Source organism: Somniosus microcephalus, chromosome 29 (genome assembly GCF_052327205.1).
Source record: "Somniosus microcephalus isolate GS21.2 chromosome 29, FLI_Smic_1.0, whole genome shotgun sequence".
Taxonomy (NCBI): domain Eukaryota; kingdom Metazoa; phylum Chordata; class Chondrichthyes; order Squaliformes; family Somniosidae; genus Somniosus; species Somniosus microcephalus.
Genome location: NC_141015.1, coordinates 10,497,199 through 10,641,377, shown reverse-complemented (window position 1 = coordinate 10,641,377; position 144,179 = coordinate 10,497,199). Strand labels below are relative to the sequence as shown.

Genomic DNA, 144,179 nt, shown 5'->3' with positions numbered 1-144,179 from the left:
GGAACCCAAAAATCTTCTACCGGCATGTAAACAGTAAGCGGGTAGTAAGAGGCGGGGTGGGGCCTGTTAGGGACAAAGAAGGTGATATATGCTTAGAGGCGCAGGGCAAGGCTAGAATACTCAATCAGTACTTTATCAGTGTTTACTAAGGAGGTGGATGCTGACAAAATATTAGTGGAAGTAGAAAAGGTAGAAGCAATGGAAGGGGTGAAAATTGATAGACAGAATGTACTAGAAAGACTGGAAATGCTTAGAGGGGATAAGTCACCTGGTCCAGATGGCTTGCATCCCAGGTTACTAAGGGAATTGGAGGAGGAGATAGTGGAAGGGCTTGCCATCATTTCCCAATCTTCCCTAGATGCGGGGGAGGATTGGAAAGTGCCAAATGTGACACCATTGTTCAAGAAAGGGTGTAAGGACAATCCTAGTAACTGCAGGCTGGTCAGTTTAACATCAGTGGTGGGTAAAGTTCTAGAAACAATAATCAAGGAAAAAATTAACAGGCACTTGGAGAGGTTTAAGCTAATTAAGGAGAGCCAACACGGATTTGTAAATGGCAGATCATGTTTGACTAATCTAATTGAATTTTTTGATGAAGTAACAGGGAGGATTGATTCAATGGATGTTGTCTACATGGATTTTAGGAAGGCGTTTGACAAAGTACCACATAGAAGGCTGGTTAACAAAATTGTGGCTCATGGAATAGGTGGGTCAGTGGCAGCTTGGATAAGGAATTGGCTTAAGGACAGAAAACAGCGCGTTGTGGTAAATGGCTGTTTTTCAGACTGGAGGATGGTAGACAGTGGTGTTCCCCAAGGGTCAGTGCTGGGGCCACTGGCTTTTTTGATATATATATAGATGGCCTGGATATTGGAATACAGAGTAGAATTTCTAAATTTGCTGATGACACCAAACTTGGGGGTGTGGCAAACAGTGAGGATGATACCAATCGACTGCAACAGGACATAGAAAGACTAGCAGAATGGGCAGACAAGTGGCAGATGAATTTAATACAGAGAAGTGTGAGGTGATGCATTTTGGCAGAAGGAACAGGGAGAGGCAATATACACTTAATGGCACAGTTTTAAAGAGTGTGCAGGAACAGAGGGACCTGGGAGTTAATGTGCATAGGTCCCTGAAGGTGGTGGGACATATTGAGAGAGTGGTTAGCAAAGCATATGGGATCTTGGGCTTCATAAATAGAAGTATTGAGTACAAAAGTAGAGAAGTTATGCTGAACCTTTATAAAGTGCTGGTTAGGCCACAACTGGAGAATTGCGTCCAGTTCTGATCACCACACTTTAGGAAGGATGTGAAGGCCCTTGAGATGGTGTAGAGAGATTTGCCAGAATGGTTCCGGGGATGGGGGACCTTAGCTACAAGAACAGGTTGGAGAAGCTGGATTTGTTTTCATTAGAGCAAAGGAGGTTGAGGGGTGATTTGATAGAGGTGTACAAGATTATGACAGGTTTGGATAGGCTAGACGGGGAAAGGCCATTCCCACCAGTTGATGGTACAAGGACTAGGGGACACAGATTTAAGTTTTTGGGCAAGAGATACAGGGGGGATGTGAGGAAATATCCTTTTACACAGTGAGTGGTGATGACCTGGAATTCGCTGCCAGCCAGTTCTTAAAGGGGAGGGTCGATCTTGCTCTCCATCCACACCCTACTCATTGCAGCCTTGAACCTCGGCCTGGAGAGACCTGTACATCAAATCTGCTGGAAAGAACAATGGAGAGGCCCAGGGAAAGATGTCAGAGTGCAGCCTCCATAGTCTCTTCTAAATTGATGCAAGGAAGATCAAATGAAAATGAACCTGCAAAGTGCTGCTCAGTACCCAAAGCTCCTTCACACAGCGTTGAATATCTCCAGAAGTCTCTCTTTCTCACTCAGAATGCGTGGTGCAAATATATCACCGAAAAAAAAGGCAGGAAGCGGTCGCCTTTAAATAGCGCTCCCCCAGTCCCTTCCCAACTGCAAAACGCTCCCCTCAACCTGTCGTTGCTAGCGGCAGGCGGTAAGGCAGAGGGTGCCACTCAATATCCAGTCTGGGGTGCTACCGGGGCGTTGCACACTTGACTGACATCACGATCTGCGGGTGCAGGAGATCGTGGCGGTAGTGTTTAGTGCCGCTGCAAAATGTTGTCAATTTCGCGAGCGGCGCAAACATCGCCGTGCCCGGGCGCTAGTTGCTTCGCGCCCCATTAGCACCCTCTTAAGGCGCTAACGGGAGGTGCAAACCAACCAAATTATTCCTCCTTAATGTTTTCAAGGGGAGACTGGATAGGCACTTGAGGACTTGAGGGAAATAAACTTGCAGGGCTACGGGGATAGTGCGGGGGAATGGGACTGACTGGATTGCTCTACAGAGAGCCGGCACGGACTCGATGGGTCGAATGGCCTCCTCCTGTGCCGTTATGACTCTATGTCAACAGGAAGGGCTTCCACTCCATGAATGCTCAACTGGCGTGTGATCATCAGAGATGGATAATGCAAGTGTGTGCCAGTTTCGCTGGCAGCAGGCATGATACCCTTCATCCTGCGACACTCATTCATCCCTCCACTTTTCCACCCACCCAGGAATGTCAAAGGATGGTTGCTAGGGGTGTAAGGGTTGGGGGCTTCTTTAAACTGGTTTAAAGTAATTTTCCTGGTCTTGCAGCCTTTGCCTGCACTTAGACCAATTCCAATAAAACCAATTTTAAAACAGCGGTTTCGAATCGCTACCCCTCCTTCAGCTCTGAGTGGAGGAACTTATAATTAATGATATTAAAACGGAACAAGTGGTTTGGATGAGAGAAAAATCAAGTTTTATTACCTAAATAAACTACAATCACAAGAATAAACGATACCACACGAACACAGTAATTACATTAAAACTATATAACAGAGGGGTTGCAGGCGGCGAAAATGAGGGATACAATGGCTACAATGTTATTTAAACAATCTTAGCAATTCCCTTAAACCACCACCCCAAACTCCTGCTAGGTTGCCTTGTTGAGGAGTCAGAACACCCTGCTCACCTGTGGTCCAGCGAAGTAAAGAGAGAGATAGCTTCTCAGCAGCTATCTTTATACCTGGTCAGGTCCTGTCGTTCTGCCCTGCAAGGGCTGTGTGCAAAACTCCCCGCCCAAAGGGTCCAATACACAAGAGAAAGCTGTGATTGGCTAACTCAGAGTGGTTAGACTGGGTTAATGTGTCTTCCGGAGCTCCCTGGGCTGAAACAAAAGAGAATGCAACAGCCCTATTGTCCAGTGCTGGGTGATTTAAAAACCCATTCAATTCTTAAATGTTTCCCATTAAAGGTACAAAAGTCTCTTCTGCAGTTTAGATGTATCCACTCAATATACAAACAAATGTTAATAGCATTCAATTGCTTTGTAAACAAAGCATTGTCCTTTGTCTTCAGCCATGTGGTGACAGCCATTTTTATCCCTGGAAATTTAAAAGCACAACGCCCAGGGATTCTTTAATCAAAAAAATTGATCTTCAGAACTGTAAATTATTGTGAATTCTTACAGTCCGCCCTTGGATACTTCCAGCTTGCCTGTAGTATCCTCTTGAAGAAATGAGCAATAATTTCTGACCCCTCACAAACAACCATCCCCTTTATTTACCTAATAGCTATCTGCCACTGATCCCCGTCCTGTCTATTCCCCTTTAATTCAAGAAACAAAACCATGGTACGGTAGGCATCTTACAGATACTTCAGTTTTCAACAAGGGGTCTCACACGCTTGTAAAATTATACAGTGTAAACCAAATTTACAATCACTTTTTTACATCATAAGTTATTACAAAATGTTGCAATCTTAGTTACACAATGCAATCAAAATGATCCCAAGCACAGAGAGGGTCCTACGCCTCTGCTCAACTTGGGGCTGCAACACAAAATACAAAAAATCATTAAACATTTGAAACAACATGCTTAAATAAAACACTGACCATCACGTGCCGATGATGGGTCGCGAAATTCGAGTGGGTATTGCTCCTCCCACCCGGGCAGTAAATGTACCTTCCACCCCCCTTTGATCATCTTAAACTTTAAAACAGGCAGAATGGATTTACAGACCAGCCTGCTCCGCCAGCCCCGAGCGTTCCCTTGTCCTTTTGTGGAGGCGGGGTACCCCTCATGTTTAAAAATTACCTTGGCACAGACCGAGACCGGGGAGTATGGGATCTCATGACTCCCAGTCCCTCCCCCTCCCGTCTTCCCTCGACTGGCTGCAGAAAATGATGGGTGCCTGTGTGGCGGCTCTCCCTGGCCCCACACTGATCCGGCCACCCACTCATCCTTCCCAGCCACACATCCTCTTTGCCCGTGGGCCCCAGGGTGAGTTCCTCCCTCCCCCGACCACACCCACGTGACTCTTGGGTCTTCCCCTCCTCTATACGATCTTTCCCGGGCCATCACCACCCACCCCCGAGGAACGCGTCCCTATCACAAGGCGCCCGCGCTACCCCATCGTGACTCCTCAACAGCGAGGTCTCCCGCACGTGAACTTCGGTCAGGATAGTGCTGGGTTGGGGGCCGTGCCCCACCCAGCTGGAGCCATCTCCTCCCCGTAGGAGGAGTAGGCAAGTTCCTCCGGATCCTGTCCGGTTTTTCCCGAAGATCGCTGCGGGGTCTCCTGGATTCGTCCAGTGGCGAGGTGATCCCCAACATTCCGTATCTGTATCTTCATTCGATGCCCAGCTCGGGCTGGGCGAACATGGCTGCTTCATTTTCCAATCTCCTGCAAAAACTTAAAAGGACATGCAGCCAGGTCTCACTGACCTGCTGCTTTAGGTGGAGACATGGTCGGGTCCCTTGACCTCGGACCAAAATACAAACATTCGGCACACATGTAAACTTAAACTCTTTAAACTACCAGTTAAATCAACAAAACTTAAAATACACCTTAAAAGCACGCTATATTCACACCAAAGCTATAATACAGGTGCCGCCCGTCTCCGGACGGCCAGACTAATCTCTGGCACTGTCGCAGATTGCTGCTGGCTGCAGCGAAGCTGGACTGCCTCCAGTCTCTGGTCCCTCGCAGCTTATGGCTGTTGAGTGGGGACCCCTGTTCTTTGGCTCCCCCCTGGTTTGGGAGACCGCCTTACTCCACTGTAAAGTGGGTGACCACCTTGTCTCGGGCTCACGGGCCCGCTGAGACCTTCTGAGGGGCGTCTCTGTGGGGGAAACTTTGGCTGGCGGACCCTGAGCTTGGGTCACAGCCCTAGCTGGCTGGGACCTTCTCCCACATGTCCAAAACCTGTCACCAGCTCCCCTGCAAGAGGAATTGCAATCCCTGCCCCCCCCCCCCAGGGCCCCACATCATGGGGGGAACTATACTAGAGGCTGGCTGGGAAGCTGGTCCCTTTAAGCAGGTGAGTGCGCCTGCGTGAACCTTCTCCCCTGAGTCCCGCGGCAGAGGCTGTGAAGCCTCTGGCTTCAAACAGGCGATCGCGCCTGCGCGGGAAAACAGAAGAGGGGCCGATAGGGTTCCACAGGCAACCGCGCCTGCGCGAACAATTTCTTTAACGGGCTGGGGAACTGCTACACTAGCGCAGGCAACCGCGCCTGCGCGTTCAGTCTCTTTAAAAAAGGTTGGAAGAACCGCTGGGTCTTCCAAGCAGGCTTCTGCGCCTGTGCGTTTAAACTGAGCAGCAGGGATCTTTAAACGGCCGACTGCGCTTGCGCGCTCGGCCCCGCAGAGGAAAGGAGTCGCTGGGTGTTCCGGGTTCGCGACTGCGCCTGCGCGAACCCGGTGTTGGCAAAACTCTCCCCTCAGGCGCTCGACTGCGCCTGTGCGGGAAAAGTTAAGAAATCCGCTGGGGGTACGGGCTGTGGAACCGCGCTTGCGCGAACCTGACCCTGGCAATACTCTCCCCTCAGGCGCACGACTGCGCCTGCGCAAACCTTCTGTTCAGAAGACTGGGGGATTCCCGTCTCCAGACCAGCGACTGCTCATGCGCGGGCAGTCTCCAAGCGATCTGTGAATGGATGGGCAGCAGCCTGCTGAGTTCTGATCCCAGGCTGTTGTTTCTCCATTTCTAAGCCACATAATCCTTTTAAATTTGAACTTTGGGCAAAACTAGGGTCCCACTGGGGTAGTGAAGTGTCCCAATTTGTGGGCTGGACAACTTTTCCCATGGAACAAGCCACAGTGCCTGTCTTTACAAGCTGTGAACTTGAACTTGACTTGTACAATTTTTCTGAATTTCTCTGTGCCCCATCCCTGCCTGTAATCACTGCCACTGGCCCGGATCCATATGGGTCCCAGAAAGTGCCTGCACGTGCACCCTCTTTGACCAGCATACCGGCCAGTCATTGTGGGGAGGCAGAGGTGGGCGAGGGGGTTGCAGCACCATTGATGGCTGCTACCTTTCCCTGGCTGGTCAGGAGAGACCGCATTACCTCCAGTAGCGACTCGACTGAGGCGGGGGAGATTCCTGTCTCTACCCTTTGGGCTGGGGCTGGGGGATTCTTTCCCTTGCTATCCTTCCAGGGATTCTTACAGTCTTTTCTCCAGTGACCGTCTTTCCCACACCCATAGCAATTTAACCTAGCCTGGGAGGGACTGTTCCCCTCCTGCTGCCACTCTTTCTTATACTGAGCCCCAGGTTTAACCTCGTGGACCTCCTCCTGCTCTCTCTTCACACTCTTCCTAACCCAGCCACCTATACCCCGATAGGTCAGCCTACACACTGCCGCTAAAATCCGCAGGGCTACCCACATACTGAAAATGAGAGAAACAAGAGCTGGTACTTTCTCCAGATCCAGACCACTTATTAAATCAAAAACTGCCTCCACTCCTGGCTGGCTCACCATTGTAAGGGTTGGGGGCTTCTTTAAACTGGTTTAAAGTAATTTTCCTGGTCTTGCAGCCTTTGCCTGCACTCAGACCAATTCCAATAAAACCAATTTACAAACAGCGGTTCCGAATCACTACCCCACCTTCAGTTCTGAGTGGAGGAACTTATAATTAAAGATATTAAAATGGAACAAGTGGTTTGGATGAGAGAAAAATCAAGTTTTATTACCTAAATAAACTACAATCACAAGAATAAATGATACCACACGAACACAGTAATTACATTAAAACTATATAACAGGGGGTTGCAGACGGCGAAAACGAGGGATACAATGGCTACAATGTTATTTAAACAATCTTAGTAATTCCCTTAAATCACCACCCCAAACTCCTGCTAGGTTGCCTTGTTGAGGAGTCAGAACACCCTGCTCACCTGTGGTCCAGCGAAGTAAGAGAGAGAGAGAGCTTCTCAGCCGCTATCTTTATACCTGGTCAGGTCCTGTCGTTCTGCCCTGCAAGGGCTGTGTGCAAAACTCCCCGCCCAAAGGGTCCAATACACAAGAGAAAGCTGTGATTGGCTAACTCAGAGTGGTTAGACTGGGTTAATGTGTCTTCCGGAGCTCCCTGGGCTGAAACAAAAGAGAATGCAACAGCCCTATTGTCCAGTGCTGGGTGATTTAAAAACCCATTCAATTCTTAAACGTTTCCCATTAAAGGTACAAAAGTCTCTTCTGCAGTTTAGATGTATCCACTCGATATACAAACAAATGCTAATAGCATTCAATTGCTTTGTAAACAAAGCATTGTCCTTTGTCTTCGGCCATGTGGTGACAGCCATTTTTATCCCTGGAAATTTAAAAGCACAACGCCCAGGGATTCTTTAATCAAAAAAATTGATCTTCAGAACTGTAAATTATTGCGAATTCTTACAGGGGATACCCCCTCCACACCTGGATGATGACACCCCTCTGCACCACCGCCATGCTTAAACCACGATGAGAGCCTTGGGACCACCAGGAACATCATAGAGCTCACCATTGGCATATTGAAGCAAAGATGCCTTGATCACTCTGGGGGCTCCCCATAACATGGCCCAGGCAAAGTGGGCCGCATAATTGTAATTCTGCACAACCTGGCAATTCAAAGAGGGTTGGCGTTGGAGGAGGCACAACAACAGGAAAAGGCATAATGAGACAAGGAGAATTGGATGAAGACAAGGGAGAAGCACAAGAAGGAGGGCCAGCAGAACCTACCACAGCTAGACAGGCCAGGGAGCAATGGATAGTGCAGCACTTTCAGTGACCTCCTCAATCTTACCTGAAAAGTCAGAAAAAGCCTCACAGTATTAATTGTCCCTGTTACCCCTTCACTATTTGCTTCATTCTGCATTAAATACAATTGAAACCATTCATCCAACCGCTTTATTAATGATTTCTGACAATGCTGGAACAATTGGAGCTTTCAAGATGGAGATCGCTAGATTTTTGTTGGGTAAGGGTAAAAGAGATATGGAGCACAGGCGGGTAAATGGATTTGAGGTGCAGATTAGTCACAATCTAATTGAATGGTGGAAGAGGCTTGAGGTGCTGAATGACCTCTTCCTGTTCCTATATTCCTAATGAAGTTGAAATGAGAAGTAACTATGGAGAAGTTCCAAATATAATAAACGTGATGATTTTAAATTCAAACACAATATTGCAGTTATTTTTTGTAACCCAAGTGATTGACCCAAAGTGCTTTTCGTAAAAGGTTTCCTTACTCTGCTACTCCTACGAGGTGCCCCCAACACCCCCCGCCCATGGAAGGGACTGTTGTTCATCTGGGCACCCTGGAGATGCTTGTGACTGGAATCTTCCGGGAGCTCTAACCACTGAGGACCTAGCTCCAGACTACGGCACCTCCGGCTGCTGCCGGGCACTCTGGCCCAGCTGGCTTTCTGGCACCGTGGTTGGTACTGATTGAGGGGGCGGCGAAGGCATAGACATGCTGACATCCTGAATGAGGGCAGCACGTACCATTCCCTATAGCATCACTGCCACTCCCATGGGGCTGGGGCTCATCGCCCCACTGATCTGCAGGAGAGCAGAATGCAGAAGATTAGCGATGTCCTGTAGGTCCCTATCCATGTGGTCCACCAATCTGTCCAAGGTGGGCATCTGTCCTTGCAAGGTTGACATCTGTCTCTGCAAGGTGGACTTCTGTCCCTGCAAGGTGGACTTCTGTCCCTGCAAGGTGGACATTTGTTCCTGAAAGGTGGACATCTGTCTCTGCAAGGTGGACATTTGTTCCTGAAAGGTGGACATCTGTCCCTGCAAGGTGGACATTTGTTCCTGAAAGATGGACATCTGTCTCTGCAAGATCCAACACTTGGCAGCCATTTGAGCATCCACCCAAGCTGCAAACTCTGTGAACATTGACTCCTGCTGTGAGGGCCTGGCTGCAGCATCCCTGGAGGTAATCGTAATCTCCATGGTAGACTCAAAGTGCTGATGCCATGTGAGATGACACCATACAGGCTGAAAGCGGACTCCTCCATGCTTTCAGCCATGGTGGTGAAACTCCTTGGCAGTCCTTCCAATACCTGGTATAACCTCAGAGAGCTGTGGAAGCTGCGACATTAAATAAATTTAAAACGGAGATAGACAGTTTCCTAGCTCATAAGGGAATTAAGGGTTATGAGGAGCGGGCAGGGATGTGGACGTGAGTCTAGGTTCGGATCAGCCATGATCCTATTGAATGGCGGAGCAGGCCCGAGGGGCGGTATGGCCTACTCCTGCTCCTACTTCTTATGTTCTAACTGCCCCTGAGGGCCGGCAGGTTTCTTCTCATGGCAGAAACCTTGAAGTCCTCATCTCTGTAACTCCTCAGCACGGCTGAGAGAGGGCCTTGCCCTCCAGCGAGCTGTCTCTGGGGCTGTCCCTGCCACCAGTACCTGCTGCTGCCCACTGGTGCTGGGTGCATCACCACGTGCGGATGTCACCATCTGTAACCGTGCTTTGTATTGTCACTGTCTGTAACAGTGCTTTGTATTGTCACTGTCTGTAACAGTGCTTTGTATTGTCACCGTCTGTAACCGTGCTTTGTATTGTCACCGTCTGTAACCGTGCTTTGTATTGTCACTGTCTGTAACAGTGCTTTGTATTGTCACTGTCTGTAACAGTGCTTTGTATTGTCACCGTCTGTAACCGTGCTTTGTATTGTCACTGTCTGTAACAGTGCTTTGTATTGTCACTGTCTGTAACAGTGCTCTACCTACTGCCTGCTGGAGTACCATCTCCACAAGGACTGCAACTTTTCAAGGGAAAGATTCGCCACCTAGGGATGGGCAATAAATGAAGGTGGCCTTGCCAGTGTAGTCCAGAAATATTAAAAATGCAGAGCTGAGTCAGGCAGTAGTAAAAATACAATAGACCCCCGAGCCCTGGGCTAGGGAGGAACTACAACTGTAAAACGTGCGTGTTCATGTCACAGGAACTTCTGCCGAGTGCCTGAGCTCACTCTCGGTGAATGGCCACTTGGTTGAGGTGCCGGAGGGAGCTGTGACCTACAGACCCACGGGTCAGCATTCTCAGGGCGGGCGAGGGAGAGGAATGGAAATAAAAAGTTGGAATTCAACACTCTTCAGATATCCAACAAATAAACAGCTGGCAATAAGCAGTTCAGCCAGGGGCTGAAGGGAGACACACCGCTGAACAATTCAGGTGTGAGCAGAATCTGTCGATAGGGCTGGTCAAAACTCAGCGGGGTGGAGTGGGAAAATGTGTAAAAACCGAGTAGAGATTTACCAACAACTCTCACCAAGAAACTGCTTGGATTAATAACTGTGTTAAAATACAGGGAATTGGCGTAAAGTGGCGGACAACAAAGTTGTGCTAAGTTAAATTCAACCCAGGTCTTTTATCGCCAGCGGCCACATTGGAAGAAAGCGGGGTCTGGGGGAGGGGCAGTGGTGTCTTTGAGTCGGGGGCGGGGCAGTGGGTGGGGAGGGGGGCAGTGGGTCGGTGGGAGTGGCACAGTGTCTGGGGGGGAGCAGTGTCTGGGGGGGAGCAGTGTCTGGGTGGGGGGAGCAGTGTCTGGGGGGGAGCAGTGTCTGGGGGGGAGCAGTGTCTGGGGGGGAGCAGTGTCTGGGAGGGGCAGTGTCTGGGTGGGGGGGAGCAGTGTTTGGGGGTGGCAATGTCTGGGCGACAATGTCTAGGAATGGGGGGGCGGTATCTGTGGGGTGTATTTTGGGCCTCGAGCAGGGCAGCAGTGTGCCCCGGGAGGGGGCAATGTGGGACTGGGGAAGGGCAGTGTTTGAGATGTAGCAGTGTCTGGGGGGGAGCAGTGTCTGAGATGTAGCAGTGTCTGGGGGGAGCAGTGTCTGGGAGGGGCAGTGTCTGGGTGGGGGGGAGCAGTGTTTGGGGGTGGCAATGTCTGGGCGACAATGTCTAGGAATGGGGGGGCGGTATCTGTGGGGTGTATTTTGGGCCTCGAGCAGGGCAGCAGTGTGCCCCGGGAGGGGGCAATGTGGGACTGGGGAAGGGCAGTGTCTGAGATGTAGCAGTGTCTGGGGGGGAGCAGTGTCTGAGATGTAGCAGTGTCTGGGGGGAGCAGTGTCTGAGGTGTAGCAGTGTCTGGGGGGGAGCAGTGTCTGGGGGGGGCATTGTCTGGGGGGAGCAGTGTCTGGGGGGGAGCAGTGTCTGGGGGGGAGCACTGTCTGGGTGGAGCAGTGTCTGGGGGGGAGCAGTGTCTGGGGGGAGCAGTGTCTGGGGGGAGCAGTGTCTGGGGGGAGCAATGTCTGGGGGGAGCAGTGTCTGGGGGGAGCAGTGTCTGGGGGGGAGCAGTGTCTGGGGGGGAGCAGTGTCTGGGGGGGGCAGTGTCTGGGGGGGAGCAGTGTCTGGAGGGAGCAGTGTCTGGGGGGGGCAGTGTCTGGGGGAGCAGTGTCTGGGGGGGAGCAGTGTCTGGGGGGAGCAGTGTCTGGGGGGGAGCAGTGTCTGGGGGGAAGCAGTGTCTGGGGGGAGGGCAGTGTCTGGGGGGAGCAGTGTCTGGGGAGAGCAGTGTCTGGGGGGAGCAGTGTCTGGGGGGGAGCAGTGTCTGGGGGGAGCAGTGTCTGGGGGGGAGCAGTGTCTGGGGAGGGCAGTGTCTGGGGGGAGCAGTGTCTGGGGGGAGCAGTGTCTGGGGGGAGCAGTGTCTGGGGGGAGCAGTGTCTGGGGGGGAGCAGTGTCTGGGGGGAGCAGTGTCTGGGGGGGAGCAGTGTCTGGGGGGAGCAGTGTCTGGGGGGGAGCAGTGTCTGGGGGGAGCAGTGTCTGGGGGGCAGTGTCTGGGGGAGCAGTGTCTGGGGGGAGCAGTGTCTGGGGGGGGCAGTGTCTGGGAGGGGCAGTGTCTGGAGGGAGCAGTGTCTGGGGGGAGCAGTGTCTGGAAGGGGCAGTGTCTGGAGGGAGCAGTGTCTGAGGGGAGCAGTGTCTGGGGGGGAGCAGTGTCTGGGGGGCGCATTGTCTGGGGGGAGCAGTGTCTGGGGGGAGCAGTGTCTGGGGGGGAGCAGTGTCTGGGGGGAGCAGTGTCTGGGGGGAGCAGTGTCTGGAGGGGAGCAGTGTCTGGCGGGGAGCAGTGTCTGGAGGGAGCAGTGTCTGGGGGGAGCAGTGTCTGGGAGGGGCAGTGTCTGGGGGTAGCAGTGTCTGGGGGGAGCTGTGTCTGGGGGGCAGTGTCTGGGGGGGCAGTGTCTGGGGGGAGCAGTGTCTGGGGGGAGCAGTGTCTGGGGGGGAGCAGTGTCTGGGGGGAGCAGTGTCTGGGGGGAGCAGTGTCTGGGGGGAGCAGTGTCTGGGGGGGGAGCAGTGTCTGGGAGGGTCAGTGTCTGGGGGGGAGCAGTGTCTGGGGGGAGCAGTGTCTGGGGGGAGGAGTGTCTGGGGGGGAGCAGTGTCTGGGGGGAGCAGTGTCTGGGGGGAGGGCAGTGTCTGGGGGGAGCAGTGTCTGGGGGGGGCAGTGTCTGGGGGGAGCAGTGTCTGGGGGGAGCAGTGTCTGGGGGGGAGCAGTGTCTGGGGGGGAGCAGTGTCTGGGGGGAGCAGTGTCTGGGGGGAGCAGTGTCTGGGGGGAGCAGTGTCTGGGGGGAGCAGTGTCTGGGGGGAGCAGTGTCTGGGGGGAGCAGTGTCTGGGGGAGCAGTGTCTGGGGGGAGCAGTGTCTGGGGGGAGCAGTGTCTGGGGGGGAGCAGTGTCTGGGGGGGCAGTGTCTGGGGGCAGCAGTGTCTGGGGGAGCAGTGTCTGGGGGGAGCAGTGTCTGGGGGGAGCAGTGTCTGGGGGGAGCAGTGTCGGGGGGGCAGTGTCTGAGGTGTAGCAGTGTCTGGGGGGAGCAGTGTCTGGGGGGAGCAGTGTCTGGGGGGGAGCAGTGTCTGGGTGGAGCAGTGTCTGGGGGGAGCAGTGTCTGGGGGGAGCAGTGTCTGGGGGGAGCAGTGTCTGGGGGGAGCAGTGTCTGGGGGGAGCAGTGTCTGGGGGGGAGCAGTGTCTGGGGGGAGCAGTGTCTGGGGGGGGCAGTGTCTGGGGGGAGCAGTGTCTGGGGGGAGCAGTGTCTGGGGGGAGCAGTGCCTGGGGGGGAGCAGTGTCTGGGGGGGAGCAGTGTCTGGGGGGAGCAGTGTCTGGGGGGGAGCAGTGTCTGGGGGCAGCAGTGTCTGGGGGGAGCAGTGTCTGGGGGGGCAGTGTCTGGGGGGAGCAGTGTCTGGGGGGAGCAGTGTCTGGGGGGGAGCAGTGTCTGAGGTGTAGCAGTGTCTGGGGGGAGCAGTGTCTGGGGGGAAGCAGTGTCTGGAGGGAGCAGTGTCTGGGGGGGGCAGTGTCTGAGGTGTAGCAGTGTCTGGGGGGGCAGTGTCTGGGGGGGAGCAGTGTCTGAGGTGTAGCAGTGGCTGGGGAGAGCAGTGTCTGAGGTGTAGCAGTGTCTGGGGGGGCAGTGTCTCGGGGGGAGCAGTGTCTGAGGTGTAGCAGTGTCTGGGGGGGCAGTGTCTGGGGGGGAGCAGTGTCTGAGGTGTAGCAGTGGCTGGGGAGAGCAGTGCCTGAGGTGTAGCAGTGTCTGGGGGGGCAGTGTCTGGGGGGGAGCAGTGTCTGAGGTGTAGCAGTGTCTGGGGGGGCAGTGTCTGGGGGGGAGCAATGTCTGAGGTGTAGCAGTGTCTGGGGGGGCAGTGTCTGAGATGTAGCAGTGTCTGGGTGGGGGGAGCAGTGTCGGGGGGGCAGTGTCTGAGATGTAGCAGTGTCTGGGTGGGGGGAGCAGTGTCGGGGGGCAGTGTCTGGGGGGGCCAGTGTCTGGGGGCAGAGTCTAGGGGCTAGTTTATAGCGGGAGGAGGCAGTGTCTTCCAGAAGACATTTGATAAAGTCCCCAATAAGAGACTGTTAGCTAAAGTTGATGTTCGTGGAATTGAGGGCAAATTATTGACCTGGTTAGGAAATTGGCTGAGCGGCAGGAGACAGAGAGTGGGGATAATGGGCAGGTACTAAAATTGGCAGAGTGTGACTAGTGGTGTCCCGCAGGGATCTGTGTTGGGGCCTCAACTATTCAGTGTTTTTATTAACGACTTAGATGATGGGAGAGAAAGCCACATATCCAAGTTTGCCGCTGACACAAAGATATGCGGCATTGTAAGCAGTGTAGATGAAAGTATAAAATTACAAAGAGATGTTGATAGATAAGTGACTGGGCAAAACTCTAACAAAGTGATTTCAAAGTAGGCAAGTGTGAGGTCATCCACTTTGGACCAAAAATGGATGAATCAGAGTACTTTCTAAATGGTGAAAAGCTAGAAACAGTGGAGGTCCCAAGATACTTAGGGGTCCATGCGCATAGATTGCTAAAATGTCATGAACAGGTACAGAAAATAATCAAAAAGGCCAATGGAATGCTGGCCTTTATATCTAGAGGACCAGAATACAAGGGGGTAGAAGTTATGCTGCAGCTGTACAAAGCCCTGGTTAGACCACACCTGGAGAACTGGGAGCAGTTCTGGGCACCACATCTTAGGAAGGATATATTGGCCTTGGAGGGAGTGCAGCGTAGGTTTACCAGAATGATACCCAGACTCCAAGGGTTAAATTACGAGGAGAGATTACACAAACTAGGGTTGTATTCCCTGGAATTTAGAAGGTTAAGGGGTGATCTGATGAAAATTTTCAAGATATTAAGGGGAACTGATAGGGTAGAGAGAAACTATTCCCACTGGTTGGGGATTCTAGGACTAGGGGCAGAGTCTAAAAATTAGAGCCAGACCTTTCAGGAGTGAAGTTAGGAAACACTTCTACACACAAAGGGTGGTAGAAGTTTGGAACTCTCTTCCGCAAACGGCAATTGATGCTAGATCAATTGTTAATTTTAAATCGGAGATTGATAGATTTTTGGGCAGCGAAATTGGGACCTTTAGCACCAGCCGCTAAGGCCGGTTTGGCAGAACAAATGGCGGCCACCTCGCTTCTGCCCACTTCCGGTGCGGAACATGGAGGCCGCCATTTTGGGCAGGTCAGCAGCGCTGCCGTTGCCTGCACGTGACACACATATTTAAATGATGCAGATCGTGATGTCAATCGGTGTGCAACGCCTGAATTGATGCATGATCTGTGATTTTCGACATCGCCGCTCTTAATACCGCCCTCTCCAAATCACACACGGAAGAACGTGCATGCAGCAGTACGACAGAGACACTGCCAGTGCTTCTTATAGGGACGCACACAACTTTCAGGTAAGTTTAGATTTTGCTTAAGGACTGTTTTTTTTTTACATTTTATTGGAGTAGTGGCTTGGTGCAATACATTTAAAAAGTTGTTAAAGTGTTCAGGGAGTGATGTTGGACATCGGCAAGGCTGTGTCTGTTCGTAGAATCATAGAAATTTACAGCACAGAGGAGGCCATTCGGCCCATCTTGTCTGTGCCGGCAGACAAAGAGCTATCCACCCTAATCCCACTTTTCTAGCTCTTGGTCCATAGCCTTGTAGGTTACGGCACTTCCAGAGCATATCCAAGTAATTTTACATATGATGAGGGTTTCTGCCTTTACCACCCTTTCAGGCAGTGAGTTCCAGACCCCCACTGCCCTCTGGGTGAAAAAAATTCTCCTCAACTCCCCTCTAATCCTTTTGCCAATTACTTTAAATCTCTGCCCCTTGGTTATTGACCTCTCTGCTAAGGGAAATAGCTCCTTCCTACCCACTCCATCCAGGCCCCTCATAATTTTATACACTTCAATTAAGTCTCCCCTCAGCCTTGTCTGTTCTAAAGTAAACAACCCCAGCCTATCCAATCTTTCCTCATAGCTAAAATTCCCCAGCCCAGCAACATCCTCATAAATCTCCTCCGCACCCTCTCTAGTGCAATCACATCCTTCCTGTAATGTGGTGACCAGAACTGTATTCAGTACGCTAGCTGCAGCCTAACTAGTGTTTTATACAGTTCAAGCATAACCCCCCTGCTCTTATAGTCTATGCCTCCGCTAATAAAGACAAGTATCCCGTATGCCTTCTTAACCACCTTATCTTCCTGTCCTGTTACCTTCAGGGATCTGTGGACCTGCACTCCAAGGTCCCTCTGATTGTCTGCACGTCTCAGTGTCCTACCATTTAATGTGTATTCCCTTGTCTTGTTAGCCCTCCCAAAATGCATTACCTCACAGTTCTCCAGATTAAATTCCATTTGCCACTTTTCTGCCCACCTGACCAGTCCATTGATATCTTCCTGCAGTCCACAGCTTTCATCCTCACTATCAACCACATGGCCATTTTTGGTTAAAGGAAGGCCTCTGAGAAGACCACTTGCTCCCAGTCCTGGGGCTCTAGTTGCCGTCCCCCTTGGGCTGCAGCATCACATGGAGATGGAGCAGAGGCAGCAAAGGGGACAAGCTGCTCGCAGAAGGAGGAGGAAACAGATGAGGAGGAAGCAGAAGAAAAAGCAGAACAGGAAAAAAGAGAAGTGGAGGATTAGTTGATTTTTTGATGTAATTTGGATGCATATATGGATAAAGTTAGACTGGAAAGTTTGCTTTGCAGTGGCTTTTATTTCAGCATTGTGGCCAAGAGGACGCTGTGATAGTCAGCAACAGAGGGAAGAAAAGGTCTGGGGCAAATGTTGAAAGGTGAATTGGGGTTGTGTTCACTGGTACCACAGGCAGATGATTCCACCCCGGATATCCCGGCCAGAAAGGGGCTGTCTGGGTTGCCTCCTTCCTTCTGCTTTTTCCTCATCTCTTTGCAGGAAGACCTCTAGGAGCTGGTGTCTGGGAGTGTGAAATCAAGTGACAGTGTTTCTTCTTCTTCTTCTTCTTCACTCTCCTCTCCCTCTTCTGGTCAACCACTTGGGTGTCTGAAATGAGAAAGGCACAAGGGTAAGGTGGTGGTGAGGGGAGGCGGGGAAAGCAGGAGGTGCATGCTTACACCATGTGCAGCTTGTAAATCAGAAGAGATTGAGGGATGCGGGGGAAGTGGGATGTGAGAAGGAGGATAATGTATTAGGATACCACATCTTGTATTCTTTCAGCCTCGCCGCTGGCCAAGGGCTCAGCCATGCCCCTGCCAAGAATGGCCTGCACCGTCTCCTCCAAGGGGGTGAGCTGAAGCTAGGAATGTGAGGTGTGCCTCGTGTTTGGTAGAGATTGTTGGTAGGTGTGTGATTGGGGGAGGCATGGGTCGTGCATTGAGCAGTGTGTGAGGCTAGTGGAATTGGTAGGCGATGGCTTTTGAAGAAGCATTCGCTGACCTTGATCACTCGCCTGAGGTCATGAAACCTCTTTGGGCACTGGAGCCAGGTCCTGTGGGGGGGGGGGGGGCAATAGTGCTGGCAGTGACTACCTCGCCGATCTGGTCCCACATCCTTCTTTCTGGAGGGCCTCCTGGCCCGCTGTGGGTAGAGGACCTCTCTTCCAGTGTTGACCCCCTGCACAAAGCTGGAGTGCTGCGTCCGAGACCCTGGGTGCCCTTTCCCTGGCCTGTTGAACCATTTGTATTAGTGCTGAAGCACTTTTAACATTTTTACGTGCTGAAGGCAGCTCAGCTTTAAAAGCTGCAGACTGCCTAGTGTTGAAGGATTTTTATTTATTTTTTAGGTGCAGAAGGCAGTTCAGCTTTAAGAGCTGCAGACTGCCTTGTGGAGGAGCAGGCTAGCTTTAAGTAAAGCTAGCCTCACTCCAGCGATGAGAACTTTGGACCCTGCTGAGCGCACAGCCAGTCAGCAGCGAGTTTCGTGTTAGGCTGTGCACTCCTATCATGTTAATTAGCAGGCAGCACCAAATTGGTATGCTGCCCGCGCTTCTGAACAGGCTCAGGCATATCTCGCATTACAGTGTCTGCGCCTGCTTTTTTAACACTATCGAATTTCATCCCTTTATTAACCAAAGGTATTAAGGGATATGGGGCAAAGGCAGGTATAGGTTACAATTCAGCCATGATCTCATTGAATGGCGAAACAGGCTCGAGGGGCTAAATGACCTCCTCCTGCTCCAATGTTTGAGGGGACGTGTCTGAAGAGGCAGTGTCTGGGGGGAGGAAAGTGTCTGGTGGGGGCAGTGTCTGTGGATGGAGACACTGTCGGGGAGGACAGTGTCGGTGGGTAAGTATCTGGGTAGGGGCAGTGTCTGGGGATGGACAGTGTCGGTGGGTAAGTATCTGGGTAGGGGCAGTGCCTGGGGATGGAGACGCTGTCGGGGAGGACAGTGTCAGTGGGTAAGTATCTGGGTAGGGGCAGTGTCTGGGGATAATCATAGAAACATAGAAGATAGGAGCAGGAGTAGGCCATTCGGCCCCTCGAGCCTGCTCCGCCATTCAATGAGATCATGGCTGATCATCCAAATTCAGTACCCCGTTCCTGCCTTCTCCCCATATCCCTTGATCCCTTTAGCCTTAAGAAATATATCCAACTCCTTCTTGAATATATTAAATGAATTGGCCTCCACTGCCTTCTGTGGTAGAGAATTCCACAGGTTCACCACTCTCTGGGTGAAGAAATTCCTCCTCATCTCAGTCCTAAATGGCTTACCCCTTATCGTTAGAATATTACCCCTAGTTCTGGACTCCCCGGCCATCGGGAATATCCTTCCTGCATCTAGTCCGTCCAGGCCTGACAGAATTTTATAGGTGTGATGAAATATTTCCATTCATCACTGCCTGTGACTGAGATCGGTTTCAGTGTCATTTCCCTTCCCCCAGACCTCATTGTATTGTGTACTGGAATGTACTGTATTGTATACTGGAATGTGCTGGAATGTGCTGTGTGTAGGGCTCCGCCCATACCTGGCCCCGTTTGTAAGCTAGCTTCAGTCTAGCCCCAATCTCCAGAAGGACGACATCTCTCTCGCTTACGTGTTTCGTTCTAAGTTAATAAAAGCCTTGTTTTGTTCTGCTACCTTCGAGTCTCGGAATTATTGAGGCACATCAATTTTATTAACTTATTTTTTCAACACTATGGATCAACTCCTGAAACCCAAACGTTTGGATTTGGATCAACATGCTCCGGACGCATCAGCACGCTTCGGACACTGGTTTGAGTGTATGGAATTCTTCCTGGACAATTCCGCAGCCGTCAAAGACGCTACGGACGCTGCAAGGATGAGACTCGGAATTCTGCGGAATTGGGTAAGCCACCGGGTTTACCCCCTCATCCAAGACGCCGAGACGTACCTGGCCGCCTGCGACATCTTAAAGGCGCATTACCAGCAGCCTACGAATGAGGTGTATGCTAGGCACCTGCTCGCCACATGCGCACAGCGACCTGGGGAATCGGTGGAGGAGTTCCTAAGCACCCTGAAAATGCTTGGCAAAGACTGCAAGTGCCGAGATGTAAAAGCCACGGTGTACACTGACGAGCTTGTTCGCGATGCCTTCATCACAGGCCTCAGCTCCACTTACATCCGGCAAAGACTGCTGGAAAAAACGGGGTTGGACCTGAAACAGGCTGCGGACACCGCGCGATCCCTGGATGTGGCCCAGAGAAACTCGGACGCCTACTCTTCAGCCCGCGCCGTCCACGCCGCCACGTGTGCACCGAGGGCGCCGCCATCTTGGAAGGCATCTTCCCCGCCCGACAGCCCGACACCGGCTGGGCCCCGCTCTCCCCCCAGAAGCCCTACGACAGCCGCGACGCGTCAGGGACCCAACTGCTACTTCTGCGGGCAGCCAAAGCACACCAGAAACCTGTGCCCGGCGAAAGGCACCACCTGCTTTAAGTGCGGTAAGAAGGGGCACTTCAGGAAGGTGTGCAGAGGGAACCCCGCCGGAAAACCCGCCACCGCCGCGTGTGCGCCGTGGGAGCGGCCATCTTGGATGCCATCTTGCCCGACCTCGTGGGGTCCGCCATCTTGTGAGCAGACAGCGTGGACGCCATCTTGTATCGATCAGGGCCCTACAGTGGCATCGGTCACAGTGGACCAGACCAGGCCGCACCCGCTATCCAGATCAATGGTGGACATCGAGGTAAACGGGTGCCGGGTTAAATGCTTAATTGACAGTGGAAGCACGGAGAGCTTTATCCACCCAGAACTGGCACAACAACTCTCCCTAAAGGTGGTCCCTACTCAGGGTACCATCTCTATGGCTGACAAAACCCAGACATCGACCATTCTGGGTTACTGCACGGTACAATTGTGCGTTAACGGAACTGTATATGATAATTTTAAAGTATTAATCATGAAGAACCTATGTGCGAGCGTGATCTTGGGCCTGGATTTCCAGTGCAACCACCAAAGCATCACGCTCAAGTACGGTGGGTCCCAGCCGCCCCTCACAGTGTGCGGTCTGGCTACCCTGAAGGTAAAGCCGCCTTCGCTATTCGCGAACCTTACCCCTAACTGCCGGCCAATAGCGACCAAAGGCAGGAGGTACAGCTGGGAGGACAGGCGGTTTATCGCGACCGAGGTAGACAGGCTCCTGAAAGAGCGCATTATTGAACGCAGCAACAGCCCGTGGCGCGCCCAAGTGGTAGTGGTAAGGGGTAGCGAGAAGAAACGGATGGTGATCGACTATAGTCAAACGATCAACAGGTACACCCTACTAGACGCCTACCCGCTACCCCGCATATCAGAAATGGTGAACCAAATCGCCCAATACCGGGTGTTCTCCACCATCGACCTCAAGTCAGCGTACCACCAGCTCCCTATCAGACCAGAGGACCGCCCGTACACCGCCTTCGAGGCGAACGGACGCCTCTACCAATTCCTCAGAGTCCCCTTTGGGGTGACGAATGGGGTCTCGGTCTTCCAGAGGGAGATGGACCGCATGGTCGATGACCACCACTTGCAGGCAACCTTCCCCTACCTCGACAACGTCACCATCTGCGGTCACAACCAGCAGGATCACGACTCGAACCTTGAGAGGTTCCTGAAAACCGCACAAAACTCAACCTCACCTACAACGAGAACAAGTGCGTTTACAACACCACGCGCCTCTGCATACTAGGCAGCGTGGTGGAGAATGGGGAAATCGGACCAGACCCCGACCGATTGCGCCCCCTACGGGAGCTGCCCCTGCCCAACACTCCCAAAGCCCTGAAAAGATGCCTGGGGTTATTTTCTTATTATTCCCAATGGGTCCCCAACTACTCCGACAAAGCCCGCCCCCTCTTGAAAGCATCCTCTTTCCCGCTTTCTGCTGAGGCCCACGCCGCCTTCAAAAGCATTAAGCAGGATATTGAGCGGGCCACGCTACAGGCAGTGGACGAGAACACTCTATTTCAAGTGGAAAGTGATGCGTCTGACTTCGCCTTGGCGGCCACCCTCAACCAGGCGGGGCGGCCCGTAGCTTTCTTCTCGAGGACCCTCCAAGGGCCCGAGATCAGACACTCCTCCGTGGAAAAGGAGGCCCAAGCCATCGTGGAGGCAGTGTGCCACTGGCGCCACTACCTAGCCGGCAAACGCTTCACCCTACTTACCGACCAGCGGTCGGTAGCGTTTATGTTCAATAATAAACAGAGGGGGAAGATTAAAAATGATAAGATTCTTAGGTGGCGGATCGAGCTCTCCACCTTCGAGTACGACATCATTTACCGGCCAGGGGCCCTTAACGAATCCCCTGACGCCCTCTCACGAGGGATGTGTGCCAGCGCCACCGGGGATCGGCTACAGACCCTCCACAACGACCTCTGCCACCCAGGGGTCACGCGGCTGTTCCACTTCATAAAGTCCCGTAACTTACCCTACTCGATTGAGGAAGTTCGGTCCCTGACCAGGAACTGCCGCACTTGCGCTGAGTGCAAGCCTCGGTTCTACCGCCCAGATAGAGCCCACTTAATCAAAGCTACACGGCCCTTTGAGCGGCTCAGCTTAGATTTCAAGGGCCCCCTCCCGTCCGTCGACCGCAATGTTTACTTCCTGAACATTGTGGACGAATACTCCCGGTTCCCATTCGCCTTCCCCTGCCCAGACTTGACCAGCGCCACGGTCATTAAATGCCTCAACAGCCTGTTCTGCCTGTTCGGTATGCCGAGCTACATCCATACGGATAGGGGGGCGTCCTTCATGAGTGAAGAGCTACACCAGTACATGCTGTCCAGGGGGATCGCCACGAGCCGTACCACCAGCTACAACCCCCGGGGTAACGGCCAAGTGGAGCGAGAGAACGGGACAGTATGGAAAGCAGTCACTCTAGCTCTAAGGACCAAGGGCCTCCCTACCTCCCGCTGGCAGGAAGTCCTCTCGGATGTGCTCCATTCGACACGGTCGCTATTGTGTACGGCCACTAATACCATGCCTCATGAACGAATGTTTGTCTTTCCCTGGAAATCCACCTCAGGCGTATCCATGCCGTCATGGCTCTCCACCCCAGGTCCGGTACTCGTGCGAAGGCATGTGAGGGGCCACAAGACGAACCCTCTCGTGGAGCCAGTACACCTACTCCACGCCAACCCCCAATACGCATATGTCCGGCACGCCGACGGAAGGGAGGACACCGTGTCCATAAAAGACGTCGCCCCAGCCGGCATCGACAACAACCACGGCAATAGCGGCAACGACGATCACAGCAACTCTTACCCACCCACTACTCTTTCATCACCCCCGGAAGAACACCGACCAACGGCACCCCCACCAACTACCCCTTCAACAACCCTGGCGGCACCCCCGGCAGAGACCCAGGAGGCTACCGGGGACACCCAGCCGACACCCGTGGCACCGCAACAGCCACGTCGGTCGCAGAGGACTATCAAACCCCCGAACAGACTAAATCTATAGAAGGGGTGAATGTGATGAAATATTTCCATTCATCACTGCCTGTGACTGAGATCGGTTTCAGTGTCATTTCCCTTCCCCCAGACCTCATTGTATTGTGTACTGGAATGTGCTGTATTGTATACTGGAATGTGCTGGAATGTGCTGTGTGTAGGGCTCCGCCCATACCTGGCCCTGTTTGTAAGCTAGCTTCAGTCTAGCCCCAATCTCCAGAAGGACGACATCTCTCTCGCTTACGTGTTTCGTTCTAAGTTAATAAAAGCCTTGTTTTGTTCTGCTACCTTCGAGTCTCGGAATTATTGAGGCACATCAATAGGTTTCGATGAGATCCCCTCTCAATCTTCTAAACTCCAGTGAGTATAAGCCCAATTGACCCAATCTCTCCTCGTACGTCATTCCTGCCATCCCAGGTATTAGCCTGGTGAATCTTCGCTGCACTCCTTCCATGGCAAGAACATCCTTCCTCAGATAAGGCGACCAAAATTGCACACATTACTCAAGGTGCGGTCTCACCAAGGCCCTGTACAACTGCAGCAAGACATCCTTGTTCCTGTACTCAAACCCTCTTGCTACGAAGGCCAACATACCATTTGCCTTCTTAACCGCCTGCTGCACCTGCATGCTTACCTTCAGTGACTGGTGCACAAAAACACCCAGGTCTCTTTGCACTTCCCCTTCTCCCAATCTATTGCCATTCAAATAATAATCTGCCTTCCTGTTTTTGCCACCAAAGTGGATAACCTCACATTTGTCCACATTATAGTGCATTTGCCATGTTTCTGCCCAATCACCCAACCTGTCCAAATCGTACTGGAGTTTCACAACATCCTCCTCACAGCATACCCTCCCACCCAGCTTTGTGTCGTCTGCAAATTTGGAGATACTACATCCAATTCCCTCGTCCAGATCATTAATATATATTGGCACAGAAATTCGGCTCTCCACGGGTGAGTACGCATGGGGTACTCACCCATAGGCCGAATGGAAATGCCGGTTTCCTGCATGCACTGCGCATGCGTGGGAAACCGGCACTTCCGATCCTCTGAACGAAGGGGTTCAGAGGACGAACGCGCGCGCAGGGGAGGCTGCACGTGCGCTTTGAACTTAGTTTTTTTTTGCGGGTTTTCACGCGAGGTTAAGCCTGCAGGATTTACACATTTAAAAAGCAGGCGTAAGGCCTGCTTTTTACAAGGTAAGTGGTCAATTAATTAAAATTAAAACATTTTTTCCACAGGTTTATTATTTTTAAATACTTTAAAGCAAAGTAAGTTTATTTTTAGCTCCGTTTTTTATTTTTTTTTAAATTTCAAAAATTTAAATTATTGTTTAAAATAGTTATTTAATGGGCCAGAAATTCGTGACCAAAGGCGTGAGTACGGTCGAGGTACTCACGCATCTGGCCGTTGGAAATGCCGGCGTTCAGCATGAACAGCGCATGCGGGGAACGCCGGCATTTCCAGACCTCGGAACGAAGGGGTTCATAGGCACAGCGCGTGCGACTGCACAGGCAGTGCTTGCGCAGTGAACTTCGTAGATTTCATTCATGGATTCAGTGAGGGTAAGTCCTTACAAGTTACACTTGAAAAAAGCAGGTGTAAAGTTGTTCCAAGGCTGCGGAGGAAGATATATTTTATCGTGGAGCTTCTGAAAGGCAATATTTTTGTTTGGGAAAGGGAGGGAAGTTATTTTAAGAAATTTTAAGTAAGTTTTAAAGTTTAAATTTTTTTTTTTAAATGGGTTTTCAGAACGGTAGGTAGAAGGAGCAATTGTGGCTGTGTGAATGGAATGTGAAAATGAGTGTTCTAAAATGAGTAATGTAACATTTCCAGCACTTTTAAGAAAGAAACTTTTCATCAGTAATAAGTAATTATGTATGTATGTCCGCATATATTCCTTTACATATATGTATGTATGTTTTATATTCCTTTACTAATGTGTATGAATGTATGTTTTTAATTATGATTTTCCAATAAGTTACTTTCTCTGAAAGTCATAATTAAACAATACATTCATACACATAAGTAAAGGAATATATACATAACACGCAAAGGAATATATACAGACATACATACTTTCAGAAGTTCCACGATAAGAAATATCTTCCTCCGCAGCCTCTGGAGCAACTGTACCCATGCTTTTTTCATGTGTAAGTTGTAAGGACTTGACCTCACTGAAATCATGAATGAAAGCGGCGAATTTTACTGCGCACGCGTTTTGCCTCTGAACCCCTTCGTTCAGAGGACAGGAAATGCCGGTTTTCCCCGCATGCGCTGTGCATGCTGAAAACCGGCATTTCCTCCGGCCAGACGCGTAAGTACCCCGACCGTACTCGCGCATTTGGAAGGGAATTACTGGGCCAACATTTTACATGTAAAAAAAATGAAAAATTTAACAATTGCACGATTTGCCCCCTCGCATCTGCGACTGAGGGTCCAAGGAGGTGCATTGCGCAAGAGGTCATCGTTGTACATATCCTCACACTGTTCCCTTTCGGGAACTGTATGAAGTGGTGGAAGGATTTATGGCCGTGATTAACGCTCATTCCGTGACCGTAACCATCTTTGAACCAGCCATTAGGGTGGTTAGTCCTATGGCGTGAGGGTTTTACGGGCTCCCACAACCCATCTGAGGCGGGGGGGGGAGCCACCCACACCCACGGATGCAAGTATCCCGCTGGATGTCCACCCAGAATTTATAGTTGGAGCTCCGACTCCACTTGCCGGGACTGTCTGGAGTGGGGTTCGAAACCCTACTCCTTCTGGCCCAGCGGCGGGGATGCTTACTGCTACGCAAAAGGCCCACTCCGCACAAAAGGTGACACCCATACGTTTCCTGCGCCTTTTCCCTCCCCGTGACTGGAGCCCTATGCTGCCACTTGAAAGACCAAGCTATCATCTGCCATTTTTGCGGTGCCTTTGACTTCTCATTACCAATGATGAGCAGGCGCTGCGCCTCCACCTCCTTGAGGAGATTGCTGAGGTCATCATCAGTTCAATTGTGAGTTCTTTTAATGCCATGAATTGTGCTCATTCCAGCCATTTCACGTTGCTAATCGGATTGGGCCTTTGGCATAGCGGTAGGATCCCCGCCGCTGGGCCAGATCAGGGTAGGGTTTCGAACCCCGCTCCAGACAGTCCCGGCAAGTGGAGTCGGAGCTCCGGCTCTAAATTCTGGGTTGACATCCAGTGGGATATTTGCGTCCATGGGTGTGGGTGGCCCCCCCTCCTTGTATAGCTTGTGGGAGCCTGTAAAACCCTCCCGCCATAGGACTAACCGCCCTAATGGCTGGTTCAAAGATGGTTACAGTCACGGAATGAGCGTTAATCATGGCCATAAATCCTTCCACCACTTCATACAGTTCCCCAAAGGGAACAGTGTGAAGACACGTATGACGACGACATTGCTAAATAAATACATGGAATTAAAAAAATTCTTTTAGGGCTTTTAAAAGTCTTTAAATTGCTTTAATTCTGTTTAAAACTACTTCAGATTCTTCAAAATAATGTAAACGTTTTTAAAATTTTATAAAAGTTCACAAAACATTCATAAAATAGCAGATAACTTACTTTCCCTGCAGCTGTGTAACTACAAAGTCCTCTGCAGCTGCTTGGAGAGATTGGGGGCGTGTCCTACTACAATGAGACCTTAAGGGGCGTGTCTCACTTGCACTGCACGCTCCAGGCTTCGCGCTGGCTGCACTCCTGGGCGGCGTGACGTCATACGCTGCCCGGGATTCTTCTTTTTGAAACACCAATTCCAGGCGTCCCTGGAGGTGATCGGCAGGAGCATCGGGTAAGTGCATATACGGGGCTTGCACGCGCGGCAAGCCCCGTTCACGAATTTCTGGCCCAATGTAATTTACAGTTTATTTAAAAAGTGTGATTTTTTTTGTAATTTATTTGAAGGTTTACTGCTATTTTGGGGCCCATAGCATTCATAAGTTTTCACAGGTCTTCCTGTCAATCCTATGAATGGGCTTTTCCCTCCTCTGATTGGCTGCCCATGGCTCACGTGATCCCAGCGGACGCATCGCACTAACTACGCCCCTGGGACACACAAGCACATCGCGCCGGCAGCTGGGCCAGGCCCCGGAGTGGAATTCCACGGGGCCCTACAGCTCAACTGCCGGCGCGCAAGGTAAGTGCAGGTCGGGGGCTTGCACCCGCGGGAAGCCTCCGACCCGAATTTCTGGGCCATTGTGAACAGCTGGGGTCCTAGGACCAATCCTTGCGGTACCCCACTAGTCACTGCCTGCCACTCAGAAAATGACCCATGTATTCCAACTCTTTGCTTTCTATCTGCCAACCAGTTCTCTATCCAAGTCAATACCTTGCCCCCATTCCCATGTGCCTTAATTTTACAAGCTAATCTCTTATGCGGGACCTTATCGAAAGCCTTCTGAAAGTCCAAATACACCACATCCACTGGTTCTCCCTTATCTATTTTACCAGTTACATCCTCAAAAAATTCCAGTAGATTAGTCAAGCATGATTTACCTTTTGTAAATCCATGTTGACTTTGTCCGATCCCGTCACTGCTTTCCAAGTGCTCTGCTATTACATCTTTTATAATGGACTTTAGCATTTTCCCCACTACCAACGTCAGGCTTACCGGTCTGTAATTCCCCGCTTTTTCTCTACCACCTTTTTTTGAATAGTGGGGTAACATTAGCTACCCTCCAATCCATGGGAACTGTTCCAGAGTCTATCGAGTTCTGGAAGATGACCAGCAATGCATCTACTATCTCCAGGGCCACTTCCTTAAGTACCCTAGGATGTAGATTATCAGGCCCTGGGGATTTATCGGCCTTCAATCCCGTCAACTTCCCGAACACCATTTCCCTACAAATACTGATTTCTTTCAGTTCCTCCCCCTCATTAGTCCCTATGTTCCCCGACATCTCTGGGAGGTTATTTGTGTCCTCCTTTGTGAAGACAGAACCAAAATATGTATTTAATTTGTCTGCCATTTCTTTGTTCCCCATTATAAATTCCCCTGATTCTGACTGCAAGGGACCTACGCTTGACTTCACCAATCTTTTTCTCTTCACATATCTATAAAAGCTTTTACAGTCAGTTTTTATGTTCCCTGCAAGCTTACTTTCATTATCTATTTTCCCCCTCTTAATTAATCCCTTTGTCCTCCTTTGCTGAATCCTAAACTGCTCCCAATCCTCAGGTTTGCTGCTTTTTTTGGCCAATTTATATGCCCTATCTTTGGATCTTATGTTATCCCTAATTTCCCTTGTTAGCCACGGTTGAGTCACCTTTTTTGATTTATTTTTATGCCAAACTGGGATAAACAAATTCTGTAGCTCATCCATGTGACCTTTGAATGTTTGCCATTGCCTATCCACCATCAACCCTTTGAGTGACACTACCCAATCAATCCTACCCAACTCGCGTCTCACACCATCATAGTTCCCTTTATTTAAATTCAGGACCCTAGTCTCCAAGTCAACTACTTCACTCTCCATCTTAATGAAGAATTCGATCATATTATGATTGCTCTGCCCCAAGGGACCTCGCACAACAAGATTTCTAATTAATCCTTTCTCATTGCATAATACCCAGTCTAAGATGGCCTGATCCCTAGTTGGTTCCTCAACATATTGGTCCAGGAAACCATCCCGTATACACTCCAGGAATTCCTCCTCCACAGTATTGTTACTAATTTGGTTAGCCCAATCTATATGTAGATTAAAGTCACCCATGATGACTGCCGTGCCCTTATTGCATGCTTCTCTAATTTCCCTTTTAATGCCATCCCCAACCTCTGCATTACTGTTTGGCGGTCTATACACCACTCCCACTAACGTTTTCTGCCCTTTGGTATTTCTCAGTTCTACCCATACAGATTCCACATCATCAGAGCTAATATCTTTCCTTACAATTGTGTTAATCCCCTCTTTAACCAGCAATGCTACCCCACCTCCCTTTCCTTTTTGCCTATCTTTCCTGAATATTGAATACCCCTGAATGTTGAGTTCCCAGCCTTGGTCCCCCTGGAGCCATGTTTCCGTAATTCCAATCATATCATATTCATTTACCTCTATTTGCGCTGCTAATTCATCCACCTTATTACGAATGCTCCTCGCATTAAGACACAAAGCCTTCAGGCTTGTTTTTTTAACGCTCTTAGACCTTTTATAATTATTATTTACTGTGGCCATGTTTGTTTTAAACCCTTGATTTCTCCGATTGCCACCTTTGTTATTCTCCTTCCTGTCTTTTGCTTCTATCCTTGTTTCCCTTTCCTTTGTCTCCCTGCTCAGGTTCCCAACCCCCTGCCATTTTAGTTTAAACCCTCCCCCACAGCACTAGCAAACACTCCCCCAGGACATCGGTCCCGGCCCTGCCCAGGTGCAGACCGTCCGGTTTGTACTGGTCCCACCTCCCCCAGAACCGGTTCCAGTGTCCTAGGAATTTGAATCCCTCCCCCTTGCACCATTCCTCTAGCCACGTATTCATTTGAAGTATCCTTCTATTTCTACTCTGACTAGCACGTGGCACTGGTAGCAATCCTGAGATTACTACCTTGGAGGTCCTATTTTTTAATTTACCTCCTAACTCCCTTTATTCAGCTTTTAGGACCTCATCCCGTTCTTTACCTATATCGTTGGTGCCTATATGCACCACAACAACTGGCTGTTCACCCTCCCTTTCCAAAATTTTCTGCAGCTGCTCCGAGACACCCTTGACCCTTGCACCAGGGAGGCAACACACCATCCTGGAGTCTCGTTTGCTGCCGCAGAAATGCCTATCTATTCCCCTTACAATAGAGTCCCCTATCACTATCGCTCTCCCAGTCCTTTTCCTCCCATTCTGTGCAGCAGAACCACCCCTGGTGCCAGGAAGTTGGCTGCTGCTGCCTTCCCCTGGTAAGCCATCCCCCCATCAGTATCCAAAGCGGTATATTTATTTGAGAGGGGGATGGCCACAGGGGACCCCTGCACTACCTGCCTGCGCCTACTACTCTGCCTGTTGGTCACCCACTCCCTCTCTGCCTGTGCCAACTTTACCTGCGGTGTGACCAACTGATCAAACGTGCTATTCACGACGTCCTCAGCATCGCGAATGGTCCAGTATCTATCCAATCACTGCTCCAGCACCGTAATGCGGTCTGCCAGTAGCTGCAGCTGGACACACTTCCTGCAAACATGGTTGTCAGGGACACAGGAAGTGTCCCTGAGTTCCCACATAGCGCAGGAGGAGCATACCACGGCACCGGGCTGTCCTGCCATGACTTACCCTTTAATTAATTGCAATTAAATTAAACAAATGAATCCCACCAATTTCACTACAGTTAAATGATATATTTAAGGGCCCTGGTTTACAAACTGTCCCCGCTACACCACAGAGACCTTAAAAACTATAAACCACAGAGTTGAAGTTTTTAAAAAAAGAGAGAAATATTCCCAACCAATCACTTACCTGTTTTGTGGTGACGTCACACCTCGATTACGTTTTACTTCTCTCCTTCCCTGAGATTGGAGATTAGTACGCCTACCTGAGCCTCTGGGGCCTTTTGTAGTCGCTCCGCCAGTCCGAGATTCCTCCCTCCGCCGCCGCTGATGCACTGAGGCCTACCTGAGCCTCTGGGGCCTTTTGTAGTTGCTCCGCCGCTCCGAGATTCCTCCCTCCGCCGCCGCTGATGCACTGAGGCCTACCTGAGCCTCTGGGGCCTTTTGTAGTCGCTCCGCCGCTCCGAGATTCCTCCCGCCGCCGCTGCTGATGCACTGAGGCCTACCTGAGCCTCTGGGGCCTTTTGTAGTCATTCCGCCGCTCCGAGATTCCTCCCACCACCGCCGCTGACGCACTGAGGCCTACCTGAGCCTCTGGGGATGGACAGTGTCGGTGGGGAAGTATCTGGGTAGGGGCAGTGTCTGGGGGAAAGTCAGTGGGGCAGTGTCTGTGAATCAGGGGCAGTATCTGGGGAGCAGTGTGAGCCCGGGGGAGAGTGTACAGTGTCTGGGGAGGGTCAATGTCTGGGGGGGAGGGCAGTGTCTGTGGTGGCAGCGTCTGGGGCGGGCAGTCTGGGGGTTAGTGTCTGGGTGGCAGTGCCTGAGAGGAGCGGTTTTGGGGGGCAGTGGCTGGATGAGGACAGTGTCAGGGGGGGCAGTATCTGGAGAGCTGGGCTGTGATTGGCTCGGTGCTTGGTGGGGGGGGGACAGGTTAGGCTGGGCTGTGATTGGCTCGGTGTCTGGGGCGGGGCACGGTGGGCTGGGCTGTGATTGGCTTGGTGTCATGGCGGGCTGGACTGTGATTGGCTAATTAACTAATTAATTGAGATGGGAGACCAGGCAATGTGTTGTTGTTGTTGTTGCATGTGGGAGCTGCTGGACACCATTGAGGTATACAGCGACAACACCTGCAGCAAATGTTGGTTGCTCGAGGAACTTCGGCTCAGAGTTGATGAGCTGGAGTCCGAGCTTCGGACACTGCAACACATTAGGGAGGGGGAGCGTTGCCTGGACACAAAGTTCCAGGAGGCAGTCACACCCACGAGAGTAATTACTTCCAATTTGGCCCATGGTCAGGGACAGGAGGGTGTGACTACAAGCGAGGCAGGTATTGGGATCCAGAAGGCAGTGATGGAGGAGCCTCAGCCCTTGGCCTTGTCAAACAGATACGAGATTCTTGCTCCCTGTGTGGACGAGGGCAGGGACTGCAGGGAGGATGAGCAATCTGACCACAGCACCATGTTACAGGGAACCATTCAAGTGGGGGGAGTAAAAAGAAATGTAGTGATAGGGAACAGTGTAGTTAGACTCTGCAGCCGAGAGCGCGAGTCCCGAAGGCTGTGTTGCCTGCCGGGTGCCAGGGTTAAGGACATCTCCTCTGGGCTGGAGAGGAACTTGGAGTGGGAGGGGGAGGATCCAGTTGTCATGGTCCACGTTGTAATGTATATACCTTTAAGGGGGGAACTATCTTTTACAGCTCATGTATACTGCAGTACCGGCAGTGACCACACCTGTATATAGCACTGAGTAGTAATCTGTACAGATCAGTTCCAGTGTGAGCCATGTTGAGTAAACACCTGTTGTACCGTTCTCCTGCAGTCTGTGTCTTATTATACACGGACACAACATTGGCAACAAGGCAAGTTCGAACCTACCTGCAACTCTGCATCACCTCCCGGGGATTCGTTCCTGGAGATCAGTGGATTGGAGGTCAAGGCCAGAGACTCGGGCGTTGACCACGGGCAACCGCCCAGTCATCCAGCAGAGACTCGAGAATTGCGGGGGAGGCTGTCGAGAGCCAGGCTTGGCTTTACAGTCGAGGTGGTCCAGCGAAACGGGCTGGCAACAGATAGTGCGCAGACCCTTCCCGGACAGCGGCGGGCTAGAGCCCGACCGAGCGGCACAGCAAAGGGCCGAGCAGCGTCGACGGGGGAGAGAGAGAGAGGGCAGAGCGCACAGGGCGCAGCCGGTGTTCAGGGGCCGAGCAGCGTTGAAGAGAGGGAGAGAGAGACGCACAGAAACCCGCGAGGCGCCGCCATTGCCACGAGGACCGCCGAGAGCAGCGTTGGCAGCAGCGCAGGAGAAGCGCGCGAAACCTACAGGGCACCGCCATTGCCACGAGAACCGCCAGGAGCGGCGTTGGCAGCAGCGGGGGAGGAAGGAAAGCGCGGGAGATGCCATTTTAAGCCATTGGGAGACGCCATTTTAAACCACACCCAAAATGCCGAAGAGTGGCAGTATCACCGCATTTGACAATGAAGTCGAAGATTGGACGACATATGTCAAACGAATAGAGGTATACTGCAAGGCAAATGAGGTGTCAGATGACAAGAAAGCGTCGGTATTGTTAAATTTAATGGGTGCAAAGACGTATGGTTTATTACGAAATCTAGTAACCCCAACGAAGCCAATGGAAAAGAGTTTTGAAGACATAGTAACGATACTACAGGAACATTTAAACCCCACACCGCTGCTGATAGCAGAAAGATTCAAGTTTCACAAATGGAACCAGCATAAGGATGAAAGCAATGCTGATTATTTAACAGAATTGCGCAAACTATCGAAACACTGCCAGTTTGGAGTGGGACTGGCAGATACCTTAAGGGACAAGTTTGTGTGCGGGCTTCAAAGTGAAGGAACCCAGAAACGGCTTTTATCTGAAAAGGACCTTACGCTGGAAAAGGCTTTCAGCATTGCGGTATCATATGAAGCAGCAGCACGGGGCGCTGCAGAGATACAACAGAGACCGCAAGAATATGGCACAAACAAAATGTCATACAGAACAGAGAAGTGCTATCGCTGTGGCAGAACAACACATGACCACAATGATTGCTGGTTCAAAGACAAAGTGTGCAGACAGTGTGGAAAAGTAGGACACATAGCACGAGTCTGCAGGTCGGGAAAGAAAACCAGCAATAAGAAACCTACCAAAGGAAAGTACAAGAAGGCACATAAGATGACGGAGAATAGTTCAGACGAACAAAAGAGTGATAACGACTCCAAAAGCAGGGAACTGAGTTGTCTGAAACTGCATAATGTGATCACAACGGAGGATCACCGAACCATTTGGGTCACTCTCAAGATAGCAGGAGTCCAGATAAAGATGGAATTGGACACAGGATCAGCCCTAACAGTCATAAACCGACGGGACTACGAGCAGCTATTCTCACACATACCCTTGAGAGACACAAAAATTATTTTGAAGATGTACACGGGGCAAAAAGTCTACCCCAAAAGAAAAATAAGGGTGACCGTTATATATAACGGGTAAGGAAACACAAAACTAAACCTGTATGTATTGCAAGATGGAGGACCACCATAACTGGGACGTGAATGGATCCTGAAAATACAACTGGATTGGCATTCCATACAGGCACTGACTGTGGCTGACAAAAAGGATGACGACGTCACACCTGGGCGACTGTCAAAGATCCTAACTGACGCGAAAGAAGTGTTCCAGCAAGGACTCGGAACATTAAAAGGAATGACAGCGACAATTAAAATTGAAGAAAACGCAAGCCCAAAATTTTTTAAGGCCAGACCGGTACCATATGCGATCCGCCCAGCCGTCGAAGCAGAGCTGGAGAGTTTGGAACGTTCAGCTGTACTGTCCAAGGTAGACTGGAGCGAGTGGGCTACACCCATCGTCCCTGTGATGAAAAAGTCGTTGAGCAGCACGCCTGGGGAACCAAGGAAGGTTCGCATCTGTGGGGCCTTTAAGGTAACAGTGAACCCGGTCCTTCACACCGCACAATATCCACTTCCGCGGATTGAAGATATTTTCGCCTCGCTATCTGGAGGGAAACGCTTCACTAAGATTGATCTGGCCCAGGCGTATCTGCAAATGAGGTAGAAGAAGCATCAAAAAAATACCTCACAATCAACACCCATAAAGGTCTCTACCAATACAACCGGCTGGTATTTGGGGTAGTATCAGCTCTGGCTATTTGGCAGAGGGCAATGGAACAAGTCCTGCAAGGGGTCCCAGGGACCCAGTGTTATTTGGACGACATCCTGGTCACGGGCGAAAATGACAGTGATCACCTTGCCAACCTGGAGCAGGTGCTCACTAGATTGCAGGAATATGGGCTCCGAGCTAACCACCCCAAATGCGAGTTTTTTAGAACACAGATCTCGTATTGTGGCCACGTTATCGATAAAGAGGGGTTACATAAGTCCCCAGAGAAGATTGAGGCAGTAGTCAAGGCTCCAGCACCAGAAAAAGTATCACAACTGAGGTCGTTCCTCGGGCTGGTAAACTACTATCATAAGTTCTTGCCAAATTTGTCTACAATACTACACCCACTGAACACCCTACTGCAAACTGGGGTGCCATGGAAGTGGAGTGACGAATGTAGACAAGCTTTCCAGGAGAGCAAAACACTAATCACATCGAAAGAGGTATTGGCCCATTACAACCCAGCATTACCAATTCGGTTGGCATGTGATGCGTCACCCTACGGCATTGGAGCGGTGCTGTCGCACAAATTCTCAGACGGCTCAGAGAGGCCAATAGCCTTTGCATCACGATCACTAACCTCAGCCGAGCGTAACTACGCCCAGATTGACAGGGAGTCCCTCAGCCTAGTGTGGGGAGTGAAAAAGTTCAATCACTATCTGCACGGGCAGAAATTCACCTTGCTGACTGATCACCAGCCTCTTGTCTCCATTTTTAATCCGAAGAAGGGCGTTCCGGTGATGACTGCGCAACGACTACAAAGATGGTCACTTTTTCTAGGGGCGCACCACTATGAGATTGAATATAAGGGCACGAAACAGCATGGAAATGCTGATGGGCTATCACGCCTGCCACTGCCTACTGCGGAGGAAGCACCAGCAGTGGATCCTGTCGAAATATTCCATTCGACTATAGTTGAATGCCTACCGGTAACTAACGCTTGTATCGAAAAGGAAACCCGAAATGACCCGACACTGTCTCGGGTATATGATTTGACGGTGAAGGGATGGCCAGCACATGGCAACTCACTGTTGCTAGCATTCTTGACAAGGAGAGAACAGCTGGTGTGTGCCAGGGGACCTTGATGTGTGGATCCCGAGTGGTAATTCCACCCAAGTTAAGGGATAGAGTGCTCAATGAGCTTCATGAGAGTCATCTGGGAGGGGTAAAAATGAAAAGCCTAGCCAGGGCTTATGTGTGGTGGCCGGGAATCGATAAACAAATCGAGGACCTGACCAAGAGCTGCTCAGGATGCCAGAAAGTCCAAAATGCACCACCACAGGCCCCTCTACACCCATGGGAGTGGCCCTCATCTCCATGGCAACGGGTGCATATTGATTTTGCTGGTCCATTCATGGACTCAATGTTTTTAATAGCCGTAGATGCGCACTCGAAATAGCCTGAGGTCATCAAAATGTCCTCCACCACCACGGAGGAAACTATTACAGTCCTACAGACCATTTTTGCCAGGAATGGCTTGCCAGAACAGATTTGCTCCGACAACGGACCACAGTTTGTGTCCGAAGAGTTCCGGAGGGTCTTGAAAAAGAATGGGGTAAGGCATTACACATCCGCCCCGTATCATCCAGCCACAAGTGGATTGGCTGAGAGGTTCGTACAAACCTTTAAGAAGGCAATAAAGGCTATGTACAATGACAACATTCCGCTGCAGCACAAGGTGGACCATTTCCTGTTCGCCTACCGGAATGCGACACATGCAGTCACCAACCAGGCCCCAGCCATGATGTTCTTTAACCGAAGGTTAAGATCTCGCCTGGATTTGCTCAGACCAAACGTAGGAAGAGATGTTGAGAGTAAGCAATTCCAGCACATCCATGAGAAGCCAACAAGAATCTTCAATGTAGGGCAACCAGTCTTGGCCCGCGACTACCGAACAGAAAAATGGCAGCCAGGAACGATATGCACACGGCAGGGCCCACTAATGTACACAGTGGACGTTGGGGAGAGCATCGTGAGACGCCATGCTGACCAGATCCTAGAGTCACAGGAACAAGTCAACCCCATGCCTCGCCCATACGTACCTGGTCATGAACCCGACGTACAGGTAGCATCTACCCTAGAAACAGTAGCATCGGAAGCTGATGAACCAACCGACGACAGGGGGCCAGAATCGCCTCCGCACCAAGAGCAAGACACTCGGGAAAGGCACTATCCAGAAAGGATCAGGAAGCCTCCCCAAAGACTGAATATATAAATAGACTATTTTCAGCTAATGTTGCATGTTAAAAGTGTTAATTGTAATTAGTTTGATATTTAATTGTTAAATGAGTGTTATGGTACTGTTAATCTAAAAGGGGAGGAATTGTAATGTATATACCTTTAAGGGGGGAACTATCTTTTACAGCTCATGTATACTGCAGTACCGGCAGTGACCACACCTGTATATAGCACTGAGTAGTAATCTGTACAGATCAGTTCCAGTGTGAGCCACGTTGAGTAAACACCTGTTGTACCGTTCTCCTGCAGTCTGTGTCTTATTATACACGGACACAACACACGTAGGAACCAATGACATAGGTAGGACAAAGAAATAGGTTCTGCTGAGAGAGTATGAGCAGCTAGGGGCTAAATTAAAAAGCAGAACCACAAAGGTAATAATCTCTGCATTACTACCTGAGCCACGAGCGACTTTGCATAGGGTAAATAAAATCAGAGAAATTAACAAGTGGCTCAAAGACTGGTGTGGGAGAAATGTGTTTCGATGTGTGGGGCACTGGCACCAGTACTGGGATAAGAGGGAGCTGTTCCGTTTGGACGGACTTCACTTGATCCATGCTAGGGCTAGAGTCCTGGCGAATTGAATAACTAGGGCTGTAGAAAAGGGCTTTAAGCTAAATAGTCCAGGTGAGCGGGAATTTAAAAAGTCAATGAGAAATGAGAAAACAATAGAGCAGGATAGAGATGGGGGAAATAATAACCAGAGTGTGACAGGAAGGGACAGAATGTTTAAAAATAAGAGTGCAACAGAAAATGGGGCCAAAACAAGGAGAAATGGTAAAAAGGCAAAGTTAAAAGCTCTATATCTGAATGCACGCAGCATTCATAACAAGATAGATGAGTTGACGGCACAAATCGACACAAATGGGTATGATCTGATTGCCATTACAGAGACGTGGTTGCAGGTGACCAAGGCTGGGAACTGAATATTCCAGGGTATTTGACAATTCAGGATAGAAAAAAAGGAAAGGGAGGTGGGGTGGCTTTGTTGGTAAAGGATGGGATCAGTGCAGTGGTGAGAAGTGATATTGGCTCAGAAGATCAAGCTGTAGAATCGGTTTGGGTGGAGATAAAAAAATAATAAGGGGAAGAAGTCTCTGGTGGGCGTAGTCTACAGGCCCCCAAATAGGAGCAGTACTGTTGGACAGAGTATAAATCAACAAATAATGGAAGCATGTAAAAAAGGTACGATAATAATCATGGGTGATTTTAATCTCTATATTGATTGGACAAATCAAATTGGCCATTGTAGCCTTGGGGAGAAGTTCATAGAGTGTATCCGGGATGATTTCGTAGAACAGTATGTAATGGAACCAACAGGGAGCAGGCTATCTTGGATCTGGTACGGTGTAATATGACAGAATTAATAAATGATCTCATAGTAAAGGATCCTCTAGGAAAGAGTGATCATAACATGATTAAATTTCAAATTCAGTTGGAGGGTGAGAAAGTTGTATCACAAACCAATCTCCTGATCTTGAACAAAGGCAATTACAATGGCATGAGGGCAGAACTGGCTAAAGTGGACTGGAAAAATAAATTAACAGGTAAGACAGTTGAAATGCAGTGGCGGACATTTAAGGAGATATTTTATATCTCTCAACAAAAATATATTCCAGTGAGAAAGAAAGATTTTAAGAGAAGGGAGCATCATCCGTGGCTAACTAAGGAAGTAAAGGATGGTATCAAATTGAAAACTAAGGCATACAATGTTGCCAAGATTGGTGGGAGGTCAGAGGATTGGGAAATTTTTTTAAACCAGCAAAGGATGACTAAAAAAAAATAAAGAGAGCGAAGATGAATTATGAGAGTAAACTAGCAAGAAATATTGAAACAGAAAGTAAGAGCTTCTACAGGTATATAAAAAGGAAGAGAGTAGCTAAAGTAAACGTTGGTCCCTTAGAGGATGAGACTGGGGAATTAATAATGGGGAATGGGGAAATGGCAGAGTCTCTGAACAAATATTTTGTATCTGTCTTCACAGTAGAAGACGCTAACAACATCTCAATAATGGATAATCAAGGGGCCACAGGGAGGGGGAAATAATGACAATCACTATCACTAAGGAAAATGTACTTGGTAAAATAATGGGACTAAAAGATGACAAGTCCCCTGGACCAGATGGCCTGCATCCCAGGGTCTTAAAAGAAGTGGCTGCAGAGAGAGTGGATGCATTGGTTGCAATATACCAAAATTCCCTGGACTCTGGAGAGGTCCCAGCGGATTGGAAAACCGCAAATGTAACACCCCTATTTAAGAAAGGAGGGGGACAGAAAGCAGGAAACTATAGACCAGTTAGCCTAACATCTGTCATTGGGAAAATGCTGGAGTGCTTCATTAAGGAAGCAGTAGCAGGTGCAAGGGGTTTTCTCTGATACCGGTCCCCCGTTACACTCAGTTCTTGGGCTTCAGGATTTATAAGAACAAAATATACATGACACAGGGTTTTGGCTCAACCTTTGATTCGTTTGTTTATTGAACACACACACACAATTACCTCCCCAGTATAAACCCCTGTGATTTATATTAGACTAACAACCCCAAAATACAAACCCCTATGCAAGGGTCACTTGCATTGACACAATATGACACGGTTAAACCCGTCCACGATTTGACTGTTACATATAAAGTTACCCAGATTCATTCACAAAACCCTTATTGTGATCTGACGGAAACTTACAAACTTACTCAGACTCAATTACAAAAGGTCCCTCTGTGATTTGACTGAAACATACAATCACCACTCCCGATCGGCTGTCTCCTGGAGTTGATTGTAGGCCCGAATCTTTCTGCTCGCTCTACTTGCGTTAGCTCCCCACGCCGACCCTCTTCGAAGTGAACTTTTCTTTAAACCAAACCCAACTTGCAATATCTTGAAACACATTTCCTGAACCCATCCTGTGCAAATGATGGCCGAATCAAAATGTGTGAATGTCTCTAGCAGAGAACTCTTGATGGCTAATTGTCCCTCGTATTGTTCACTGATTACTTGGGCACCGACTGTCTGTATTGAGGTCCTTTCTGTCAATACAACCTTCCCAAGGTGACTGCATATGCTAATTGTTGGTTTCTGTTAGCATTTGTATTCAAATGGTTCAGGGCCCGGCCCATTGTCTAGGCCTGCACTGATACCAGCTTTTCTGGAGCCATGGTCCAAGGTGTGCTTCTTTAACAATGTAACCCCTTAAGGTAATTGAATATGTGAATGTTTTTGTATCTCCCCTAGACAGAAACCCTTCATGTAGCAATTCGGCTGCAATGTCTGAATTAGCCCTATTATTGCCCAGCTCTTTCTGCGGGCTGTGTGTTTCTGGGAGGAACGGATCCTATAAAGGGGCATTTGGAAAATCATAATGCAGTCAAGCAGAGTTTTAGGAAAGGGAAATTATGTTTAACAAATTTGCTGGATGTAACGAGCAGGGTGGATAAGGGTGAGCCAGTAGATGTAGTGTATTTGGATTTCCAGAAGGCATTCGATAAGGTGCCACATAAAAGGTTACTGCACAAGATAAGAGCTCACAGAGTTGGGGGTAATATATTAGCATGGATAGAGGATTGGCTAACTAACAGAAAGCAGAGAGTTGGGATAAATGGGTCATTTTCCGGTTGGCACAGGGATCGGTGCTGGGGCCTCAACTATTTACAATATGTGCCACACAAGATTTAACCATCAAATACCTAGTCCTTCCACTCACTCAGCGAAGGAAGTACACAGAAGAAGGACAGAGACAGGCAGCAGGCTTCAAAAATTAAGAAGCTCACAGGATAAGTACAGTAGGCAAGCATCTTAAGCAAGTTAAATATATGCACTAAGGGATCACATGGACCAGGCACATTGCATCAGGCACCTAATAAATAACAATAGCAAAAATTCTCAGCATGTCGAAAGTAGTGTATGACATATTTATTTGAGATCTGATGGTTCCCCATTTCTCAAGATATGATGAAAAGTAATAGGGCAATATAATTGTCAAATCTACACCCAGTCCCTGGATACATATGTGCATCATAAAGTTATTGTGATAATTAACAGGCCTAATAAAAAGCAGTGTTGAATTATACTGACGCGCAAATCTCTCCCTGAATCGTTTGGCTGCTCTGTTGACTATTGCTAATCAACCACCATCTTCTTCATCCCATTGTCTCCCACACCAAGCATCGGAACCATTTTAAAAGTCCGGAGGTTAGTGTCAGCTGTGGCTCAGTTGGTAGAACACATGCCTCTGAGTCCGAAGGTTGTGGGTTCAAGTCCCACTTCTAGGAATTTGAGCACATGAATCTAGGCTGACACTCCCTGTGCAGTGCTGAGGGCGTGCTGCACTGTCGGAGATGCTGTCTTTTGGATGAGACGTTAAACCGAGGCCCCGTCTGCTCTCAGGTGGACGTATGAGATCCCGTGGCACTATTTCTAAGAAGAGCAGGGGAGTTATCCCCAGTGTCCTGGCCAATATTTCTCCCTCAACTAACATAACAAAAACAGATTATCTGGTCATTATCACATTGCTGTTTGTGGGACCTTGCTGTGCGCAAATTGGCTGCCGCGTTTCCCACATTACAACAGTGACTACACTCCAAAAGTACTTCATTGGCTGTAAAGCGCTTTGAGACATCCGGTGGTCATGAAAGGCGCTATATAAATGCAAGTCTTTCTTTCTTTCAGCGTCCTATTGAGGGCTTGGCCCTTCGTGTTTGCTTAGCGTGGGCGTTCTGGAGGGGGGAACAAAGGTTGGCCTGGATAGCTCACGTCTCCCAGGAGCCGGCCTTCAATCCTTCAAATAAACTGACCACATCTGATTGTCTCGCGATCAAAGAATTGTGCATACTTGCAGAGAAACCTGCATTCATTTACATAGTCTTGCAACCGCCATTGCACACTGACGGGATGTCATGCCTTGGAAATTCACACCGGGATTACAGCTGGGAGCTGTCAATCACCCTTGCACTTTTGGGGAACCTATAAAGTTGTACTTGTCCCTGCTGCTGCTGTTCTCTCCTGAATGTGATGCACCTTTCACTGGCAGGCACCTTCATCAGACCAGACCCAAATGCAGTTATTCAGGGCATTATTGAAAGAGTCATATAAAAGTTCATCTGCTGCTGAAACCCTCATCCATGCCTTTGTTACCTCTACACTTGACTATTTCAGTGCTCTCCTGGCTGGCCTACCACCTTGCACGTCCTGTAAACTTCAGCACATCCAAAACATAAGAACATAACATAAGAGCATAAGGTGTAGGAGCAGGAGTAGGTCATTCGGCCCCTCGAGCCTGCTCCGCCATTCAATAAGATCATGGCTGATCTGATCTTGGCCTCAACTCCACTTCCCTGCCCGCTCCAAACTCTGCTGCCCGTGTCCTAACTCGCACCAGGTCCTGTTCAACCATCACCCCTGTGCCCACTGATCTACATCGACTCCTGTTCCGGCAATGCCTCAGTTTAAAATTCTTATTCTCTTTGCTTGTGTCTCAACAACAACAGCAACTTGCATTTATATAGCGCCTGTAATAAGAACATAAGAAATAGGAGCAGGAGTAGGCCATTCGGCCCTTCGAGCCTGCTCCGCCATTCAATGAGATCATGGCTGATCTTCTGCCTCAACTCCATTCACCGGCCCTATCGCCATATCCCTTGATGCCCTTACTAGTCAGAAATCTATCGACTTCTGTTTTGAATATACCCAATGACTGAGCCTCCACAGCCCTCTGGGGTAGAGAATTCCAAAGATTCACCACCCTCTGTGTGAAGAAATTTCTTCTCATCTCAGTCCTGAATGGCTGACCCTTTATCATGGGACTGTGGCCCCTGGTTCTAGACTCCCCAGCCAAGGGAAACATTCTCCCAGCATCCACCCTATCAAGTCCTGTAATAATGTTGTATGCTTCAATGAGATCCCCTCTCATTCTTCTGAATTCAAGAGAATACAGGCCTAGTTTACTCAACCTCAATGTAGCAAAATGTCCCAAGGTGCTTCACAGGAGTATTATCAAGCAAAATTTGACACCGAGCCACAGAAGGAGATATTAGGACGGGTGAACAAAGGCTTGGTCAAAGAGGCAGGCTTTAAGGAGCGTCTGAAAGGAAGAGAGAGAGGCGGAGAGGTTTAGGGAGGGAATTCCAGAGCTCGGGGCCCAGGCAGCTGAAGGCAAGGCCGCCACTGGTGGAGTGATGAAAATGGGGGATGCGCAAGAGGCCAGAATTGGAGGAACGCAGAGATCTCAGAGGGTTGTAGGGCTAGAGGAGGTGACAGAGATAGAGAGGAATAGAAAAGAAACTCCTAGTTGAGTGCTAGGCTCAGTTAAAACATGGTTCAAGGAATCGGGCCTATCTCTGTGCTACGCAGCTTGCCAGCGTGATGCTGGGAATGTGAGATTGCCGAATCACTCCGTCGTGACAAATACTCTGTTTGATATACAGACTTAACGCATAAAGAATATGGGTCTTGTTCCAATTCAGTCCTTACTAATATGTAGATTTGACTGATTTGTATTATTGAAGGGAATGTAATTGTAATGCTTGGGGATTTGAATTGTAAAATCCTCTCTAACTTTTACCGCTGCACAATAGAGAGCATCCTGACGAACTGTATCACAGTATGGTATGGCAGCTGTAGCTACTATGACCGGAAAGCCCTGCAGCGGGTAGTCAAAACTGCCCAACGCATTACCGGCACCCGGCTACCGACCATAGAGCACATATACCAGAAACGCTGTTTACGGAGGTCACGGTCCATCATCAAAGACCCTACCCACCCCAGCCACAGTCTGTTCGCCCTCCTGCCATCTGGGAGACGCTACAGGTGTATTCGCACCCGAACGACCAGATTTAGGAACAGCTTCTTTCCCAGGGCTGTCATCCTACTGAACTCCACAAATAAACTCTAAAGCCTGCACATCTGCCAATGCACTTTATTATGTTTATGTTAATGTATTACAAGCCAAATGAATGTTGAATGTTTAAATGTCTTAATCTAAATGTACACTCTCAGGAGCCGCAAGCCTACATTTCGTTGTGCTGCACTTGTGCACTAACAATGACAATAAAGTTGATTATTATTATTATTATTATATCTACATTAATGACTTGGATGAAGGGACCGAGTGTAATGTAGCCAAGTTTGCGGATGATACAAAGATGGGTGGGAAAGCAAGTTGTGCAGAGGACTCAAAGAATCTGCAAAGGGATATAGACAGGCTAGGTGAGTGGGCAAACATTTGGCAGATGAAATATAATGTAGGAAAGTGCAAGGTTATCCACTTTGGCAGGAAAAATAAAAAAGCAAATTATTGTTCAAATGGGGAGAGATTACAAAATGCTACAGTTCAGAGGGACCTGGGGGTCCTTGTGCATGAAACACAAAAAGTTAGCATGCAGGTACAGCAAGTAATCAAAAAGGCAAATGGAATGTTGGCCTTTATTTCAAGGGGGTTGGAGTATAAAAGCAGGGAAGTCCTGCTACAAATGTGCAGGGTATTGGTGAGACCACCCCTTGAGTACTGCGTACAGTTTTGGTCTCCTTATTTAAGGAAGGATATACAGGAAACTCTTTGGTATCCGGCACCGACGGGACCGGGATGGTGCCGGTTGATTAAAAATTCCGGATGATGGAGAGGGTTATCTACCGAGGCTATTTTTAACAAACAAAGAGTCAGACTCCTGTTATTGAGGTGTTCGGACTTCCGACAGCGCCAAGAAGCCGAGTAGTGGCAGTTTGGAGAACTACCCCCACTGACTAACTCGGCCACCGTGGGAGACTCGGACTTGGACTCGGCAACATTGCCGGTTATTGAGGTGTTTTCAGAGTCTGAATTTTGCTGGTTAATAGAGAATTCCGGATATTTAGGTGCCGTTTAAACGAGAGTTTCCTGTACTTGCATTGGAGGCAGTTCAGAGACGATTCACACGGTTGATTCCTGAGATGGGGGGGTTGACTTATGAAGAAAGGTTGAGCAGGTTGGGCCTATACTCATTGGAATGAGAGGTGATCTTATTGAAACATATAAGATACTGAGGGGGCTCGACAAGGTAGATGCAGAGAGGATGTTTCCCCTCGTGGGGAAATCTAGAACTCGGGGGCATAGCTTCAGAATAAAGGGCTGTGATTGGCTCAGTGTCTGGGGCGGGGCAGGCGGGTTGGGCTGTGATTGATCTGGTGTCTGGGGGGGGGCGGGCGGGGCAGGGCAGGCTGGTCTGTGATTGGCTCAGTTCCTGGAGGCATGGCAGAGTGACCTGGGCTGTAATTGGCTCGGTGTCTGGGGCGGGGCAGGGCGGACTGGGCAGTGATTTGCTCGGTGCCTGGGAGCGGTGCTGGGCTGTGATTGGCTCGGTGCCTGGGAGTGGTGCTGGGCTGTGATTGGCTCGGTGCCTGGGAGCGGTGCTGGGCTGTGATTGGCTCGGTGCCTGGGAGCGGTGCTGGGCTGGGCTGTGATTGGCTCGTTGTCTGGGAGCGGGCTGGGCTGTGATTGGTTCGGAGCCTGGGGTAGGGCGGGGCAGGTTGAACTGGGCAGTGATTGGCTCGGTATCTGTGGGCGGGGCAGGGCGGGCTTGGTTCTGATTGGCTTGGTGTCTGGGGATGGGGGCAGAGTGGTCTGGGCTGTGATTGGCTCAGTGTCTAGGAGGTGGGGCAGGGTGGGTTGGGCTGTGATTGGCTCAGTATTTGGGGGGAGCAGGGCAGGGCGGGCTGGACTATGATTGGTTCAGTGCCTGGGGGGGAGCAGGGCTGGGCAGGCTGGGCTGTGATTGGCTCTGTGTCTGGAGGTGGGGCTGGCGGGCTGGGCTGTGATTGGCTCAGTTCCTGGGGGGGGGGGCAGATGGATCTGGGCTGTGATTGGCTCATTGCCTTGGGTGGGGCAGGCAGGCTGGGCTGTGATTGGATCGGTGTCTGGGTGGAGCAGGGCAGGGCGGGCCAGACTATGATTGGCTCAGTGTCTGCGGGCGTGGCAGGACAGGCTGGTCTGTGATTGGCTCAGTTCCTGGAGGGGGGCATGGCAGAGTGATCTGGGTTGTGATTGGCTCGGTGTCTGGGGCGGGGCAGGGCGGGTTGGGCTGTGATTGGCTCAGTGCCTGGGTGGACGGGGCAGGATAGCTTGGGCTATGATTGGCTTGGTGTCTGAGGGCAGGTTGGGCTGTGATTGGCTCGGTCCCTGGGGCGGGCTGGGCTGTGATTGGCTCGGTGTCTGGGGCGGGCTGTGCTGTGATTGGCTCAGTGTCTGGTGCAGGCTGGGCTGTGATTGGCTCGGTGTCTGGTGCGGGCTGTGCTGTCATTGGCTCGGTGTCTGGTGCGGGCTGGGCTGTGATTGGCTCGGTGCCAGTGGTGGGCTGGGCTGTGATTGGCTCGGTGTCTGGAGCAGGCTGTGCTGTCATTGGCTCGGTGTCTGGTGCGGGCTGTGCTGTCATTGGCTCGGTCCCTGGGGTGGGCTGGGTTGTGATTGGCTCGGTGCCTGGGGTGGGCTGGGCTGTGATTGGCTCGGTGTCTGGGGTGGGCTGGGCTGTGATTGGCTCGGTGTCTGGTGCGGGCTGTGCTGTGATTGGCTCGGTGCCACTGGTGGGCTGGGCTGTGATTGGCTCGGTGTCTGGTGCGGGCTGTGCTGTGATTGGCTCGGTGTCTGGTGCGGGCTGTGCTGTGATTGGCTCGGTGTCTGGTGCGGGCTGTGCTGTGATTGGCTCGGTGTCTGGTGCGGGCTGTGCTGTGATTGGCTTTGTGGCTGGGGTGGGCTGGGCTGTGATTGGCTCGGTGCCAGTGGCGGGCTGCGTTGCCGGAAGTAAGCTGCGCCCTTATCTGAGTGCGGAGCGGCTGTGAGACAGCGGACAGCAGATAGCAGGTGAGGCGCGGCCTCGGGCCTGGGCGGGGGCTTTTCCCGGGCTGGGAGCGCGGGGGGGGGAATGCTCCGTGTTCAGGGCTCGGTGTCCCGGGCTCGGAGTGAGTGATTGAGGGCCGGCGGGGCCGGGTTCTGTGAGGCGCCTGAGCCTGAACTGGGCCCGAGTCCGTTGCTGAAAGGCCCCTGAGCCAGCCAGTGACACTAACTACCGCTAGTTACTAGTCACAGGAACTTGCTTCATTAACTACTTACAGATTGTGGTGGTTACTGGTTACGAGGAATTGGTTACAATAATTACTGCTGGTTACCCTTACTGCTACAGGTTATTATAACTTAGTTACACTAACTTGTCAGTAACTAGTGCACTAACCACTGGTTACAATGTTTGTTGACTGGGGCAAGATTCAGGTTAGTGAGTGTTTGTCAGAATTTGGGTGACTAGTTAGTGTGGTTGCTGAAATGTTAGTTTATTAATAATGTGTCTTAACCTGTCAAACAGTCTCTGTAAAATATTTTAACCCCTTCCTCCTGTAACGCTCCGAGTTACCCTGAGGTCTGGCCCCAGGGTGTTGGGGGCACGGTCCAGGCTGGTTGCCCTCGGCCGAGCCCACATCCTAAACCTGTTCCTGCTTCAAGGGCATTGGCGCAAACTCAGGCGGTGGCACTGTTGGGAACAGCTTTACCTGTGTGGCACCGCTGGGGTTAACCGCAGCATTTGGGCAGATTGGTAACGGTGGTTTGTAAAGGGGGATTGTTTCTCTTGTAAATGCGGCGCTTGTGGAACAGTCCGTCTCGGGTGTGGGGCACTCTCCTATTCAGAGCCCACCTCGGTCTCGCCCTGAGAAGATTCCAGCATCATTCAAAAAATATCTCTCAATGTCTCGGGTACAATGAATTACTTTTGATGTCTAGTGACTTTTGTTATGCAGACAAACACAGGAGGCGTTTTGTACACTGCAAGATCACTCAAGTACTGGTTAGGGACCAGTTTATCTGCATTTGGGGTGTATGAGGGAGGAATGCTGGACAGGACATCAGGATAACACCAGCTCTTTGAATAGCATGGAGGGATAGTGCAGGGGTCAGTAACCAGAGGACACAGATTTAAGGTAATTGGCAAAAGGACCAGAGGGGGAGATGAGAGGTTTTTTTCCCACTGAGTTGATATGATCTGGAATGCACTGCCTGAAGTGGTGGTGGAAACAGATTCAGTAATAACTTTCAAAAGGGAGTTGGATAAGTACTTGTAAAAGAAACATTTGCAGGGCTATGCTGAAAGTGCAGGGGAGTGGGACTAATTGGATAGCTCACAGCCGGCACAGGCCGAGTGGCAGCCTCCTGTGCTGTTTGATTCTATGGTACTTCAACATCCACCTAAATCACTGAACAGGCAGGCAGCGCCTCTGTTTATCATCTCTTCTGTAGAACAGCCCCCTTTGACCCAGTCCTTTTCTGCTGGGATTTCCCCAAGGGGTACACAGACCAGCACAACTCTCGCTGTCAACAGCGAGGAGATGCATCGCGCCAGTGTCTGGGGACCAGCACTACCACAAGCAATCAGATACGGCAGTCAGAGCTTGCTGTGTATGGGCGCTACCCAGAACTGGGAAAGCAGCGAGCAGTTTGGCCCCCTTCCAGAAGGCCCACCAAAGCCCTTCCTCACCGCGCTCTCGATGTCCAGCACAGGCTAATGCCAGATCGAAAACAGAGCTCTTACAGATGGATAAGATTAGTGGCCCAACCCCAACCCCAGGAGGGGCTGGCTAGCACCCACACCTGACTATGCACTTTGAAACGGCTGGGGAGCCATGCTGTCAGTGCAGCTCCTGTAAATGCTGTGTTCCGACTATGGACTAAATCCGCACCAACCTGGATACCAGCACCCGAGCCTTCTCTTTATAAAGAAAGACTTGCATTTATATAGCGCCATTCATGACCACCGGACGTCTCGAAGCGCTTTACAGCCAATGAAGTACTTTTGAAGTGGAGTCACTGTCGTAATGTGGGAAACGCGGCAGCCAATTTGCGCACAGCAAGCTCCCACAAACAGCAATGTGATAATGACCGGATAATCTGTTTTAGTGATGTTGGTTGTGGGATAAATATTGGCCCCAGGACACCGGGGAGAACTCCCCTACTCTTTTTCAAAATAGTGCCGTAGGATCTTTTACGTCCACTTGAGAGGGCAGACGGGCCTCGGTTTAACGTCTCCTCTGAAAGACGGCACCTCCGACAGTGCAGCCCTCCCTCAGTACTGCACTGGAGTGTCAGCCTAGATTTATGTGCGCAAGTCCCTGGAGTGGGCCTTAAACCCACAACCTTCTGACTCCGAGGCGAGTGTGCTCCCAACTGAGCCACTGGCTGATACTATATGTAAAAAAAAAACACAATTCAGAGGAACATAATTGTACTATGATAGCTAGTGGTTGAATATTTGGCTGATCAGATTTATAATGATTCTATCTGTATTTTATATAAAATGAAGATCTGGGCTGTGCAAACCAGGAACGTCCCTGGTTTATCCTGTGTTAGCTCGAAAACTGTGTTCACCACCTCCGGCTCAGGAGGGAGCAATTCTGGACAGCTATCGAGTGACTATCTCCTCGCCCCTCTCTTTTCTCCCCCCCCCCGTAGAAAGTGTGTTTGCGTGCCTATGTGTACACATCAATTGGATGTGGTTGTGATGCCCTCCCTGGTGGAATATCCTACCAACACTCACGGTCCTGGATCACATGGCTACGTGGGCAGGAGGGTGCCCAGCACCCATTGAACTGTATCCCAGCAGGAAGAATCTCCAAGAGCATCGAGAAAATTGGCTACAATGATCCTTAAAATAAAACTTAAAATGCAGTTGTTTAAAAGCAGAAAGCTCCCTCCACCCTGCCTCGGCTCCAATCTCAGGACTGCACCAGTGTGATGTGTCTGTACTCCAGCCCCTCCCTCTGTGTGAACTCTCAATATTGTCAGTCTAGTGCTGATTACCGATCAGTTGTAAACCGTTCTGAGCCATGGCCTGTACCTGCCGCCTCCTCTTAGCCAGTCCCTCGGAACCGAGGATGACTTGCTTCCACATTAAAAATGAGCTCGCAAGTGACTGATGAGTCCAATGCGGGACCTACAGTCTCTGTCACAGGTGGGGCAGATGGTGGTTGACGGGGCGAGTGGGTGGGGTGCTTGGGTTGACGTGCGCTCCTTGCGCTTGCTCCTGGCGAAGAGACTCGAGGTGTTCGGCGCCTTCCCGGATGCTTCTCCTCCACTTTGTGCGGTCTTGGGCCAGGGATTCCCGGGTGTCGGTGAGGATGTTGCACTTTTTCAAGGAGGCTTTGAGGGCGTCCTTGGTACCTGCCTAGAATTGGGTTGAGATGCATTTTATGTAGGACCCTTGCAGACAACAGAGTTTCAGACACATTCAGCCCATCAATCTGGGTTGGATTCAGACCCAAGTTCCACATGTGACGGACTGTGTGCTGACTCACTGCCCCGCTCAGTGCCCTTGGGTTAACCTTAACTTCAGTTCACATTTGATATTTTCACCGGGCAGCTTTTGAGGCAAGCTGGGGGTGATGATGTGTGGTAGTGGATCATTCTTCTTGGGAATGAGGTCAGAGGGAATGAGAGTCAATCTTAATCTACAGAGGCACTGATGAACGGTATTAAGAGCAATCATGGTGAATTTTGCCTCTGAGTCAGAAGGTTGTGGGTTCAAGTCCCACTCCAGAGACTTGAGCACATAATCCAGGCTGACACTCCCTGTGCAGTGCTGAGGGTGTGCTGCACTGTCGGAGGTGCCGTCTTTCGGATGCGACGTTAAACCGAGGCCCCGTCTGCCCCCTCAGATGGACGTAAAAGATCCCATGGCGCATTTTGAAGAAGTTCTGGGGAATCCTGACCAATATCTATCCCTCAACCAGCCTCTAAAACAGATGATCTGGTCATTATCACATTGCTGTTTGTGGGAACTTACTGTGCACAAATTGGCTGCTGCATTTCCTACATTACCACAGTGACTACACTTCAGAAAGTACTTCATTGGCTGTAAAGCGCTTTGGTGTGTCCTGAAGTTGTGAAAGATGCCATATACAGGAAACTTTCGATTTACCGACACCTAAATAACCGGAAATCTCGGTTAACCGGCAAAATTCAGGAGTAGGTTTTACTTCATATTGTATTTGCCTTCCTCCATCTGTTGCTGTGCAAGGGTGTGGCTGCAGCTGTTGCTAAGCTACAGAGACACTTGGAACTTGTGGCCATTGTTCTACACTTGGGTTTGTTGCTTTATACGGAGCTGTCGGCTCTCCCTATCTTTTACTATCGCGTTTGGTTATCCAGAATTTCTGATGAACCGGCACCACGTCGGTCCCATCCGTGCCGGATAAAAGAAAGTTTCCTGTAAATGCAAGTCTTGGCTTCTGAGCGGGATGTTCGGGATAGAGGAGGAGAGTCATTGAGGCTTGAAGCACTAGGTGCAGTATTTGTGCACGGAAAGTGTATTGATTCCGATAGTGCACGGAAAGAGTGGAGCCACAGCTGAAATACAAAAACTACATTTTTTGTGTCCCACCCAGTTCTAATGACTTCTGACGGTGTTTAATTAGATTCATGCTTCATACCCGTGATATTAATGAAAGTATATTGTAATCGGGCCAAATGTAATTTCCACAACTTTTAATTCCGACTTAAAATCTTTTGCTTTCAATTGTAATGTTTACTTTTATTCCCTCCCCCCGAAGCCGGCCTCGCTGGCTCCCTGGTGTCAGCCACCACCCCGTACTTGCCCAAGTTGCTGTTCTGCTGTGAACATTGGCAGGCTGTCTGAAAGCCCATCAGCTGAGCCCCAAGCCTGTCCTGCCAACTAAGTCGCAGGCGCCCGCGACGGTCACAGGGTCGCGAGCAGGTCGAGCCTTGCCCGATGAGGGTTTTTCCTCCCTCGCTACAAGAGTACTGAGGCCAGTTGTAGCAGCTCAACTGTTGTCCAGCCAACTCCGCACAAAGCAGGAGTCAGACCTGGGACCGAGTGGTCTTTGTGGAGTTTTTCACTTTTTTTTTTAAGTCCAGCATCCTCAGTAGTTTATTTAGTGATTTTTTCTGGCTGGTGTGCTTCCCTTGAGTTGCCAGCAGCTGACATTTATATATTTTATTTATCCTTTTAACATGGCAAATCTTCCCTTCACAAGACACCACGTAGTGCTAGTCCTTTTACCAGGGTCACTTAGTGTATTGGTTCCAGAACGCGATTGGAAACGGAAGTTGCGCTGAAGCTAATGCAATTCAATACCTTTCTTGTGGGACACCATTAATCCCCTCCCCCTCACATTGCTCCCACCGCAAGCACCACCAGTGACAGATCTTTAATCTCCAGTACTTTTCCCCACCATTACACAGCTCAAAATGCTAGGCTAGGATTTTTGACTTGGTTTCTAATCGGCGTTGGGTAGTGTGATGTTGCATGTCACCCGACTATTAGTGGCCCTGCCCTGCCTGATTTTTACAGGCTCAACTTCATTTACGAGAGGCCAAGGGTAAAAATTAAAAGAACCACGGCCTCTTGGAGAACAAGAATGTCAAGGCCTTGGAGAGGGTGCAGAGGAGATTTACCAGAATGGTACTGGGGATAAAGGACTTCAGTCATTCGAGCAGAGAAGGTTAAGGGGAGATTTGCTAGAGATGTTCAAAATCAAGAGGGGTTTTGATAGAGTAAATAAGGAGAAACTGTTTCCATTGGCAGGAGGGTCAGTAACCAGAGGTCACAGATTTAAAATAATTGGCAAAAGAACCTTTTGAGGGTAGTGGAAGCCGATTCAATTGTAACTTTCAAAAAAGAATTGGATAAAATACTTGAAAAGGAAAAGTTTGCAGGGCTATAGGGAAAGCGCGGGGGGAGTGCAACTAACTGGATAGTTCTGAGGCGACTCCGGCACGATGGGCCGAATGGCCACCTTCTATATGATTTTATATGGGGACGGCAAAAGATTCACAAAACCCGCAGACCAGGCAGGCTGTGAACAGAGAGACGAGAAAGAAAGAGGATCTGTGAGCAGGAGAGATGGTGATTGCCCATGTGATAGAAGCAGCATGCAGCTTTTAGACTTTTAACCGTCTTTATTGGTCACCAGTGACAGCTTGGCTGTGTCAGTCGCGCTCTCGCCCCTGAGTGTCAAGATCATGGGATTCCACATCCACTGCAGGACTTGAGCACATAATCTGAGCTGATACTCCAGTCCAGTACTGAAGGAGTGCTGCACTGTCAGAAGTTCCAGCATTAAACCGAGGCCCCGTCTGCCTGTTCCGGTGGGCCTTAAAGATCCCATAAACGCTATTTAAAGAAAAGTAGCAAGTTCACCTGCTGGCCTGGCCAGCATTCCCCTCGACCAGCATGACCACAAAAACTGGTTATTCATCTTGTTTACTGTTTGTGGGATCTTGCTGTGTACAAATGGCTGCCAAGTTTGCCTACATTACAACAGTGACAGCTTTTCAAGTAATCACTGGCCGTGAAGCCCTTGGAATGTCCTGAGGGTGTGGTACTATTAATAAATTCCCATCCATCTCTGCTCAGCAACAGCGGATGAATTCATTCCACTGTTGTCAGTTCTGAACTAGCCTGGCTACTTCAGTCATCTGTATCCCTTTCTATTCCTTGGGCTCCTTGCTCCCTGTACCTCTGTCTTCAGGGCCACGAAAGGTAGTCTAGCTATTTCCATTCTTGAAACGTTCCCCAAACCATCGCAGTCATCTTTCTCGGACCTCCTGTATAAGTGTTCTTCATTGTCCGAGCCGTGTTCTTCTATCATTCTTTGCATCCTGGACACTATCCTGGCTCTGGGTCGATGTAGAGTCTGAACATTCCATGTTCCTCTAGATGTCTTGTGCTTTGTACCTGTTTTTAAAAACTTCCCGCTCCCGCCTAGATTCCTGAAAAATGAGCACGGTCTTTGTTTATCGTGAATTATCTTTCCCATCCTCTGTAATTCATTCGGCTTCAGAGGTCTCGGAGGTCTAAAGGGCGCCAAGCATTCGACCGTTACTCCTTGTCTCTCACTAGTTTAGCCGGCCAACCGAGGCAAGGCACTTGGAGTCACTAGTGAGATTTGGTGAGTTATCAGCACCCTTCTGGGTGCGGTTGTTTGCGATGCAGAGGTGCTGCCTTCAAGGCTGACCCCAGACACAGCGTGGTAAGGTGTGATATACAATAAATAGAAACTCTTTCTCGATTTGAATCATATCTCTCGCCCTAACCTGGTGTTGCTAGCTCTGGGTGAGATTTATATTTGTGCATCAGCTCTGCAGTGGGGACAGTTTGTGTGCGCTGTCCATGCAGCATGTTGTACATTGTGTGTTTAGTTGGGGGTGGGGGGGCAGGATTCATCTCCTTTCCTCCTTTCCTCCTTCCCTCCGCCCGCTCCCCACTCCCATTCTCTGCAAGGTGTTAGTTTATACAGGGGATCTGGTTGTCCCACCCATGGTGTGCCACCCAAAGTAGTCATTGTGTGCGAGACTCGTGTGGCTACGGTAGTGTAGTGGTTATGTTACTGATCTAACAATCCAGATCGAGAGAGCTCCAATCTCACCGTGGCAGTTTGAGAATTTGAATTCGGTTTAAAAAAAAAATGATTTGTAAATTGAAAACTTGTCTCAGTAAAAGTGACCATGAAAATGTCGGATTGTCGCAAAACCCCAACTGGTTCACTGAGGAAAGGAAACCTGCCGTCCTTGCCCGGTCTGGGCCTATATGTGACTCCAGTCCTACACCAACGTGGTTGATTTTTAACTGCCCCCTGAAGCGGTCGAGCAAGCCTCCCGGTTGCATCAACCCGCGATGCTGTGGTTCAAGAAGGCGGCCCACCGCCATCTTCTCGGGGCGATTAGGGATGGGCAATAAATGCCGGCCTTGCCAGTGACTCCCATATCCCGAGATTTAATTAAAAAAACAACCGAGCCTCACCCTCTCCTCAACTGATGTGTCTTTTCCACCGAGTATCTTTGCGTGAGAGATCTGGCTGGTTTTCATTTTTATTTCCCCCCCCCCCCTCCTTGCCCAGGGTGCCGAGGCTAGTTGTGCCAAAACTGTTGCCCAGAACTCCTTGTTATATTAGTCTCCCTAATCGCCCAGACACACATCGACAGTGGGAACCGCAACCTCTGTTATTGGGACCCTGAGCCAATGTCTGGGAGCGTATCCTCTCAACCCCTACTGAACCTTCGGGGGCCACCTACCCTCCCCTTTGAATAGCCGTGGCTCAGTGGGTAGCGCTCTCTCTCGCCTCTGAGTCAGAAGGTCGTGGGTTCAAGTCCCGCTCCAGAGACTTGAGCACAAAATCCAGGCTGACACTCCAGTGCAGTGCTGAGGGAGTGCTGCACTGTCGGAGGTGTCGTCTTTCAGATGAGACATTAACCCGAGGCTCCGTCTGCCCTCTGTTGGATGTAAACGATCCCACAGCAATGGGGCAGTAATTCCTCCCCAAACGCGCGAGTACGGAAGGGGTGCTCGCGCGTCTGGCCGGAGGAAATGCCGGTTTTCAGCATGCACAGCGCATGCGCTGAAAACCGGCATTTCCTCTCTAACCCAAGAGGTGAAGAGGCTAGCGCGTGCGTCTTGGATTTCCTCTGTTTTGGGGGATTTGCGCATGTGTAAAGGCCTCCGGTCTTTACGCTTGTAAAAAGCACACGTAAGTATTTATTTTTGCAGGTAAGTGGTGTTTTAGTGCAATTTAGAATTTTTTTTCCCACAGATTTATTATTTTAAAGAATCTACAATAAGGTAAGTTTAGTTTTAGACCCTTTTTATTAAAAATTTATTTTTTTCAACAAAAAAAAATTATTGTTTAAATTTTTTAAAACTTATTTATACTTAATTTAATGATTGGGATGTTTTTAAAATTTTTATTTAAAGTTTAAATAGTGTTTTGGCAGCCCATACTTTTCATGAGTTTGACAGTTCTTACTGTCAAACTCATGAATGAGTTTCCCCTCCCCTGATTGGCTGCACAGTGCTCACCTGATCCCAGCCGGCACATCGCACTAACTACGCCGCTGGATCAGGTAAGCACTGCGCGCCGACAGCTGAACCGGGCCTGTGACAGGAAATGCAAGCAGGCCCAGGCTTCAGATGTCGGCGCGCAGGGTGAGTGCAGATCGGGGGGCTTGCACGCGCGGCAAGCCCCCGATCTAATTTCAGGGCCAATATTTTGAAGAAGAGCAGGGGCGTTCTCCCCGGTGTCCTGGCCAATATTTATATCTCAACCAACAGTACTTTTATTAAAAAAAAAAGATTAGCATGAAAACGTGCAACGCTTTGTAGTATTTGGCCCTCTCGCGTTTTCTGGTTGCTGAAAGCACGTAGGAAATACTTTTTTCCCCCCTCTCCAGGCCTGACTGGTGCATTTGGCAGGGGTTTTGAGTTGGATTTCCTGATCTACTGCCCTCCCCCCCAGCTCTGACCCCAGATATTCCTGATGCTTCAGCTGTTACTCCTGGCATTTCTCACACTGGAGCTGGGGCCATTCCCACATCTACTGCCATAGTAACGGGCCTTTGTTCAGTCCATAGGCCTCATACCTCTCACCGTGGCTCTGAATACAGATAGACCTGGCTTCTTAGCTATCTCTTGCTTTCCAGCAAAACACTTGCACATTCCACAGGCCGACTGTGAAGAGAGAGAAGTACAGGAAAGGGAAACCGAGGAAGTGCGAAAAGAAAGGGAGAAGAGGATAAGTAGAGGAGAGGCGATGACTCAGTTGAGTTTATTCAGTGTGCCCCAGTTTGTGCCGTTCACCCATCACCCCTCTGCTCGCTGACCGATATTGACTCCTGGTCCAGCAACACCACAAATTTATAATTAGCGTTCTTGTGTTCAAATCCCTCCATGGCCTCACCTGTCCCTATCTCTGTAACCTCCTCCAGCCCTATAACCCTTCTAGAACTCTGCGCTCCTCCAATTCTGCCCTCTTGTCCATCCCCGATTTGCTTCACTCCACCGTTGGCGGCCGTGCCTTCAGCCGCCCAGGCCCTAAGCTCTGAAATTCCCTCCCTAAACCCCTCTGCCCCTCTTCTCCTTTAAGACCCTCCTTTAAAAACTACCTCACCTGTTCTAATATCTCCTTATGTGGCTTGGTGTCAAATTTTGTTTGATAATCGCTCTTGTGAAGCGCCTTGGGACGGTTTACTACGTTAAAGGTGCTATATAAATGCAAGTTATTGCTTTAACTGGGGTGCCACATTCGGCTTCAGTGCCCGTGGTTTGGGGGAAAGGAAAATAGACTAGGATTCCCATTCCTGCTCGGTGTCCAAGCACCTCTGCTGGAAGTCCACATGTAACCTGTGGTGGCATCCGGTGAGTCCAGCGAGATCAGGATCAGCTGATACTCTGTTCTCGACATTGAGATTCTGAGATAAATAATGGAACATAAGAAACAGGAGCAGGAGTCGGCCAATCGGCCCCTCGAGCCTGCTCCGCCATTCAATAAGATCATGGCTGATCCAATCTTGTCCTCACCACTTTCCTGCTCTCCCCCCGTACCTCTCGACCCCTTGTAGTTCAAATATCTGTCAATCTCCGCCTTGAATATATTCAGTGACTCTGCCTCCACAGCTCTCTGCGGTAGAGAATTCCAAAGATTCACGACCCTCTGAGAAGAAATTCCTCCTCATCTCCATCTTAAATGGGCGACCCCTTATTTTGAAACTATACCCCCTAGTTCTAGGTGCCCCCTCTAGTGGAAACATCCTCTCAGCATCTACCCTGTCAGTCCCCCTCAGAATTTTACATGTTTCAATAAGATCACCTCTCATTCTTCTAAATTCCAATGAGTATAGGCTCAACCTTTCATCATACGTCAACCCCTTCATCCCAGGAATCAACCTAGTGAATCGTCTCTGCACTGCCTCCAATGCAATTATATCCTTCCTTAAATATGGAGACCACAACTGTACGCAGTACTCCAGGTGCGGTCTCACCAGCGCCCTGTAAAGTTGCATCAAAACTTCCCTACTTTGATACTCCATACCCCTTGCAATAAAGGCCAACATTCCATTAGCCTTCCTCATTACTTGCTGTACCTGCAGGCTAACATTGTGTTTCATGTACTCGGACCCCCCGATCCCTTGTACCGCAATATTTTGTAGTCTCGCTCCATTTAAATAATAATTTGCTTTTTCATTCTTCCTTCCAAAGTGGATAACCTCACATTTTCCCACATTATATTCCAACTGTCAAATTTTTGCCCACTCACTTAACTTACCTGTATCCCTTTGCAAATTCTGTGTCCTCCTCACAACTTGCTAACCTACCTATCTTTGTATCATCAGATTTGGCTACAGTACACCCAGTCCCTTCATCCAAGTCATTAATGTAGATTGTAAATAGTTGAGGCCCCAGCACTGATCCCTGTGGCACCCCACTAGTTACTGATTGCCAACCGGAAAATGACCCATTTATCCTGACTCTCTGTTAGTTAGCCAATCCTCTATCCATGCCAAAATATTACCCCCAACCCCATGAGCTCTTATCTTGTGCAGTAACCTTTTATGTGGCACCTTATCGAATGCCTTCTGGAAATCCAAATACACTACATCTACTAGTTCCCCTTTATCCACCCTGTTTGTTACATCCTCAAAAAACTCCAGCAAATTTGTCAAACATGATTTCCCTTTCATAAAATCATGTTGACTCTGCTTTATTGTCTTATGATTTTCTAAATGTCCTGCTATTACCTCCTTAATAACGGATTCCTGCATTTTCCCAATGACAGATGTTAGGCTAACTGGCCTATAGTTTCCTGCTTTTTGTCTCCTTTCTTGAATAGTGGCGTTACATTTGCGGTTTTCCAATCTGCTGGGACCTCTCCAGAATCCAGGGAATTTTGGTAGATTACAACCAACACATCCACTATCACTGCAGCCACTTCTTTTAAGACCCTAAGATGCAGACTATCAGGTCCAGGGGACTTATTGGCCTTTAGCCCCATTACTTTGCCTAGTACTTCTTCTCTAGTGATGGAGATTGTTTTAAGTTCCTCCCTCCCTCTCACCCCTTGATTATCTATTTTTAGTGTCTTCTACTGTGAAGACCAATCCAAAATAATTGTTTAGAGTCTCTGCCATTTCTCTATTTCCCATTATTAATTCCCCAGTCTCATCCTCTAAGGGACCAATGTTTACTTTAGCTACTCTTTTTTCCTTTTTATATACCTGCAGAAGCTCTTGCTGTCTGTTTTTATATTATTTGCAAGTTTACTCTCATACTCTATCTTCTCCCTCTTCATAATTTTTTTTAGTCATCTTTTGCTGGTTTCTAAAAATTTCCCAATCCTCTGGCCTCCCACTAATCTTCGCAACATTGTCTGCCTTTCCTTTCAATTTGATGCCATCCTTAACTTCCTTAGTTAGCCACGGATGGTGCATCCTTCTCGTAGAACCTTTCTTTCTCACTGGAATATATCTTTGCTGAGATTTATGAAATATCTCCTTAAATGTCTGCCACTGCTGACCTACCGTCTTACCCTTTAATCTATTTTCCCAGTCCACTTTAGCCAATTCTGTCCTCATACCCTTGCAATTGCCTTTATTTAAGTTTAGGACACTAGTTTCAGACCCTAGTTTCTCACCCTCAAACTGAATTTGAAATTCTACCATGCTATGATCGCTCCTTCCTAGGGAATCCTTTACTATGAGATCATTAATTAATCCTGTCTCATTGCACATTACCAGATCTAAAATAGCCTGCTCCCTGGTTGGTTCCTCAACGTGTTACTCTAAGAAACCATCCCGAATACACTCTCTGAACTTCTCCTCAAGGCTACCCTTGCCAATTTGATTTGTCTAATCTATATGATGATTAAAATCGCCCATGATTGTTGCAGTATCTTTCTTACAAGCCCCCATTATTTCTTGATTTATACTCTGTCCTACAGTATAGCTACTGTTAGGGGGCCTGTAGACTACTGCCACCAGTGACTTCTTAACCTTACTAGGGTTGCAAAATTCTGGGAATTTTTAAAAGAGGAAACTTTCCATGGGAATTTTCGGGAATTTATGGGAATTTTGGGAATTTTGAGTTTTTTTGCACACTGATGGCTTTTGTCTCTGACCCTTATATTATCTTTGTCATCAAAATAGACATACTGTTCCATACAAATAAAAACAGGCTTTCAAAACTTTATTTAGGTTATAATTTTGAACTTTATTGAACCCCCACAAAAAAGACCCATCTAAAATAAAATAAAAAGTGCGTCAGCTTATTTAGCCTGTAATTTGTCCTTATTTTGTCCCTTTGAGTCTTCTACTCATGAGTCTTCTACTCCTCATTGCTCCTCCTGATTCTCTGACTCTGGCTCTGACGTGTCCATTTCCTCCTCTGTGTCAGTGTCTAGCTGTGTGGTGGACATTTCTGTATCTGGCTCAATAAGTTGTAGGTTCGCCCAGATAGCCACCAGTTTCTCCACTCTCTTGTTAGTCAGCCTGTTGCGCACCTTTGTATGCGTATTCCCAAAAAGTGACCAGTTTCGTTCAGAGGCCGCTGATGAAGGTGGGATTTGGAGTATCACCGATGCAATAGGTGACAGGGCCTCAGATGCACAAAGTCCCTTCCACCAGGTATGTGCACTGATATGCTTGCATGATTCCCATATCCCATCCCCATTCCAAAGATCTTACTTGGTAGATAACTTTGCCAGACTTCCCAGAACTTTGCCCACATCCAGATTGAGATGGTGTGAGAGGGTAGAAATCACACTGTAAACGCTGTTGATCTGTTCTCCAGAAAGTATTGGTCTCCCAACATGCTTTGGGTCCAGCATGTATGCTGCAGCATGAATCGGCTTGACACAAAATTTTTGACGCGTCTGTATGAATTGAACAATTGCCTTCTCCTCTGCTTTGAGCAGCAGGGATGTGGGTAGGGCAATGCTGATTTGTTCTTTTAAATCAGTAAAAAGCCTGAGAACATCTGACAAGACAGCGTCATCTCCTTCAATCTGAGCAATTGCAGATGCTACTGGTGAGAGTAGTTTAAGGCTGCTAACCACTCTCTCCCAAAACACATCATCCAGCAGTATTTTCTTGATGGTGGTTTCCATATCCCCAGACTGGGATATTGCCATTTCTTGCAGCGACTCCTTACCCTCCAGAAGGCTGTTGTACATTATGACAACACCACCCCATCTAGTGTTGGGCAGCTTCAGTGTGGTGTTCTTGTTCTTTGTCATTTGCTTGGAGTTGTAGGTTGCTGCAACTACCTGTTTCCCCCTGACATACTTAACAACTTGCTTGGCTCTCTTGTACAGTGCTTCCATGGTTCTCAAACCCATGATGTCCTTGAGGAGCAGGTTAAGCCCATGAGCTGCGCACCCAATAGACGTAATATGAGGGTAGGCCTCCTCCACTTGAGCCCAAGCAGCCTTCATATTCGCAGCATTGTCAGTAACTACTGCAAAGACATTTTGTGATCCAAGATCGTTGATGACCGCTTTCAGCTCATCAGCAATGTATGTGCCTGTGTGTCTGTTGTCCTTCGTGTCTGTGCTCTTGAAGAACACTGGGAGAGGAGTGAAGACGATGTAGTTTATGATGCCCTCCCCGCGTACATTTGACCACCCATCTGAGATAACTGCACCACAGTCTGCCATCGCTATCGTTTCTTTGAGCTTTCCTTGGACTCTGTTATACTCAGCCTCCAGCAAATAAGTAGACAAAGCATGTCTGGTGGGAGGACAGTATGCAGGGCGAATAACATTGAAAAATCTCTTCCAGTACACATTGGCTGTGAGCATGAGGGGTGAGCCTGTTGCATATACAGCTCGAGCAAGGCACTCATCTGCATTCTTCTGGCTATGGTTATCCATTGTATCAAAGAACCTTCCAAGTGGGCCAGGAGTTGCTGATGATAAGGAGCCTGATGCTGAATGAGAACCATCATCTTCTTGAATGGAAGCAGAGGAACTCTGGGCTGACTGCTGTGAGCTTTGAGTGAAGTTGTTGCATTTGGATAAATGCTGCTGCATCTTTGTGGCATTCTTTACATATGGCTTTCTACAGTGTTTGCACATGTACACAGTCTTTCCATCTTTAATGCCTGGGGTAAAATGCTTCCACACATCCGACGGTAAACGTGGCATTGTTCTATGCAGAGAAATAAAGGGCATTCATCTCTGTGTCGAACTGTGGTCGATCAGCACGATTGCAACAGTATGAGTACATTTTTGCTGATGCTCCATGTGATGGAAGCATGACCTGTACACACACGACGCTACATCACCAATAGTGTATTATTTTGTATATTTTAAATTGAAGGACAACAGAGTTCAACAAGTAACTGGTTTATTTGGTATAAAGTCTGATTTACTTACTGCATCATCACAACATCAGCAGAAAACAAAATGACTTCCCTCAGGACCCCTAACCTGGATCTTAAAAAAACTATAGCAGTCTTACAGATGCCTGCAGGCCAATCACAATTCAATATGCAAATATTACAAATAGAGGGAGCTAATCGCTCATCCACTCATCCAACCAATCAGGACACATTTGTTCACAGTCACACACAAAACTTGTAATTATTAAAACAAGCCAAGTAAGAAGATAAACATATATTGATTAAGAAATTCCTTAATAATTAAGATTCCATCTCTGTTAGTAATTTTAAGAGAGGACCTGTGGGGGGAAAAAAAAGAAAGAAATACAAAAAAAACAATATTATGCTAGCATGTGCTTTTTTGGGCAAAATTCCCAAGCTAAACTTCCCGTGGAAAATTTCCGGAAATTTACCGGAAACTTTCCACCCCTTTGCAACCCTAAACCTTACTGTTTCTTATCTCCACCCAAACTGATTCTACATCTTGAGCTTCTGAGCCAATATCATTCCTCACCACTGCAGTGATCTCATCCTGTATTAACAGAGCTACCCCACCTCCTTTTCCTTTCTGCCTATCCTTCCGAAATGTCAAATACCCCTGAATATTCAGTTCCCAGCCTTGGTCACCATGCAACCACGTCTCTGTAATGGCTATCAGATCATACCCGTTTATTTCTATTTGTGCCGTCAACTCATCTATTTTGTTACGAATGCTGCGTGCATTCAGATAAAGAGCCTTTAATTTTATCTTATCATTTTTCCTTACTATGAGTCTATTTTCTGGTACACTCTTATGCTTGTACACTCCGCCCCTTCCTGATACATTCTGGCGATCGTTACCCCTGTCGTTGCCCTGCACTATTGCCTTCTCCTTTCTCTTTGCCTTCCTAAATACCCCTTCACCTGAACCCCTATCTTCTATTTCCAGCTTAGCTTTTCCCCCTTCTGATTCTACCCTCAAGTTCCCATCCCCCTGCCAAGCTAGTTTAAACCCTCTCCAACAGCACTAGCAAACCCCCCCCACGAGGATATTGGTCCCGTTCCCATTGAGGTGCAACCCGTCTGGCTTGTAGAGGTCCCACCTCCCCCAGAAACGGTTCCAATTCCTCAGGAATCTAAAGCCCTCCCCCCTACACCATCTCTCCAGCCACGCATTCGTCTGCTCTATCTTCCTATTTCTGTACTCACTTGGGTGAGGCATTGACTTTCGTATAACTGAACCCCGGCAAAGAAGCCATTTCATCAGACAACCGGGGGTGAGGGCAGCAGGCGAATTGGTGAAAGGCAAAGAATGGGGAGCAATAGCAGAGCACTTGGAAAACAGTGACCGGATCGGACAAAGTCAACATGGATTTACAAAAGGTAAATCGTGCTTGACTAATCTACTGGAATTTTTTGAGGATGTAACTGGTAGAATAGATAAGGGAGAACCAGTGGATGTGGTGTATTTGGACTTTCAGAAGGCTTTCGATAAGGTCCCGCATAAGAGATTAGCATGCAAAGTTAAAGCACATGGGATTGGGGGTAAAGTACTAACTTGGATAGCGAACTGGTTGGCAGACAGGAAGCAAAGAGTTGGAATAAACGGGTCTTTTTCCGAGTGGCAGGCAGTGACTAGTGGGGTACCGCAGGGATCGGTGCTAGGACCCCAGTTATTCACAATATATATTAATGATCTAGACGAGGGAACTAGATGTATAATCTCCAAGTTTGCAGACGATACAAAGCTGGGTGTGTGTGTGTGTGCTGTGAGGAGGCTGCAGAGAAACTCCAGTATGATTTGGACAGGTTGGGTGATTGGGCAGATGCATGGCAGATGCAGTATAATGTGGATACATTTTGGTGGCAAAAACAGGAAGACAGATTATTATCTGAACGGCAATAGATTGGGAAAAGGGGAAGTGCAACGAGACCTGGGTGTCCTTGTGCGCCAGTCGCTGAAGGTAAGCATGCAGGTTAAGACGGCAAATGGTAGCAAGAGGGTTCGAGTACAGGAGCAAGGATGTCTTGCTGCAGTTGTACAGGGCCTTGGTGAGACCACACCTTGAGTATTGTGTGCAGTTTTGGTCGCCTTATCTGAGGAAGGATGTTCTTACCATGGAGGGAGTGCAGCAAAGATTCACCAGACTGATACCTGGGATGGCAGGAATGATGTACGAGGAGAGATTGGGTCGATTAGGCTTATATTCGCTGGAGTTTAGAAGAATGAGAGGGGATCTCATTGAAACTTATAAAATTCTAACAGGACTAGACAGACTAGATGCAGGAAGGATGTTCCCGATGGCGGGGGAGCCAAGAACCAGGGGTCACAGTCTAAGGATAAGGGGTAAGCCATTTAGGACAGAGACGAGGAGGAATTTCTTCACCCAGAGAGTGGTGAACCTGTGGAATTCTCTACCACAGAAGGCAGTTGAGGCCAATTCATTAAATATATTCGAGAAGCAGTTAGATATATTTCTTAAGGCTCAAGGGATATTGGGAGAAAGCAGGGACAGGGTACTGAATTTGGATGATCAGCCATGATCTCATTGAATGGTGGAGCAGGCTCGAGGGGCCGAATGGCCTACTCCTGCTCCTATCTTCTATGTTTCAATACATGAGTTGCAGTTTGTTGTGATCTCGGGACAGCTGTACGGTTTGCTACAGGAGATCTGAAGGAACCGTGCAGTGTTAACAGCTCTGCCAGCCTGGGTTTAATTCATATTCCTGAGGCATCAATCTCTGAGTACATCAGCAAGAGTTGGCATGGCACCGCTTGAAAATGGGAAGAGACGAGCGGTTACAAGGCGGTCTTCACTCGCCCTCTCCTCCCCACCCATCCGTGCCTAAGTAGTGACCGTGTACGATAGGCTCGCAGCAGAAGTGGCTAATTGTCCAGCTCTACTTTTGAAGGAGTTAAGCTATCTGTTTGGGTTTGGGATTGGTAATTATAGAGATGGGGACAGACTGAGATGTTTAAATATTTAATGGGACGTGATGGCTCATGTGCTGCTGGAATGGGGTCGAGACTCGATGGTGAAGATGCAGGGATCAGGAGATTAAATCTGGGCCAGTGTCCACAATAGGGGAGGTCATCTTTGGAAGGAGACATCATTCGAAAACAGAACGTTAAATTCCACATTTACATACGTGACGCCCAGCTCTACCTCACCACCACTTCTCTCGACCCCATCCTCTGCCTCTGATTTGTCCGACGTCCAGTCCTGGATGAGTAGAAATTTCCTCCAATTAAATATTGGGAAGACCGAAGCCAGTGTCTTTAGTTCCCGCCACTAATTCCATTCCCGAGCTACTGACTCCGTCCCTCTCCCTGGCCACTGTCTGTCTGAGGCTGAACCAGACCGTTCGCAGCCTTGGCACCCTATTTGACCCCGAGATGAGCTTCCGACCCCATGTCCTCTCCATCACCAGGACTGCCTACTTCCACCTCAGTAACATCGCCCGTCTCCGCCCCTGCCTCAGCTCATCGGCTGCTGAACTCATCAATCCCTTTGTTAATTCCAGACTCGACTATTCCAACGCACTCCTGGCCAACCTCCCCACCTTCCACCCTCTAAACTTGAGCTCATCCCAATCTCTGCTGCCCGTGTCCTAACTCGCACTAAGTCCCGTTCACCCATCACCCCTGTGCTCGCTGATCTACACTGGCTCCCGGTCCGGCAATGCCTTGATCTTAAAATTCTCATCCTTGTGTTCAAATCCCTCCATGGCCTCGCCCCTCCCTATCTCTCTAACCTCCTTCAGCCCCACAACCCTCCGAGATCTCTCTGCTCTTCCAGCTCTGGCCTCTTGACATTCCCGATTTCCATCGCCCCACCATTGGCGGCCATGCCTTCAGCTGCCAAGGCCCTAAGCTTTGGCATTCCCTCCTATTCCTGTCCGCCTTTAAGATGCTCCTTAAAACCTACCTCTTTGACCAAGCTTTTGGTCACCTGTCCTAATATCTCCTTATGTGGCTCGGTGTCAAATTTTTGTTTGATAATCGCTCCTGTGAAGCGCCTTGCAACGTTATACTATGTTAATAGTGCTGTCTGAGTGCGAGTTATTGTTGAGTCTAAATAGCCGTTTCTTGTTTCTACTTTCAGAAGCTGCGGAGTAGTCTCTAGACATCTTGGCCTTTCTGTCTTGCCTTCCAGAATGTCGTACCCTGGTTACCCCTCGTCCGGCTACCCTGCCTACCCTGTAAGTCACATTGTTATAAACTGCTCCCTCCCTGCAGTCACTTCGCAAGTACACTTTTATTGCTTGTAAAAACCTTCAGAAAATAAGACGTCATCAGTAGCTAATCGTCACAATTGTACTTTAATCATTAGACCTTTTAATCAATCGGAGAGTTTGACTCCTTCGTAGTCTAGTGTTTGTAGTCGTCAGCGGTATTTTTTAGTTTTCCCATTTTCTTTCCTTTGCTCTGCTCCTCTCCAAGACCCCTCCTTGGAGAAAGGCAGAACATTTTTGAGGGGGGACTGAAGAGCTTCAAAACCATCTGCATTCTTTCAGTAATGGGATATCCTGAACCCAAGGAATGAAATGTGGTACTTCAGTTCTGTGTCTTTGTGGGAATAGTTTCCCTCTCGCAGACTGAGGCGCACAAGCTAGAAGATCCCAAGTTTGGATTCCTGGTCTTGCTAAGTTTGTTAGTTGCACTTGGGGCTGCAATTGCCCTCAGTGTCACTGGGCTAGTGAGCAGAAAGATTAGTTCCTGCTCCTGGTTGTTCTGCAATGACCTCTTCTGAGAATGCGTGGGTCAGCGGATGGAGGGTGAAGACAGGCTTGGACTCTACTGTGATGGCCCCCTCACTGTATAAAGTGGTCTCCCGAGACTTGCTGGGGGCAATTTTACCCTAACCCGCCCATCGGGAAACTGGCGGGATCGGGTGCAACGCTGGTTTCACACCCCGCCCGGTTTTATTTACCATTGAAGGCACTATTGGTCGGGTGTAAAACCAGCGTTCCACCTGATCTCGTGGGTTTCCTGCCCAGCGAGGTTACGTTAAAATTGCCCTCTCTATCTAGGCGGACAAGTGATGAATGGATCCATGGAAAGCTTGCATCCATGGAACAGCACCCCAGTTAGCACCTTCAGGAGAGTGGCGAGGGGGGGAAGCCAGGGAGGAGACAAAAATTGTCCCAGATTTGCTTTACTCCGATGCCCTGAATTTTCCCGGATGATGAAGTGAGCCTCATGTATGACCCCAGGCTCAACTTCTCTGTATTTCGTGTAATCTTCACCGTGGTTTGCTTTCATCGAATCATAGAATAGTGCAGCACAGAACGAGGCCATTCGGCCCATCGAGTCTGCGCCGGCTCTTTCGAAGTGGACTCCAGTCCCACTCCCCCGCTCTTTCTCCATATCCCGGCATTTTTTTCTCCAAGTATTTATCCAATTCCCTTTTGAAGACTACTATTGAATCTGTTTCCACCGCCCTATCAGGCAGCGCATTCCAAATCCTAACCACTCGGTGCGTAAAAAAAGTTTTTCCTCCTGTCACCTCTTTTTTGCCAATCACCATAAATCTGTGCCCTCTGGTTATCGGCCATTAAGCTTCAGTTACTCTTTTGTAAACATTTTTCTCTGTTTATGTATTCTCCATATACCAATGAATAACCTAGCAGTGGTCTTGTATATTATTTAGCTGTATATAAGGGAGTATGGGAAAAGTTAATTCGGAATATATAAATCAAGAGGACGCAGGTTCAAACTAGTAAAAGACAAATTTAAGACTGATATCAGGAAGGTTTTCTTTACACAGAGTGATCAACACCTGGAATGGACTCCCAGATAGAGTCGTGGAAGCATCTAAAAACCATCTGGATGCTACAGTGGACTGTATGGTCATTCTGGTTGGATGGATGAACCAAGACGGGAGGAATGTTCACCTCATCCACAATTATGTTGTGATCAAAATAGGGAAATTGGGCTTCCTTGTGGGTTAGCTGAGATTTGTGGACCGAGGAGGTCCCAGGTTCAATCCATGGTCTCAGTTGAGCTGGTTGAGGTTAGCCATGGTGATAATACAGTTGGCTCCATTACACATGCACTCTGTGTATGTGGCTCCATTGATTAAATATGATGCTGTTAGCTTTAAAATTTGTACCTAATAAGTTCCTCGCTCGTTGATTGGAATGTATGACCTTTTGTTGTATAACTGAACATGGCTCTCTTTTTTTGTTTCAGCAATCGGATGGACAATCTGGGTATCCGCAAGCTGGTGGACAGTACCCCTATCCTGCTGGTGGGGCTTACCCACCGGCTGCTGGTGGAGCTTACCCGCAGCCACCTGCTGGAGGATACCAGCCAGGCTCGGGTGGCACGTACCCCCAAGCACCCGGTGGGGGCTATCCTCAGGCGCCCGGTGGGGGATATCCTCAGGCGCCCGGCGGGGGATATCCTCAGGCGCCCGGCGGGGGTTATCCTCAGGCGCCCGGCGGGGGTTATCCTCAGGCGCCCGGCGGGGGCTATCCTCAGGCACCCGGCGGGGGCTATCCTCAGGCGCCCGGAGGGGGCTATCCTCAGGCGCCCGGAGGGGGCTATCCTCAGGCGCCCGGAGGAGGCTATCCTCAGGCGCCCGGAGGAGGCTATCCTCAGGCACCCACTGGGGGCTATCCCCAGGCTGCTGGGGGTACTTACCCAGCATCATCTACAGGGGGCTACCCTACACCCCCAGGTAACCAGTCAGGATGGGGAGCTGGTGGATCTTATCCTGCAGGTAAACTCTTCAACTAATTTGTTAACTAGCCTTTTTTAATTAAAATTATAATTTGTAATACACTGCACAAATGAATTAGTTCCACTTTAAAACTGGAGAGAGGGTGGGGGTGTGTGTGTACCTGCGAGTTTGCATATGTACTGAGCTAGTGCGTGCATATGTGTGTTGATGGAATGTGTACATGTATGTGTGTGGAGGGTGTGTGTGTTAGTGCGAGGGTGTGTGTGTTAGTGCGAGGGTGTGTGTGTTTGTGCATGCATGTGTGTGGATGGAGTTTGTTGAGGGAGTGCATGTGTATATGGGAGTGTGCGCGCGCTGGGGGGGCGGGGTGCGCGCTGGGGGGCGGGGTGAGCGCGCGGGCTTGGGGGGGGCGGGTGAGCGCGCGGGCTGGGGGGGCGGGGTGAGCGCGCGGGCTGGGGGGGCGGGGTGAGCGCGCGGGCTTGGGGGGGCGGGGTGAGCGCGCGGGTTGGGGGGCGGGCTGGGGGGGCGGGGTGAGCGCGCGGGCTGGGGGGGGCGGGGTGAGCGCGCGGGCTGGGGGGGGCGGGGTGAGCGCGCGGGCTGGGGGGGGGCGGGGTCAGCGCGCGGGCTGGGGGGGCGGGGTCAGCGCGCGGGCTGGGGGGGGCGGGGTGAGCGCGCGGGCTGGGGGGGGCGGGGTGAACGCGTGCGGGCTGGGGGGGGGCGGGGTGAACGCGCGCGGGGGCGGAGTGGGCGCGCGTGCAGGGGGGGTGGGGTGAATATGTGCTGGGGGCGTGGGGGGGACTGCGTGCTGGGAAATGGAGGGGGGAAAACTGTGTTTGAGACGGAATTTCGTATTTTAAGCTTTTACAAATATTTTGGGCAAAGGAGTAGGGATGCTGCGGTTGATGTCAGTGCCTCTGTGCTCAGGAGGAGAAAGAGCAGCCAGGGCTCCAGCTTACTGGACAGTGTTACCTGCTGAGAATACGTATGCATGGACATCATTCGAGGACTAGAATCAAGCTGCACTGTGACACTGCTCAAGACTGCGCAGCTTGCTCATGCGTGATGCGGTGTCACGGGTGAGGTTACAGAGGGCGGCCAGCATTTCCAGAGGCAGCCCCTTCTGGAGGGGAGGCAAGAAAAGCTGGAAAGAATGAATATGGCAGCACACCCTAAATCAGAATGGCCGTCCAGGATGAGCCAGTGGGAGCCTTTTATGATGGTGTATGTGTCTGACGTTGGAACGTTATATTTTTGATCACTGTTGGTGAAAACTCTCTCTGTTGTAGGTCCGGGTGCCCCTGCCCCTGCCCCTGCCCCTGGTTATGGGGCTCCTGGTTATGGAGGATGCCCTCAGCCCGCTGGACAAAACTACTCAGGTGGTGGTGCTGCTCCTCCAGGTTTGTAATAGGAGCGGAGAAATACTTTTAATTAACAGCCGAGACACATTGGGGCAACTTCTTGTTTTCAAAGTTTTTATACAACGAACATTTTTAAACGGGATGTATTTTTCACTATGACTTTATATCCTGGAGTGCCATAATGAGAGTTATCTGGATTGTTAATGGTGTCTCTCAGTTGGTCATTAGTTTTGCCTTTCAAGGAAACTTGAACAGCCATTTTGTATCAAGCTCTTGGTTATGATTTGAGACCAACTAATGGTGATCTGCTCACTCCCCGTGCCCTTTACACCTGGAACGTTTCAAAATTGTCAAGAATGTTCCAATTTTTTTTTAGGTTTTGCGAACCTTTTTATTTTCTTTCCAATCTGCGTCTTTTCTAAACATATTTATATTGCTTTTTTGTGGCCTGTTTAGGATTGCTGCATCACGCACCTCCTGACCGGGTACGTTAATTCTGTACTGATAATCCAGCTGAGATCGATGGCATGGGGAGAAATATTACCAGGAGGGAGAAAAGTTTACACCAATTATACAGTTAAAATGTAAATTAAAAAGTGAACTTAACGAAACTAAGGATTTTACCTGTTTTTCTCACCTCCCACAACAGAATTGCAATTCTGAGCGGAGAAGAAAATAGTGCTCCGCAGTGTTAGCTAGTGAACAGAACCTTCAACAACATGCAGACCCAAAGCAGTTCTCAAAATATTCCGGCGTCACAGGCCGTCACATTAATAGGACCATCTTCTAAAAGCGTGGCAATCGGGTGTTGCCAGATATAACATGGGCATGAACACATTTAACATTGAAAACACCATAGGGATGGTTGGCATAGGGATTTTTGAAAGATGACAGGACTTACCAATTTTAATAATTTAGAGATATTCAGGTTTCTGTGAAAAGTCCATGCAAGGCATCCCCAGCTACGACAACACTGCTACTTAAATGTGGAGACAAAGGTTTTAAACATCTCTTTATAATGGCATGGTGAGCAATCGGCCCCTAAACGTATGCTTTAGCAGAGAAATTTCTTTAACTTTTAAATAATATTTGTCAAACTGCAACAATTGAACGGGGAAAAAATTGTTAGTTTGTAGGCTACTTTTTTTTTTTACACAATAGAGTGTAACTTAGTGTAGACTGTCCTGAGTAAAGATGTAGATAGCTTTTGATGATCATTGTTTCTGTGCAAGGATTTAATTATTATTGCAAAATTTACTTCTCTTCCAAAGAGCTGGCACTGACTCAATGGGCCGAACGGTCTCTGTTGAGTCTGAGTGTCCCAGATATGCTTATTCTAAATCACTGGACACAGACAACAAGAATAACTTAAACAGGTCTTTACTAATCGAAGGTCAGGGCTGAACTGCTTAGCAAATTACTACACAGAGTTTATATACCGGTGTGGTCACCACCGGTACTACAATATACAGTAGCCAAGAGAAAGTAGTCCATCTCTTAAGGTAGTCTCTTAAGGTGGTACAGGTTACATACACCACAATTCCTCCCTTTTTAGCTTAACAGTGTACATCCCAATTTAAACATAACATGGATAACATATATACAACTTCATGCAAAACTGTTCAAAGATTCAGTCTCTGAGGAGGCCTCCTGATCCGAGTTGGATAACGCCTTTCAGGGGTCTCTGATTCTCGTTGCTGGGGTGACTCATCTAGTTGATCTCTTATGGATTGGACCTCATCAGATACATTGGCATCTGAGGTAGATGCTTCAGGTTCACTAACTTCTTCCACTGGTGTCTCTGTCATAGTCATGGGTTCGACCCTTGTTCTTGATTCTACAAGTTGGTCAGCATGATGTCGTATTACGTTTTCACCAATATCTACCGTGTACATCAGGGGTCCTTGTCTGGCACGAATTGTTCCAGATTGCCATTTCTCATTCTTATAGTCCCGGGCTAACACTGGTTGTCCTATTTCGAAACTCCGAGTGGTCTTGTTATTTATATGCTGGAACTGTTTGTTTTCGACTTCCCTCCGCACATTTGGTTTTAACAAGTCCAACCTGGACCGCAACCTCCTGTTATAGAACATCATGGCAGGGCTTTGATTTGTCACTGCATGAGTGGCGTTTCGATATGCCATTAGGAAATTGTCCACCTTGTGTTGTAGTGGAATCTGGTCTTCGCTCATGGCCTTTATCGCCTTTTTGAACGTTTGTACAAATCTCTCGGCCAACCCATTTGTAGCCGGATGATATGGGGCAGAGGTATAATGTTTCACCCCATTCTTCTTCATGAATTTCTGGAATGCTTCTGACACGAACTGCGGTCCGTTGTCTGAACATATTTGTTCTGGCAATCCATTTCTTGCGAATATCGTTCTTAGAACTGCAATCGTCTTTTCCGAGGTAGTGGTCGCCATCTTAATCACTTCTGGCCATTTAGAATGTGCGTCCACCACAATTAAAAACATGGAGTCCATGAATGGACCTGCGAAGTCAATATGCACACGTTGCCATGGGGTTGAAGGCCATTCCCATGGATGCAGCGGTGCAATTGGAGGTGCATTTTGAACTTTTTGGCACCCTGAGCAGCTTTTAGTCAGATCCTCTATTTCTTGGTCGATACCTGGCCACCACACATAAGCCCTAGCAAGGCTTTTCATCTTGACTCCCCCCAGATGACCTTCATGCAGTTCCTTTAGAACTCTCTCCCTTAATTTAGGAGGAATAATCACTCTTGTTCCATACATCAATGTTCCTTGACAGACGGACAGCTGCTCTCGTCTGGCTGAGAATGCCGGTAACAGTGGTTCACCATGAGCTGGCCATCCCTTCATTGTCAATTCGTAGACCCGAGACAGTGTCGGGTCGTTCCTGGTTTCTCTCTCAATACTTGCATTGGTGACTGGTAAGCATTCGATGATGGTCGAGTGAAATAACTCAACAGGGTCAACCGTCGGTGCCTCCTCCTCTGTAGGTAGTGGCAGGCGCGACAGCCCATCAGCATTACCATGTTGCTTTGTACCTTTGAATTCGATCTGATATTGATGTGCCCCTAGGAAAAGGGACCATCTCTGGAGCCTCTGCGCTGTCATCACCGAAACACCCTTCTTAGGGTTAAAAATGGAAACCAACGGCTGGTGGTCTGTCAGCAGCGTAAACTTTTGCCCTTGCAGGTAATGATTAAATTTTTTTACTCCCCACACAAGGCTGAGAGCCTCCCTATCTATCTGAGCATAGTTGCGCTCAGCGGAGGTCAATGATCTGGATGTGAACGCGACTGGTCTTTCCAAGCCATTTGGCAACTTATGTGAGAGCACCGCCCCAATACCATATGGAGAAGCATCACAAGCTAAACGAATAGGCAGCGTTGGGTTAAAGTGAGCCAACACTTCCTTAGAGGTGATCAATGCCTTGCTTTTGTGAAAGGCCCGCTTATAGTCCTCGCTCTACTTCCATGGCACTCCCTTCTGCAGAAGAGTGTTTAGCGGGTGTAACACCGTGGATAAATTTGGCAGAAACTTATGGTAATAGTTAATCAACCCTAGGAACGACCTCAACTGGGATACATTTTCCGGAGCGGGAGCCTTCACAACAGCTTCGATCTTGTCAGGTGACTTGTGAAGCCCCTCCTGGTCAATGACGTGACCACAGTACGAGATTTGCTTCTGAAAGAACTCTCATTTCTGGCGATTAACTCGAAGTCCATATTCTTTCAATCTGGTGAGCACCTGTTCCAAATTTGTAAGGTGTTCCTCATCATCATCTCCTGTAATCAGAATGTCGTCCAGGTAGCATTGTGTGCCTGGAATTCCCTGTAATACCTGCTCCATGGCCCTTTGCCAAATCGCTGGAGCCGATGCCACTCCAAAAACCAGTCTATTATACCGATATAAGCCCTTATGCGTGTTGATCGTGAGATACTGGCGTGACGCTTCATCAACTTCCATCTGTAAGTACGCCTGCGCCAGGTCTATCTTGGTGAAGTGTTTCCCGCCAGACAATGAAGCGAAGATATCCTCAATCCGTGGAAGCGGATATTGCACCGTGTGAAGCACCGGATTAACAGTGATCTTGAAATCGCCACAGATGCGAACCTTCCCCGGTTCCCCCGGCTTGTTACTCGATGAACGCTTCATGACGGGAACAATGGGCGTAGCCCATTCACTCCAGTCCATCTTTGACAGTACTCCGGAACATTCTAGTCCCTCCAGCTCAGCTTCCACAGCAGGTCGTATTGCATAAGGTACCGGTCTAGCTTTGAAAAATTTCGGGTTTGCATGTTCTTCAACCTTGATGTTTGCCATAATTCCTTTCAGTGTTCCCAGTCCCTGCTGGAACACCTCTTTAGCATCGTCCAATATTCTGGACAGTCGTTTAGGTTTGACATCGTCCTTTCTACCGGAATCTACAGTTAGTGCTTTTAAGGAATGCCAGTCCATATTTATTCTCCTGATCCATTCCCGTCCCAGTAGTGGTGGACCTCCCTCAGGTAACACATATAAGTCCATTCCTCGGCTTTCTTTACCCTTGTGGACCACCTTTACCTTTATCTTTCCAATGGGGTATACTCTTTGCCCCGTGTATGTTTTCAATACAATCTCCGTATCCCTTAGGGGAATGTGTGGAAATAACCTTTTGTAATCTTGCTTATTCATGACCATCAATGCCGATCCAGTGTCCAATTCCATCTTCACTTGGACTCCTGCTATCTGAAGTGTGACCCAGATAGTTTGGTGGTCTGCTGTGTTACCCACATTATGTATTCTTAGACAACCCAGTTCCTTACTGCTGGAGTCTGAATCCGTCTTCTGTTCATCCGAACTGTTCTCTGTCACCTTGTGTACCTTTTTTTGCACTTTTCCTGCGGTGACTTTTTGTTGCTGGTCTTCTTTCCTGACCGGCATACTTTAGCTATGTGACCGAGCTTGCCACATTTTCTGCATTCCTGATTTTTGAACTAGCACTGGTTCTGATCGTGCGTTGTCCTTCCGCAACGATAACACTTTACTGCACCCAATGCCATTTGATTGGTGCTGAGTTCCGATGACCTTAGCTGCATTTCCGCGGTGCCTCTTGCGATGCTGCAATGGTGACCGCTTTATCAAGCGTAAGGTCCTTTTCCTCTAGCAGTCGCTTTTGTGTTCCTTCTTTTAATAATCCACACACGAATTTATCTCTGAGCATCTGCTAGTCCTGTACCAAACTGACAGTACTTTGATAGCTTGCGCAGTTCAATTAAGAATTCAGCGTTGCTTTCCTCTTTCAGCTGCGTTCTTCTATAAAATTTAAATCGTTCCGCTATCAGCAGCGGCGTGGGGTTTAAATGTTCTTGCAGGATCGTAACAATATTCGCGAAAGTCTGATCGGCCGGTTTATCTGGTGTTACAAGGTGCCTCAATAACCCGTACGTCTTCGCACCCATTGAGTTTAATAAGGTTAGTGCTTTCTTATCATCTGGTACCTCATTTGCTGTACAATAAACTTCCATGCATTCTACATACATGGCCCAATCTTCAACATCGCTATCAAAAGCAGTGATGTTACCGTGTTTAGGCATCCTCGAGAGTTTCTTTAAATATTTTATTTTTCCAAAATGGCGGCTTCCCGCGCTTGTCTTCTTCCCCCGCCGACTACAATGGCGGCTTCCCGCGCTTGTCTTCTTCCCCCGCTGGCTACAATGGCGATGACCGCGCTGTTGCAGTTCTCGCCTCCCAGCGGTTCTTAATTTCCCTGACGCTGCTTTTGCTCCCCCGCGGCTCTCGTGGCATTAACGCTGCCCTTGTTGCTGCGCCTCTCGGCCCTGATTGCAGCCCGGCCCTTTTCACCGGCTGCGGTCGAGTTCTCCGCCCTTTTTCCTCCGGTTTCCCTCCCCTTCTCCACTGACAACGCGGCCGACTTTCTGCCCGTGTCGCTAGATCGGCTTACCCACCACCGTGGTAGAAGGATGATCACTGCCTGTCGCTGATGGAGGACTTTGTGGTCAGTAATTTCAACCCAGGTTCTCGATGCCTCCCGTGCGATGCGGTGCTCAGCAGGCTGATGAGGGCGGATGCCTCTTCTCGACGCCCGTTCTGAGGACGAAGCTGCCTTGGATGCAAAACTGCCGCAGGGTAAGATCGGACTCGTCGCCACTGTTGAGTCTGAGTGTCCCAGATATGCTTATTCTAAATCACTGGACACAAACAAGAATAACTTAAACAGGTCTTTACTAATCGAAGGTCAGGGCTGAACTGCTTAGCAAATTACTACACAGAGTTTATATACCGGTGTGGTCACCACCGGTACTACAATATACAGTAGCCAAGAGAAAGTAGTCCATCTCTTAAGGTGGTACAGGTTACATACACCACAGTCTCCTTCTGTGCTGTACTGTTCTGTGATTCTGATATCCCACCCAGTTTAATCTCACTCTCCTGTTCACTCCCCCACCCTTCAATATCCCACCCAGTCTAATCCCGCTCTCCTGTTCACTCCCCCAACCTTTCATATCCCACCCAGTCTAATCACACTCTCCCCCTCACTCCCCCCACCCCTTCACATCCCACCCAGCCTAATCCCACTCTCCTACTCACACCCCATGCCCTTTAATATCCCACTTTCCCTATACTCTTTATTTTAAGCAACTATCTAATTTCCTTTTGAAAGATTTGATGGGCTCTGCTTCAGCTGTTTTTTTGCTGAGGATTACATATTCTAGCCATTCTCTGTAATGCTTCTTGAGATTATTTTAAATCTCTGCTCCCTCGTTATTGTCTCACTGACCAGTGGAAAAGATCTGTCACTATTTACCCTATTCCAACCCTAAATGTTGAAGGCCTCTATCAGATCACCCTTGAGTCAGAAGGTTGTGGGTTCAAGTCCCACTCTGGGACTTGAGCACATAAATCTAGGCTGACACTCCAGTGCAGTGCTGAAGGTGTGCTGCACTGTCTGAGGTGCCGTCTTTTGGGTGAGACGTTAAACCGAGGCCCCGTCTGCGCGCTCGGGTGGACGTAAAAGATCCCATGGTACTATTTCGAAGAAGAGCAGGGGAGTTATCCCCGGTTTCTTGGCAAATATTTATTGCTCATTCAATATCACTAAAACAGATGATCTGGTCATTATCACATTGCTGTTTGTGGGAGCTTGCTGTGCGCAAATTGGCTGCCACGTTTCCCACATTAAAAGTGACTACACTTCAAAAGTACTTCATTGGCTGTAAAGCGCTTTGGGACGTCCGGTGGTCATGAAAGGCGCTATATAAATGCAAGTTCTCTCATTCGCGCTGTCGCTCTTCATGACTGTAACCCCTCATCCCTGGTAACATCCTAGTGAATCTAAACTGCATCTGCAACATTGCTTTTATATCCTTCCTGTAATGGAATGACCAAAACTGTACACAGCACTACCAAATCCAGCCTACGGTCTTGTACAAGTTTAACATTATCTCCTTGGTTTTGCATTCTATGCTTCTTTATACAAAACTAAGATTTCCTCTTGTTTTTTCTGACCGTATCTACTTGCGCTGCCCCCCTTTAATTAAACGAAACATCTGCACACCGTGGACTCTCCGTTCCCCCTCCTGCAATTAAAATCTTACCATTTAAGGTGCGTTTCATTTCCCTATTTTTACTTTCAAAATATTATACTGCACATTTTTTCCAGGAACTGTGTCTGCCACCTATCTGACTGGCCTATCTGTATCCTGCAGCTCTTAAGCCTAATCAGAGTTCACCAAACCTCCCAATCTGTTAGCAGTAAATTTTGATATTGTTCTCCTAACTCCTAAGCCCAGATCATTTATGATGCACAATGAATCTATGATAAATAAGAGTAGCTCCAACACAATCCCCTGTAGAATACCAGTCGCCTCATCTTTACCCGCTGCAAAGCTTCCCTTTACCTGTACCCTTCAACTAACTCTATCCATGTGGCCACATCCCCTTAATTGGCGCCGTTATCGTTGCCATTAACCGCTTTTGTGGGACATCATCAAATGCTTTTTGAATATCCGTAAAAACTACACCCACTGTATTCCCTTAAATTCCTCTGTTATATTTTCAAAAAAATCTAAGGTTGGCCAAGCACAACCCACATAATTAGAAAGCTGACTGGCTCTAATAGGCTCATGAATTGTCTACTTTAAGTTTGAGTAACTTCTTTAGAACCATTAGGTGTCGGCTGTGGCTCAGTGGGCGCACTCCCACCTCCCTGAGTCAGAAGGTTGTGGGTTCAAGTCAGACTTCAGAATAATCTAGGCTGACACTCCAGTGCAGTGCTGCGGGAGTGCTGCACTGTCGGAGGTGCCGTCTTTCGGATGAGATGTTAAATCGAAGCCTCTTCTGCCCTCTCGGGTGGATGTAAAAGATGCCATGGCACTATTAGAAGAGGAGCAGGGGAGTTATCCCCCTGGCCAATATTTTTCCCTCAACCAACACCTAAAAACAGATGATCTGGTCATTTATTTAATTGCTGTTTGTGGGAGCTTGCTGTGCACAAATTGGCTGTCTTGTTTCCCTGCATTACAACAGTGACTACACTTCAAAAATACATAATTGACTGTCGAGTGCTTTGCAAAGTCCTGCAGTCATAAAAGGTGCTATATAATGCAAGTTCTTTTTCTTTTTCTCTATTATTAAATTTTTTGAAGAGGTAACACAGAGTAGACAAGGGTAATGCAGTAGATGTAATTTATCTAGATTTTCAAAAGCCCTTCGATAAGGTACCCCATAATAGACTAATGAACAAGGTCAGAGAATGCGGAGTCAGAGGACAAGTAGCAGAATGGATTGCTGGCTGGCTTCAGGACAGAAAGCAGAGAGTGGGAGTAAAGGGTAACTATCCCAGTGGCAGAAGGTGGGTAGTGGTGTTCCACAAGGATCAGTGCTGGGACCACCGCTGTTCACAGTTTACATTAACGATTTAGACCTTGGAATCAAAAACACAATTTCTAAATTTGGGGCTGATACCAAATTGGGGGGGATAGTCAATACTGAGGAGGACTGCAACAAATTATAGGAGGACATCAAGGCGGCATTTCACAGAGTGTGGCATCAAGGAGCCCTAGTAAAACTGAAGTCAATGGGAATCACTGGCTGGAGTCATACCTAGCACAAAGGAAGATGGTTGTGGTGATTTGAAGGTCAATCATCACAACCCCAGGACATCACTGCAGGAGTTCCTCAGGGCAGTGTCTGAGGCCCAACCATCTTCAGCTGATTAATCAATGACCTTACCCCCAACATAAGGTCAGAAATGGGGAGGTTCGCTGATGACTGCAGAGTGTTCAGTGCCATTCACAACTCCTCAGATAATGAAGCAGTCCATGCCCGCATGCAACAAGACCTGGACAACGTTCAGGCTTGGGCTGATAAGTGGCAGGTAACATTCACACCACAGAAGTGCTAGGCAGTGACCATCTCCAACAAGTGAGAGTCTAACCACCTCCCCTTGACATTCAACAGCATTACCATAGCCAAATCCCCCACCATCAACATCCTGGGGGTCACCATTGAGTAGAAACTTAACTGGATCAGCCACATAAATACTGTGGCAACAAGAGCAGGTCCGAGGCTAGGTTTTCTGCGGCGAGTGTCTCACCTCCTGACTCCCCAAAGCCTTTCCACCATCTACAAGGCACAATTAAGGAGTGTGATGGAATACTTTCTGGCGTAAGAAAACTACTAGGCACTTGGTCTAAGCATTACACAAAGCTTTAATCAACTGTTTTACAACATGGACGTCTAGTTGTGTCCTTCACTAGCTCCTGTTAAGAATGGCCTGCGCCCGAGTATTTATACTCTCCCTGGACAGCACCACCCGCAGGCTGCTCAGTATTATGTTATGTCTTTCTTTCATGAATGACTGATTCATGTCACTCTCCACTTGCCTGGATGAGTGCAGCTCCAACAACACTCGAAGCTCGACACCATCCAGGACAAAGCAGCCCGTTTGATTGGCGCACTGTGGCTGCAGTGTGTACCATCAACAAGATGCACTGCAGCAACTCGCCAAGGCTTCTTCGGCAGCACCTCCCAAACCCGCGACCTCTTCCACCTAGAAGGACAAGGGCAGCAGGCGCATGGGAACACCACCACCTGCAAGTTCCCCTCCAAGTCACACACCATCCTGACGAAACATAGAAACATAGAAGATAGGAGCAGGAGTAGACCCTTCGAGCCTGCTCCGCCATTCAATGAGATCATGGCTGATCATCCAAATTCAGTACCCTGTCCCTGCCTTCTCCCCATATCCCTTGATCCCTTTAGCCTTAAGAAATATATCCAACTCTTGAATATATTTAATGAACTGGCCTCCACCGCCCTCTGTGGCAGAGAATTCCACAGGTTCACCACTCTCTGGGTGAAGAAATTCCTCCTCATTTCAGTCCTAAATGGCTTACCCCTTATCCTTAGACTATGACCCCTGGTTCTGGACTCCCCGGCCATCAGAAACATCCTTCCTGCATCTAGTCTGTCCAGGCTTGGAAGTATATCGCCAATCCTTCATCGTCGCTGGGTCAAAATCCTGGAACTCCCTCCCTAACAGCACTGTGGGAGCACCTTCACCACATGGACTGCAGCGGTTCAAGAAGGCGGCTCGCCAGCACCTTCTCAAGGGCAATTAGGGATGGGCCTTGGCAGCGACGCCCAGATCCTATAAGCGAATAAAAAAATAAAATTAATAAACTTGCAGAATGAGCAAATAATTGGCAAATGAAGTTCAACACCGACAAATGTGAGGTATTACATTTTGGTAGGAAGAATAGGGAGGTCACTTATCACTTGGAGGGTGCGAGTCTGGGTGGGGTAGAGGAACAAAGGGATCTCGGAGTACAAATACACAAATCACTAAAAGTTGCGACACAGGTTAGCAAGGCCATAAAAAAAGCAAACCAAGCTCTAGGGTTTATTTTGAGGGATAGAATTGAAAAGTAGGGAAGTTATGCTAAACCTGTGTTGAACCTTGGTTAGACCACACTTGGAGTACTGCGTATATTTTATAAAAGTTCGCCATATAAAAAGGATATAGAGGCACTGGAGAGGGTGCAGAGAAGATTTACAAGGATGATACCAGAAATGCAAATGTATACATATCAGGAAAGGGTGAACAGGCTGGGTCTCTCTCCTCTTGAACAAAGAAGGCCGAGGGGTGACCTAATAGAGGTCTTTAAAATTATGAAAGGTTTTGCTAGAGTGGATACAGAGAGAATGTTTCCACTTGTGGGGAGGAGCATAACTAGAGGCCATCAATATAAGATAGTCACCAAGAAATCCAATAGGGAATTCGGAAGAAACTTCTTAACCCAGAGAATGGTGAGAATGTGGAACTCGCTGCCACAGGGAGTGATTGAAGCGAATAGTATCGATGCATTTAAGGGGAGGCAGGACAAACATATGAGGGAGAAGGGAATAGAGGGTTACGCTGATAGTTAGATGAGGAAAGACGGGAGGAGGCTCGAGTGGAGCATAGATTGGTTGGGTCGAATGGCCTGTTTCTGTGCCGTATATCCGATGTGTAATATTAACCATCACTAATTGCTCTACACCTACTGGTGGTTTTCCAGCCCACTTCCTTCCTTGTTGGCGTAGCAACACATTGACTGACGCACCAATCCTATGCACACTGCAACAACCTCCTCTTTCACCACGCACAATTTTGCTATGACATTTTTGGTTAATTAAAATTTCCTACAATTCTAACTCTGCTGTTAATACATGCCTCGCTAATTTGTCTGCAAATTCCATTCCCACTGTTCGGTGGTGAATAACATACTCCCAGTATGTGACCGAGCCTTTGCTGATTCTCGGCAGAAAGCACAGGGATTCTGTTTGGACTATTTCTAGCTTTAAATCCTCACGCTCCTGTGCTGTATTTTCTCTCATCTCGCTGCTCCTCTTCCTTTCCTATCCTTAAAGTTTTGTAACAAGTCAGTTACCAGTCCTTACTCCGCTGCAGATTTGTTGTTTCTTGGTGTTATGTCGCTTTAAATCGATGAATCCCCACCTTTGTTCCTCATTCTCTATCAATATACCAACATTTTACTTGGGTAATATTTCCTTTCTTTGCATTTCCCCATCCTGTATTTTTCCCTATTTTGTCCGGTTTAACCTCATTTAACCTTTTAATTATTCCCTGCACACAATATTCTTCCTTCCCTTCCAGACTGATACTCTACTTGCTTTTCTCCTCTGCTGTCTAGCTCTTGCTCTGCGTGTAGTTAGCTGCTGTCTAGCTCTTGCTCTGCTTGTAGTTAGCTGCTGTCTAGCTCTTGCTCTGCTTGTAGTTAGCTGCTGTCTAGCTCTTGCTCCGCTTGTAGTTAGCTGCTGTCTAGCTCTTGCTCCGCTTGTAGTTAGCTGCTGTCTAGCTCTTGCTCTGCTTGTAGTTAGCTGCTGTCTAGCTCTTGCTCTGCTTGTAGTTAGCTGCTGTCTAGCTCTTGCTCTGCTTGTAGTTAGCTGCTGTCTAGCTCTTGCTCTGCTTGTAGTTAGCTGCTGTCTAGCTCTTGCTCCGCTTGTAGTTAGCTGCTGTCTAGCTCTTGCTCCGCTTGTAGTTAGCTGCTGTCCAGCTCTTGCTCTGCAAAGTATCTTTGCAAGTATCCAGTAAGATGAGGCCTCGTATCACCCAGTTTCTTCCCAGCTTTAAACACAGCCTGCACATTATTTGCTCTGACTGGCAAATATCCCACGTGCAATTTGACCAAATGTTTTTTTTGGGGTGTAGTGCGGTCATAGCCGAGGGATAAGGCTTTCAGAAGCGAGGAATTACGGGAAGGTTCCGCATCCTAACAGCAGGAGGCTTCCCTGGGAGTGGGGCTGGATGATGGACCAGTGGTAGCTCCTGTGGCTTCACAGATCTCCTTCCTGATGGGACAGGGATCGGATGTGTTGAGCCCTGTACCCCTGTGGGGCGCACTCTGCCACCCCACCTCTGCCAGGGGCAGCTGGAACTTTGCGCAGTAGAGGACTCTGTTTAATTCTGGTCGAGGTTGTCTGTGTCTGTGTGGGAGTTACTGTGCGGTCATTATCTGAGGAGCTTAAGTTATAACAAGTCTGTGCCCCATTGAGTTGGCTGCTTTTTTGGGCTGTGAACTTCTGCTAGTTTTCCTGGTGGGTGTGCAAAAGATTGATGTGCATGCAAGAATATCTTGGGATTCAGCAAGTGAAAGATCTTTTGTAAAATTATAAGTCCTATAGTTTTGATACACGGCTTTCACTACTGCTGTGCATGCTGGGATAGCTCCACCTTCATGCCTGACTAAACAAGAGAAAACACTTTCAAATCCCACAGGCAGGACTGGGAAGATAGAAATGGGGAAATCATAGAAGGAGATGAAACTGGTACAGGAAACTTTCGATTTACCGGCACCTAAATAACCGGAAATCTCGGTTAACCGGCAAAATTCAGGAGTAGGTTTTACTTCATATTGTATTTGCCTTCCTCCATTTGTTGCTGTGCAAGGGTGTGGCTGCAGCTGTTGCTAAGCTACAGAGACGCTTGGAACTTGTGGCCATTGTTCTACACTTGTTGCTAAGCAACAGGGTTTGTTGCTTTATACGGAGCTGTCTTTTACTATAGCGTTCGATTATCCGGAATTTTTGATGAACCGGCACCGCGTCGGTCCTGTCCGTGCCGGATTAAAAAAAAAAAAGCTTCCTGTAGATTGGGGGGAAAGCGAATGAGAAGGCAGTGAGAAGAGGAATTGCATTAATCCAGACTCGACTATTCCAACGCATGCCTGGCTGGCCTCCCACCTTGCACCATCTGGAAACTTGAGCTCATCCAAAGCTCCGCCGCCCGTATCCCAACTCGCACCAAGTCCCGTTCACCTATCACCCCTGTGCTCGCTGACCAACATTGGCTCCCAGTCTGGCAATGCTTTAAATTTCTCATCCTCGTGTTGAAATCCCTCCATTGCGTCGCCCCTCCCTATCTCTAACCACCTCCAGCCCGACAACCAAAGCTCCCTTTCATTTTTTTGTTGGTGCTTGAATGTGGAGTTTGGGCAGGGGTAGAATCGGTCTCGGCTGCGACCCCACTCCACCATTAAATAACCTGCTGTCTCAGCGAAGAATAGCCCCTCTAGCGAGGGACTGATGAGCTGCTGGATTCCATTGAACTGCGTTGTGCAAGAGTCAATAGAATGGGGAAAAATACGCACAGAAAGAACCGGCTCGGTTGAATTAGTAAAGTCCCTTCACACCAGTGCCAAGGCTGTGTTAATCTGTAAGTTAAGCCTCCTTGCCTTTTCTTCCAGGTGGATATGCGTCTGGACCAGCGTCCGGACCAGCGACCGGCCCGTCTGGACCAGCGACCGGCCCAACTGGCCCACAACAAACTCCTTCGCAGGTATGTGACTGAGTTACTGACTGCCCATTGTGTACTTGTTATCACCAGGCCTCCTTGGCACTCTATGAATACAGATAGGGCAATTGCACTTGAACCAACACGCTTCAGTGCTGTTTTATATTCTTCATTCATTCTATTAAATTGCTCCCACCACTGTCATCACCAGTACTGTATCCCCATGTTATACAGTGACAGACCTGTACCCACCAGTACTGTACCCCAGTGTTCTACAGTCAGACCTGCACCCACCAGTACTGTACCCCAGTGTTATACAATCAGACCTGTACCCCAGTGTTAGTGACAAAACTGTACCCACCAGTACTGTACCCCAGTGTTATACACAGACCTGTACCCACCAGTACTGTACCGGTGTTATACAGGGACAGACCTGTACCCACCAGTACTGTACCCCAGTGTTATACAATCAGACCTGTACCCCAGTGTTAGTGACAAAACTGTACCCACCAGTACTGTACCCCAGTGTTATACACAGACCTGTACCCACCAGTACTGTACCGGTGTTATACAGGGACAGACCTGTACCCACCAGTACTGTACCCCAGTGTTATACAATCAGACCTGTACCCCAGTGTTAGTGACAAAACTGTACCCACCAGTACTGTACCCCAGTGTTATACACAGACCTGTACCCACCAGTACTGTACCGGTGTTATACAGGGACAGACCTGTACCCACCAGTACTGTACCCCAGTGTTATACAGTCAGACCTGTTCCCACCAGTACTGTACCCCAGTGTTCTACAATGACAGACCTGTACCCACCTGTGCTGTACCCCAGTGTTATACAGTGACAGACCTGTACCCACCAGCATTGTACCCGTGTTATACAGTGACAGACCTGTACCCACCAGTATTGTACCCGTGTTATACAGTGACAGACCTGTACCCACAAGTACTGTACCCGTGTTATACAGTGACAAACCTGTACCCACCAGTACTGTACCCCAGTGTTATACAGTGACAGACCTGTACCCACCAGTACTGTACCTCAGCCTGCTCCCTGGTTGGTTCCATTACATACTGTTCTAGGAAACCATCCCAGATGTACTCTATGAACTCCTCCTCAAGGCTACCATGGCCAATTTGATTTGTCCAATCAATATGGAGATTAAAATCACCCATGATTATTACCGTACCTTTTTTACAGGCCTCCATTATTTGTTGATTTATACTCTGTCCAACAGTATTGCTACTGTCGGGGGCCTGTAGACTAGGCCCACCAGAGACATTTTCCCCGTATTATTTTTTATCTCCACCCAAACCGATTCTACATCTTGATCTTCTGAGCCAATCTCACTTCTCACCACTGCACCGATCCCATCCTTTACCAACAAAGCCACCCCACCTCCCTTTCCTTTCTGTCTATCCTTCCGAATTATCATATACCCCGGAATATTCAGTTCCCAGCCCTGGTCGCCTGCAACCACGTCTCTGTAATGGCGATCAGATGATACCCATTTGTGCCGTCAACTCATCTATCTTGTTACAAATGCTGCGTGCATTCAGATATAGAGCTTTTAACTTTGTCTTTTTACTATTTTTCCTTGTTTTGGCCTTTTTTTCTGTTAAACTCTTATTTTTAAACATTCTGTCCCTTCCTGTCACACTCTGGTTATTATTTCCCCCATCACTAGCCTGCTCTATTGTTTTCTCATTTCTCATTGACTTTTTATTTTCCCGCTCACCTGGATCCTCCCCCCCACTATTTAGTTTAAAGCCCTCCCTACAGCCCTAGTTATTCGATTTGCTGGGGTACAGCACAGGTGGGTACAGGTCTGTCATTGTATAACACTGGGGTACAGTACTGGTGGGTACAGGTCTGTCACTGTATAACACTGGGGTACAGTACTGGTGGGTACAGGACTGTCACTGTATAACACTGGGGTACAGTACTGGTCGGTACAGGTCTGTCACTGTATAACACTGGGGTACAGTACTGGTGGGTACAGGTCTGTCACTGTATAACACTGGGGTACAGTACTGGTGGCTACAGGACTGTCACTGTATAACACTGGGGTACAGTACTGGTGGGTACAGGTCTGTCACTGTATAACACGGGTACAGTACTGGTGGGTACAGGTCTGTCACTGTATAACACTGGGGTACAGTACTGGATTTGGTACTATGTAATGAGACAGTGTCCTGATCTTAAACAAAGGCAATTACAATGGCATGAGGGCAGAACTGGCTAAAGTGGACTGGAAAAACAAATTAAAGGGTAAGAAAATTGAAATGTAGTGGCGGACATTTAAGGAAATATGTCATAACTCAACAAAAATATATTCTAGTGAGAAAGAAAGATTTTAAGAGAAGGGAGCACCATCCGTGGCTAACTAAGGAAGTAAAGGATGGTATCAAATTGAAAACTAAGGCATACAATGTTGTCAAAATTGGTGGGAGACCAGAGGACTTTTTTTTAATTTTAAAAACCAGCAAAGGATGACTAAAAAAATAAAGAGAGAGAAGATGAATTATGAGAGTAAGCTGGCAAGAAACATTAAAACAGATAGTAAGAGCTTCTACAGGTATATAAAAAGGAAGAGGGTAGTTAAAGTAAACGTTGGTCCCTTAGAGGATGAGACTGGGGAAGTGGCAGAGACTCTGAACAAATATTTTGTATCTGTCTTCACTGTGGAAGACACTAACACCATCCCAATAATGGATAATCAAGGGGCCACAGGGAGTGGGGATCTAAAGACAATCACTATCACCAAGGAAATAGTATTCGGTAAAATAATGGGACTAAAAGACGACAAGTCCCCTGGCCCAGATGGCCTGCATCCCAGGGTCTTAAAAGAAGTGGCTGCAGAGATAGTGGATTCATTGGTTGCAATATACCAAAATTCCCTGGACTCTGGAGAGGTCCCAGCGGATTGGAAAACCGTTAATGTAACACCCCTATTTAAGAAAGGAGGGAGACAGAAAGCAGGAAACTATTGACCAGTTAGCCTAACATCTGTCGTTGGGAAAATGCTGGAGTCCTTCATTAAGGAAGCAGTAGCAGGGCATTTAGAAAAATATACTGCAGTCAAACAGAGTCAGCATGGTTTTAGGAAAGGGAAATCATGTTTAACAAATTTGCTGGAGTTCTTTGAGGATGTAACAAGCAGGGTGGACAAGGGTGAGCCAGTGGATGTGGTGTATTTGGATTTCCAGAAGGCATTCGATAAGCTGCCACATAAAAGGTTACTGCATAAGATAAGAGCTCATGGAGTTGGGGGTAATATATTGGCATGGATAGAGAATTGGCTAACTAACAGAAAGCAGAGAGTCGGGATAAATGGGTCATTTTCTGGTTGGCAAACAGCAACTAGTGGGGTGCCACAAGGATCAGTGCTGGGGCCCCAACGATTTACAATCTACATTAATGACTTGGATGAAGGGATCGAGTGTTATGTAACCAAGTTTGCGGATGATACAAAGATGGGTGGGAAAGCAAGTTGTGCAGAGGACTCGAAGAATCTGCAAAGGAATAGAGACAGGCTAGGTGAGTGGGCAAACATTTGGCAGATGGAGTATAATGTGGGAAAGTATGAGGTTATCCACTTTGGCAGGAAAAATAAAAAAGCAAACTATTATTTATATTAAATGGAGAGAGATTACAAAATGCTACAGTTCAGAGGGACCTGGGGGTCCTTGTGCATGAAACACATAGTTAGCATGCAGGTACAGCAAGTAATCAAAATGTTGGCCTTTATTTCAAGGGGGTTGGAGTATAAAAGCAGGGAAGTCCTGCTACAACTGTACAGGGTATTGGTGAGACCGCACCTTGAGTACTGCGTACAGTATTGGTCTCCTTTATTTAAGGAAGGATATACTTGCATTGGAGGCAGTTCAGAGACGATTCACTAGGTTAATTCCAGAGATGAGGGGGTTGACTTATGAGGAAAGGTTGAGCAGGCTGGGCCAATACTCATTGGAATTTAGAAGAATGAGAGGTGATCTTATCGAAACATATATGATACTGAGGGGACTCGACAAGGTAGATGCAGAGAGGATGTTTCCCCTCGTGGGGAAATCAAGAACTCGGGGGCACAGTCTTGGAATAAAGGGTCGCCCTTTTAGAACTGAGATGAGGAGGAACTTCTTCTCTGAGGGCTGTAAATCTGTGGAATTCTCTGCCCCAGAGAGCCGTGGAGGCTGGGTCATTAAATACATTTAAGGTGGAGATAGACAGATTTTTGCAAGATAAGGGAGTGAAGGGTTATGGGGAGCGGGCAGGGAAGTGGCTTTGAGCCCAAGATCAGCCATGATCTTATTGAATGGTGGAGCAGGCTCGAGGGGCCAAGTGGCCTATTCCTGCTCCTATTTCTTGTGTTCTACAGTGACAGACCTGTACCCACCAGTACTGTACCCCAGTGTTATACAGTGACAGACCTGTACCCACCAGTACTGTACCCCAGTGTTATACAGTGACAGACCTGTACCCACCAGTACTGTACACCAGTTATACAGTGACGGACCTGTGCCCACCAGTACTGTACCCCAGTGTTATAGTGACAGCTGTACCCACCAGTACTGTACCCCAGTGTTCTGCAGTGACTGACTTGTACCCACCAGTACTGTACCCCAGTGTTATACAGTGACAGACCTGTACCCCAGTGTTATACAGTGACAGACCTGTACCCACCAGTACTGTACCCCATGTTATACAGTGACAGACCTGTACCCACCAGTACTGTACCCCAGTGTTATACAGTGACAGACCTGTACCCCAGTGTTATACAGTGACAGACCTGTACCCCATGTTATACAGTGACAGACCTGTACCCACCAGTACTGTACCCCAGTGTTATACAGTGACAGACCTGTACCCCAGTGTTATACAGTGACAGACCTGTACCCACCAGTACTGTACCCCATGTTATACAGTGACAGACCTGTACCCACCAGTACTGTACCCCAGTGTTATACAGTGACAGACCTGTACCCCAGTGTTATACAGTGACAGACCTGTACCCACCAGTACTGTACCCCATGTTATACAGTGACAGACCTGTACCCACCAGTACTGTACCCCAGTGTTATACAGGGACAGACCTGTACCCACCAGTACTGTACCCCAGTGTTATACAGGGACAGACCTGTACCCACCAGTACTGTACCCCAGTGTTATACAGTGACAGACTAGTACCCACCAGTACTGTACCCCAGTGTTATACAGTGACAGACTAGTACCCACCAGTGCTGTACCCCAGTGTTAATACATCTCCAAATGACACAACCCTAGGATTTGAAAGGCAGCTATAATTGTATCAGTGGGTGTTTTTCAGAGTTCAGGTGGACGTGGTGTGGAAATATCCACACAGTCACTTTGTGCCTTACTGATATCTAGAGACAGCATTTGGAGAAAGTGGCTGCTCTTTTTATGTAAATCGCTGCCAAGTCTTAACATTTTAGAATTCTGTGCTTCAGTAAAATATTTTCCAGTGCCAACTCTTCCCACAAGAAGTCAATGAAATCTGTGGGCTCTGCTCGTCACTGACACGTTGTCGTGTTGAGCACTGGGCTGTATAATTATATGCACATGCAGTTTTTACAGTTGATAATTGTCATTACAAAGATTAGAAGGCAAGCCGATCACAGACCACCAAGTGGGAGGGGCACAGCTCCTCCAGAAACTCTCAGCCATGCCTTTGTTACCTCCAGACTCGACTATTCAATGCTCTCTATGCCGGCCTCCCACCCTCCACAAACTTTAGCTCATCCAAAATTCTGCTGCCTGTATTCTAACTCGCTGACCTACATTGACTCCCAGTCTGACCGCCTCGAATTTAAAAGTCTCATCCTTGTGTTCAAATCCCTCCATGGCCTCGCCCCTCCCTATCTCTAACCTCCTCCAGTCCTACAACCCTCAGATCTCTGTGCTCATCCAGTTCTGGTCTCTTGTGCATCCCTGATTTTAATTGCTCCACCATTGGTGGCCGTGTCTTCAGCTGCCTAGGCCCTAAGCTCTGGAATTCCCTCCCTGTATCACTCCACCTCGCTACCTCTTCCTCCTTTAAGACGCTCCTTAAAACCTGCCTCTGACCAAGCTTTGGCCACCTGTCCGAATATCTCCTTCTGTGGTTTAGTGTCTGTGAAGTGTTAAAGGTGCTATGTAGTTGAACATCTCAGAAGATGCATGTTGGCAGCTCAGCAATTTCTTTTTAGAAATGTTCCCGTTTTCTCCGATTCCTCGAGGTGCTGACCCTTGCTGGGGTTCCACTGACTGATCCCTCACCCAAGGGGCCCTTTTTCACAGGCAAGCCAAGACGGTCAATGCTGATGGGCTATTCAACCATGGCGGTATCGCGTCTGAGCTTGATCCTGTCCTGAGCTGTTATCCATGGGCTCTCATTTTCCAGCAGCTGTCGCTGGATAGCATTCCAGAGTGGGAATCCTGGCAGAATTCTGTCCTCCCCAAACCCCTTGAGCACTCTTGATAATTGTAGCTGTTATGGCTGTGACCACAAACTTAGTTCAGATCAATAAAAACAACCGTTAACGTCCACAGATGTTCCGAGGCACTTTACAGAGACATAATCGAGCAAAAATGGTCACCGAGGCAATGGAGGAGAAATTAGATGGGGTTTAAGGTGGAGAGGGAGGTAGAGGGATTTAGGAAGGGAATTCCAGAGCCTAGACGGCTGAAGGTACGAGTGCCAATAATCAGACAGAGAGGGCCATGGACTGAAGCCCAGAGTCCGAGGAATGGAGAGTTTGGGAGTGGTTGTGGCGCTGGAGGAAGTTGCAGAGATGGGGAGGGGCGAGGCCATGAAGGGAATTAAACCCGAGGATGAGAATTTAAATTGGGGGAGTGGGAGAAAGATGTAGGTTGAAGGCCAGGGCAGGGGTGGGGATGCCCTGGGGGAAGTTTGACTTGGTGGGCTACTGGGACGGCAGAGGGTGGGCCACAGGATGTGGGCTGCAAAGAGAAGGCCGCAGAGAATGGCCGCAGGGTGAGAGGTGCAGGGGCCCTGGAGGGTGGATTGCAGGGGAGGGCTGCTGTTGCTTTAGATAGGGAGATTCCCATTGGGAAACCAATTCGAATCATAGAACCAGAAATTTATGGCACAGAAGGAGGCCATTCGGCCCATTGTGTCAGTGCCGGCTGAAAAAGAGCTCTCCTATTCAATTCAATTCAAATCGCTTTATTGGCATGACAAGTTACATCTTCTGTTGCCAAAGCATCGGAAAACATTCATGTTTGTTCACAAAAATACAGATCTATCCATACAGTGTATAAACAGATATATCCCTGAGTGTATAAATATATACTTTCATATAATTTGTATATACTCTTTTCTTATATTTACTGGTTATCCCTCTGTTTATGGCAAGCTGTAACATAGTGTGCCGCTAGTGTTATGCAATTTCTCTCTTCCCCTAGTAGGTATGGGAGTTTTTGGTCGTCATTCAAATTTCTGAATTCCGGGCATATTTTTGTGAATTTTGGGTAGAAATTCTCCCTTATGCCTAATCCCACTTTTCAGCTCTTGGTCTGTAGTCTTGTAGGTTACTGCACTTCAAGTGCAGATCCAAGTACAGGAAACTTTGGTTTATCCGGAGGTTTTTTGTCCGGAAACCTCGATCTAACGGCAGAAATCAGCAGCCGTTTTGTTAGGTTTTTTTTTCTTTTCTTTTCTCCTAGCATTTTTTTTTTTTTTAAACAGTCAGTCTCTGGAAAGTCTCTCTGAAGCTGTTGCTAAGCTACAGAGACGCTTCCAAGGTACGGGCTGACTGTTTACAAGCTGTTGCTAAGCAACAGTGTTTGTTGTCAGATACGGAGATGAAAACCTCCGTATGCTTCAACATTAGCGCTGGTCTGTCCGGAAGTTTTCATAGATCGGCATCCCGTCGGTGCCGGATATCGCAAAGTTTCCTGTACTTTTTAAATCTGATGGTTTCTGCCTCTACCACCCTTTCAGGCAGTGAGTTCCAGACCCCCACCACCCTCTGGGTGAAAAAGTTCTCCTCAACTCCCCTCTAACCCTTCTATCAGTTACTTTAAATCTATGTCCCCTGGTTATTGATCTCTCTGCTAGAGGAAATAGGTCCTTGCTATCCACTCTATTGAGGCCCCTCATAATTTTATACACCTCAATCAAGTCTCCCCTCAGCCTCCTTTGTTCCAAAGAAAACAACCCCAGCCTATCCAATCTTTCCTCGTAGCTAAAATTCCCCAGCCCAGGCAACATCCTTGTAAATCTCTTCTGCACCCTCTCTAGTGCAATCACATCTTTCCTGTAATGTGGTGACCAGAACTGCACGCAGTCCTCTAGCTGTGGCCTAACTAATATTTTATATAGTTCTACCATAACCTCTCAGCTCTTGTATTCTATGCCTCGGCTAATAAAGGAAAGTATCCCGTATGCCGCCTTATCTACCTGTCCTGCTACCTTCAGCGATCTGTGGACATGCACTCCAAGGTCCCTCTGTTCCTCTACATTTCTCAGCATCCTACCATTTATTGTGTATTCCCTTGCCTTGTTAGCCCTCCCCAAATGCATTACCTCACATTTCTCCGGATTGAATTCCATTTGCCTCTTTTCTGCCCACCTGACCAGTCCATTGATACCTTCCTGCAGTCTGCAGCTTCTTCCTCACTATCAACCACACGGCCAATTTGTGTGTCATCTGCAAACTTCTTAATCATCCTCCCCTAGATTAAAGTCTAACAGTTGGCGCCAGTAGAGTGATGGTGAGGGGCAAAAACCAGAATGGACATGTTCCAGATTAATGTTTAAACAAAGTGGACACTATGTACTAGGCGTCACTGGGCCCTCCCATTGGAAACTGAGTCCGGGGAAAAGTAGGTGCAATTCCAGCCGGCTGGTCCTCCGCCATTGTCCGCTACCAGCTGTCGATTCACATTGCAACAGGTGGCAGGCAGCAGCAAATCCAGGCCACAGATCAAAATTTCCTTTGTCCCGGGTCACATTTTGAAAGTAAAGGCCTGGCTTCCTAGAGCAGTCCGCCTGCAGTCACTTGTGGCTTCAGGTCGTTGAAGTGGTCTGTTGCTCACCACAGTGGGGGAAGTCCTCCCTACAGGGCCGCGAGCCTGGCAGTGGCAGCGGAAAGTCTGTTATCATGTTCCAAGAATAGCAGCCAGAGAGCTCCAGATAACTGCTGGCTCAGCGTCCCTGTAAAGGCCACAACAGCAGCCCAGCCCTCCCCGACCCTCTGATAGAGAACGGGCTGCGTGCAAGGCCTTTGCTGCTGCTGCTGGCTGTCCTTCCAATTGAGAGCTTGTCTGGCAAAGGAACAGGGAAGTGAGGTGGGAGGTGTAGGCATGCCCCCTCCCACCATTTGAATGACTGCCTGTGGCCTATGCTTAATGCAATCTGCTGCCTCCCAGCTGTGGAGATTAAACCCAGAGTCTCCGGGCAATGTAAAGTAGGTGGAGAGTAGACCCAGCATTAGTCTGTGCCCCTATTTCCTGTGCTTTGTGTCTGGGGGAATAAGCATTTCCTGGACAGTAATCATAGAATGATACAGCACAGAAGGAGGCCATTCGGCCCATCGTGCCTGTGCCGGCTCTTTGAAAGAGCTCTACAATTAATCCCACTCTCCCTGCTCTTTTCCCCACAGCCCTGCATTTCTCCTCCAAGTATTTATCCAATTCCCTTTTGAAAGTTATTATTGAATCTGTTTCCACCGCCCTTTCGGGCAGATCGTAACGACTCGCTGCGTAAAAACATTTTACATGTTGCCTCTGGTTCTTTTGCCAATTACCTTAAACATGTGTCGTCCGGTTACCGGCCCTCCTCTTTACTTTATCAAAACCCTTCATGGTTTTGAGCACCCCTCTTAAATCTCTGCTTAACCTCTCTCCCCTTAAATTTCAGCAGTCTGTCTGTCCCCCTGAAGTCTGTTATTATCCCCTTCACCGTTTACTACATTTCCGAGTTTATCTTCTCCAAACTTTGAAATTATGCCCCGTATACCCAAATCTAGGTCATTACTATATATCAAAAAGAGCAGTGGCCCCAACACCGACCCCCGGGGGATACCACTGTGTACTCCCCTCCAGTCTGAGAAACAGCCATTCACCACTACTCTCTGCTTTTTGTCCCTGAGCCAATGTTGTAAGTACAGAGGGATTGTCCTGTCTATCTTGGTCTGTCTTGTTTAGCTGAGTGGACCATCTGAAGCTATTGGACAGAGGTAAGGTAGATAGGTGAGCGAGAATGTGGCTGGCCAGCAACGAACTGCCACCTAAGGTCAAGTGAGACACCTTGAGCCTGTTCCAGATCACATCGAGGGCTTCATGCAGCAGGCACGATTGTTACTTTCTATCTTCCAAGGAGGGTTAGTTAAGCCAGTAACCACCAAGTCTACAGTGTGTCACAGGTTAATATGGCAGTTTATAATCCTGCTTTGATACGATGGTTGTTTCATATTCCGAAGTTAATGGGGAGTCATGCGATCTAAAGAGAGAAAGACTTGCATTTATATAGCACCTTTCACAACCACCAGACGCCTCAAAGCGCTTTACAGCCAATGAAGTACTTTTGAAGTGGAGCCACTGTTGTGGGAAACGCGGCAGCCAATTTGCACACAGCAAGCTCCCACAAACAACAATGTGATAATGACCAGATAATCTATTTTTGTTATGTTGGCTGAGGGAGAAATATTGGCCAGGACACCAGGGACACCCTGCTCTTCTTTGAAATAGTGCCATGGGATCTTTTACATCCGCCCGAGAGGGCAAACGTCTCATCCGAAAGACTGCACCTCTGACAGTGCAGTACTCCCTCAGCACTGGAGTGTCAGCCTAGATTTATGTGCGCAAGTCCCTGGAGTGGGACTTGAACCCACAACCTTCTGACTCCGAGGCGAGTGCGCTCCCAACTGAGCCACAGCTGACACTGATCTAACCAGGAGCAAAAATACAGGAAGGAGGGTTTTGTGTTTGATCCCAGGGCCAACTACAAATTGCCTAGATATTGGACAGGTAAAGGTGCACTCCAGGTCATAAGGCACAAGGGCTCACTGATGGGGATGGTTGGAAATGCTGAACCCGGAAAAATATCTGGAGTAAAAACATAAAGCATAATAATAAGATGCCTGTTACGTAGTTTGTGGCTGTTGGTTTGGTTATGATTGTGGTAGATGATTTTAGCAGATAACTGATAAGTTACTGACAAATATAAGTGTTAACTTGTTATTCCTTTCTCTTCCCTCCTTGGCTGCAGCCTTCAATGCCGAACATCGGAGGCCTGTCAATTGGAGGTGCGACACAGGGCACTATCAAACCTGTTGCCAACTTTAACTCGCAGAATGATGCTGAAATTATACGGCAAGCCATGAAAGGAGCTGGTAAGTTCCACAGCATTGAGAAAAATGGCATAAACCATGGGGTGCGACGAGAAAAGATTTCCTACAGCGGCATTCGTGGCCAAGAGCACAAGGGTCCCTTCCCACACGCATAGCCCCTCCCTCTGTGCATAGGGTGTAAGAATCTTGTGTACAATGAGTTTTACCCGCCAATCCCTAGAAGCCATTCTTTGTGTGAGCCTCGAGTCACCGAATCTACAGCGCAGAAACAGGACATTGGGCGCAACTGGTCCATGCCGGTGTTTATACTTCACACAAAATAACTCCCACTCTTAATTGCCTCTTTCCACCCTGCTCCAGTTTCCCTCTATTCTCTCTCCTTCATGTATGCATCAAGCCTTCCCTTCAATTGGCTGTAAAGCACTTTGAGACGTCCGGTGGTCGTGAAAGACGCTATATAAATGCTGGTCTTTTCTTTCAGTGCTCTCTACTTCACCCACTCCGTGCGGCAACGAGTTCCACATTCTCGCCACTCTCTGTGTAAAGAACTTTCTCCTAAATTCTTTATTTGATCTGTTAGTGACTATCTTCTATTCATTCCCCCCTTGTTCTGGACTCGCCCACAAGTGGAAACAGTGTCTCCACATACACCCTTTGTCATTTGAAAGACCGCCATCAGGTCTCCTCTTAGTCTTCCCTTTCCAGAGAAAAGAGCCCCAGCCTGCTCAACCTTTTCTGATAGTTGCAGCCCCTCAATTCTGGTCTGTTCAATCCTGACCCCATCTGACGTCGCCCCACAGACACTTCCCCGCAGGGGCCACTAGATAGTGATCAGAAGCGGGAACTGTGGTTGATGTCCTCCCCCTCCACCCCAACTTAACCCAGGAGCACTGAGGCCAATTGCGGTGATTGAACTGTAACCATGGATCGAAGCTGGGATCTTCCTGGCCTTCATGGATCAATGCCATACGAGGTGGTGCATCTATCCACTGAGCCAACTGGGCCATTTGGTGCCTTTAGAATGAGGCCAGCTGGTTGAGAGTGGGGGGCGCTCTCGACTGTTGTAAATGGGGTGCTAGCAGGCCATTTTTTAAGGTGATCGTGGCAGCAGGAGCCCAGTTATTGGGAAGGGGGAGGAATTGTCCATATCTTCTGTCCGGGGGGGGGGGGGATTTACAGTGAAATATCAAGCCTAGACACCAGTATGGATCGCTGCAAAGGCTATGGGCCCCGACAACATCCCGGCTGTAGTGCTACAGACCTGTGCTCCAGAACTAGCCGTGTCAGTACAGCTACCACGCTGGCATCTACCTGACAATATGGAAAATTGCCATGGTAGGTTCTGTCCACAAAAGTCAGGACATATCCAATTACCGCCCCATCAGCCGACTCCCAATCCTCAGCAAAGTGATGGTAGCTATCGTCATCAGTGTTGTCTAGCGGCACTTTATAAGACGCCGATCAGATCTCCTCTTAGTCTTCTCTTTTCAAGCGGTTCAGCTGGCACCAGTTCTGGGGCAGGAATGCGCTGCATCTGAACAGAACTGGGATCAATATTCTCGCAGGGAGGAAGTAGAGGAGGGGTTAAATGGACAGGAGGAGGGATAAAACAGGAGAGTAACGTATCCAACTTGGGAAGGATAGTAAGTATTAGGTGATGGGGGAATAATGAGGCTTCAAGGCTGAAAGAGATTAAACAAGAAGGAATAAAATGAGTGCAGTAGAGTCAGTGATTAAAATAGAACCATGATATAGCAATAAGTGAAATGTGTCTGCAGCTGGGTCAGCATTGATAGTTAAACATTACATTTATAAAACTTTCAGGAGGGTTAGGAAAAGGAGGCGGGGCAGTGGGATTAATCCGAGACAATGTCATGGCACTAGAGCATAACGATTTAAATAGAGAAGTGGTCCAAACCGAATCCCATTGGAGATCCCAGAGCAAATAGGTGACTTAAAAGATGCGGGCATTTGTCAACCGAGATTATAATATAATATATTGTAATATTATGTAATATATATTGTAATACAATGTAATATTACAATATAATATACAATATAATAAATTGACCCTTAGTGTTAGGGAGATTAAATACGTGGGGTTACAGGGATAGGGTGGGATATGCGTTGGTGTAGGGGTTACGGGGATCGGGTGGGATATGTGTCGATGCAGGCTCGATGGGCCGAAATGGCCTCTATCTGCACTCTGGGGTTTCTGTGATTCTGTGAATTCGTTCTGCACCAGAACAGAAACGCAAAAAGCAAATTATAGTGAGATAAAAAGGGACCATACCCACATTAAATGGAAGGGAAAAATTGTTAAGTGGAACCACAGATCAACATTGGCAAATATTTAAACAGGAGGTGGAAAGGGTAGAAACACAGTTCATTCCAGAAAGGAAAATGGGGAGTGTATTGACGTCTGGGCTTCCAGAGATGAACAGGGAGCTTAGAGCAAATTTGAAACCAATAAAGGAAGTCACAATCACAATCACAGAATCCCCACAGTGCAGATAGAGGCCATTTCGGCCCATCGAGCCTGCACCGACACATATCCCACCCTATCCCCGTAACCCCACGTATTTAATCCCCTAACACTAAGGGTCAATTTATCACAGCCAAATCAATTTAACCCGCACATCTTTGGACTGTGGGAGGAAACCGGAGCACCCGGAGGAAACACAGGGAGAATGTGCAAACTCCACACAGTGTTTGGTGCTTACAGAGAAGATTATAAAAAATAAAAAAAAACCTGGGCAAATCCGCGGGACTGTAGGAAACTACAAAATGGGAAAATAGAAAGGCTAAGAGTATGAGAATAAACTGGTAAAATACATAAAGGGCAATAAAAAGGCAAAATTAGAAGTAGAGGATAGGGGTAGGGGGCACAAAGATGGCAGCAGGATCGTAGTGGTGAGTAGGAGGTGGTCAAATATTAAATAAAGACTTTGCCCCAGTCTTCACAGCAGAGATGCAGAAACACCAGTAGGTGTAGAGCGGTTTGTGATGATTAGTATCCAATGAGAAATGGTTCTAAAGAAGCTACTCCAGCTTAAGGTGGACAAGTCACCAGGACCTGGTGGATTCCATCCAAGTCCCTGGGGGAAACCAGGGAAGAAATAGCAGAGTGCCTAACTAAGTTGCCAAGATTCTGTAGAACAGAAAATTGTGCCAGAGGACTGGAGGGTGGGAAATCTGACTTCCTCCTTCCAAAAAAAGGATGAGGATAAAGTAGGAAATTATAGGGCAGTTAATCTTAATTCAGCTGTTGTTCGACAGACTCTGGTAGTTTACCAAGATGCAATTACCCAGCACTCGGGGGGCAAAGGCTCATCAGGTTCAGCCAGCACAAATGTTTAAAAGGCAGGTCATGTTTGATTAACCTGAAGGAATTCTTTGAAGAAATTGTAGAGAGGATAGTTAAAGGAGAGGCAATGAGTGTGTTTTGTATAGATTTTCAAAAAAATTGGTGAAGTACCACATCAGAGGCTTATGGTAAAGGTAATGGCACATGGAATTAAGGACATGTGACCATCTGGACAGAGAGACGGTTGGAAGCCAGAAGGCCAAGGGTCAGGTAAAGGGAAGCTTCTTAGTTTGTAAAGCTATGGCGAGTTGGGGGCCGCTGTTATTTGTGGTACAATAAATGATCCGGATTCAGGAATCGAGGGAAGTCGATCAAAATTTGCTGATGTCAAATGTTGGGGTATGGCAAATTCTGAGGATTGTGAAAGACTGCAGGGAAAAGCCGGATGGGTTACAGACGGCAGATGCAGTTCAGTGCAGGAATATGTGAAGTGAAACACTTTGGAAGTGTAAGATTTTAGAAGTAAGAATAGAGAAAGGAAATGCACCTTAAATGGATTCGAGGAGCAGTGAGCCCTTGGTGCGTAGATACAAAGTCCTTGGTTTTCTATTTAGGAGTAATGCTGAACACTTGTACAAGTGTTCAGTGGGCCACAGTTACTTTTACTTGTTCTTGGTGACATGGGTGGTACTGATGAAGCAGTATTTATTGCCATCCCTAATTGCCCCAAGGACCTTGAGTGAACTGGAGCCAGACCGGGTAGGGGGCATAGGTTCCCTTCTCTGAAGGACATTAATTAGTTCCTTTTCTCCTCTTCTTAGGCAGTCCCTCGGAACTGAGGATGACTTGCTTCCACATTAAAAATGAGTTCGCAGGTGACTGATGAGTCCAATGTGGGACCTACAGTCTCTGTCACAGGTGGGGAAGATGGTGGTTGAAGGGGTGGGTGGGTGGGGTGCTTGGGTTGACGTGTGCTCCTTGCGCTGCCTGCCTGCTTGCTCCCGGCGAAGAAACTCGAGGTGTTCGGCGCCTTCCTGGATGCTTCTCCACTTTGTGCGGTCTTAGGCCAGGGATTCCCAGGTGTCGGTGGGGATGTTGCACTTTTTCAAGGAGGCTTTGAGGGTGTCCTTGAAGCGTTTCCTCTGCCCACCTGGGGTGCTCTTGCCGTGCCGGAGCTCCGAGTAGAGCGCTTGTTTTGGGAGTCTTGTATCGGGCATGCGGACGATGTGGCCAGTCCATCGGAGCTGATTGAGCGTGGTCAAAGCTTCGATGCTGTGGATGTTGGCCTGAGCAAGAGCACTGATGTTGGTGCGCCTATCCTGCCAATGGATTTGCAGGATCTTACGGAGGCAGAGTTGGTGGTACCTTTCCAGTGCTTTGAGGTGCCTGCTGTACATGGTCCATGTCTCTGAGGCATACAGCAGGGCAGGTATCACTGCTGCTCTGTAGACCATGAGCTTAGTGCCGGGTTTGAGGTCCTGGTCTTCAAACACACTCTTCCTCAGGCGACCGAAGGCTGCACTGGCACACTTCGTTGTCGATGTCTGCCCTTGTTGACGGGCTTCAGAGGTATCGAAAATGGTCCACGTTGTCCAAGGCCTTGTCGTGGGTTTTGATAATCGGGGGGCAGTACTGTGTGGCGGCGGCAGGTTGTTAGAGGACCTTTGTCTTACGGATGTTTAGTGTAAGGCCCATGCTCTCGTACACTTCGGTGAAGGTGTTGACGATGGTTTGGAGTTCGACCTCCGAGTGAGTGCAGATGCAAGCGTCGTCTGCATACTGTAATTCGACGACAGAGGATGAGACGACCTTGGATCTGGACTGGAGGCGATGGAGGTTGAACAGTTTCCCGTTTGTTCTGTAAATGAGCTCCACTCCTGTGGGGAGCTCACTGAGGGTGAGATGGAGCATTGCAGCAAGGAAGATCGAGAAGGGCATTGGTGCGATGACGCAGCCTTGCTTGACCCCAGTTCATACGTGAATTGGGTCTGTGGCGGAACCCTTGGTCAGGATCACGGCTTGCATGTCCTCGTGAAGCAGGCGGAGGATGGTGACAACTTTTTGAGGACACTCCATAATCCCTCAAAGTTGACAGTGTCGAAGGCCTTTCTGAGATCAAATAAGGTCATGTACAGCGGTTGGTGCTGTTCCCTGCATTTCTCTTGTAATTGACGTGCGGTGAAGATCATGTCCGTTGCGCCCCTTTGTGGGCGGAATCCGCATTGCGACTCTGGGAGGAGCTCTTCGGCCACTGGGAGAAGGCGATTGAGGAGGATTCTTGCGATGACTTTCCCTGTGGCAGACAGCAGGGAAACTCCTCTGTAATTACCGCATTCCGTTTATGACAAAACTAGGAGGTTTCATTGTCTTTTCTGGTGCCAGCCCATTTATGGAATTCAGTTTCACAACTTGCTGTGGCGGGATTTGAATTCATGACCTCCGGGTTGATCGTCCAGCGCCATAGGCTACCAGAGTTGGAGTATTGTGTATAGTTTTGGGCACCTTATTACAGGGAGGATATCAAAGCAGTGGAAAAGGTGCAGCATAGATTGACTAGGATGCTACCAGGAAGGAGGGAGTTACAGTTATGAAGAGAGACTTGAGAAGTTAGTACTTTTTTTTTAACTGGAGTGGAGAAGGTTAAGGAGTGACCTGATGGTGTTCTTTAAGACTGCATAGGTTATAACAAGGTAAATACTGATGGATTATTGCCTTGGTTGGTGCGACAGTAATGAAAGGGCACAAATTTAAGATAATTTCGGTGTTAAAGGGGAGCCTGCTCCACCATTCAATGAGATCATGGCTGAGCTTCGACCTCAACTCCACTTTCCCGCCCGATCCCCATATCGCTTGATTCCCTTAATATCCAAAAATCTGTCGATCTCTGTCCTGAATATACTCAATGACTGAGCCTCCACAGCCCTCTGGGGTAGAGAATTCCAAAGATTTGCAACCTTTTGAGTTTAGAAATTTCTTCTCATCTCAGCTGTAAATGGCCGGCCCCTCATTCTGAGACTGTGACCACTAGGAGGTTAGAGAAAATGTCTTTATACAGGGGGTGGTTAGAATGTGGAGTTGAAACCATTGTGGAAGCAGAGTCAATAAATGCTTGTAAAAGGGAAATAGATAGTTGCTTGAAAAAGAGGAATATTAAAGGGTATGGTGATTAGGAGAGTGGGATTAGATTTGGTGGAGATCTTAAAGGGACGTGGAATGAGTGGGATCAATTGGGTGGGCTATTAATGGGTACGGGGAGTGAGCGGGAGAGAGATTAGACTGGGTGCGATATTAAAGGGTATGGGGAGTGAGCAGGAGAGTGAGATTAGACTGGGTGGGATATTATGGGGAGTGAGCAGGAGAGTGAGATTAGACTGGGTGGATAATGAAGGAAAGCACTGACAACCTTGATGGCCCAAATGACCTGTTTCTATGCTCGAACATTCTGTGATTCGAGGTTGCATTAGGTTATAGGCCATCTGTTGCCAGTTGATATCTAAATACAGTTATTTTGGTGTCACTGAATATATATAACACAGTGCGGAAACTTCTCTTTTGCACAGGGACTAATGAGCAAGCAATAATTGACGTCGTCTCCAACCGCTCCAATGACCAGAGACAGAAGATCAAGTTGGCTTTCAAGACCCTCTATGGCAAGGTGAGTTTGCAGTTTACTAAATGGTAGTTGCTTGCACATTCTGTTTTTTGGACCAGTGTCTTCCCTGACTCTCACTGGGGTACAGTTCCACAGGCACTGACTCACTGGGATACAGTTCCACAGACACCGACTCTCACTGGGGTACAGTTCCACAGACGCTGACTCTCACTGGGGTACAGTTCCACAGACGCTGACTCTCACTGGGGTACAGTTCCACAGACACTGACTCGCACTGGGGTACAGTTCCACAGACACTGACTCTCACTGGGTTACAGTTCCACAGACACCGATTCTCACTGGGGTACAGTCCCACAGGCATTGACTCTCATTGGTGTACAGTGTGGCCAATCTCACTTGGGTACAGTTCCACCAATTGCAGGTGCCCTTCAGTCTCGTCCAAATGGTCATTCTTCACTATAACACTGAACAGTTTTGACAGGCCATTTCCCAACAAAGCAACAGTGACCACACTTGACAAATATTTCATTGGCTGTTAGGCGCTTTGTGCGATCCTGTGGATGTGTAAGGTGCTAGGAAAATAAATGCAAGTCATTGCTTTCTTTCTATGAGGGGGCATCATTGCTGATCTTGCTCCTGTCCCATTGATGTCTGCACACCAGACTTGGCAAGGTCACCAAATGGCAACCAGTAGCAGGAGACCTGGTTATTTGCTTCCCTGGGGGAATGAGGCCCAATGTAGGGCTTACCCGGTGCTCTGGCTGTGCTCTAACTCCACACCGACCGTGTCAAACCTCGAACCTTAAGGTGTGTCTGATCTTGTACTATATTGGGCAGTGCCCTACCCACAGAACCTTTGGGGGATAGAAACAGAAAATGCTGGAAATGCTCAGCAGGTCAGGCAGCATCTGTGGAGAGAGAATCAGCGTTAAAGTTTCAGGTCGATGACCTTTCATCAGAACTGGAAAAAGTTAGAGATGTAACAGATTTTAAGCAGGAGGCAGGGAAAGGGGTGAGGGGAGAAAAGAACAAATTGAAAGGTCTAGGATGGGGTGGAAGGCAGGAGTGATTAAAAATGACAAAAGTTATGATGGTACAAAGCAAAAGGGGATGGTAATGGGACAAGTAAAGAAATAAAAGATGGCTCTAGAAGAGGTGTAAATGGGAATTGCAGAATCATCAATAGCTGCCATGTGAAACAATAGGGGCCGAGGTTATTCTCTGTAATTGTTGAACTTGATGTTGACTCCAGAAGGCTGTAAAGTGTCTAATCAAAAGATGAGGTGCTGTTCCTCGAGCTTACAGTGAGCTTCATTGGAACAGTGTAAGTGGCAGAGGTCAGAGTGGGAGTTGAGCGGAGAATTAAAGTGACAGGTGACCGGAAACTCGGGGCCACGCTTACGGACTGAACGGAGGTGTTCCACAAAGCGGTCACCTAACCTGCGTTTAAGCCGCCCCAATGTAGAGGAGACCGCATCGTGAGCAGCGAATACAGTATGCTTTTGTATGAGCCTTTGGGGGAGTTGGCCTACAGTTCTATAATGGGACATTGCACTGTTGGAAAGATCTCAAAATGCTTCACAAACAATGAATTGCTTGGAACTGAAATGACTTTTGTTAGAAACATAGAACATAGAAAAATAGGAGCAGGAGTCGGCCATTCGGCCCTTCGAACCTGCTCTGCCGTTCACTGTGATCATGGCTGATCCTCTATCAGTACCATATTCCTGCTCTCTCCCCATACCCCTTGATGCCTTTTGTGTCTAGAAATCTATCTCCTTCTTAAATATATTCAGTGACTTGACCTCCACAGCCTTCTGTGGTAGAGAATTCCACGGGTTCACCACCCTCTGAGTGAAGAAATGTCTCCTCACCTCAGTCCTAACTGTCCTACCTCGTATCCTGAGACTGTGACCCCTCGTTCTAGACCCCCCAGCCAGGGGAAACATCCTCCCTGCATCCATAAAGACACAGTTAGATCCCACAAACGGCAATGAGAAGAAAGATCGGTTAATCTGTTTTTGGTGGTGTTGGTTGAGGGAGGAATGTTGGCCAGGACACTAGGGAACGCTCTGCACATCTTTGACTAGTGCCCTGGGATCTTGCACACAGGCAAACTGAGCATTAGTTTAACATCGGCCAGTGCCGCACTCCCTCAGTGGAGTGTCGGACTAGAATGTGTGTTCCAAGTGGAGCTTGAACCCACAACCTCCTGACTCAGGTGACAGTGTTAGCACAGAGCCAAGGCTGAAACTGATTATTGTGTCAAATTGAAATGGTGACTTTCAGAACAACATCTGAAGCCATGGGGAGCTGGTTGTATTTTGTTTAAAGCTAACTGAGTCTGGGATCCGTGCTGGCATTATCTTGGTACTGACGGACAGCTCTCTGTGAACTTGTTTGTTAAAGGATTTGATCAAAGACCTGAAATCGGAACTCAGTGGAAACATGGAGGAAATCATTCTTGCCCTCTTCAAGCCCACCACATACTATGATGCTTGGAGTCTGAGGAAAGCGATGGAGGTACTGTCGACTATATCAGCGTTCGGTAAAGTACTGTCGGCTATTAGCAGCGTTCGGTGATGTACTGTCGACTATTATAAGCGATTGGTGATGTCATTGAATCGTAACAGCACAGAAGGAGGCCATTCGGCCCATCGAGACCATGCCGGCCCTCTGTAGAGCAATCCAGTCAGTCCCATTCCCCCGCTCTATCCCCGTAGCCCTGCAAGTTTATTTCCCTCAAGTGCCTATCCAGTCTCCCCTTGAAAACATTGAGTGTCTCCGCTTCCACCACTTCCGTCGGCAGCGAGTTCCAGGCCCTCAACACTCGCTGTGTAAAAAAGTTTTCCCTACGTCTCCCCTGTATCTCTTGCCCAAAACCTTAAATCTGTGTCCCCTAGTCCTTGTACCATCAACTAGTGGGAACAGCCTTTCTCCGTCTAGCCTATCCAAACCCATCATAATCTTGTACTCCTCGATCAAATCACCCCGCAACCTCCTTTGCTCTAATGAAAACAAATCCAGCTTCTCCAACCTGTCCTTGTACAGGAAACTCTCGATTTACTGGTACCTAAATAACTGAAAATCTCTGTTAACCGGCAAAATTCAGGAGTAGGTTCAGGTAAGTTGTACTTCCTATTAGTGGCAGTTCCTGGATCTGTGGCTGTGTAACCGGGGTTTGTGCTTGTTGCTGAGCATCAGGGATGCTTGGTCTGTGGCTGGAGTTCCTGCACATGTTGCTAAGCAACAGGGAAGCCTGGATTTGTTGCTGTGTACGGAGCTCTCGTACCTTTTAACTATACCTCTCTGTAATCCGGACTTTTTGATAAACCGGCACCACGCCGGTCCTGTCGGTGCCGGATAATAGAGTTTCCTGTAGCTAAGATCCCCCATCCCCGGAACCATTCTGGTAAATCTCCTCTGCACCCTCTCAATGGCCTTCACATCCTTCCTAAAGTGTGGTGACCAGAACTGGATGCAATACTCCAGTTGTGGCCTGACCAGCGCTTTATAAAGGTTCAGCATAACTTCTCTACTTTTGTACTCAATACCTCTATTTATGAAGCCCAAGATCCCATATGCTTTGTTAACCACTCTCTCAATATGTCCTGCCACCTTCAGGGACCTATGCACATTAACTCCCAGGTCCCTCTGTCCCTGCACACTCTAAAACTGTGCCATTAAGTGTATATTGCCTCTCCCTGTTCCTTCTGCCAAAATGCATCACCTCACACTTCTCTATTAAATTCCATCTGCCACTTGTCTGCCCATTTTGCCAGTCTTTCTATGTCCTGTTGCAGTCGATTGATATCATCATCACTGTTTGCCACACCCCCAAGTTTGGTGTCATCGGCAAATTTAGAAATTCTACTCTGTATTCTAATATCCAGGTCATTTAAGCAGTGGCCCCAGCATCCTCCAGTCTGAAAAACAGCCATTTACTACAACTTGCTGTTTTCTGTCCTTAAGCCAATTCCTTATCCAAGTTGCCACTGACCAACCTTTTCCATGAACCTCAATTTTGCTAACCAGCCTTCTATGTGGTACTTTGTCAAATGCCTTCCGAAAATCCATGTGGACAACATCCATTGCATTCCCTTCATCAATCCTCTCTGTTACTTCATCAAAAAATTCAATTAGATTAGTCGAACATGATCTGCTTTTTACAAAGTGTTGACTCTCTTTAATTAACTTAAACCTCTCCAAGTGCCCGTTAATTTTTTCCTTGATTATTGTTTCTAAAACTTTACCCACCACTGATGTTAAACTGCAGTTTAAACTGCAGCCTGCAGTTACTAGGATTGTCCTTACACCCTTTCTTGAACAATGGTGTCACATTTGGCACCTTCCAATTCTCGGGCACCTCCCCCGCATCTAGGGAAGATTTAGCAAGCCCTTCCATTATCTCCTCCCCCAATTCCCTTTGCAACCTGGGATGCAAGTCATCTGGACCAGGCGACTTATCCACTCTAAGCATACCGAGCCTTTCTCGTACATCCTGTCTATCAATTGTCACCCCTTCCATTGCTTCTACCTTTTCCACTGCTACCGATATTTTGTCAGCATCCACCTCCTTAGTAAACACTGATAAAGTACTGATTGAGTATTCGAGCCTTGCCCTGCGCCTCTAAGCATATAACACCTTCTTTGTCTCTAATAGGCCCCACCCCGCCTCTTACAACCCGCTTACTGTTTACATGCCAGTAGAAGATTTTTGGGTTTCTTTTTATGTTAACTGCCATTCTACTCTCATATTCTCTCTGCCAATCTGATTTTCATCTTCACTTCCCCTCTCAACTTAGTGTATTTGTCTGGTTCTCCCTTGAAGAATTCAGCTGACATGCATCATACACCCTCTTTTTGTTTCTTCATCATCTCTATCTCCCTCGTCATCCAAGGAGCCCTTGCTTTGGTTCCCTTGCCCTTCCCTCTTGTTGGAATGTACCTAGCCTGTACTTGGGGCCTCCTCCTTAAAGATCACCCATTGTTCCATTGCAGTTTTTCCTGTCAGTCTTTGGTTCCATTTTACCCTGGCTAGATCCTTTCGCATCCCATTGAGGTTAGCCCTATTCCAGTTTAGAAGTTCCACTCTAGATTGTTCCTTGCTCCTCTCCATTGCTAATTTAAATCTTATAAATAATAAAAATAAGACTTACATTTATATAGCGCCTTTCACAACCACTGGACTTCTCAAAGCGCTTTATTGCCAATGAAGTACTTTCGGAGTGTAGTCACTGTTGTGATGTGGAACCGCAGCAGCCAGTTTGCGCAGAGCAAGCTCCCACAAACAGCAATGTGATAATGACCAGATCATCTCTTTTAGTGATGTTGATTGAGAGGTAAATATTGGCCCCAGGACACCGGGGAGAACTCCCCTGCTCTTCGAAATAGTGCCATGGGATCTTTTACGTCTCATCCGAAGGATGGCACCTCCGACAATGCAGCACTCCCTCAGCACTGCACTGGAGTGTCAGCCTAGCTTTATGTGCTCAAGTCCTTGGAGTGGGATTTGAACCCACGACCTTCTGACTCAGAGGCGAGTGTGCTACCAACTGAGCTATGGCTGACGTACGTGATACGATGATCACTCGTACCCAAGTGTTCTCCCACAGACACTTGGTCGACCTGGCCCACCTCATTCCCCAGCACCAGATCCAGCAATGCCTCCTTCCTAGTTGGGCCAAGAACATATTGGTCAAGGAAATTCTCCTGAACACATTTCAGAAATTCTTCCCTCCCTCCTTTCCCTTTACCCTAGCATTATCCCAATCGATATTTGGGTAATTAAAGTCCCCCAATATCGCCACTCTATAGCTCTTGCATATCTCTGCGATTTCCCTGCAGATTTGTTCCTCTACCTCCCCCTCGCTATTTGGAGGCCTATAGAATACCCGCAATAGTGTGATCATACCCTTTTTTGCTCCTCAACTCTAACCAAATGAATTCTATCCTGTTCCCCTCAAGAACATCCTCCCTTTCCAACACTGCAATGTCTTCCTTAATCAGCACTGCCACCCCACCTCCCTTTTTTCCTTCCCTATCTTTTCTGAACACCTTGTACCCTTGAATATTAAGTGCCCAGTCCTCACTTTTTAAGCAACGTACTGTTGACAATATCAGTGTTCGGTGATGTACTGTCGACTATATCAGTGTTCAGTGATGTACTGTCGACTATATCAGTGTTCGGTGATGTACTGTCGACTGTATCGGTGTTCGGTGATGTGCTGTCGACTGTATCAGCGTTCGGTGATGTGCTGTCGACTGTATCAGCGTTCGGTGATGTACTGTCGACTGTATCAGCGCTCGGTGATGTACTGTCGACTATCCGCGTTCGGTGATGTACTGTCGACTATATCAGCGTTCGGTGATGTACTGTCGACTGTATCAGCGTTCGGTGATGTGTATCAGTATATTTGAGGAAATACACCGTGAAAATGTCTGTCCCAAGCAAAATTTTGATTATTCTGCTTACTGGCACCTCATTATTCATGTCTGAACTAAATACGAATTAATTAGTAAATCCATTTCTCTTTCACTAATCAGCCCCAGTATTCTCTCCTCATAGCCTGCAATCCATCCTCTCTTTAACATGCCTTTTGAATCTATTTATATTAGTTGCTTCACTCACCTCCCTGGTATCACCATTGTCCGTTGGGTAAAAAATATGTCACTCCAAATTTTCATCTGACTTCCCAATTTTTAACTGAATTCCTTCCCCCTCTCAGGGGATATTTAACCCCTTGGGCAAAGTGAGCAATTGATTCCCTTCATATTATGAAAGGGTTCTGTTAGCAAAAGATACCTGGATGTGACCCTAAGAAATCAAGCCCAGAAACTTAATGTCCGCACAACTTGCATTCTGGATAATTTTGATCGCCTTCTGTCCTGTAATGTGGTGACCAGAACTGCACACAGTACTCTAGCTGAGGCTTAACTAGTGTTTTATACAGTTGAAGCATAATCCCCCTGCTCTTGTACTCTATGCCACGGCTAATAAAGGCAAGCATTCCGTATGCTGCCTTAACCACCTTATCTACCTGGCCTGCTACCTTCAGGGATCTGTGGACATGCACTCCAAGGTCCCCTTGTTCCTCTACACTACTCAGTGTCCTACCATTTAATGTGTATTCCCTTTCCTTGTTAGCCCTCCCCAAATGCATTACCTCACACTTCTCCGGATTGAATTCCATTTGCCACTGTTCTGCCCACCTGACCAATTTATTGATATCTTCCTGCAGTCTACAGCTTCCTTCTTCACTATCAACCACACAGCCGATTTTAGTATCATCTGCAAGCTTCTTAATCATACCCCCTATATTCAAGTCTAGATCATTGATATATACCACAAAAAGCAAGGGACCTACTACTGAGCCCTGCGGAACCCCACTGGAAACAGCCTTCCAGTCACAAACACCCATCAACCATTACCCTCTGCTTCCTGTCTCCGAACCAGTTTTGAATCCAACTTGACACTTTGCCCTGGATCCCATGGGCTTTTAACTTCGTGACCAGTCTGCCATGTGGAACCTTATCAAAAGCCTTGCTAAAGTCCATATAAACTACATCAAATGCACTACCCTCATCTACCCTCCTTGTTGCCTCCTCAAAAAATTCAAGTATGTTTTAAGGAAACTTTTTTGTAGTGGTGGGGAGGGGTTGTAGTTCCAAAGTATGGGGACAAGATGACTGAAGGTAGAGCAGAGAATGCACAGTAGGAAGAGCAGGGTGCAATCCAAGGCGGAGGGGGTAGAGGAGGTTATAGACACGGGTGGGCCGAGGACAGAGAGGGATCTGTAATTGAAGGTGAGGATTTTGATATTGATGTGCTGAAGAAAGGAGCCCATAGAGGTCAGTGAGAACAGTGTGATCGACGATCAGGGCATAGTGCGGACGCCTGAGTTGTGGGGGGAGGGGGGCCTGGGTCGGGAGTTGAGGCAGGGAGTGGGTGGGTCGGGATTTAGGGGGGATGGGTCCGGAGTTCGGATGGGTGAGTTGGGAGGATGGAGCTCTGGCGGCAGTTGAGAAGATCGTTGGAAAAGTGCAGTCTACATGTAATCAATACATGGTGTTTGAAAGCCATGGAGGTGAGCGATATTGTGGTGGAAATGTGGTCTTGACGATCAATAGGATGTGGTGTTTGCAATTCAGCTCCGCTGAATAGAACGCTGAGGTTAAACACTGGTTCAACCTGAGTCAGCAGCTGGGGAGGGGGATGGGAGTTGGAGGCAAGTAACAGGAACTTGTGGGACCAGAAAAAAACATTTCAGTCCATCTGATCAGAACATTCCAACCACTCATCACTTTCCATATGAAATAATTGCACCTGATCCGTCCGATTCCGAGTTTTTGGCAGGAGTCGAACGCACTTGGCTTTGGTTTTCCCAAAGACCCATTGAAGAAAGTTGTGATCATCCACAGTTTGACGTCAGATGGACAGACTGACAACAGAGGTAAGAGGAAGTGTTCTGTGTCATCAGTATACACTTGGAGCCTGATCCCCTGCCTACAGGTAATGGCTGTGAGGGGCAGCATATGAACTAGGCACTGGAAGAGGCCACGGATGGGACTTCCGTGCACTCTGGCGCTAACTGGTGGGAGGTGTACTAGACGTGCTCCTATCTAGTTATCCAGCAAGTTAAACACTTATTCAAAATAATTCCTCGTGAAGCCGTTTGCTGTTTGAAGCTTTACTTGAACAAATTTGTGAAACTGTAAACAAAGACAAAGTATGTTTTGTACATAAACTGAGTACTATACATTCGATATTACATAAGATATAAACATATTTACAACAGTAGAATAGACTAATTGTATGACTAACCTCTAACTATTAAATATTAACCTTTTATAAACATAGTGTTATCAAAATATTACACTGACAAAGTTGCTGTCATGCAAACAGACAAAGATACTCACAGATTCTGCGTCTGGCCTAACATATGAGCTCAGATTACATTGGATTGAGGATGGAACCCCTCATGGAATTCTCCATTACTCAAGTCAGGTTCTTCCTGGAATTCCACTTCCTGGGATTCTACTTCCTGGGTGTCACAGGAAGAAAGGTAGAAAGGTCAAATGACCTCACAGGAAGAAAGGTCAAATGACTCCCCCTCCCACACAAACACTGCTAACGCATAACCACCACCAGAGGGTGCTATCTGCATATAAAACGGTCCATAATGTCCAGAACAGGAGGAGAAAACATTGCTGGAGATGTGCTGTCTCTTTTCAATGCCAAGTGTGAGAAGCTTATGGACTTCTTTGTCTCAATTAGCAATCTTGTTGTGTGAGGCCCCTTTGGGAGGAGCGATCATAATATGATAGAATTCTTCATTAAAATGGAGAGTGAAGTAGTTGATTCAGAGACTTGGGTACTGAATTTAAATAAAGGAAACTACGATGGTATGAGGTGCGAGTTAGTTAGGATGGATTGGGGAATGTTACTTAAAGGGTTGATGGTGAATAGGCAATGGCAAACATTTAAAGATCGCATGGATGAACTACAGAATTTGTTCATCCCTGTTTGGCATAAAAATAAAACAAAAAAGGTGACTCAACCGTGGCTAACAATGGAAATTAGGGATAGCGTAAGATCCAAGGAGAGGACATATAAATTGGCCAGAGAAAGCAATAAACCTGAGGATTGGGAGTAGTTTAGGATTCAGCAAAGGAGGACAAAGGGATTATTTAAGAGGGGGAAAATAGATTGAGAGTAAGCTTGCAGGGAACATAAAAACTGACTATAAAAACTTCTATAGATATGTGAAGAGAAAAAGATTGGTGAAGTCAAGCGTAGGTCCCTTGCAGTCAGAATCAGGGGAATTTATAATGGGGAACAAAGAAATGGCTGACCAATTAAATACATACTTTGGTTCTGTCTGCACAAAGGAGGACACAAATAACCTTCCAGAGATGTCGGGGAACATAGGGTCTAATGAGAGGAAGGAATTGAATGAAATCAGTATTTGTAGGGAAATGGTGTTCGGGAAATTGACAGCATTGAAGGCCGATAAATCCCCAGGGCCTGATAATCTACATCCCAGGGTACTTAAGGAAGTGGCAGGCAGTGACTAGTGGGGTACCACAGGGATCGGTGCTAGGACTCCAGCTATTCACAATATATATTAATGATCTAGACGAAGGAACTAGATGTAATATCTCCAAGTTTGCAGATGACACAAAGCTGGGTGGGCGTGTGTGCTGTGAGGAGGATGCCGAGAAACTGCAGTATGATTTGGACAGGTTGGGTGATATGGCAGATGCAGTATAATGTGGTAAATGCGAGGTTATCCACTTTAGTGGCAAAAACATGAAGGCAGATTATTATCTGAACGGCAATAGATTGGGAGAAGGGGAAGTGCAACGAGACCTGGGTGTCCTTGTGCACCAGTCGCTGAAGGTAAGCATGCAGGTGCAGCAGGCGGTTAAGAAGGCAAATGGTATGTTGGCCTTCGTAGCGAGAGGATTTGAGTACAGGAACAAGGATGACTTGCTGCAGTTGTACAGGGCCTTGGTGAGACCACACCTTGAGTATTGTGTGCAGTTTTGATCGCCTTATCTGAGGAAGGATGTTCTTGCCATGGAGGGAGTGCAGCGAAGATTCACCAGACTGATGCCTGGGATGGCAGGAATGATGTATGAGGAGAGATTGGGTCGATTGGGCTTATATTTGCTGGAGTTTAGAAGAATGAGAGGGGATCTCATTGAAACTTATAAAATTCTAACAGGACTAGACAGACGAGATGCAGGAAGGATGTTCCCGATGGCGGGGGAGTCCAGAGCCAGGGGTCACAGTCTAAAGATAAGGGGTAAGCCATTTAGGACTGAAATGAGGAGGAATTTCTTCACCCAGAGAGTGGTGAACCTGTGGAATTCTCTACTACAAAAGGCAGTAGAGGCCAATTCATTAAATATATTCAAGAAGGAGTTAGATATATTTCTTAAGGCTAAAAGGATCAAGGGATATGGGGAGAAGGCAGGGACTGGGTACTGAATTTGGATGATCAGCCATGATCTCATTAAAAGGCGGAGCAGGCTCGAGGGACAGAATGGCCTATTCCTGCTCCTATCTTCTATGTTTCTATGTTAAAGGAGAGGAAGATGTGCTCAGATGTGGAAAAGCGGCAGAATAGCGCGAAAGGCCCATGTTTTAGTCTCCTTTATTATCCTGTATGTATAATCTAAAGTTACTAAGGTTAATTCCATGCTCCCAGTGGGGATTCTACACTCGAAGGGAGAGAGGGTTGGCGACTGTGCTCGAGTCTATCCGGGATTTGCCTGTTGCTTCCCTCTGTTCCATCCTAGGCATCATCTGTGATCCCACCACAGTAAAGTGGGCTCCGCAGAAGCGATGGCGGCCTCGCTCTGTTCGATAGAGGGGGGCCTCTCAGTGATCCGGGGATTTCAGTGGGTGGTGAATCGTGGGCTGACCGTGAGCAGTAGTCTGAGGCTTTGAATTGTCTCTGTTCTCGCTGAGACTGGCAGGGTTGGGCTACGTTGCCCTTGGCAATTGCAGTGCCCCTAAATGATTCTTGAATTGATAATGTAGAGCACGGGACAAGGGAACGGTTTTCACCATGAAGCCCATCCCTCCCACTGCCCACGTGCAATTTGCCCTATTGAATACTCTACCCAACTCCTCGGCTCCCCCAGAAGTCACAAACTTTGACTTCTGGGAAGTTCGACACCCAACATATAAGATTCTCATTGAAACATATGAGATTCTGAGGGGGATTGACAGGGTAGATGCTGAGAGGTTGTTTTCCCTGGCTTGGAGAGACCAGAACTCGGGGGAATTTCTTCACTCGGAGGGCGGTGAATCTTTGGAATTCTCTACCCCAGAGGGCTGTGGAGGCTCAGTCGTTGAGTATATTCAAGGCTGAGATCGATAGATTGTTGGACTCTAGGGGAATTGAGGGATGTGGGGATCGGGCAGGAAAGTGGAGTTGAGGTTGAAGATCCGCCATGATCTTATTGAATGGCGGAGCAGGCTCAAGGGGCCGTATAGCCGACTCCTGCTCCGAATTCTTGTGTTCTTAAATGGAATACAGAAAGCCCTATGATGTATTGTACCTGGATTTCCAAAAGGCATTTGATAAAGGCAATTTGTAAACCTCCAGGCTGTGGGGATTCAAGGTAAATCTTGGGAATGGATAAGGAATTCGCTGAAGGGTAGAAAATGGCCAGTTGTTAGAGGAGTGATGAGGGGTGGGGGGGTGGGGGGGTACTGAATGAGGTGCCCCAAGGATCAGCATTGGGACCAAATTTATGTCAATGACTTTGACCCAGAAACTCGATACAAATTAGTCAGATTGCAGACTAGGAAGGGCTGTGGAATCGGAGGGGGACAGCTCGGAAGTTACAGAATGAGTTGAGTGGGCAGAACAATGGGAGGTGGAACTGAATCCAGGCAAATGTAAAGTACAGCGTACCTGAAGAAAACAACGCATGTGCTCTGCGAATGCTGGTGTGACATTCCTAGGAATTAACACTCGACATGTCCAACCAACGTAGAGCAGCAACCAACAAAGCCTATCTCCTCAAATCAAATCAAATCAAATCAACTTTTATTGTCATGACAAACTGTACAGGGCTCTGGTCAGAGAACACCTCGGCACTGGGTCCAGTTCTGGTCACCTGAGACACGAGGGAGAGGTTCAAATGCTGGAGGCTGAGCAGAGAAGAGCCACAATGCTGATTGCCAGAGTCACAGGGCTAAGAGATGAGGGAAGATTGGAGAGACTCGGGCTTTTTAGATATAGGCACGGTAAATAATTTAAAATTAAACTGTGGGAGAAGGACAGAGACCCCTCGGTTGAGACTAGTTGCTGGTAAATTTAAGACAAATCCGGAGGTTCTTCACATAAAGAATGATCAGCGTATGAAATGAACTCCCGGTGGAAGCAAAAACCCTGGAATCATTTAAGGAATGCTGCAGTAGAGGGATGTTAACGCACTTCTGGCTGGGTGACCTAAGGTGGGCTGAATGGCCGCCCTCTGATCTTGTGACAGAAACAACATTGACCCTGGGTTCAGTCCATGGCCTTAACCAAGATCGCTGATCCGGGGGACATTAAAGGTGCCCCAATTGGCCTCAGTACCTCGGAGCTGGGGAGGGGAAAAATCAGCTGGGGTCTCGCTGCGAATCACTATCCAATGCCCCCAGCTGGAAAATGCATGCATGTGGAAGTTGTTAGGACAGCATTGAGCTTATCAGTGATGCATTCTACAGTCGAAGTGTTTGCCAGCACTTTCTGTCCAGGCTCGCAAGAGGGGGTTGGGGAGGTGGAAAAGCTGTGACGTTTTTTCCCATTCGTCCAAAATAATTAAACAAATCTTCAGCATGTGAAAAATAATTTATACACAATCGAAATCATATTTAAGACAAGGGAGCTGATTGGGCCTCTCCCCCACTGCCTGGCACATCACCCCTCCCATGTATTCCCCCTGCGGCTAGCTCTGTTGTAACAGGAAACTGAGGAGGAATTTTATCTTCCTTTTTTAAAGCTCTCTGGCTCAGTGTTGAAAATGACACTTGGGCTTTTGTCTGCAACTCAGACTTTAAACTGAATTCTGGTAAAGAAACCAGATGCATTGTTGTTTAAAGGTCCAGATCCTGCGACAGATATGAGACACTAAACATTTTAAATGGAGAGTGTGAGAAACCTCAGTGTTTGAAACCCTGTCTGTGTCCACGCCCAGGCTGAGCTCATTCACTGCGTTGCCACAGCTGCACTGGGTGGTGGCTTGAAAATGTTAGTGGGCGGAAGATTAGAGAGACCAAGTGCTGGCTTTAATTTAACCTTTTTATTGTTTTTTCCTTTTAAAGAACACACCCTATGAGTGTTTGATGGGACAGTGTAGAGGGCACTTTACTCTGTATCTAACCTGTGCTGTACCTGCCCTGGGAGTGTTTGATGGGGACAGTGTAGAGGGAGCTTTACTCTGTATCTAACCCGTGCTGTACCTGCCCTGGGAGTGTTTGATGGGACAGTGTAGAGGGAGCTTTACTCTGTATCTAACCCGTGCTGTACCTGCCCTGGGAGTGTTTGATGGGACAGTGTAGAGGGAGCTTTACTCTGTATCTAACCCGTGCTGTACCTGCCCTGGGAGTGTTTGATGGGACAGTGTAGAGGGAGCTTTACTCTGTATCTAACCCGTGCTGTACCTGCCCTGGGAGTGTTTGTTGGGACAGTGCAGAGGGAGCTTTACTCTGTATCTAACCCGTGCTGTACCTGCCCTGGGAGTGTTGTATATTGTACAGATTAGTATTCTGGTCTGGAGTTTCTCAACAGAATGGATTGGACAGTTAAGTTAAAATCAGTAATTGGAAAATTAGGAGGGTCAGCAGTCAGCCATGTCTGATCTGCCCTCCCACTGATTGCTCACTTACTCCAGAATCACGTGAATATCGAGGAATTCAATCATAAGCACATCAAGGTCTTTGAGAGGGTGCAGAGGAGATTTACTAGAATAGTACCAGGAATGAGGGAGATCAGTTATGTGGAAAGACTGGAGAAGGTGGGATTGTTCTCCTTAGAGCAGAGAAGGTTAAAAGGAGATTTAATGGAGGCGTTCAAAATTATGAAGGGTTTTGATAGAGTAAATAAGGAGAAACTGTTTCCACTGGCAGACGGGTCGGTAACCAGAGGACAACAGATTGAAGATGATTGGCAAAAGAACCAGAGGGGAGATGAGAATGTTTTTAGGCAGCGAGTTGTTGTGAATTGGAATGTGTTGCCTGAGAGGGGGTGGAAGCAGATTCAACAGGAACTTTCAAAAGGGAATTGGATATAAACTTGCAAAAGAAAAATTTGGAGGGCTATGGGGAAAGAACGGGGGGAGAGTGGAACTAATTGGAGAGCTCTTTCAAAGAGCCAGCACCAGTACGATGGGCTGAATGGCCTCCTTCCGTGCTGTAAGATTTATGATTTGAATGGTAACAAAAAAAGTGGGTGGAATCAAATTAAATTGGGAGGCATCTGTGATGTTGAATCTGACAATCCATTGCAGGGGCCAGCACAGCCGTAACGTTGGAGCAAGAGTCCAGTTATTGATTGCTGTATGCTGTATGTGTGTGAATGAACAGATCAGTTCCATCCATTTGCATGTTTCTGTTTAAAATGCAGCTCTGTTCCATTTCTCGCCCTGTATATTTATGGATTGAGCAAATGTCGGGCGCCCCAGAACAGAATCTGTCTCTAATATAGTCAAAATCTTGCGGCCACATCAACCGTTTTCAGTTATAAATCCCCGTGTCCACTGGTGGGAGGATATAATCACAGCGTGACATGTTGACATAGGCAGGTTCCATTATAAATACGGACATTGGAATTCATAATGGGAATACTAAAAGGACAGAATTTGTGACTTTAAAATGGACAGTGAATTACGTCTGTGAGCCAGCCCAGTTATTGCCGTCTTTTTTTTTATTAGTTTAATGGGATGTGGGCGTCGCTGGCAAGGCCAGCATTTATTGCCCATCCCTAATTGCCCTTGAAGGTGGTGGTGAGCCGCCTTGAACCGCAACAATCCGTGTGGTGAAGGTGCTCCCACAGTGCTGTTAGGGAGGGAGTTCCAGGATTTTGACCCAGCGACGATGAAGGAACAGCCGATATACTTCTAAGTCAGGATGGTGTGTGACTTGGAGGGGAACCAACCCTGCTCCACCTGAAAACCAAAGATGATAACTTCCCATGTACAGCGCCTCAGAGGATCGACTAGTATATATTAAAAACCTTAGGTCTGCGCACCCTTCCACTATGAATTCCTATTATATCTATATTTGTAATGGAAACCGCGTACTGTATGTAAATATGTCATGCTGTAATTATACCCTCCTGCCAGTGGTGGCACTGCTTGCCAAATTGTTCTAAGTTTTGCTATTTAACTATAATATAAATTCAAAGTGTTAAGTAAAAAAAGGACAGAATGTATGACTTTAAAGTAGGGACTGAATTATCTGTGAACCCTGGTTCAATTATCCCTGGCCAATAACCCATCCACACATGAAAACTAAACATGGTCGCGACTTCCCTGTGCAACACCACGGGAGATTGTGGCGCGACTATTCGCACTAAGCCAAGCTGATACTGCAGTAATGTAGTAGTAATGAGTAATGTCATACTGTGTTGCATTGATGGGCTCTGCGATAGTCCCTATATTCTGAATGACTATTTTGGGGCTGTAAATATCCAGTCCCATTCACATCACCTCCTTTCAAAGAAACATTGAGTCCTGATTTCTTCCCTCTTCCCTCCTATCCCACAGGGAGCTGGAACACAAGATCGGGTACTGATCGAGATCCTTTGCACCCGGAACAACCAGGAGATCCGGGAGATTGTTCGCTGTTATAAGGAGGAGCTGGGGAGAGATTTGGAGAAGGATTTGAAGAAGGACACGAGCGGCCATTTCAGGAGATTGCTCATCTCTATGTCGCAGGTCAGTGACCAGAAGGTAGTGCTGAGGTCATGTGGGGTCACCGGGGGGTAATCCCAGGCCACCGAGAATGCCACTCTTAACCAGTATCAGGAGGCTCCAGGTGGCGCATGGTATCTGCTGGGCTGACCGCTGACGGTTTGAGCCTCTCTCCCAAAGTGCCTCAGCATTCAGATTCTGGTAATGAATTTAGAAACTGAATTAACTTCAGTACTCTCTTCCCTGCTCCTAGAAGAGTGATGGTCTGTGAAGAGAGCCTCTCCCTTCTCCCATACACCACCCGTGAGGCCGTACTTTCTACGTGAGCCTAGACTGGCTGCTCAGCCATGGAGAGCATTACCACCAAGCCCAATGTATACACGCACGTTTTCTTTCTTTCCCTGCCCCTCTCTCACACTCCAGCAAAAGAAGTAGGCACCAAGGCCTAATTTTCCCCACCCTCCATGAAGGATCCTGAGGCCAATGAAGCACCCCAATTGATCCCAGAGCAGGAATCCAGCCTGGGAGCCGTGGGGGTGTAGCCGGGGCTGTGTGTGCGGTGTCTGGGTGATCCATGAGGCAATCTGGAGCTTTGGGTATGTGGTTTCATTTTGGTTTCTGTATCGGAGTTCCTTTTAATACCAAGTGTTCAGTCTCAACTGTGTCAAAATCCAAACCAATCTCCTGCTTTCCCTGCCCCTGCTTAAAATCTGTTACAGCTCTAACTTTTTCCAGTTCTGACGAAAGGTCACTGACCTGAAACGTTAATTCTGTTTCTCTCTCCACAGATGCTGCCTGACCTGAATATTTCCAGCATTTTCTGTTTATTTCAGATTTCCAGCATCTGCGTTATTTTGCTTTTGACCTCGACTGGGATGCCCGTCAAGGAGGAATAGCCCACTGGGCCACTTTGTCCAGGCTCAGAAAGGAAGAATAGGCACCTGGGTGAGGTAGTAGGAGCTGCTAAACAACAACAGACAACGCTGGAAAAACTCAGCAGGCCAGGCAGCATCCATGGAGAGAGAAACAGAGTTAACGTTTCAGGTCGAGAACCTTTCGTTAACTCTGTTTCTCTCTCCATGGATGCTGCCCTGACCACCTGAGTTTTTCCAGCGTTGTCTGTTGTAGTTTTGGATTTCCAGCATCCGCAGTATTTTGCTGTCGTAGTAGGAGCAGCTCTTGCCTGTGGAACTGTATCCAGCGTACAGCAGAGGAGGGGAATATAAATGTGCCCGCACAGTTGATCTTAACTTTGCCCCAGTGCTCAGTGTGATCACTTCTCCTTTGGCCACAAGTCAGCCCAGAACTGGGGGGAAAAAGAACAAGAGTAGGAAACCGACTTGAAATCCACCTGAAATTTTCTTTGATTTCCGTTCACAGGGCAACCGCGACGAGAATCAGACGGTGGACATGCAGAAAGCGACGGCAGACGCCGAGAGGCTGTTCCGCGCCGGGGAAGGGAAGCTCGGCACAGACGAGTCCACCTTCAACATGATACTAGCAACCCGCAGCTTCCCCCAGCTCAAGGCCACCATTCACGAGTACGGCAGGGTAAGCGATGTCATAAAGACGCATCGTCCTGGAGATGCCCTCCGCTCGGCCGGCACTTGGAAAGAGAATGGGCAGCTGGAACTGGCCAGAGCAGAGAGGCCACGGAGATTTAATAAAGGGTTTTAACGTTATGGAGGGTTTTGATAGGGTGAATAGAGAGAGACTATCTCCTGGCTGTGGAGACAGCGACAAGATAGGCTAAAAGAGTTGGGACTCTACACTTTAGAAAAGTGTAGACTTAGCCGTGATCTGAGGTTTATAAGATTCTGTTCTGGTTGGCTTTGTTTCAATTGAATAGGTTAGGGAGGACCAGGGTCACAGATTTAAGTTGTATAAGGCCAGATCTAGGTTCGATGTCGGGAGATGGTTCTTTTCCCAGCGAATAGTCGACCTCTGGAACAGGCTGCCGTCTCGTGCGGTGAACGCTGATTTGCTGAATTCCTTCGAGCGAGAGCTGGACCTGTTTCTGGTTGGGGCGGAGATCACCTCTTACAGAAGGGAGGCACTGCAGGGAATTCAGGGCCCGAGTGAGCTCCTGGACTAGTTTCGATCGCCTAGATGGGTCGGAGAGGAATTTCCCAGATTTTTTTCCCCCCAAATTGGCCTGGGGTTTTTCGTCTGGTTTTTGCCTCTCGCAGGAGATCACATGGCTGGGGGCGGTGGGGAATGCACATGTTGTGATACACCAGGTGTCGCGATTGTGTGGCACTGACTCAGTAGATCAGAGGGTCTTTACCTGTCCATCGCTGTTGTATGTAAGATTTAAACAATGAGTGTGAGGATAGAGGTTACATTGAGTCTACAGTACACAAACAAGCCATTCGGCCTAACTGGTCCATGCCGGCCTTTATGCTCCACGCGAGCCTCCTCCTCTTTCATCTCACCGTATCAGCATATCTTTCTATTCCTCTCTCCCTTGCGTTTATCCAGCCTCCCTTTAAATGCAGACGCAGAGACTTTTTGGAGCATTGAGTGCTTTCCCACAGCGAGCGGTCGAGCTAGAGACCGTTGCGTCTTTTAATGCAAACTGGGATAAATATTTAAAGCCAAGAAGTTGCGGAGCTGTGGGGAGAGCGCGGGGCAGTGAGATTAGTGTCGGGTTGTTCTAGCAAAGAGCTAGAATAGACATGGTGGGCCAAATGGCTGCCTCCTGTGCTGTGAAATTCAGTGGTTCTAGAAGAGGGGATAGAAACAGATCAAAATAACAAACCCCTCTGTCTGTCTGTCTTTTCCATTCTGACGAAGGTTTATCTATGAAACATGAACCTGTCTTGATGGACCTACTGTGTATTTCCAGCACTTACTGTATTTAGTTCTGGTTTCAACCGTGTCATATAGGAACAGGAGGAGGCCATTCAGTCCCTCGAGGCTGTTTCACCATTCAATACGATCATGGCTGATCTGCACCTCACCCCATTTACCCACATCCCTCGATACCCTTACCCAACAAAAATCTATCGATCTTAGCCTTGAAAGCTCCAATCGTCCCTCAGCATCCACAGCCTTTTGAGGAAGAGAGTTTACACCCTTTGCGTATGTATAAAAAAAAAAGTGCTTCCAGATTTCACCCCTGAACGGCCTGGCTCTAATTTTAAGGTTGTGCCCCTTTGTCCTGAACTCACCCCACCAGAGGAAATAGTTTCTCCGTATCTACCCTATCGAATCCTTTTGTCACTTCCAACACCTCGATTAGATCACACTTCAACCTTCTAAACTCGAGGGAATACAAGCCAAGTTTATGCAGCCTGTCATCATAATTTAACCCTTTTAGCCCTGGTATAATTCTGGGGAATCTGCGCTGCACCCCCTCCAAGGGCAATATATCCTTCCTGAGGGTCGGTGCCCAGAACTGAACAGTGTGTCTCAGATGGGGATCTGACCAAGGCTCTATACAACTGAAGAGTCACTTCCGCCCCTTTTATATTCCAGCCCCCTTGCGATCAAGACCAACCTGTATTTCCCCCATCCTGATGTCCATCTAAATGAACACTATGCAATGCCCTAAGCTTTTGTCTTCGAGTATAACTGAACAATTTAAAAGTCACATCTACCTCCCTCGGTGGTTCAGTGAGATTTTCCAGTAGGCAGCAACACACACAGCAAGAAGCCGCCCGTCTGATCTGTGCTGTAGTTAGCCACTCTGAGCTGGGGCAGTGTACAAGCAGTACAATTGGTCTCTGTATCCTTGTGTTACGGAGGGAGATCCTGACCACAGTTCTTGCTCCTGATGGTGGTGCCGCCTGCTGGAAGTACCCACAGGGACAACGAATGAGGAGGACAGGGTTTTAGGCAATGTTCCCGCTAAGCTGCGCAGCCGTGGCCTGGCGGTCTCGCGCAGGCCGCTCACCGGCTTTCTAATGGAAGAAATCGCGCATGTGCCAAAATTTGCATGGTCCCCGCAGCCAGTTAAAGGGACCGTACACAAAAGAAAGAATTCGAGAGAACGTTGGTTTTAGGCCCAGCTGATATTTCCGACCCCCTCATCAAATAGCTTAGCAGCAATCATTGTTCAAATTGAGTATATTCAACACAGATCGATAGATTTTTGAATATTAAGGGAATCAAGGGATATGGGGATAGTGCAGGAAAGGAGATGAGGTAGAAGATCAGCCATGATCTTATTGAGTGGCGGAGCAGGCTCGAGGGGCCAAATGGCCTCCTACTGCTCCTATTTCTTATGTTCTTGTACATTGAAGAATGACCAATTGAGTGCGATATCGAGGACAAACAGTGACAGCAGAATATTGCCCCAGCATCGAATCGAAGCAGTTAGCTGAGGAGACAAAAATGGTGGAGCAAATTTGCAAAGAGGAAAACATTCTATTAAGAAAAATCACTTCTTTAACTGGAGTGATAATGGTTTACTTTCCAGCCTGAAATACTATTAGATACATGAGAAGGAAAATTTTTGGATATATTCTTGAAATGGAAAAATTTGCAGGGCTGTGGGGAAAGGGCAGGGAGTGGGACTAATTGGAGAGCTCTTTCAAAGAGCTGGCACAGGCGCGATGGGCCGAATGGCCTCCTTCTGTGCTGTAAGATTCAATGACTATAATCAAACATTTGATTAGCCATTTTGATTACTTTTTGTACCTGTCTACTAGCTTTGTGATTTGTGTACATGGACCCTAAATCCCTTTGCTCCTCCACAGTTCCTAGTCTCACCATTAAGAAAATATTCCGATTTATCTTTCTTGGATCCTCACACTTCCCCACAATGAACTGTATCTGTCATAGTTTTGGCAACTCATTTAATCGGTCTAGGTTTATTTTTTGTAACTTCCTGCTCCCATCTGCACTACTTACTGTCCCTCCCAACTTGGTGTCATCTACAAACTTGGATGTACAACTCTATTCATCCAAGTCATTGATAAATCTGGTGAAAAGCTGAGGCCACAGTACAGATCCCAGGGGAACACCACTGGTCACATCCTGCCAATCAGAGTACATTCCCTTTATCCCCATCTCTGTCTCCTACCTCCCAACCAATTTCCAACCCATGGCACAAGGTTACCTCCAATTCCGTGCAATTTTTCCTAACAGTCCCTTGTGCAGAATCCTATCAAATGCCTTCTGGAAGTCCATGTAGATAACATCGGCAGACACTCCCTTGTCCACCATGTTCGTGACTTCCTCAAAAAATTCACCTGGATTAGTTAGACATGACTTGCCCATCACAAATCCATGCTGACTCAATCCGATCACCTCCTACTTGTACAAGTGCTCAGTCACTCTGGTGACCCATTCCACTAACTTCCACACAACTGACATTAGACCGACTGGTCTACAGTTTCCTGGTTTCTCTCTCTCCCTTCTTCAATAATGGAGTTGTGTTTGAAATTTTATAACCCCAAGCAAGAGAGCTTTAGGTAATTATGACTTAACAAATCTGGAATTTTATCATCACATTTGTTTTCATATCCTGGGGTGGAAACTAACGTTCCCACTAAATCGCTCGGCTGCTCACCGGCTTTTACATGGAGGAAACCGCACATGCGCGGAAATTTGAATGGGCCACACAGCCAGTTAAAGGGACTATGCGCAAAAAAGTAGAGGGAACATTGGTGGAAACCATCAGGTCCTGAAGATTTGGCAATCTTCAGTCCCATTATTTTCTCCATGATCATTTTTTTTAACTTAAATCCAATAAGTTCCTCCGCTTGATTTATTTTTTGTTTCCCTTGTGCTTCTATTATTTTATCCTCTCCCTCTACTGTGAAGACATAGAAACATAGAAGATAGGAGCAGGTGCAGGCCATTCGGCCCCTCGAGCCTGCTCTGCCATTCAATAAGATCATGGCTGATCATCCAAATTCAGTACCCTGTCCCTGCCTTCTCTCCATATCCCTTGATCCCTTTAGCCGTAAGAAATATATCCAACTCCTTCTTGAATATATTTAATGAATTGGCCTCTACTGTCTTCTTTGGCAGAGAATTCCACAGATTCACCACTCTCTGGGTGAAGAAATTCCTCCTCATTTCTGTCCTAAATGGCTTGCCCCTTATCCTTAGACTGTGACCCCAGGTTCTGGACTCCCCGACCATCGGGAACATCCTTCCAGCATCTAGTCTGTCTAGTCCTGCTAGAATTTTATAAGTTTCGATGAGATCCCCTCTCATTCTTCTAAACTCCAGCGAGTACAAGCCCAATCGACCCAATCTCTCCTCATACGTCATTCCTGCCATCCCAGGTATCCGCCTGGTGAATCTTCGCTGCACTCCTTCCATGGCAAGAACATCCTTCCTCAGATAAGGCGACCAAAACTGCACACAATACTCCAGATGTGGTCTCACCAAGGCCCTGTACAACTGCAGCAAGACATCCTTGTTCCTGTACTCAAACCCTCTTGCTACGAAGGCCAACATACCATTTGCCGCCTTAACCGCCTGCTGCACCTGCATGCTTACTTTCAGCGACTGGTGCACAAGGACGCCCAGGTCTCGTTGCACTTCCCCTTCTCCCAATCTATTGCCATTCAGATAATCTGCCTTCCTGTTTTTGACACCAAAGTGGATAACCTCGCATTTATCCACATTGGGCAGAAGCATGGCAGATGCAATACAATCACCCAACCTGTCCAAATCATCCTGGAGTTTCTCGGCATCCTCCTCACAGCACACACGCCCACCCAGCTTTGTGTCGTCTGCAAACTTGGAGATATTACATCTAGTTCCCTTGTCCAGATCATTACAGGAAACTTTGTGATATCTGGCACCGACGGGACTGAGCTGTTGCCGATCTATCAAAACTGCCGGACATACAAAGTTAATGTTGAAGCATACGGAGGTTTTCATCTCTGCATCTGACAACAAACACTTGCTTAGCAACAGCTTCTAAACAGTCGGCTGCAGCTGCAAGCGTCTCTAGCTGAACCTGTTGCTATAGCTACAGACCTTGCAGTGCCTGACTGGGGGGAAAAAAAAAGCAACAAGAACTAAAAAAAACTTATAGAAAACTGCTCCTGATTTTTGCCATTAGATCGAGTATTCTGGACATATAACCTCCGGATAGTCCAAAGTTTCCTGTACACCACATCCACTGGTTCTCCCTTATCTATTTTACCAGTTACATCCTCAAAAAATTCCAGTAGATTAGTCAAGCGCGATTTACCTTTTGTAAATCCATGTTGACTTTGTCCGATCCGGTCACTTTTTTGCAAGTGCTCTGCTATTACATCCTTTATAATGGACTCTAGCATTTTCCCCACTACTGATGTCAGGCTTACGGTCTGTAATTCCCCGTTTTCTCTCTACCACCCTTTTTGAACCCGCCAATCCATGGGAACTGTTCCAGAGTCTATCGAATTTTGGAAGATGACCAGCAATGCATCGACTATTTCTAGGGCCACTTCCTTAAGTACCCTAGGATGTAAATTATCAGGCCCTGGGGATTTATCGGCCCTCAATCCCATCAATTTCCCTAACACCATTTCCCTACAAATACTGATTTCTATCAGTTCCTCCCTTTTCATTAGACCCTATGTTCCCTGACATCTTTGGGAGGTTATTTGTGTCCTCCTTTGTGAAGACAGAACCAAAGTATGTATTTAATTGGTCTGCCAGTTCTTTGTTCCCCATTATATATTCCCCTGTTTCTGACTGCAAGGGACCTACGTTTGACCAATCTTTTTCTCTTCACATATCTATAAAAGCTTTTACAGTCAGTTTTTATGTTCCCTGAAAGCTTACTCTCGTACTCTATTTTCCCCCTCTTAATTAATCCCTTTGTCCTCCTTTGTTGGATCCTAAACTGCTCCCAATCCTCAGGTTTACTGCTTTTTCTGACCAATTTATGTGTCCTCTCCTTGGATCTTATGCTATCCTTAATTTCCCTTGTTAGCCACGGTTGAGTCACCTTTTTTGTTTTATTTTTATGCCAAACTGGGATGAACAAATTTTGTAGTTCATCCATGCGATCTTTGAATGTCTGCCATCGCCCATCCACCATCAACCCTTTGAGTGACATTCCCCAATCAATCCTACCCAACTCGCACCTCATACCATCGTAGTCTCCTTTATTTAAATTCAGGACCCTAGTCTCTGGGTCAACTATTTCACTCTCCATCTTAATGAAGAATTCTATCATATTATGATTGCTGCGACCCAAGGGGTCTCACACAACAAGATTGCTAATTAATCCTTTCTCATTACATAATACCCAGTCTAAGATGGCCTGATCTCTAGTTGGTTCCTTGACATATTGGTCCAGGAAACCATCCTGTATACACTCCAGGAATTCCTCCTCCACAGTATTGTTACTAATTTGGTTAGCCCAATCTATATGTAGATTAAAGTCACCCATGATAACTGCTGTGCCCTTATTGCACACTTCTCTAATTTCCTGTTTAATGCCATCCCCGACCTCCGCATTACTGTTTTGAGGTCTATATACCACTCCCCCTAACGTTTTCTGCCCCTTGGTATTTCTCAGTTCTACCCATACAGATTCCACATCATCAGAGCTAATATCTTTCCTTTCAATTGTGTTAATCTCCTCTTTAACCAGCAATGCTTCCCCACCTCCTTTTCGCCTATCTTTCCTGAATATTGAATACCCCTGGATGTTGAGTTCCCAGCCTTGGCCACCCTGGAGCCATGTTTCCGTAATCCCAATCATATCATATATATTCGTTTACCTCTATTTGCGCAGCTAATTCATCCACATTACGAATGCTCCTCGCATTAAGACACAAAGCCTTCAGGCTTGTTTTTTTAATGCTCTTAGATCTTTTAGAATTATTATTTAATGTGGTCATGTTTGATTTAAACCCTTGATTTCTCTGCCTGTCACTTTTGTTTTTCTCCTTCTGTTGCAGAGTCCTCATTTAATATGTTTGCCACTTATTGTCGATGACGGTATCACCTGCGTCTGTCTTTAACGTTTCCCCGAGCCACTTGCTTTCTCAATATATTTATAAAAACTTTTACTGCTAGCTTTGATATCCCTTGCAAGTTTATTTTCACACTCCTTTATGGCACATCTTATTAATTTCATTGTATCCCTTTGTTGCTTTTTGCTTTTTGCTTTTTATAGCTCTCCCAGTCTGCTGGATTTTGACTCTTTTGTATTTGTGTAAGCCTTTTCCTTTAGCTTGATACTGTCGTTTACCTCGTTTGTTGACCATGGTTGCCGAGGGGTATGTACTGGTATTCTGCCAAATACTGCTTTGAATACCTCCCACATTAGCAGATTTTTCCTTTTTATCTCCAATTTACGGCAAGCCCTTCAGTTCTCATTATGTGTGTCAATATTTTGTTGGATTGAACTTTATATCTTTTTCAAGTGTATTTTTTGTTTCCTCCACAGTTAGCTAACCGTGAGCTGCTGAAAAGCATCGACCGGGAGTTTTCAGGAGATGTGCAGGACGGAATGCACGCCATCGGTAGGTTTAACACGCCCCCATTACAAAATGTGTCACCATTGCAACCGCCGGCAGCACACTCAACTCTCATTCATTCGGCTCCTTCAATAGGGAATTATACATACTGCAATCTCCCCACACTCTCGCCCCCCTCCTCCACCCTCTCGGGCCTCGCCCCCCCCCCCCCCCCCGCCCCCTTCACCCTCTCAGCCCCTCCTCCACCCTCTCGGGGAGAGGGGGGAGCCCCCCTCCTCCGCCCTCTCGGGGAGAGGGGGGAGCCCCCCTCCTCCGCCCTCTCGGGGAGAGGGGGGAGCCCCCCTCCTCCGCCCTCTCGGGGAGAGGGGGGAGCCCCCCTCCTCCGCCCTCTCGGGGAGAGGGGGGAGCCCCCCTCCTCCGCCCTCTCGGGGAGAGGGGGGAGCCCCCCTCCTCCGCCCTCTCGGGGAGAGGGGGGAGCCCCCCTCCTCCGCCCTCTCGGGGAGAGGGGGGAGCCCCCCTCCTCCGCCCTCTCGGGGAGAGGGGGGAGCCCCCCTCCTCCGCCCTCTCGGGGAGAGGGGGGAGCCCCCCTCCTCCGCCCTCTCGGGGAGAGGGGGGAGCCCCCCCCCTCCGCCCTCTCGGGGAGAGGGGGGAGCCCCCCTCCTCCGCCCTCTCGGGGAGAGGGGGGAGCCCCCCCCCTCCGCCCTCTCGGGGAGAGGGGGGAGCCCCCCCCCTCCGCCCTCTCGGGGAGAGGGGGGAGCCCCCCCCCTCCGCCCTCTCGGGGAGAGGGGGGAGCCCCCCCCCTCCGCCCTCTCGGGGAGAGGGGGGAGCCCCCCCCCTCCGCCCTCTCGGGGAGAGGGGGGAGCCCCCCCCCTCCGCCCTCTCGGGGAGAGGGGGGAGCCCCCCCCCTCCGCCCTCTCGGGGAGAGGGGGGAGCCCCCCCCCTCCGCCCTCTCGGGGAGAGGGGGGAGCCCCCCCCCTCCGCCCTCTCGGGGAGAGGGGGGAGCCCCCCCCCTCCGCCCTCTCGGGGAGAGGGGGGAGCCCCCCCCCTCCGCCCTCTCGGGGAGAGGGGGGAGCCCCCCCCCTCCGCCCTCTCGGGGAGAGGGGGGAGCCCCCCCCCTCCGCCCTCTCGGGGAGAGGGGGGAGCCCCCCCCCTCCGCCCTCTCGGGGAGAGGGGGGAGCCCCCCCCCTCCGCCCTCTCGGGGAGAGGGGGGAGCCCCCCCCCTCCGCCCTCTCGGGGAGAGGGGGGAGCCCCCCCCCTCCGCCCTCTCGGGGAGAGGGGGGAGCCCCCCCCCTCCGCCCTCTCGGGGAGAGGGGGGAGCCCCCCCCCTCCGCCCTCTCGGGGAGAGGGGGGAGCCCCCCCCCTCCGCCCTCTCGGGGAGAGGGGGGAGCCCCCCCCCTCCGCCCTCTCGGGGAGAGGGGGGAGCCCCCCCCCTCCGCCCTCTCGGGGAGAGGGGGGAGCCCCCCCCCCTCCGCCCTCTCGGGGAGAGGGGGGAGCCCCCCCCCTCCGCCCTCTCGGGGAGAGGGGGGAGCCCCCCCCCTCCGCCCTCTCGGGGAGAGGGGGGAGCCCCCCCCCCTCCGCCCTCTCGGGGAGAGGGGGGAGCCCCCCCCCTCCGCCCTCTCGGGGAGAGGGGGGAGCCCCCCCCCCTCCGCCCTCTCGGGGAGAGGGGGGAGCCCCCCCCCTCCGCCCTCTCGGGGAGAGGGGGGAGCCCCCCCCCTCCGCCCTCTCGGGGAGAGGGGGGAGCCCCCCCCCTCCGCCCTCTCGGGGAGAGGGGGGAGCCCCCCCCCTCCGCCCTCTCGGGGAGAGGGGGGAGCCCCCCCCCTCCGCCCTCTCGGGGAGAGGGGGGAGCCCCCCCCCTCCACCCCCTCGGGGAGCGGGGGGAGCCCCCCTCCTCCACCCCCTCGGGGGCATCCTCTCCCTCCCTGTCGCAATCCTCGTGTTGTTCACACTCGCTTCCTACATCCCACACTGTTGAAATCACGATTACTGGCAGTCTCCAGCGCTGAATTATTTGTCCCCTGGTACAGGAGCCTGAACTACTACTACCCCCTCCTTAAAATCCCCTTCATTTGAGAGCGACACTCTTTTATCCCAGCCTGGCAACACCTAACAAATCGATCTGCCTCACCTGCTCTTTTCACCCTCTGACCAAGCTATTGGTGCCCTCTCCAATCTTGCCATCTTTGGCTTGAAGCACCTCGGGATGTTTATCTACATTAACGGCCCTGAATATTGACATAAAATAAACCAAAACCTCCTTATTAACAAAAGAGAGGGTCGTCACTTCAGTGGGTTGGGGGCCGGGGGGAGATGGGGAGGAGTGTCACTGGTCGGGTAGAAGATGCTCTATTTTCACAGGTGGCCATTAAACGGAGGTGGAGTTGACGCTGCCTTGTGTTCCGATGTCTTGTGCGCTGCTGCTGTTTATGAAGATTTATTCTCTCGCCTTTCTCCTGCAGTGCAATGTGTGATGAACCGCCCAGCATTCTTTGCTGAAAAACTCTTCAAGTGCATGAAAGGACTTGGGACCAGTGACTCTACTCTCATCCGAGTCACCGTCACTCGCAGCGAGGTACAGACACACCTCTGGGTCGGAGAGGTTCTTTAGAATTGGAGCGTTTGTTTAAAGAAGAGTTTTGTTAGTGTCGGATTTTATACTCTGCAATCTGTAAATGTGCCTATGGGGCCACTGTGGCTTCCTGGGTCAGTGGCAGTTCCTCACCAGGTGGTACATCCTCGTGCAGATCATCTCCAATTCGATCCCCAATCTGTGCTGGGTTTGTTGATCAAGTTGTTGTGATCTGGAATGCACTGCCTGAAAGGGTGGTGGAAGCAGATTCAGTGGTCACTTTGAAAAGGGAATTGGATAAATACTTGAAAATGAAAAGTTTGCAGGGCTATGGGGAAAGAGCAGGGGAGTGGGATTAATTGGAGAGTTCTTTCAAACAGCCGGCACAGGCACAATAGGCTGAATGGCCTCCTTGTGTGCTGTGATTCTATGAGCTCAGCTGGGACAGTGATGGGGGCGCGGCAGTAGGTCTCCGCACCCCTTGACCAGAGAGTGGACGAGTTATCGGCTGCGGCTCCCGCTCACTGTCCAGTGACTCTGGCTGGGAAGTTCCTAGAGATCAACCAACAGCGCAGACCAGGAATTGAACTGGAGACTATCGGATCTGTTGGGCTCAGTCCCCCACCTTGTGATGTATTGTGTTACACTGTTGGGCTCACTCCTTACATAATGTGAAGAAGCCCTCCGCTGTATAAACTGAACCCCCCCCCCCCCCCTGCACACTGAGGGGCGGCAGTGTCACTGAGTGACCAACGATGCCTGACGTTCCTCATGTACAGGAAACTTTGTGATATCCGGCACCGACGGGACCGGCGTGTTGCCGATCTATCAAAACTGCCGGACATACAAAGTTAATGTTGAAGCATACGGAGGTTTTCATCTCCGTATCTGACAACAAACACTGTTGCTTAGCAACAGCTTCTAAAGAGGCAGCTGCAAGCGTCTCTAGCTGAAGCTGTTGCTATAGCTACAGACCTTGCAGTGCCTGACTGGGTTAAAAAAAAAAGAACGAGAACTAAAAAAAACTTATAGAAAACGGCTCCTGATTTTTGCCGTTAGATCGAGTATTCCGGACATACAACCTCCGGATAAACCAAAGTTTCCTGTATATTGGATCAGGTGGGACCTCCGTTTTACGCAATTGTGACATTTTGATTTCTTAACGTTGGGTTTTATTTCACCAGTGCTCTGGTCCTATTCTGCGTCAGTGCTGAAGTTTTCCGTTTTATGCATTTTGTACCTGGCCGCCCGTCTCCCTCCGGGGGTGCGGGGCGTACCTGGCCCGTCTCCCTCCGGGGGTGCGGGGCGTACCTGGCCCGTCTCCCTCCGGGGGTGCGGGGCGTACCTGGCCCGTCTCCCTCCGGGGGTGCGGGGCGTACCTGGCCCGTCTCCCTCCGGGGGTGCGGGGGGTACCTGGCCCGTCTCCCTCCGGGGGTGCGGGGGGTACCTGGCCCGTCTCCCTCCGGGGGGTGTCCCTGTCCTGGGCTAATCGCCGAGTATGACTGTGACCTACCGCCTGTAATCCTTTCTCTGCTGCACTCCTTAGTTCTAGGGTGCTGCTCGTTCTGTCCTCCTTGTGTCTGCTCAGTTTGTGTCCCTTCAGCAGAATGCAGCTTTCCGCACCGTGCCGACCGACTAACAGCCAGCCCAGAGTTATTTCATTCTTTTACGTTGTTATAAGAGCACAAGAAAGGCTCCTTGTGTTTTTTCCTGAAGTGGTGTTTATTTCCTGCCCACAGATTGACCTTGTTCAGATCAAGCAGGCGTTTTGGGAGATGTACCAGAAGGGCTTGCGTACGATGGTGGAGAGCGACACCAGTGGGGATTACAAGCGCATGCTGCTGTCGATTATTGGGAACTAACTCTATAACAACAGCTTCTGGGTGACTTATTTAGTGTCTCTTAAAGACTTGATCGATCTTGAATTCATTAATAGAGGGAGAAAGAGACAATATTCCTTCTCTGACCATCATACACTTTATAAATTTATACTGTAGTTAACAATCATGTCCACACAAAGGGGCGATTACTTTGCTAGTTAGACTTTCCTCGTCAGCCACGGGTGTAGGATGTGGACGGCTGAGAACCCTTATTGCACACAGGTTTTGACCTTGCCAGCTTGCCCGCCTGGCACTGCAGAGGACAATCTGCCCGCAATCATTTTTTCTTAATGGATGAAACAAATCCAAGCCTTTGAAATAAGTTTCCAACTTGTCTTGAAGCTACAGTGCTGTTTTACATCGGGGATCCCTCTCCCTGTCGGCCCAATGTGTTCAAACCACAAATGCTGACGGATGATCTGTTCACTGCAGTAAAATTACTGTGTTTTTTAACAAATCCGTTTCCATCGATTCTGCTTTCGATTTCACATTCTCTGAAGGCCCACATTCTGTATGTCCTACAAACCGTCCATGACCCATCAGTGAGGTGCAGTAAATCTGGATTATCTGCCCTTAACATTTCTGAATCTGCAGAATTCCTTTTTTTAATCTTGTTCTGAGGATGTCTGGACCCCCCCCCCCCCCCCCGCTCCGTCAAGTAACTTAGAGTTTTCAATACTACCTCAATCCGTGCTCTCTTTCGCAAGAGAATCTCTGCATTTTCTCAATCTGACCAGTGATTGTGTTGAAAGTGAGATGGTTTTGAAGGGTCTGATGTGAAGAAATATTGTCTCGGAATTTTCTGTAGGATAAGAGTTTGTTAAAAATTGGGAAAACTTCTGAATGGAGTGATCTTGACCAATGTTCCCTTTAATTTTATTTTGGGCGCGCTGCCCAGTTAAAATCCTGCGCTCGTGCGGGTTTTCCCTATTTAAAAGCCAGTGAGCCAGCTGTGTGGGAGCTCCAGAGCGGCTGCGCAGCTTAAAGAGAACATTGATCCTGACCCCCAGGAGTTTGTGGAGCGTTGTCCCCAGTCGCTGCTTTGTTGTTCTGCATGATAATCCGATGTGGCCCCTATAATTAGAATTTTTAAAAGATTGCAACTGTACTCTCAAAGAGTTAATGCATGAAACGTGTTCAGCCTCCAATCATGAGGAAGCTGATCACAGCGTCGATATAGCTGGTTTGTGTACTAATAGCACCACTGACACCAGGCAACCCCCCCAGCCGTCCCGACAGGATTACGTATTTTAGCGAGCACTGCTGAATTCTGAGAAACACTCCCGGGAAGTTGCTGAGAGTTTCACAGACTGCACGTCCACGACCGTCTCCTGGTAAACGTTGCCTTGCTCCCCGTGTACCCACCCACCCACCCACCGCTTTCTACTCAACACGCCTGCTGCTGCCAAGCTATCATTTGTCTATAAGATGAATTTACAAAAGATATATTAAAGCCATATATTCCTCTGGGCCAATATAGCCCCGGTTTATGCAACGCGTGCTTTGTGCCTTGTATTCCAAACGCAAATTAAATTTTCATATTTGTAGACTAGAAAACAAAGAATATAATCCATGTCCCTGCACTTTGAATGTGATTGTAAATGTGTCCCTTTTACAGTGAAGGGCTGTGTGAAGTGAGCTCAGTGTGGGCTCCCCACTAGGCCTGACCACCAAATTTGCCATAAATTGATATTTTTCTCATGTCTGATGGATATTTATAGATTGCCAAAACTCACCTGTGATGTTTCTGACCCTCATTCCGCTTAGTTTAATTTCTTCCGTTTATTTGGAGTGGGTTTGCCCTGTTGTGCAGTAATCCCCCGCCCCCACCCACAGCCTGAGCATTCATCAGTGGCTCAGTGAGAAACCTTCACCGTCCAGCAGTTGTTGCAAATTAATGTCCCACTTCCACCTGAATATCTCAAACGGCAGCTCTCGGCTCAGCCTGCTGTCCTGGGCAGTCGTATTGGGCCGATATTGAAAACTGGAATGTGCTGTCCCTGTCAGGGGCTCTGTCCCTGTCAGGGGCTCTATCCCCCTCCTGGCTGGGGCTCTCGTCCCCCCCTTGCCCTGTCAGGGGCTCTATCCCCCTCCTGGCTGGGGCTCTCGTCCCCCCCCTTGCCCGGTCAGGGGCTCTATCCCCCTCCTGGCTGGGGCTCTCGTCCCCCCCCTGCCCCGTCAGGGGCTCTATCCCCCTCCTGGCTGGGGCTCTTGTCCCCCCCCTTGCCCGGTCAGGGGCTCTATCCCCCTCCTGGCTGGAGCACTTGTCTCCCCCCCCCCCCCTGCCCAGTCAGGGGCCCTATCCCCCTTCTGGCTGGGGCTCTCATCCCCCCCCCCCCTGCCTGGTCAGGGGCTCTATCCCCCTCCTGGCTGGAGCACTTGTCCCCCCCTGCCTGGTCAGGGGCTCTGTCCACCCCCACCCCCCATATCAGGGGCTCTGTCCCCAGTGGTGAAGATCACGGATGAAACCGACCTACAGAAACTTTGTTCTATAACGGACACTGCTTGGGGAAAACAAGAGCTTCACAGCTGGTGATGGCTTGGTGGGGAAGTGCACCACTGCCCGGTCGGTGTCAAACGGTGAGCCTCACCGAGCTGGCCTGTAGGCGTGGCCCAGCAATTGCCCTCGGAGCTCAGTGTTGCTCTCCAGTGACCCCTACTGGAAGGTACGTGGGTGTCGGGCAAGGGCAGGATTTTGCTTGACTGTGATGTACTCTGTGGTTGAAGAGCCTGATAACTTACGCTGTGTAGGCTGAGAAACTGGGGCCGAGTGCCTACAGCAGGGGTGCAGGTGGTTGGTTTTACTCTGTAGAGCTGTGGGATGCCACAGCTCCAACCTGCCCTGGACTGAGCCACATTAAATGTGCGTAACCTGTGAACCCGATTTATCGTTGTTCAAGTTCATGTTGGATCATCATTTTGCGACTTTATAATAATGTTGCCAACGGTCTCAGTGACATTTATACATGATTTAGATAAAATTCAATATTGGTGAAATGGAATCATTGTAAAGGCTCGGACGCTGGGAAGCACTCGGAGAATTTCTTTGGTTTCTGTCCTCCTGTGTTTTGCCAATAGTTACATTACTGACATAAAACTAAAACATTGGTGACCTGGAGGTTTTGTTTTCTTTTCTGCCCTTTGTGTCTTTATCTGTGCGCACAAGTGAAAATATCTGATGATCCAGAGAGTTACATCAAGTCTACAGCTCAAACAGGCCATTCGGCCCAACGGGTCCATGCTGGTTTTTCTGCTCCACACCAGCCTCCTCCCAACTCCCTCAATCTCACCCCATCAGTACATCTTTTTCTCCCTCACGTTTATCTAGCTTCGCCTTAAATGCATCGATGCTAGTCGCCTTAACCATTCCCTGTGGTAGCGAGTTCCACATTCTCCTGAATTCCCTATTGGATTTATTAGTGACTATCTTATATTGATGGCCCCTAGTTCTGGTCTCGCCCACAAGTGGAAACATCTTCTCTACATCGACCCTATCGAACCCCTTCATAATTCTAAAGACCTCTATCAGGTCACCACTCAGTCTTCTCTCTCATAGAGAAAAGAGCCCCCGCCTGTTCAATCTTTCCTGATGGGTATAGCCTCTCAGTTCTGGTATCATCCTTGTCAATCTTTTTTGCACCTTCTCCAGTGCCTCTATATCCTTTTTATGATATGGAGACCAGAACTGTTCACCGTGCTCCGTGTGGTCTAAGCAAGGTTTGATAGAAGTTTAAAATAATTTCCTGCTTTTCAATTCTATTCCTCTAGATATGAACCCAGTGCTTGGTTTGTTTTTCTATGGCCTCATTAACCTGCGTCGCTACTTTTAGTGATCTGTGTATCTGTACCCCCAGATCCCTCCTTCACCCCACTTAGACTTATTTTCCAAGGAGTATGTGGCCTCCTTATTCTTCCTACCAAAATGTATTATCTAGCACGTATCTATATTGCAATTAATTTGCCAATTACACACCCATTCAGCAAGGTTTTGTTTTCTCTTTCTCCCCCCCCCCCCCCCCCTCTCCATTAACCTGGTTCTGTGGGCAGGGTTTTTTTAAATATTCATTCATGGGACGTGGACATCGCCAGCAAGGCCAGCATTCATTGCCCATTCCGAATTGCCCTCGAGAAGGTAGTGGTGAGCCATCTTCTTGAATACACCCGAGTGGCTTTCTAGGCCATTTCAGAGGACCGTTTAGGGTCAACCACATTGTGGTTCTGGAGTCACATCTAGGCCAGACCGGGTAAGGACGGCAGATTTCCTTCCCTAAAGGACATTAGTGAACCAGATGGGTTTTTTATGACAATCCAGTAGTTTCATGGTCGCCAATACTGATATTAGCTCTTTATTCCAGATTTATTTAATTAATTGAATTTACTAGCAGTGTAGATAAAGGGGAACCAGTGGATGTAGTATATTTGGATTTCCAAAAGGCATTCGATAAGGTGCCACATAAAAGGTTATTACACAAGATAAGAGCTCATGGGGTTGGGGGTAATCTAGTAGCTTAGATAGAGGATTGGTTAACGGACAGAAAGCAGAGTCGGGATGAACGGGTCTTTTTCGCGTTGGCAGGCTGTAACTAGTGGGGTGCTGCAAAGATCAGTGCTGGGACCTCAGCTATTTACAATCTATATTAATGATTAGATGAAGGGACTGAGTGTAATGTATCCAAGTTTGCTGACTATACAATGCTAGGTGGGACAGTAAGCTGTGAGGAGAACCGATGGAGTGTATTGTAGAGAAATATGAGGTTATTCACTGATGGGAAGAATAGAAAAACAATATTTTTTAAATGGTGAGAAACTTTAAAATAACAACAGAAAATGCTGGAAAAACTCAGCCGGTCAGGCAACATCCGTGGAGAGAAATTTGAGTTGATGTTTCGGGTCGAAACCCTTCTTCAAAACTGGAAAGAAAAGAAAATAGATCGAAGGCAAGACTGCGATCGAACAAAAGAAGAAAAAGAGACAACAAAAGGTATTCGAAGCCAGACGAGATGGTAATAGGCCTGTGGAGACAAAAGGCAGCTGAGATTAGGTGTGAAGTGTACTGGCAGGTAAGAGACAGCTGCCATGTGGGAGAGAGAAACAAAAGGAATGGGGGGGGGAAGGAGGACCCAAAACAAAGGGGTGGAAAAAAATTATAAGTAAAAAAGTAATAGGGGTCGAGGTTATGATCTGAAATTGTTGAACTCGATATTGAGTCCAGAGGGCTGTAAAGTGCCTAATCGGAAGATGAGGTGCTGTTCCTTGAGTTTACGTTGAGCTCCCGTGGAACAATACAAGAGGCCAAGGACGGTGAGGTCCGAGTGGGAATGGAGCGGTGAATTCAAATGACAGGCGACCGGAAGCTCGGGGTCACCCTTACGGACTGAACGGAGGTGTTCCGCAAAGCGGTCACCCAATCTGCGTTTGGTCTCCCCAATGTAGAGGAGACCACATCGTGAGCAGCGAATACAGTATACTAGATTGCAAGAAGTACAAGTAAATCGCTGTTTCACCTGGAAGGGGTGTTTGGGGCCCTGGACAGTGGGAAGGGGGGAGGTATAGGGGCAGGTGTTACATCTCCTGCGCTTGCACAGGAAGGTGCCAGGCGAAGGGGAAGGGCTGTTTGGGGCAATAGAGGAGTGGACTAGGGTGTCTCGGAGGGAGCGGTCCCTACGGAATGCTGAAAGGGGAGGGGAGGGGAAGATGTGTTTGATGGTGGGATCACTTTGGAGGTAGCAGAAATGGCGGAGGATGATCCGTTGAATGTGGAGGCTGGTGGGGTGAAAGGTGAGGACAAGGGGAACCCTGTCGTGGTTCTGGGAGGGAGGGGCAGGGGTGAGGCCAGAAGTGCGGGAGATAGAACGGACACGGTCGAGGGCTGTGTCGAACACGGTAGAGGGGAATCCTCGGTTGCGGAAAAAGGAAGACATGTCGGAAGCACTGGTGTGGAAGGTGGCATCGTCGGAGTAGATACGGCGGAGACGGAGAAACTGGGCGAATGGAATAGAGTCCTTACAGGAGGCGGGGTGGGAGGAAGTGTAGTCCAGGTTGCTGTGGGAGTCAGTGGGCTTGTAGTGAATATTGGTCGATAACCTATCCCCAGAGATGGAGAAGTCGGGGAAGGGAAGGGAAGAGTCAGAGATGGACCATGTGAAGGTGAGGGAAGGGTGAAATTGGAGGCAAAGTGAATGAAATTGTCTAGTTGGTGTTCAGAGAGATTTGGATGTCCTCGTGCAAGAAACACAAAGCCAGCATGCAGGTACAGCAAGCAATAAGGAAGGCAAATGGCATGTTGGCCTTATTGCAAGGGGGGTTGGAGTATAAGAGTAAGGAAGTCTTGCTACAATTGTACAGGGCCTTGGTGAGACCACACCTGGAGTACTGTGCACAGTTTTGGTCTTATCTGAGGAAGGATATACTTGCCTTGGAGGCGGTGCAACGAAGGTTCACTAGATTGATTCCTGGGATGAGAGGGCTGTCCTATGATGAGAGATTGTGTAGAATGGGCCGATACTCTCTGGAGTTTAGAAGAATGGGAGGTGATCTCATTGAAACATACAAGATTCTGAAGGGAATTGACAGGGCAAATGCTAGGAGGTTGTTTCCCCTGGTTGGAGTGTCTAGAACTAGGGGGCATAGTCTCAGGATAAGGGGTCGGCCATTTAAGACTGAGATGAGGAGGAATTTCTTCACTGAGGGTTGTGAATCTTTGGAATTCTCTGCCCCGGAGGGCTGTGGAGGCTCAGTCGTTGAGTATATTCAAGGCTGAGAGCGATAGATTTTTGGACTCTAGGGGAATCAAGGGATATGGAGATCGGGCAGGAAAGTGGAGTTGAGGTCGATGATCAGCCATGATCTTATTGAATGGCGGAGCAGGCTCCAGGGGCCGAATGGCCTACTCCTTATTATGTTCTTAAATTCCACAGCTGCTGTGGTGGGATTTGAACTCCTGTTTCCAGGTCATTAGTCCCGGTCTATGGATTACGAGTCCAGTAACATAACATGGCTCTTTTTCATGTGTGAGCACAGAAAATGAGGGGCTATTCGACTACAGAGGGAGTCACTCCCGGGTCCAATCCTCTCTCTCTCTGACGACTGTATTCGTGGAAGATGCAGCCTGAAGAGCTGAATCCAGTCCCCTAGTTTACCTGTAACACTTTGTACCACTCAGTTAACGCAATACGGGGGTGTCCGAGGTTTGGTGCCCGGTCTATACAGAGCTAGTTGAACCCTGTCATGGTCGGGGGCCTTGCAAACTGGCTCAGCTCCCCTGGGAGGAAAATATTTGGCCAGGATTCCAGCTTCTGGGCACCGCATGTCTGGTGAGAGCGGGAGCGGATTGTGCTGCGATGCCCCATATGGTCGAATGGCCTGCCAGCACACTCTCTGCCCAGGCTCAAACTTGGCTGAGGTACTGCAGGGTGACCGGTGCCTGAGGAAGGAGTCAGCACCTTCAGGAAGGCAGGAAATGGACACAGAAACATTGTGTTAAAAGAGGAACAAAAAAAATGGAGTGAAATATTAATATATAACAGTCCCAGCCTGGCGAGGTGGGTCATTGCTACTGGATTTTTCAGAGTTTTAAATGAGCTCTCATGGACTGAGAAAGCCCTGTCATGGAGCAGTATCAACATCCCTCCCCGTCTCCATTCCTTTATATCACAGCAAAGCGAGCAGCTTCTCCGCAGTTAGTAATGCCTCTAAAATGTTCGGCCTCCGATTGCTTTTCTTCCACACACGCCCCTCAGCTCCACTGCAGGGTGGGACATCCTTTCTTAATACGAACTTGGGCATTCTGCCGCTGTTGACCTTCAGATACTGGCACCGAGCCCAGGACAGCGAGTGAGCTCCCAGGACTGTCGCTGGGGGGGCCCGGCCCAGGACCCTCAACCCTGCAGGATCTCACATTCACCCGCAGCACCAACCGCCCCCCCGGGTTTCACTGTCCCTCGGTGAGTCCCGGGTATTTCACAAACTCGCTGAACACGCCCGTCAGCTTTTTATGAAGTTGTTCCTGATCTTGGACTCCTGCCACCCTGTGTCAGCAGGAAGTGAGAGAACTCTGAGCATTCCAGCTCCATCTGCTGTTGGGTAGTGTAAGCGAGTGCCCGAGGGGTGTGTGAATTAACCGACAGAACTCTCTACCCCGCTGCATATAGAGTAATGGGGAGCAGCTCCTGTGAGAAGCGGCTGCTCCCCAACGCCCCCCCCCCTACACGCTCCCCAACGCCCCCCCACGCTCCCCAACGCCCCCCCACACTCCCCAATCCTCCCCAACACTCCCCAATCCCCCCCACACACTCCCCACCCACCCACACTCCCCCCCCCCACGCTCCCCAATCCCCCCCCCACGCTCCCCAATCCCCCCACCACGCTCGCCAATCCCCCCCCCGCTCCCCAATCCCCCCCCGCCCGCGCTCCCCAATCCCCCCCCCCACGCTCCCCAATCCCCCCCCACGCTCCCCAATCCCCCCCCACGCTCCCCGATCCCCCGCCCGCGCTCCCCGATCCCCCCCCCACGCTCCCCAATCCCCCCCGCGCTCCCCGATCCCCCCCCCCCACGCTCCCCGATCCCCCCCCCCCCCACGCTCCCCGATCCCCCCCCGCGCTCCCCGATCCCCCCCCCACGCTCCCCAATCCCCCCCACGCTCCCCAATCCCCCCCCACGCTCCCCAATCCCCCCCCCCCACGCTCCCCAATCCCCCCCCCACGCTCCCCAATCCCCCCCACGCTCCCCAATCCCCTCCCCACGCTCCCCAATCCCCTCCCCACGCTCCCCAATCCCCCCCCCACGCTCCCCAATCCCCCCCCACGCTCCCCAATCCCCCCCCCACGCTCCCCAATCCCCCCCCACGCTCCCCAATCCCCCCCCACGCTCCCCAATCCCCCCCCCCACGCTCCCCAATCCCCCCCCCCACGCTCCCCAATCCCCCCCCCACGCTCCCCAATCCCCCCCCCACGCTCCCCAATCCCCCCCACGCTCCCCAATCCCCCCCACGCTCCCCAATCCCCCCCCACGCTCCCCAATCCCCCCCACGCTCCCCAATCCCCCCCCACGCTCCCCAATCCCCCCCACACGCTCCCCAATCCCCCCCCCCCCACGCTCCCCAATCCCCCCCACGCTCCCCAATCCCCTCCCCACGCTCCCCAATCCCCCCCCCACGCTCCCCAATCCCCCCCCACGCTCCCCAATACCCCCCCCACGCTCCCCAATCCCCCCCCACGCTCCCCAATCCCCCCCACGCTCCCCAATCCCCCCCCACGCTCCCCAATCCCCCCCCCACGCTCCCCAATCCCCCCCCCACGCTCCCCAATCCCCCCCCCCACGCTCCCCAATCCCCCCCCCACGCTCCCCAATCCCCCCCCCCCACGCTCCCCAATCCCCCCCCACGCTCCCCAATCCCCCCCCACGCTCCCCAATCCCCCCCCACGCTCCCCACGCTCCCCAATCCCCCCCCCCACGCTCCCCAATCCCCCCCCACGCTCCCCAATCCCCCCCCACGCTCCCCAATCCCCCCCACGCTCCCCAATCCCCCCCCACGCTCCCCAATCCCCCCCCCGCTCCCCAATCCCCCCCCCACGCTCCCCACGCTCCCCAATCCCCCCCCCCCCCCTCCCCAATCCCCCCCCCACACACAATCCCCAATCCCCCCCCCCAATAAGTCGGGTTACTTGTGCATTTGGGGCCCTGCGAGCAACAAACTCGAGAGCTTCAAACTCTCCCAAACACGTGAGCTGACTCATCCGCTGATGATTGTGGAAACGGTTGGGACGGAGGATTGGGATACGAAGGCAGGAGCGAAATCTGTGGGAAAATTCAGTAAAGAAATTCAAGCCTTCTGCATTGGGAGCCATCAAGGGGCAAACAGTCCCTGTCCCAAACTCGCTGCAGGTAAATCCGTCACTGGGAGGGGGAACAGGTAAATCCGACACTGGGAGGGGGAACAAGTAAATCCGACACTGGGAGGGGGAACAGGTAAATCCGTCACTGGGAGGGGGAACAGGTAAATCCGTCACTGGGAGGGGGAACAGGTAAATCCATTACTGGGAGGGGGCACTGTAAGACGATTGAAGGTGTTGGCTGCTGTCTTTACAGCAGCCCAAAGTTAAAATGGAACAGTAACACTGTGACCCAGGCACTGATATCGCCTCCATCGGCTTTAGCGTCGCCAACTCTGATTGAAGGTTTCATCACATGACCTCCGGCCTCCAACCACCTCGCCTGGTCAAACAGCCATTTTTCCCCATCTCCAATATTGTTATAACTGATCAATGAAGGTCTTTAAAGAAACTGCAGATTATTTTTAAAGCCTCTATGATTTCTCTCCTGGGTGTTACTTTCATCTTCAATTCCTGGAAACTCCTGGAGAATCCTGCAGTGTTGGCGACCCTAATTGGCTTGCAAATTGAAAGCAGGTGCGAGCGAGCCATTCCCGTTTTGTTGATGTACAGGAGTTTTGTGCGATGGTCTAGAAGTATCCTCCGCTTAGTTCCAATCAATGAATGTGCCAATCATTCACTTGCCCCTGAACCCAGACACCTCATTCCATCAGTCACTACTATTACCTGGGGCAGGGGCAGCTTTCACTGGGGATTGGCCTTTGTCCTCCTGTGACCATCATGTAGTATCCAGAGTGGCGATCCAGTCGATAGTTACCAGTGGCGAAGAGGCAGGAGCTGAAGCAGGCTACTAATAAGTTGAGCGTTGGGAACTGCAAAGATAGCCGCAGCCACCAGATCTAAAATTCTTAAATAAACTTTGCTTTGGGATTCATGACCCTTCAGCCTGGGTTCTCTGGAACTCTATCCTAAGAATGTCCAGATGGAATTTCTGCGGGGGCTCTCTCGATCTCTCACCTTAACCTCAGCCCAAGATCAGTAGAAACCCCAGAGAAACAACAACAACTTGCATTTATATAGCACTTTTAATGTAGTAAAACATCCCAGGATGCTTCACAGGAGTGATTATCAAACAAGATTTGACGCCGAGCCACGAAAGGAGATATTGGGACAGATGACCAAAAGCTTGGTCAAAGAGGTAGGTTTGAAGGAGAGGCTTCCAGAGAGGGTTAGGGAGGGAATTCCGGAGCTTAGGGCTTCGGCAGCAGAAGGCGTGGTCGGCAATGGTGGCACGATGGAAAGCGGGGATGCGCAAGAGGCCAGAATTGGAGGAGGGCGAAGATCTCGGAGGGTTGTAGCAGATGGGGAATACAGCAATAGGGAGGGGCGAGCGCCATGGACGGATTGAAAACAAGGATGAGAATTTTAAAATTGAGGTGTTATCGAACTGGGAGCCAATGTAGGTCAGCGAGCACAGGGGTGATGGGTGAAAGGGACCCTGGGATGAGCTTTCGAACAAATATCCACTCCACCACCAAAACTGCCGACTTCCACCTTCGTACCATCGCCTGTCTCTGCTCCTCCCAGCTAATCTGCTTCTGAAACCATCATCCATCCCTTTGTTCCCTCGAGACTTGACTATTCCAACGCACTCCTGGCTGGTCTCCCACATTCCACCCTACGTAAACTTGAACTCATCCATAACTCTGCTGCCTGTATCCTAATTCGCACCAAATCCCCGAGGAAAGGGAACCGTTAAGAATATAAGCT

At 48.8% G+C, this 144,179-nt stretch overlaps 1 protein-coding gene across 1 annotated transcript; it reads left to right on the top strand.

The window, feature by feature from the left end:
• Positions 1–46,315: 46,315 nt before the first annotated feature.
• On the top strand, positions 46,316–135,696 carry LOC147098468 (annexin A7-like). The gene is made up of 13 exons (XM_085970160.1): positions 46,316–46,422; positions 65,851–65,947; positions 67,941–68,472; positions 69,720–69,830; positions 84,031–84,122; positions 95,323–95,446; positions 102,272–102,366; positions 104,734–104,847; positions 118,597–118,767; positions 120,124–120,294; positions 128,102–128,177; positions 130,589–130,701; positions 132,438–135,696. Exons 2-13 carry the CDS (start codon positions 65,903–65,905, stop codon positions 132,558–132,560), a joined length of 1,767 nt encoding a protein of 588 aa, XP_085826286.1. The 5' UTR covers positions 46,316–46,422; positions 65,851–65,902; the 3' UTR covers positions 132,561–135,696.
• The last annotated feature ends 8,483 nt before the right edge of the window (positions 135,697–144,179 follow it).

What these genes read in the sequence shown, in the direction of transcription:
- LOC147098468 (XM_085970160.1), top strand. Translation starts at nt 65,903, where the DNA reads ATGTCGTACCCTGGTTACCCCTCGTCCGGCTACCCTGCCTACCCT. An exon ending in CCGGCTACCCTGCCTACCCT is followed by an intron (nt 65,948 to 67,940) that starts GTAAGTCACATT and finishes TTTTTGTTTCAG; the next exon opens with CAATCGGATGGACAATCTGG. An exon ending in GTCTGAGGAAAGCGATGGAG is followed by an intron (nt 104,848 to 118,596) that starts GTACTGTCGACT and finishes CCTATCCCACAG; the next exon opens with GGAGCTGGAACACAAGATCG.